This window comes from Drosophila ficusphila, unplaced genomic scaffold, assembly GCF_018152265.1.
Source record: "Drosophila ficusphila isolate 14025-0441.05 unplaced genomic scaffold, ASM1815226v1 contig_791, whole genome shotgun sequence".
In the NCBI taxonomy this organism is placed as follows: domain Eukaryota; kingdom Metazoa; phylum Arthropoda; class Insecta; order Diptera; family Drosophilidae; genus Drosophila; species Drosophila ficusphila.
This window is the reverse complement of record NW_025064737.1, coordinates 15,117,159-15,239,054: the sequence shown is the minus strand read 5'-3', so window position 1 is coordinate 15,239,054 and position 121,896 is coordinate 15,117,159. Positions and strand designations below refer to the sequence as shown.

The window sequence follows — 121,896 nt, the reverse complement described above, 5'->3', positions numbered from 1 at the left end:
AAGACGCCTTCGATGTGTGTGGGAAAAACTTTTAAATACATTACACATTCTCACTGCTTACATACGATATATGTGTCAGGTCATTAAGTTCACATTACTCATACTATTTATGAGAGCTGAATACAAGTATGCTTAGCCAAAGAAAGTCAAGGCCTTTAAATGAATAACGAACTAGTTTGTCGAAGTCTAGATTGGGCTTTAAAATTAGTAATTGGTGGTCTCAAAAAAACCTCTAAAATCTAAAAGTCAGTTATTATATATTTGCTTATACTGTCAACTATGAGACACTTTCTTTAATTTCCCTAAAAATTAACAATCGAATATAATAAATTCTCGAATAAAATCATTAAAAAAGTATTCTATTTCGATCTTAAAATTGTAAAATGTATATCCTACTAATTGACCCAACACATTTCATAACAAAATTTAAATAATGACATCGTATGTAGTAGCCACGTTATGTGTTGTAACTGCAACATCGGGTTTTATAATCGGTGCTCTGACCCAACAACATATGTCATACAGAAAAATTAAAGCTACCATGGTTGACAATCCATATGTTTACGAATGCCGCCAACATATCTTTAATGCCGTAAGTTGTATTCTGAATAATAAAATTTAAAAAAACAGACCTCTATTTTAGTTAGCTCTCCTCGGATGTTCAAAAGAGGATTCCAATTCAACTACCCAAACTGAAGTGACAGATAAAACTGGCTTTAACAGTAGACGAGCATACGAAAATCAAGGGAGTGGTAGTGGAGAATCTTTATTTGAACAATTCGCACTGTGGAGTCGGACAAAAGCGTATAGAGCAGTGAGTCGAATTTAAAAACGAGGCATTAAAGATTGTGACTAAAAGTTGTTTAAGTTTTTGTTCATGACCTTTTCCTCAGGTCAAGAAGGCGACCAACAAGAGGAAATAGCCCATGTAGCTGGTATTATGAAGTATGGCTTTCCGGGAATGGATGAAATACATGTCTATAAGAATTATGTACTTTCCTACGATCGGAGAAACCGAATTGCCCACTGGGTGTGTGAGCACGTGAAAGACGACTGCTTATTGACTAGAGATCTTAAGACGTTACATAAGCCAGATATTTATACAATAGATAGGACGATAGATCCATTGTTTAGTGCGAATATGAGGGACTTCAGGAACAGTAGTTGGGTTGGAGGTCATTTGGTTTCCCCTCAAAACTATAAATGCGATATGGAAAAGTTCATGGAGGCCTACAAATTTCCAAGTATTGTGCCCATTAATCGTGGTCTCAAGAATCATATATGGCTACGTTTGGAAAACTATGTTAGGGAGCTGGCCCTGAAATGGGGTTCTGTGTATGTGTACACCGGTCCCTTATTTATGCCACAAAGAATCACCTTTCGCAACTGGTCCATTCGTCATCACGTAATGGGCATGAATACGGTTGCAGTGCCAACTCACTTTTTTAAAATTATCATAAGAGAACATTATTTCGAGGACGCGGAACCCCTAATTGAAGGATTTGTGGTTCCCAACGCTGAGGTCGACAAGGAAATGGATCTGCGGTCGTTTTTAGCCGACGTTCGGGATATTGAGCACTTCGCGGGACTTAAATTCTTTGAAGGTCGGCAGCGGGATCAAGTAGATATATCTGTACACCGACCATCGATGACCGATTTTCGAATCGCAGCAGATTAATTCAAGGAATGCTTATAGTTACTAATTCGATTGTGGACAAGATGTTCTGTATTTATAAATGTAAGAATTTTAAATTAAAACGTACAATATAACAAAGTCGACAAAGAACTAAAATACATGTTAATTAATATGATTTGGCTTACCAAATTCTTAATTTTATTATAGACATAAAAAAATATTTAACTTCCAGCTTATAAAAAAGGCAATCTGGTTTGGGGATGTGTGTAGATCTTGCCCCATAACATCCAGCTAAACGGTATTTCACACGCCCCCTGTTTTACACAGGCAAGTAACGCCCCCTCTTGGCATTCCCCCACCCCTTGGTTTGCCACCACCACTGCGCTAAGCAAAACAAATGAGTTAAAGGGTTTTTACTTGCTAACTGGCAGCGCCACCAACCACCAACTACCAACTGGCAAACGGCAACTCATTGTTCACGGTCTGGTGGGCAGTCGGCGCCCCTTTTCGAGGCAACCGGGCCCCTTGGCTTTTCGAGGAGCCGGAGACCCCGGCATAATGGCCCCAACATAATGTGCACATTAGTGTTCGCACATTTATAGATGTGTCTATGTGTGTGTGTGCTGCATGTTTACGGCTGTCTCTGTGTGCGCGCTTAAAGGATGAGCGGCCCAAGGAGGTGGCACGGAAAGGAGCACAAGGAGCAGGAGGAGGAGTGAAAAAAATCACAGAAAATATGTGGCAGAGAATCACGGCACATGTGCAACAGTAACGAGAGGAGTGGAGCATAAGCTCCTCCACAGCATCCGCAGCATTTGTGAGCTAATGACATTATAAACATGAAAACTCCATTAATATTTTTTTGCTGTTGATTATGATGTTGCTGCTACTTTTTATGGTCGGCGTTACTCCTTTTTTTGTTCCTCCAGTTGCAGCGGCTGCCAACAGAAATTTTCACTCTTTTAGTCTGGTTTTCCATCGGTGTTTTCCTTTTTCCCATTCTTTATTTTTGGTTACAACATAAGCATATGAATAGGCCAAGGGGATGCGGCAACCATTTCTCACACTTTACCTTGGTTTTTCCCATAATTTATTTGATTTATTCGCACGCACCGCACGCCGTTGCCGCTGACAAGTAACTTGGCCAAGTAACTTGGTCTTCAGCTACCGCTTTTCCAGCGCCTTCGGGCTGAGCAGAGCTCTAAAAGTATTTTGATGCTTGACAATTTTTTCAAATTAAAGAACAGCTAAAAAAAAAACGCCAGCTTCTTGCTGCTTAACTCACTTATGCGGTGCTACCTGTGCCACATGTGATGATGTTGCCCCACTTGCCACATCATGCGTTACAAGTAAGCGTGTATGTGCTGCATACTTGATGCCAACCTCTGCATGAATGTGTGTGTGTGGGTGTGGGCCATTGGCCGAGGATTTGATCAACAGATTATGGTTTACTTTATAGCCAGGTAAATTTGAAAAGCCGCTTTGGAAACTTAAGTGATATTTGAAAGGCAGAAAATGCAGTATTAAATACCTAATGGAAAAAAATAAATATAACTAGCATGTTACTTTTAATATAAAGTCAGCAGTTGATTTTAAAAGCTTTTCCATTCTCTTGTAAAAGCCTAATAAAATTGTAATATTTTTCTGACCAAGAATGCTGGGCTTTTCGAATTTTTATTGTCGGTGGTCCGAAGGCAGATTTCATTGGCGTTTTCATTTAATTTTTATTGGATTTCTGCGCAGTTCGCTGCAGTTGGCGAATCGCTTCTGTCTCTTTTCAGTGCACATGCAATAAGTTGCACTCCATTAAGCGGTTTTTAATATAAAAATCCAGGCAGGGAAAGCCGGCAATCGTCGAAGATCTTTGGGCTGAAAGCAGTTACATTTTCATTGGGGGTATTTTCATTTCTGTTTCTGTTTCTGGCAGCCCTTCGAGGAGTTGCCTTAGCGTCGTCGATAATGGCAATTGAGTGTTGCATTTGCCTTGATTTGCTTTTGGCTTGGATTGGACTTGGATTTCGCTATAAGTTTGTGAGTTTGTGGCCCTGCGGATCTGTGGACTCGCTGAGGCGCATTTCGCATTTGGCATTTTGTTTTTATGCCCGCTAAGCTTTTGTTTGCCTTCGCTATGCTCCGCTTGGCTTGGCTGGCTTTTACCCGGCTGCAGTTGCAGTTGCAGCTGCTTTCTGTTAGCGGCTTACGCCGGTTTCGATGCCCCGATTGGCTGCACTTTTAGCCCCCTCTCCCGCCTCAAAAACCCCCTTTCCCCCGCTGGCCAAAAGTAGGGAGCCTGGCAGCGTTTGAGAAATGTTATAGCGGCTTAGGGATTTGCGGTTTTGTGTTATTGCTCCTGCCACAACCGCTGAGTGCCTTTGGGCGATGACTGCCGCCCTGCTTTTGTCAATTTGCTTGGCGCTTTCATTGCGATTTGGCGCTCGCAAAGCCACATTGCACATACGCACTGTTGCCGCAGGACGGCAACGAAAAGCCCCAAATGAATTCGATTTCCGCCATTGGCTGATGCACTTACTCACCGACGGCTCAGAACATTTGTTGCGCCCTCGCAAAAAAAGGGCTTTCATTTGAAGAGCAGCTCGAAATTAATCAAGACTGGTTTTATTTTGAATTGAGTGCACAGGAGATTGCTTTAAGTCTACTTGTTTGTGGAAAGGTACTAGATTTAGCTTATAAGGGAGAAACAAGGAAATATTACTTAATCTTTTTTACAAGCAATGCCACTTTCTAGCTTTTGTCAATTATAAAACCCAACACGCAATATCAAAAGAAAGGAGTTATGAATGAGTTAAGTGCAAAGATACGGTTTCAGTTCCAGATTGCTGTATTCCTCATCACCTGGTCGTGATAACTCCGACGCATTGCGCTAACCACAAAACGGAACATTAATGGACTTGAGAACCTGGCAAGCTGCTCTCTGCATGCGGTCAAGGGAGTCAGCAGGAGCATCATCAACAACATCAGCATCGTCAGCAACATCGGCAACTCCAGTGGCAACATCAACAGCTGCCACATCTGCCACTGCAGTAATTGTTATCGCTTCTTGCTGCTGCATTGGATTTCGGTCTCATGATCTGTGCGAAAAACAACTTGTTGTCTATTTAGAAAATAGCTGGCACTGGATATTTTTTTATAAGCTAAGTCCGCATGTTAATATGAGCTTAGTTTATAATAGGTGAAATTAATTGATGGCTAAATTTGTAAGGCTTAAATAATTTAAAATGTTTTCAATAACACGCAATGTTAATTTGGGAGAATTATTCATAATATTCGGTTGCTGTAGGCTTTGCAGTTTTTAATTGTAACTGGTATCTGGGTATAAATTGGTACGTTATTAAATAAATAAATTGGAAAAAAGTATGCAAATGAAATTTAGTTAAGTACTACTAATAGGTTTGTGATAAATTATTTATGAATCGATTTTAAGAGTCCTCCTAAATATGAACTTATGTTGCAACTAGACTTGGATTGCAGATGCATCGAAAATTCAATCATTCCGGCAACAAAGCTGAGGAAGCCTAGCAGTTGTCCAGAAGCCCCCTTTTTGTATGCCCACCCCCCTGAAATCGTAGTCCCCCCCCTTCGAATGTCCCGCCCAGCAGGTCACTTATATTTCAGCACTAAATGCTGCACAACACAATTCATTTTTGTGCAATTTCCCGCTGTGCGGCAAGCTGACACTCGCCCACGCCACACAGCCGCCATATAGCATTTTTATTTTTTGGTATTTCGACTGGGGCTTTTTTCTGCTGACCGCCTTTCTGGCTTTTTGGCCAGTTTTGAGCTGCTGCAATAGCTGCTTGAGCTGCGGTTAGCTTTGGTTTGGCTGCCGGTTTTTGGTTTTTATAGCGGGCTCTGCTGTTTTTTCCCTTTTTTTTTCCTTTATTTTTCTACATCCCCTCGTATTCATTTTGGTTGTTTTGTTATATATATTTACAGAGCTTATCTTTGACCACACGTATGTTGGCAGAGCAAAATTGTTTTTGAAATTGAAAAATTGCAATACAAGCTGAGCTGGGGGTCCGGTCGTTGCAGCCACTAGTGGTGAATGTTCGGGGGACGCTGTAATACAAAATAATGCGAGCCGAACCCCACCGTGACCCCTGACCTCGGCACTCTACTCTCGGCCAAAAGCGCGGCATTTTTCTTTTGGCTTTTAGTTTTGCCTTGCGCCCATTTTTTGTATAGCTTGCCGCTTGCTTTTATTTTCTTTGTTTAGCATTTTCTTTTTTTTTTGCTCCGCCTTTTTTGGTTTTTTTCTAGCAGTTTTCCTTCTTGTTTTGCTATGAAATATGCAGTCAGAAGCGGAGAGCACAGTACGAAAAAATGCTTTTGTACGTTGGCATCTTTTTTATACATACATATATATATTTCGGTCTTCCTTATTTTTTGTGTGTGTGTTTTTTTTTTTTCAAGGATGCTGCAGGTGCTTGGGGTGCATCTGCCCAAAAGTTATGCACATATTTAAATAAAGTACGTCGAATAAAAAAGAAGATAGAATAATAAATAAATGAAGACCCGGACAGACACAATGTAATGATTATTGCGTGGGTGCCTTTGCAGCATTTTTTCCGCGGATAAAAGACTTAAGATCGAAATGTACTATGTTTCATATAGTAAGTTTATTTTTGGATTAATAAAACTGATATTAAATATAGTTTGTTTACTTCATCCATCTATACTTCATACTCGATAAAACATTTTTAAAAATATCACCAAAAATACATTTGATTAATCTTCGACCGTATTTAACCCATAAATAGCAAAATAAAATTTGCAACAAATTTTTTGACACATTTTGGTGTAAACATGGGCACGAACATTTTGTCGCGTCGTTCCGTCTAAAATGGCAAATAAAATCAGCAAATAAATGAAAAGCCTGACAATTTGTTGATGGTTTTTCGACGCCGAGCGGAGGTCCTGGCTTAGATGGAAATTAATTTCCAATGTTTTCCTGAATCACTATCTCCGTTCATGTGTGTGCCATGGTGTTTGTGTGAAAATAGAATAATTTTAATTACGTTTGGCTGCATGGAAAATTGGAAAATTTCCCGCAAAACGAAAGCCGATGTGAGTCGTTCATAATTATGCAATGCGAGGATTTTCAAGCGACGTTAGCCTAACCCATTGCGAATAATGCTCTAAGCCCCGACATTTTGGCAAATTGTTACACGAGTGACGGCGTAAGGGGCGTGGCGAATAAAAGGGGCGGTGCATGAGCGGGGGGAGGGAGGCGTGTCAAAGGCGACAAAGCATAACGGAATTAATTGTGCGCATTAAAAGGGATTGCGCAAACATTAAAAAGGGATTTCTGAAAAAGCATTCAAATGCCAGAGACAAACCAAACCAAATGCGATAATGAGCAACTCACTTGCATAATGCCCGTTCGCGGTTTGCAATAGCTCATAAAAAATTCAACACAACAATGCGGCGGCTGCACAGAAATGCGAGAATCTATATGGCCGTATAAATATCTAAATCAATTGAAGGGAAGTGCTATTGATTATCTTTCACTTGCACGCATGTTTGCCATGGTTTAGCGTTTGCGGGCTGTCTGGCTTAAATATATAATATACGTTTATTATTTTAGACAAGGCTGTAAGCCTCTTTAAAATCTTGAAAATTAAATTTATTTAATTCAAAAAAACACTTTGAAAATTTTTTTTTTTATTTAAAATTATATATGAATTCATTTAGTTTTGCTACACTTCATGAGTGTGACATTATTTTTATAATATTACTATTGGTTGTAAAGTATACATATATATAATTTTCACGTCAATTTATACTTTCATAATATATTAAATGCCCTTACAACTCTAGGTTAACTTAATTATCTTTATGAAATTCACCAAATTGACTGCGTTTTGCTTATTCCTTAATGCTGGAAATTCCAGTAACTTCGTTAACAACCCCAGCGTGCGAATCTAGGGCTCTGATTTCGGTTTTGATTACCGTGGCCATTCAGATACAGATTCGAAGCCGTTTCGGTCGGCTCGCCAATGCAAACAATCGGCGATGGTTAGCCGGGCGAAGTATTTGATTAAGTGCCAGTTGAAAATTGAATGATTGTAGTCCGATATGCAATGCGATGCAATGCGATCCGAGTGGCTGGCGAACGGGCGCTGACAATGTCCGTGGCTTCGTATAATTGCATGTCGGGTTCCTACGCCTTTGGATATGCAACAGTTATCTTGCCCTGGCTCAAATCGATACTCTTTCTATAACCGTACAGAGTTAATAGGTTTGTAATACCAGAGTAATATATTATAAAATTAGAAATATAATATATTTTCCTTACTTCGGATACCCTTAAACATATTTGCGATGAAACAAATCATCAAAGTGTAAAGAAGAATTTTTAGTAATATTAAAGTAAGTACAAATAAATACATTTGATATTTTATTGCTTATTATGTACATTAATATTTCTTTTCAACATTAATTACTATTTTTTATTCTTTTAATAATGTGTCATAAGCTGTGTATTTTCCTTCTCAATCTCGGGAAACTACTCTCCGCATTCATAGTAGTGTTTCCGTATTCCGTATTCTGTATTCTGTCCAGTCGACGCGACAAGGGGCAAACGATGAATGCGTGGCATTTAAAACAATATAAACGTCGGCCGCACACGAAGACGGCGGCAGTTGCGGGCTTGCCTGCCAGGAGGATTGCATGTGGATAGGTCCTGGCCATCCGTATCCTTTGCACGGCCAGGAGCATGACCACCAATTAACGCAAGGCGATGCCTCCTTTCCGCTGGCAGCATAATGTGCGCACACACGTCTGCCTCACTCCTTCTCTCACTTTCTCTCCTCTATTGCTCTATTCCTTTCTCTTTCTGTCTGCGTGGGTGCATTGCGGTCGTCTCGCACACGCGTGTATGTGAATGTGTAAGTGTGTAAGAGTGTGTGTGTGTAGACGGCGGTGCATTGTGTGTTTTCACAGGAGAATGCAATTTAAATTGCATTAAAATTGATTGAATTCACGGAACGCAGTAGCCTGGGCCGCTTTTCCCGGCCGCTGACTGCATGCCAGCAGTCCGGGCATCCTGTCAATGGATCTCGGGAATCCCCCTTGCCCCGGGGGTTCCCCCTTTGGCGTTTTCCCTCTCGCTCTGTTCAGTTCCAGCACCTTGCTTCTGGTGAGTTTGTGCTGCTGAGTTGCTCAGTGCTCTTAAGTGGACTGCCTGTTTTAAAAGTTGTTTATCCACAGTCGTCTCACCATTTCACTTAGACAGAAACAAGGCTTAAATTAAAAGGCTTCGGGCAAAGATTTTCTTTATTGCCTGAAACAATGAAATATATAATAAAGTTGCACACAAAACCTCGTTGAAGAAAAAGTATGTAGACTCTAATTTATACAAGAAACTTGGTAAAAATGCAGCTAGAGAAATACAGTTATTTACCATATTAGATAAATTAACAGAAAAATACTGTTTGTCATATAATTTCTTAATGGCCATGCTTTAAATTAAAATAATTATAATAATGGTTATAATTTATTTGAGAAGGTTTACATGTATATATCATGCATAAAATCAATTTAAACAAATCTTAAACAAGTTGATTATTGATTCTTCCTCACCGTTTTATATCAAATAATTACGTACAAACTAGAAAAAGCTGTTGTGTTGGTTTTATTAAAAAAGAATGAACATCCTTTATTTCTTTATGGCGTCTCACTGTGGAAGAGCGCCATTGTGTTGGCCGGCACCTGTCCATCACAATTCCATTAGCGGCTGGTTAAAGCGAACGGCCATAATTTGCGTGTGTGTCACAATTACACAATTATAACAATCTGGCCGACACGAAGACGAAAGCAGGACTCCCAGAACTCGCACAAAAGCGGACTATACAATATTTATTTTCCCACGATTATTTCGACCACCCCCTTTTTCCCCATTCACCACCCCCTCCCTCCATGTTCCATATGTTTCAGCTGCGGCTGGAGCTGATTCTTCGGCGGTGGACTTCTTTTTGTGTGCGGCTTTTAATAAATGCATGTCATGTGCACGGCGGCGGCAACAAAAGCTACAGAAGCAACAAAAACAGCAACGGCTCGTTGACCGCAGCACTCAACAAAGGTAGCAATTTAAATGGCCGAAAGGCAGGGTGGCAAAGGACTGGCGGGAATGAGAATGATGCACTTCGAAATAAAATCGCAATAAATATAAACGAAGCTGGCATAAATGCGCTATTTTAGTCTGATTAAACAAAGGCCGCAATTAATTTGCCAGCATTGAGGCGATTATAGAGCCTGTTCGTTCGATCGTGTGGGAAAGGGATATATCCAATGGCCAATATAGCATATGCATTTATTTTCAATTTTCTGCGGCAGTTGCAACCTTCAGTTTCTGCTGTTGTTGGTGTTATTGCTGTTGTTGCAGCGTAACAATTAATGCGCATTAATGAATTATTAATTTGTGTCCGCGGCGCCGCCGTCGCCCCCAAAAGTATGCAATTAAATTCTATTTGTTAATTTATGGCCGCATCCAAATATGCATTGATTATGCAAATGGAATTGGTCTGGCCAGCAGCGGCTCTGGTTACTGATTCGGATTCGGATTCTGATTCTGATTCGGTATCGGATACTGATTCAGGCCATGGGAATGCCAGCTTTAACCAGGGCCTTAATCAGCGCGGATTTCACTTTTTGTTTTGTTTTTTTTTTTTTGTTCGGGTCGAACGTTTTATCTCCGTCGCTTTGTTTCATTCATGATCTCTTTTTGCAGCGAAACAAATTGTTAATGTTTAATTGCATTTTTGATATTTGCCTTGGCCCGTTTGAGTCGGCTCTTCATCCAAAACGACGTCGCATTTAATTTATTATAATTAGAGTTAATCTTACGTTTAATTACATTTAATTGCCTTTGCACAGGCGCCCGAAAGGACGAGGAAAGGACGAAAGGAGGTTTACCGGGCGGTGATTTAATGTAATGAATAAACAGGCAGGTCGACAGAGCCTAACTGGGCGACAATTGGACAATTTAACAGAAGGTGACAGCTGTGGGTGTGGACAGCCCCGGGGAGATAAGATAAGATTGTAGATGTTATCGATTACTCGGCCAGAGGCCACTGAAATGGGTGGATAAGCTGCAGGCGAAATCAGGTGGGAGGACTCAATTACGAGGGTAACGAGTCTGCAGAAAGTGGCGACTTAACGAAATGTGTGGGCCAGTGAATAAACCTAAAGGGTTGCTGGATGAGTGTAAGTAGTTACACAACGATTATTAATCAATTTAAATAAATCAAGATCAAAACAGTATTTTATATAGATTGTATTATATTTCCACTTAATGAAATTGTAATACTGCGTTGATAAATTCGTGTTGTATATTACATACAAATTGATTTAGAATTCAATTTTATGAGTACATAAAACTTTTTTCTTTATGGTTTTAAAATGTTATAGTTTCACTAAAATTATATATAAATTTATTGAATTTTCTCTTCTGGAGTAAAGGTATTTAATGAATATAAATTTTGGAGTAGCAGCACTCATTTTAAAAGTGCCCTGTATCTTACAGATCTTGGCTTTCAGCTTTTAACGCCGTTTTTATAATCTTAGCAAGTTGCAAACTTTTGGGGAGAGTGGCGTCTTCTAAGCTTGCACCCTCGCAAGTGCAACATCGATAAGTTTTCGTTGTAGTTCGCTGGTCTTGCCTCCCCAATTCCTGTTAGCCCCTCCCCTCTTTTGGGGGTCCCTTGGGATCCTGTCACCGCGAAAAGGGGGTGGTGATGGGCGGGTGGGCGGAAGTGTCCATTAGAGGCAGCCATTCGCTTGGCAAGTTTTTCGGCCAAGCGCTGGCGGTGCTAAAACATCTGTACGTTGCTCGCCGTGGCGTGTCCGTTGGCCAGGTGAGCTTCCTCCGTCGTAGAGATACATGTGTATCTATGCATCCGTAATTCACTTGCTCACAATTTAAAATTGTAAATTTTGTGTCTTGTTAGTGCTCCGAAAAATAAGGGGGCTTGCGGGGGGTTTTTTCCAAGGGGGAAAAGGGAGCATGGGAAACGTGAAGCGAAATAAAATAACGAACAAAATCAACAAACATAAGGTAAAGTGCTGATTTGTTGTTGTTGTTTTTATTCGCTCTCTTTTCCTCGACTGCTCGTTGTTTTCATTGTTTGTCGAGTAAAACTGTTACTTGTTTTTTCAGGCTACCATTTTTGCTTATTTTAGACCACACATATACACACACAAACACACACACAGTAGCACACACATGAAAACAAACACAGATATACATTTGTAGTTGTGTGTGGATGCAGGTAGCAAAAGAATAATGTGGCGTAGATATCCTTGCCGCCCAAGACGTTCCCATTTCCCAACTTCAACTCCAACTGGATGATACTGGCTGCTCGAAATTTATGCCCACTGTATTTGTTTATACAAATTTAATGAATACACACAGTGGCAACAACCCATTGTTACGTGTGTTCGTGTGTTTCTGAGTGTGTATGTGTATGTGTATATATCGCATATATCCAAGACCGTAGGCGTCGTCGTCTATACTTTATGCTCCTGTCCCACCCATGCGTTTTGCATACAGTGGGTGGTTTTTGGGAGGATAATGGAGAATGGGGATGGGGAGTATTACAGCCTGCAGGGCATCCTGCAAAATGTTGATGTGATGTAGGGAAAGGCTGGCGGGCAGTTCCAGGAAACATTTCACGTAGCCCAACAATGGCTGATGATGTCTGATGTCTGCCCCCGTCTGCAGTTGGGTGCTTGGGCCCCAGAAATTGGTGGAATTTCCGCGCAACCAGCTGAATTGTTTTCCCCACTTAATAGTTTTCCCATATGCGCATATTTAAGCTAATGCCCTCGATGAACGTCGAGTATTTGTTTTTCTGGATATTTTTATTAGCTGTCGGGGGTTAAACAATTTGTTAACACTTTGCACTGCATTTCAAGTCTTAGAATTTATACAAAGTAGACAGTCATTGAACAATTTGCACATTGTAAACCCTTTCAATGTTGTACAAATAAACAATGATAATACATATTTGACCTTTAGTATTTATTAATTTTTAAAAAGTTTTAGTCATTCAGAAGAACAACCGCAGTTTTATATATCCTATAAATGGGTGGATGGTTTTAAAATGAATTCGTCGATAAAAACTTGTCTTACAATATATCAGCCTTCCTTGAATTTCCCGCAAAAGTGTTCTTGGGAAAACAAAGAACAACAATTTTCTGGCCCCGTCTGACTATTTTTAATTTTCCAAACACGTTTTCTTGGTGGAAAAATCTTTTTAAAAATAAAACAAGAAAACGGGGAAACAAATAGAAAGTCGTGGCCAGCAAGAGAAAAAATTTGTTGTAACTAGTGTAGTTTGTTTATGTTAAATGCGCGTCACTCATGTGTGTGTGTGTGTGTGCCTGTGTGTGGATAGGGGAAAATTGCAAGAGTGTGTGCAAGTGTGTGGGTGTGCCAAAACTTTTGCTTAGCTTAACGCGTGTCCTTGTGCGCTCGTCACAGTTGTGTAGTTGTAGTTGTTACTTTAAACAAAGACCGCAGGAAAGAGAAATGAAAGGGGGGCTGAGGGGTTGGAAAATAGTAGAGTAACTAAAAAAAGGGAGGGGAAAACGCAGTGAAAGGCGACGGAGACGGAGACACTCTTCTGACTGACAGCATACTGCGAAGAGAAAACTTTGCGTTTTGCCTAAGTGACGACGTGCGACAAGCGGCGGCATTTGGCCAAAAAAGATCTGGCCAACACTGGGAAAAAGATGGGATTACTAAAAAAATATAAAAAAATTGTTTCCTAGCATACCGGAATGGTAGTTATTTAATTTATTAAATTTTAAACAAGTACATCCGTATTTTAATTGTAAATTGCAAAATCAAGAATTTGATTAACCGAAAATTATTAATTTGTATCAGACAACAAAAATGTTTTAAAATCATATTTAAGCTAAAATTTTTTAAGATAAAAGTGAACAAAAATTTTCTTTAAATAAACCGATGTAATAAGTTTAAATTCCGTTTTTATTTTATATCCTAAAGGAATAAGAAATCTAAGTTTTTAATTATAACAGCATTTTTTGCTCAGTGATCTATTCTGCTACATCAATCCGTCGCTGCTTGCAACTGTGTTTGTCCTTCTCCTGCTTGGACTTTTAATATTTAAGGAAGCCTGGTCCTGCTCGGTGTCCTGGAGGTGTCCACCGTCCACCGTCCATCGTCCGTCTGCCGCTGCTGCTTTTGCTCGCCTCACTGGCTGCTAACAGCAGCAATGGCAACGGCAACAGCAAGAGCAACAACACCAACACACACACACACACATACAGACACAGCAGGAGCATGTGTAGAAAGTTTTTGTTGCAAGGACTTGGTTACACCTCTGCGGCTGGCTGTGAATCTGGATTGCAGCAATAAGGAGTTGCCGTCGCCGCTGCTGCTGTTTCCTTTTAGTTTCAACTCCCCCTGCCTTTAGTTTGCAGTTTTTTTTTTTGCAAGTTTCGGTAAACTTGCCACTTGGCCAGAAAGCAGAAGACTTGTCCCCGCCGTGCTCCCAATGGAATGTATCTCAATGTGTGGTAAAATAAATTTACAGCTTGACCAAAAGGAAGCAAGATACAAGGGCACGCGAAGGACCAAAAAGAGTTGGCCAGAACACATCGAATTGGAAATGTTCTCTAAGATTTCCTATAACTGTAGAGAAGTTTTTGTTAAAAGAAACAATTGGAAAGGTTACGATTCTTTAGCATATTACAATCATGCGGCATTTGATTATTGATGAATTAATTTCAAATGATTAACATTAAACATTTTTATCTGATAATTAAATTTGTTAAACAAGCTAGCTGTTAACTTTATTAAGTATTTATATTTATATAAAATTTCAAGCTCCATATCCATCTCGTCTTCTCAGTTCCACACCAAATCCTTTTAAGTGAAGCAGGCGTTAATCATTCCAATGGTTCTCCACGTGGTGCTCATGCATTCGAATATCTTACCTGGTAAATAATTAACTGATAACTTTTTAGCCTGGCAAAGGACAAGGCAATCCTTTGAGTACCCTTCGGTCAGTTTGATGTGCGCCACGTTTCAGCTGAACCCGTTCGGTTTCTGTGGTTACTATTTGAAGTTTTGATTAATTAATGAGTGAAACCCATCTGAGGTTGGACCGGCAGAGGTTGAAAAAGGTATCAATGACTGGGCCCTTGCAGGCTATAATTTCGTTTTGCTTGTTATTCATTAGCACTCCATCAGTAACCTTATCCAATTTGAGTACGGCGCACCCAATTCGATTCGTCTCTCCGGTTTAATTGAGTGTTTGATTTAATTATAGACCATTTACATGCCGTTGTGTTACCGCTGATGGTGCTGCATCATTAAGCATTGATTACGAAAGCTGATTAATTAGTTGTCCTGCCGGCACACATACGCACACAAACACGCCTATACTTTTGACAATGCATCAAAAGTGCGTTATAATTATGTAAATGTGGCTCGCAGCGCAACGTGTTCGCATGCGAAATGCGAATTGCGTTTGGTTGTCGGGCTAATTGTGATTATGGGGCTCGGGATATCCAAGGGCGGTTAGCAAAATGCAGGTTTGAGCCACCGCCAAAAGCTTTCCGATGCACCAGTTCAACTTTTAATGACAAAACGTTGAGCGGCGCTTAGCCCTAACTTTCCCCTGGCTCATTTCAGTTCAGCTCACTTTGGTTTCTGCAGTTAGCCAGAGCACTTCAAAAAATATATTGTAAATAAACCAACATATATTAAAACTCATAAGCAAAATAAGCCTGTACTGGTGGCGGTAGGTATTCAATTATTTTCAAGCTAGAAATTCAATTTTTAAATAGTTCTAGAGTCCTAATTGAGCCTTAATTGGCACAACCCTTAATTGGCACAAATTTAATTAGGCGTTGCCAGCTATTTTCGACAGTGTGGGTTCATCAGAGAGCGGTGGCCACAAAAACCGCCGTCTCATGATTTAAATTTAATGCAACTTTTGCTTTATAGCCAAACTGTCGCACACACATACACATATAGAGGAACACAGGCAGCCGCACACCCCTACACACACATTAATGTAAAAGCTATAAAGTCATGTGCAACACCATTGCCACTTCCTGGCAATTCCTGGTGGCAACAGCAGTGGCAGGAGCAGCTGCAGGAGCGGCAGGAGGAGCAGGATCAGCTGCCGGTTCGGGACTCTCTGGCAGCTATTTGGTCACTGCACTTAGTGCACTTCCTTTGCTCGCATTGCTGGGGTTTTTCGCCAGCCAGGGAAAAACGGTGGAAGGCGAAAAGGGGGCGGACCAGCAGTGGGTTAAGGGTTTTTTAAACCTGCTACTCATTACCGATATGGGTTAATGGGAATATGGGTTCGGAACAGCTGTAATAAAGGAGGGGAAATCCGCTGTGATTAACTAGAATCTCTGTAAGCTGAAGGGAGAAGATTTCCGTTTATTTAAAATGTTAACCAGTTTCCATTCTGGATTCTGTATAAATTAATCATGTTTTTGTAAAGAAATATTATTTATTTAAGTACAAACTAATTTTAAAAGTTGGAAGGGCTAGTAAAATACACATGTAAGACTAACTAATAAAGGGATTTTTAATTGTAAGTTTTAATCTCTTAACTACAAGTGATTTTAAAGCTTTAATTTCAGCAGTTACTGGGTATCAATGAGGTCCCCATTCCACCTGCAATTGCTTAGATTTCGGCTGATTCTGGTGCTGCTTCTCTCGTTGCTGTCGCCTGATGAAATGCCATGCTTGGCGGTTGAGCGTTGAGATTTTTGCAGCAGGAGAAGACCGACAATCTACGCCACATACGAAACTGCATTTGTGTGAGTATCGTCCTGGGTGTTTACGTGTATATGTGTGTTTTTGTGTGTGTGTGTGATGGAATTTTGCAGTTTTAGTTAATGTTTAGCCAGCGAAATTTTGGCCCAAAGAATGTCATGTTGAGCAGCCAAATACTTTGACATCATCAGCACACATACGAGGATATCTCAATCTTAGTGTGGAAAATAAAGAGAAACAGTTGTGTGTGTGCGTGTGTGTGAGTGTGGACAAAAGTGGTTTAGTGCTATTTTCATTTCGGCATTGGATTTGCCATTAGAGCTTGGCGAAGCGTGTAAATGAAATTTGATAAGATTAGGCTGTGCAATTGTTGCAGTGGAACCTCTGCGTCCTTTCTTTCCATTCTTTGAGTCCTGGCTCTTTCGATTCGGGAGCTTTCTTTGAGTGGTATAAGAGTGAAACCGTTGGAATTTTGAAAAAATCCCATTCATGCCAAGCGAAAAGTTTCGCGTTCCACAATTCGTTCGGCTTTTTCGTGGGTTTGGGGCGCATGTCTGTCGAATCCACGGTTTCGAAATCGAAATGAGAGCCGGAGAAAGTCGAGAGAAAGCGGCAGAGAGTTACGAACATTGGGTCTCGTGGTCCCATGTCAACTTACACGCTTACACCCCATTGTAGTAGACTTTTTTTGTAAGCGGTGTGGTACGTGATTTCGACGGTGGTGTAGGTTAAGTTGTAGCGGTTACATTTTTTGGCCTGCAACTTGGCGAATTAGCAAAGAAATCTTGTTAATGAATGACTTGGCTTGGGGATAATCTTTGTTTAAACTCAGTTACTATCTAAACTATTGATAAAGTAAAACCAAAGTTTTATTAGCTATATTCTGCTTCTTCCAATATCTATAATGATTTTCTTAATTTATTTTTGTATGTTTTGGTTCTTTTCTGGACTTGTAGCTATTACTATCGTTTCATTTTTTTAAGTTGCAAGTATATGTTCATATATTAATAGGACTGTTATTGTAATTTGTGATCCTTGACTGGCTGCCTTGACCAGCGAAGCTGCAGTAACTGTGAGATGCTCTTGGTAACCGCTTTTTGGAGCTCTCATTCATCTAGGGAGAGGCGGTATCAAAAAAAGGAAAGCCAGAGAGAGTTGGATAGAGAAAGCAAGAGCGGGAAAGTGCAAGGGGTTCCACAGCAATGCGTGGTGGAACATGTTTGTAAAAGGTTCCAAAGGGCAGGAGGGTGTTGAGGTAGGACCGACATAATACAACTGGTGCAAAGTTAAATTGTGATCTAATATACTAGTAAGTTTCAAAATCGAAATCATAAGACTTAACCTTTTTTAAATAAAGAGAATACTTTTATGATTAAATTACTAATATCAAATGGGTAACTATTTTTACTACATTTTTTAAAAAACGTTAAAAGGTTGATTTCGACAAAGACCTACATATTATAATATTTTTTTTTCGTAAAATGAAATCCTTTAAATCAGTAGAATTCAGAAGGGTTTTAACACAAATTTAATATTGAGAGCCAGCGAGTAAAAGTTGTAGATTTATGTAAACCGATAATGTGGAATAAAATATATTATTAAAAAAATAATTTCGCAAAATTTTATTGTTTAGCTTGGCACCTTCCTTTTGATCTTATACTCCTATTGATAGTTTATGTTTAGCTGACAAACTTGACAAGTCAAGTTCATGTGGCATCCACGGAGCAAAGCTTATCCACCACTTGGCTTCCACAAACCAAAAAAGCAAGCGGCTTTGCTATTTTACCCCCAAAACTCTTATAATGCCAGTGTTAGCCGCTCGCTCGCTCGCTTTTCGATTTCGAACCGGCGACAAGCGTTGGCCCACTTACAGGGCTCACACACACACACACAAACGCTGGGGAATCCAAAGGATTCGACTGTTCGGCAGTTCGAAAGTGCGCGACACGAAGTTGAGCCGAAGGATCCGCATCCGAATCGCGGAGGGCGATGGCGATGGCAAAAGTGGCCAAAGCCACGAATGAATGGCCAGGCGCTTTAGTACTGAAAAGGTCGTGGATTTGTGTAGTTGTCGTGCTCCGTTGTCGCTGTTTGTCTCGTTCTCGTTGTCGTGTTGTCGTTGTCGTTGTCGCCGACGTACGGCCATCGCATCGCATCGCAATCGCAATCGCCTCACATCGCGTAGCCGCAGTGTTGACCGTCCGCATACGCAAAACTGGCGAACGAAGCAGGGCAGCTATAAAAAAATCACAAGAAACAAGTGCCGCCAGCTTCAGTTGTAGCATATCGAAATCCCAAAAAAGTATATCCTATTTGTTGATTGTTGAATCCTGCAAAAGGAGAGCAGTGCACGTGCTATAGAAACATCTTAAACGCCTGCGTTAAGTTTCTGGATGTGTGTTGTTATGCAAATCGCGTCCTTTTTTGGCTTGAGGCAACAATACAACAGTGAGTGTGTGTGAGTGCGTGCGGTTGGAGTGTGGAGTGTGGTGGTGTGGTGTGCGCTTGTGTGTGTGGTGTATGTGCGTAGCAAACACGGTGTGTATGAGCGCTGCTGTACGCGCCCACAATGCATAAATCAAAATACACATTATTGAGTCATAAATAAAGTTCGCATCGGCTGCTACTTTAAATATTGGCCCCGCGGCTGGGCGGCGATTCCGAAGACGAGAAAGTTACCAGTTAGCAGTTAGCAGCAGCAAACGCAAGGCCGCCGAAATCGAAATTTATGCCTCGCACCCGCCAAATACTTTGCCATATTTTTTGCTCAATTGCCTGCCGCCGATCCAAAAAACCCGCCTGCCATCTTCTCGCTCCTCGCCTCATTTTGTATGATGTGTGCGTCTCGCTGGCTGCATAAAAAGCGCTCAATGCCAACACGCCCTCGACAGCAGCAATAAGCAATAAGCACAGCGGCAACAACTCCATCGGCGAACACACAGTGGCCCAAAACCCTGCGGGCTGCTTTTATTACAAAGGCCGTAAAAAAAGCGCCGAAAAGCGGAGTAAACGCCACAGCAAAAAGGATACAATACGGCCGAAACAGGGGTAAGTGCAAGTGGGGATACGAGTAAATATCTACCAAAATAAACATGTACACCATACTTTGTACTTTATATCCGCCTAATCTGAAGTCGAAGGCGAACGGCCCAAAGGTCGTGCATTAAAAACAGAAACAATTATTCCCATCAGCTTGATGGAATCTGATGGTAGTAATAGGTAAACAAATCAAGGCACAACAAAGAGTCTAAATATTTGAAGTAAATTCTGGCTCTACTACGGAATAGAAATTTAGAAATGAAATAAGTGAAAGCATTCAATAGAGGAATCCGAAAATGGATTGTATTTGTAGCAAGTAAATATTCATGAAATTTAAGTCATAGGCACCAATTCGAAGAAAAATATAATGTGGCTTAAAAACAATATGCATATCTTATTTAAGAAGAAATACATTTTGGACTATTTGACATGATATGCTTTACCGAGAATTTAAGTAAGCAATAAGAACAAATAAATCCTTATTGTTTAATATTTATAGAAAAGCTTTGCTTTCTAAAAATCTCGTTTTGTCAGTCTTATTTTATATATATACTTATTTGTTGGGACTCTGTCAGCAAGCAAAAGCGAGTTATGTTCTCGACTTGGCTGAAAATCGCAGCTGATATATTTGAAGCCACAACACGAAAGTGGGTCGTGCGAAACGAGTGAAACTTACAATTTGTCTGCGACTGTGTCAGGGATAATATTTCCCATTGCCTTTGATCATTTTGTTGACGCCGGCGTGTCAGTTAGTCAGTCTGCGAAGTGCGTTAGTCTATCTCGAGGAGACGCAAGCCATGGAAATCATATTAAAATGCTGTCGGTGCATAACCTACTTTTTATTTTTATATATATGCCACACTCACACACACGAAATAGTATACAACCGAGTGTGTCTCGCACCCACTCGCATTGAGGATGGTAGTTGGCAGTTGTGTTGGTTGTTTGTGTGTTGCATTCCCACATATATTGTTGTCGTTTCACTTTTGCTGAGCACGTCTTCGCATGAGGATATGGAGGAATCCTCCTTTGCCCGGGATTTGGTATGGGTTTTCGGGGCTGCAGGCGCTTGCCAAATGCGCTTTGTTGCCGCCATTGTCAACATGGCCAGAAAGCTGGAGCGGCAGCAGGAAATTTTTGCATTTTTCGGCTCAGTCAGCGCAACGTGGCTTGGCAATGGGCCAGAAGGCGAGAAGGAATGCCGAAGGGGCTGCTATCTCGTCTCTGATTTTCTGCACAGCTTAAATTATTAAAAGGCTGGCTTGGTCCGAAAAACTTAAGGCGTCTCGCATAAATCAAGCTGGCCAGGGGACAACCTGGCGTATGCGCAACTTTAATAACATGAGCAGCAGCTGCAAAAGTTTCGCCTGTCGTTGGGGGGCAAGTTTAATGCAGCATGTAAATATTGCCATGACACACGAAAACTTTCACTGGCCCTTTGTTGACAGGCTCTCGAGGACAACGGCTGAAAGGATACGAGTGTGCGTGTGTGTGTGTGTAGACAGCCGAGATTTATGAGCCCAAATGGAAGACGGAGCGTGTGACTCGCATCAAACTAGGAGTGAAAAGTTTCACAATTAATTTTAATAGTTAATAGCGGAACTCTCTCAGCGGGTTTATGGCGTTTCCTATTTAAACCGAAGTTTGCTGAGAAACACAGGCTTTATGTCAGTAGATCTTAGTAGGAAAGTGAGATTAATTTTGACTAAATATATGCTCAAACAAATAAATTTTTAAATTTACTCTCTAAGCAAATATATTTTTTATTAATATCAAAGATATTGTTTAATAAGCAAACAGTCAGATAAATTTATCCTTAATTAATGTTGTTACGATTTTAAAAGCCAGTCTCATATATCAAAAAGTAATTACGTTTTCTGAAAAAATAAAAACAATGTTCAACGCTATTTAAATCATGCGTTTCGTTTTGTTAAAACGATCCCATGCCGCCACTTAAAAGGCCTTTAAAAACCCAACCTCGGCATATCACATTTCAAAGCAAAGAAGAACAGAAATCAAAGCTTTGGCTGTACAAAGCCAAATAATCCATCAAGTGGCATTAACTTGAAACAATAAATTTCACACACAGCTGCAGAGGTAAGCCCAACCCAGCGTATTTTACAAACAACTCGAGCTCGGGCACTTGAAGTGCTTGACAACTAATCAGGTTTCAAATGCCTAAGCACACACGCACGCACACTGAGCGAAAAAAGGTAAACGAATCCCCTAGCAAGGGGGAAATAAATCCGTTGTGAGTGTCGGTAATCAAAGCTGCTTACAACCTGCGCTTTTATTGTACTTTATGGGAAATCTGGATTCGGTATTGGGGAATGGCGATGCGAATTTAATTTTTCGCCTAATGCATTTGGTTTCAGTCTAGACTGGTTGTGTGTGGGCCGATTGAGTTTCGTTGCTGAAAAATCCATCACAAGTTGTGGGTGGATCCAAATCGGATAGGACCTTAATAATTGATTGAGAACCCTAACCAGGAAAATGTTTAGAATTTTTGTTGGCCTTACATGGCTTCTGGCTTATACTTGTAATTAAATGAATGCTTAACTTAATAAGCAGCCGAAAGCAAAGAAAAGTTTTATTCGAACTATTACAAGACCTTTTCTTAGTTTCAATACATCGTGCAGCAATTAGAGTTTTACTCCAGACATTTTACTTTTGACCAGCTTCCATGGCTCGGCGTTCTTTACTTCCGCTCCAATCAAACTTAATCCCAATTCGAGTGCAGCATTCACCAATTTTTTTAAGCTCTCCTTTCTGGAGTTTCTTTTGGTGCTTCTTCGATTTCACAGTCATTATGGCTCAAAATTAGCACAAATTGTTTTGAAATGTGAAGCCATGCGTTCACTCCGGCGAATGTTAATCCGGAATCCGGAATCCGAGCCTCCGATTCCGTGCTCATGCCAATCAGCAGCCAAAGGCAGCCAGCAATTTTTTTTACAAAATAATTGAAAAGGCTAATGTACTTTCGATGTTGACCAGTACACAAAAATAAAAGAAGCCCGTCGGGCGGGGAGCCATAAAAAAGCAAAACGTAAAGGAAGACATTTAGGTTGAGCAGAAGGTAGCTGCAGAATATGAACCCATTCAAATGGTCGACCCAAATCTGCTATGAGGAAAATAAAGAAATGCAACAGCGTGAAAAGTGAAAGAGCAACATGAGCTCGAAATCCACGACCAGAGCTTGACTGGCATAGCCAGAAATATAGAACCATTTCCACTATAAACAAAAAAAAGAGTATAAGGATTAGAGAAAGAACGTGGTGATATATTCAAATTGCTTATTTTAATTGCTTATTTATACTTGTTTAAGTGGAGACAAGTTTGAAATTTAATATAATATATTTATATTTCTTTCCCATGTGCAAAGCATTCTTGGTAACATATAGGTGATAAATTAGATTAAATAGGTTTTAAGTTTTATAGTAAAGTAAAGACCAAACAAACCTGAGCAATTTTTCTTACCTTCATTTTTCAAAGCGCTGTTTCCCTGTTTCCATCATATCGTAAAACTATAAAAGCCCTGACAGTTAGTTATGCAAAGTGTATTAAAAGAATCGTCTAGCTGGGAAACTTTCACTCGCTCCCACTCTTTTTTTTGTATCCTTGGGGCTCTTTTACTTTCCTCCAGTTTCCTTCTGCGTTTACCGTTGGCATTGTGTGCGCATAATAGCCTGAAATTAAATCAGCGAGCGCGTGGGTAACTTAAAATAATAGCCATTGCTTATGTTTAAGTAAAATATGTACTTTGTGTACGAAATAAGTGACCAGGATGGAAGCATGGACCACGAAGCGAAACTACTGCAGCTGCTGCGTCCTTTTCTATCCTTTTTTTTTTTTTGATTTCAGGCAGCCTGCTTATTTCCGTTTCCGCTTGGCCAACTGCTCGCTGCCTGCTGCTTGCTGTCAGCTGCATTTTTTATTAGCAGCTCACCGCTGTGGCACATTATTTAGACCGCTCCACTTTCCCTCCATCGCATTCCGTTTTATTACCGCATTTCCATGGCGCTCAGTAATGGAAGCGGTTAAAAGCTTTGCCTAATTTTTAGCCGCAGTTTCGCCGGGATTATCGCTGGCTAAGAACAAACAAAAATCAGGCTGCACTATAATTTAAGCCTGTCCAGTGTCCGGTTTTTCTGTCCCTATTGACACTGTCTAATGCCTGTAATTCTCGTTCTGCTGGACATCATTTGTAAGGGAAAAGTGTCAGTGGGACTGTGAGGCAGATATATTTCAATAATAATAATTAATAAAACGAAACTGAGACTCCGACTGCTTGGCCCTATTGATTTATGGCCCTCGGTAAATTGTGGCACTTAGTGTAATTGTTTATGTATATGCCAAGGGTTCCACAAATGGGACTAGAGCTGCCACTTGATTAGCCTTCCCTCACCTGGAAATTTATCTGTAGTTGTACTTCTGATATACCCTGGTAAATAGCACAAGCATATATATTTCCACAAATTTAATTATCATTTCAATTGAATTATTTATTTGCATTGGAACAATGCTTGCCATTGCAGCTGTTAATTTATAGTCAATATCTTCAGACTTTATTTAAACTACGTGGCTATAAGATTTTTACAAGTTGAATTGTTGTATTCAGTAAAAATTAAATACCAAGATTTAAGTTTTTGTCAGTCATTACTTGAGTGTTATTTGTTGTTTGAATCTCTCTCTTCCCCTTACTTACTCGTTTATTTGCTTTCTTTTTAATTCCCTATATAAATCGATATTATCATGAGCAGAAAACTATTGAAGCCCACGTTTGAAAACATTTACTCTTCCAAAAAGTACGAAGATAAACCACAGAAAGGCAAACATGCGAGTGGAATGAAAAAAAGCGGACTTTTGGCATATGAAATGAGCAAATAAAAGAGACATTCAATTATCTAAAAAGCAAAACAAATATGAAAATTAATTTGACATGTTTGACATTTTGGGCAAACACGGGCATGAACATCAAAGGGGCGCTGGGGGAGTGGTCGACTGAGAGTGACAGAAATGCCAGAAAAACATTTGATTAACCCAGATAAAAGGAAAGCGGGGAAAGGAGGTAAAAGGTGAGGGGAAAATGGCGTGACAAACGCTTAACTCTTTAATCAAGGATTCTTTTTGACCCACAAGTTCGGCTAATTTTCCGGCCAAATGTGAGCATTCTCCATTGCCCTTCTCTCGTTTCGCGAAGAGTTTTCTTTGCCGTTTTTGGCGCTTTTCCTTTTGGCTTTGGCCATAATTTCTATGCGCGAGTCACGCAAACTTTCTGCGTCTCGAGTGTCCCCCTGTATCTATGTATCCGTGTATCTATGTATCTGGGCGTCTGAGTGTTTGTCACGCATGAAGCGCTGACAGCAAAGCAAACAGCAAACAGTGAACACTGAACAGTGAACAGCTAACAGCAAACAGCAAACACACGGTACGAGCGAACTATTAAAAGCAAACAGGCTCCCACACACGTACAAAACTAAAGCGGGGCCTAAAAAGTGTGTGTGCGAAAGCAAGGACATTGCGAAAGGATTTTTTTCGCAATAAGCGACAGAGGCCACAATGTTTTGCTTTTGCTGTTGCTGTTGCTGTTGCTGTTGCTGTTGCTGTTGCCGTTGATGATGATTATGGTGGCCGAGAAAGAAGAAAAAGAAGAAAAGCCAGCGCGGCAGCAACAAAATATTTCCTGTCTGCGCTTAAAGATTTCCCAGACACACACACAAACATTGGCGAAAAACCACCTAGCCTCGAGTCCTGAAACTGAAAGCGCGTTGCATGTCACCGACCCTCTCTCTCCCTCCTCGCCACGCCCCCTTTTCCACCCGCCGAGCCACGCCCACATCCGTCTGCTTAGGCCTGGAAAACTGGCTTGGAAAAACTTTTGCGACGCATATGAAAATGATGCCAGCACACGCATGAGTGTGCATGTGTGTGTCTGTGTGTGTGTGAGTTGGCGAGCACATCATTTTTTGCCACTGCTGCTGCCGTCTTCAGATATTATTTTTTTATTTTTTCCATACCCTTAAAGGAGGTCCCTTTATGTTTTAAAAAAGAGCAGACGAATCATATAAATAAAAGGAAATCATATGTCAAATATATATTTAAGTGCTTGCATTCTAAAACATATTTTCATTACAATTTCATTTAATTTAATTTACAATTTAAGGATGTTGCATCTCCCCAAAGTATTTTTTACAAAGTTAAACAACAAACCAAGTACAAATTTTAAGCAAGCCAATCAACATAATTGGAAGGGTATTTTGAGGTTCATTTAGCTCGCCTTTCCTGTCGGAATATACATATTTTTCCGCAATTTACCGCGCCATCAAAATAAAGTTGAAGTTGACTGTTGCCTGTCTTTGCCGTTGGCAAAAATGAGAAGAAACCAACGAGCCTTCTTTTTTATATTTTATTGACGCCCCTGTTTGTTTTTTGTCTGCCGTGAACATCGTCTGTATTTGCCTTGCCATTTGACTGTCTGATAAATTTAAACTTTTCATATTTGAAATTTCTTTGAAGGCGGGAGAGTTTTGCATTTAAATTAATCCCGGCCCAAAGTGAAATTTGTGCTACTTTTTCGGGTTAGAGTTTGAGCCACTAACTAAGCTCTAATGCCAATAGAGCCACATACATATTGCCCCTTTTGGCTTTCACTTCATATTTCCATAATACACATAAATAAAGTCATTTTGCCCCACTAATACCCACTCTTTCGAGCACACGCAAAAGCCGAAAGTTGGCCAAAAAAAAATCAGGAAAAAAATGTATAGAGTGAAGAGAAAAGTTTTGGTAAAAGTTTTTTACCTAGCTTTCGAATCGAAGCGTAATCAAAGCAGCCGAACACAAACAAATGCTAATGCCAGGACTTAGTTTTCGGGTAATGATGTCGACGTATGTGTGTGGTGTTCGGTGTAATGGTGTGTGTGTGTGTGTGTGCGTTGGGGTGCATTGGTGTGGGTGAAGCGCGTGTGAGACGCTAAAGGAAACGACAGCCAGTTACGTGACTTTTATATTCTCAACGCATTTTTCCCCAAACACACACACACACATGGAGCGCAACTAACTCACCGAAAAGGATTTGTGCAGCGGGCTGGGGAATAGAGTGTTTTATCCTGATATGCTGCTCTTGCCTGACCGACTGAGCCAACTTTATATAAGCCATTTTTCGAAGGGGGCGCTGCTGTCAAAGGCAAAGGTCAAGTCCGCCGGTTGAGTGCCTCTCGCTTGCTTATGCGGTGACATGTTCGAAGGACGAAGGATGGAGGTTGGAGGATGGGGGGGGACGCGAAGGACGTGACCGGGATGAGGATCAAGGAGTGCTCAGTGCAGCATTAGTCGCCTACCAGCTGCCAGTTGCTGTTAGGCAAATCAATGTAAATGACTCTGATTCTCTCGGTCTCTGGCTAATTATAAAACTCACGGGCGGGCGCAACACCTTCTGTCTCAATTAGGCCAATTTGTCCAAGTCATTAATGTCAATTGAGAGAGCGAGCAGCACAAGTGTGGCAAATGACAATGAATAGACAAAAAGGGCGGGCGCGAAACGCACAACCAAGGACGAGAAAATTAGCGCATGACTTTCAGGCGTAAAATTGAAAATCATTGCAGCAACACCTGACGCCTCGCATTACGTGATTTTCGTTTATGATTCGCGCTTACTTTAACTGCTTGCCCGCATTCCCCATTTCCGTTTCCGCTTTTCTGTTTCCGCTCGGCGCACTTGTCCTCGAGTCTCGGGCTATAAAAATGAATATTTATGCGCCCTGCCACAGACATAAATATGTTGATATTCGTGCACATAATACCAGCGATATATGGCCCTCACACACGACCGGTTGGCATTCATCAAATCGCATCGATTATTGTATATGTGGAGCAGCAGCTACAGCAGCATTGGAATTTTCCACCACCCACCCAGCATCCCCTCCCCCTATCCAGTAACACCCCCCTTCTCCTACGTCATTTGTCATGGCAAGGAGGAACACAGAGGAGCAATGGTGATTTATCATATTTACCTTGGCCGCACAAGCTGTACATGCACAGGTGCAAGGGTTCAGGACCCTAATGCAATTTGTTTCGCGCTCTGGCTGTCGAGCATTTTATGGCCCGGACTAGAAACACAACCCGGCTAAGAGCACTCTGCACCCCACACGTGCATGTATGTGCTAGTGGGTGTGTGAGGGAGTGTGCGTGTGTGCTTTGCATTCATTTAAGTGCTTTGCATAATATTTAAGAGAAGACGGGGCAGATAATGCAGATCTATGGGGTCACGTCCTATCATTATGCTGTCAAAGATATAAAAGATTGTCATCTAATCCAGGTATTGAAAGGATGAATGATGCATCGAGGTTCAAGGTTTGCTATTTTTAAACTATTATGGAAAAGTAATTGAAAGGGGTGGCTCTAAAGTGTTATTTAGTGTTTTTTGGTGAGTGTGTAAGATACTTCCTTCATTTTGATGGCTATAAATTTAAAGTTCTTACTTGTTTTATATATGGTACTTCTTCATAATTTGAAGTTTGTGTTAGAAATATTCTTTATTTATTCTTAATCTACCTAGCATTCTCTGTAATTCAATAAAACCACTGCATTTCCCTTGCAAACTGGCTAAAGCACTTGCCACAATTCTCATGCTTTTGGCGGCAAAGAAAAACAGAACTTAATAGCCATCGCTGTTGCTGCGAAAGCAACTTAGTATTTGAGAGGAGCTTTCTGCGGAACACTGCTACATTATTGTTCCCCTTAGAGGGAGCATAAAAAAAGAGGGAATGCCGCAGAAATAAGAAGGAAAATCATGAATAAGTGAGTGCAATCAATGCCAGAATGTTTGCGGACCAAGAGAAATTCGAGCGTGTTTTCGTGTGTAAGTGAGTTTGTGTTTGCATACGTGAAGAGCTTAAAACGATTTGTAGCCTTTAATGCGCCCCGTGGCCTGACATAAGCGAGTCCTGTACGAGACACACACGTGGCACTCACATCCTTGCCGCTCCTCGAAGTCCTTCCCCGAAGTCCTTCGTCCTCAGCCATCCTGTTTTGTGTTTTATGCGACACGTTTGGTAATTCGATAGTCCGTTGCGTACACATTTAAATGGCAAGCTTACACAATTTACCAAAATACCCACCCACCCAACTCGCCATCTTATTTGTTTGCCTTTGCCTGGGAAATCGATTATTCAATTTCGGTCATACCCGACGATTGATTTTGATTGATTCGCTCACATATCGAATGACGCTGTTTGGCTGCTCTGTTAATTTGCATCAATTTCGGTCATCTAATTTGATTTGATTAATGTGATTAATGCGTCCACTCTCCCTGGGTTTCTATCCCAACGCGAAAGGGGTTGTCCAAAGGTGAAAGGAGAAAGGTGACAGGAGGAAAAGCGGAGTATCGGGGTATGGGAGAACGAGAAGCTGGGCGAAAAGAGTGCCAACTGGCTGATGGGTTTGTCAGTTGGCATCAAAGTGTTTTAGTTTGTTTGGCGTCCAAATTGGTAGGGCGGCTGGCACTTTGCAAACACACCTCTTTCAAACATATCAGCGTCTAAATCTGCCAGTCGCTCCATTTTTGGCTCACACTAACACACACACTAACACACTCTCACCCACTCGGTTGGGAAAGGCGAGAGCCAAACAATACAAAAAAGCCCAAAAGTGGGCTAACTCTGAGTGTAAAGCTACCAAAAAAAAAAAAAAAAAAAAAGGAAAGGGGAAAAAACCAAAAACGAGACAGAAACAAGGTGGAAAAATAGAGAAAACAGCAGAACAGATAGAAGAGAGCCTTTGGGCCAACTGCAAAGCCTGTCAGCCGAAAAGGAAAGGGAAAAGGATGCGAGGGTGCGGATTGGATGGGGGCACTTATGTGATAGCTCCCACTTTGACGGCGGCACCTTTTGTCTATCCATGTGTTTGGGCCCAATCACAGCACAAAAGGCCGGAAAAGAGAGAGGGCCAAGTCTTTAGGGCCCAGATACACTCGCCAAATGCCCTCCATAAATTTGCAAATAAAATTAAACATTTTCTTACCCAAATAAAATATACTAATAATAATAAATAAATTATAGAAAAATAAATAAATAAACAATTATAATAATTTTCCGCTTATGGTTTTAAATCAAAGAAATCTTTAATGTTTTCTTTTTTCTAAAAATTACCCTTGCTTAAGCCACTAATAAAAAATTATCTTCAATAAGCCGCAAAGCTTTTTTTTTGCGCATGCATTTTTAGAGGAGTCCACCGGATCGGAACGGGAAAATCTCAAGCAGGCGAAAAGTGAAAGCCAGGGAGTTTTCCCCCAACCGCTCGGCTCATTAGGCCGAAGCCGAAGCTTAATTACAGCTGGGGGAAAGCCTTCAATTTAAGATGTTGCCAGAACAGCTGCCGGTGACCACTTTCCAATGCCTAATTGGGATTTAAGGACGATGGCAAATAATTTCAATTTAATCGCCCCGCGCGAAACTTTCACCTAATTGTTAAATCAATGAAACCGAAATTCAAATACAATGCACTAATTACAAAAGTTGCGAGCTTGGCTGACGCTAATTAGGGGACAAAAGGAATCGATACCAAGAAGGAACTTGGACTTGTTTTTGTTGGCCAAGCTCAAGAATCATGAATCAGGCAAAATATGCTCGAGCATTAGCTGTGCAAATTCCAAAAGAGACTTTCGAGAGCTTTTCAATCAAGCCGGGCGTTTCAGACTGGGGCTCTCAATCCAGGACTCCGTTTGAATTTCAGTCAAATCAAACCGATATCCTCTCGGCAAACAGGAGAGCAAAACAAAAGGCAAACACAAACACGAGTGCAAAATAAAAATCGATTTCGCCGGCAGCTGAAATGCTGGCAACAAATAAAATAAACGACACATGGCTGCGAAACGGAAACTGCGAAATGCGAGCTGGGAAACAAACAGACACAAATAGACAGACAGACGGGGTTGAGACAGACGAGGCCAATAAAAAAAAAACACTGAAGAAACTGGAAGAAAAAAAAGGAAAAACCGAAGCAGAGACAGCAGGAAGGACACGTTAAGTTGCAGGATATTCTGGCCAGGACCGGCGAAAGAGTCAACGTCACTATTAGATATTGTGTTAAGGCGTCACCTTACTTTCACACCATCATTCTTCCCTTCGGGTTTTCGCAGCTTTTTCTCTCACTGAGTCGCAGACAAATTCCGAAAAGTCATGTAATTTATTTATTACCGATTGCAGATAAGCGAGCCAAGGCTACTTACAAAATGTATTAACTAATTGCTTCCCGTCAAGGTCGTTTTGTGTCACCCCCGAAATTTCGCCGCAGACCCTGAAAAATCAGATTCTCGAGGGCATCGCTTGGCAGTTCGCTGTTTGTGTCTCTGTTTCTGATAAATGAGCATATTTCCCTGCCTGTGGAAAAGCACAACAAAGTTGGCCAAAACCGAAATGATTTTAGGTTTTCTTTTTTCGGGGGCCGATTATCTTTTGGTTGGCCAGGACTAATGACCGAGGAGAGTGTGAGGCCATGACTGACGAATTAGAATGTTATTATTGTTTTTGTCGTTATCCAGAATGGTTAATTTGTGGGCCTTGATTAAATTATAATATGCGGTCATTCATTTTAACGATTTCATTGAGACTTCAAGTAAATTGTTTTGGTGTTGGCTTAATCATCTATAAATGCTCCCAAATATAAACCTAAACCACATATTTACAATTTATTACTTAAATTTAAAGAAAGATGTGACTTTTTTCAATTTGGATCCTTGATACCAATTACATTTTAGCCTCCAAATAAAGCTTTAACCGAAGGTCTAGTTTCTAAAAAAAAAAGGTGCTGAAGGTTTTTCGTTATGAATATCAATAAAATCGTTTGAATTTTTTACGAACTCAGCTTTGTTTCCGCTGCTGCTAAAAGCGAGCTGTGCGAATCGCTTTCCCCGAGGAAAACCTTCAGAGTGCAGCGACATATTGAAATTTGATGGTGGCTTTGCATCGCTCGCAAATGTCCCTGGCGGCATTAATTTTATCAAAGTCCCGCTGGCTGAATGTGTATGTGTGTGTTTATATGTTAGTGCGTCTGTTTCCGCATGTGGCAAGTAAAATTTGATCCGTTGCAACAGGACCCCTTTACAAAGGCTCCTGTCAGAGTGTGAGTGTGAGTACGCGTGTGTGTGTTAGCCCAAAGGTAAACAGCGAAGCCTGAGCCTTCCTCCAATCTGAACTGAACTGAACTGAACTCGACGGGTATTATAAATCAAAGCCAGGTGGCTGCCACGCCCACAGGCGAGGGGCGGCGTAGGCGTGGGCGGCAGCATTCTTTTCATTTCGCCTACGTGAAATTAGTTGCGTAAATCCCAACACGAGAACGCACTCGACAGCAACAAATTAGGCAAAAAGCTTATGTGAGAGGGGAATAAAAATGAAGGTAGCTGGTAAACTATGCGCTTAATAGTGAAGCGGCGTGTGCAATAAACCAGCTCAGTGCGAGCGAGATGGGGAGACCATACACACATGTGTGTGCGTTTGTGTGTATGTGAGTCGACGGGGGGCTCGTCTTTGGGGAAATTAAAGCGTGGCAAAAAGTGCCAGGCTTCATGTTAATTTTCATTAAAATTATATTAACTTGTAACGTGGCTGCTGTCGCTGTTGCAGAGCAAAAAGTGAAAGAGATAGCCGCACACACACACATAGATATATATATATACTCACACTCACACTCGAACAAAAAGCGAGACGGGGGACATACATACACACATGGTTGAGTGCGGCCAGGCGACTAATTTTTAGTGTCCTTGCAAGTTTATCAAGAGGAAGGGCGGCGGCGTAAAGCGGAGCACAAAAAGCGAGTTCAAGTCCTGCGGGACACTTAAAATATTTAAATGCGCAAAATAATAAATTAGAAAATTTTTGTGCAGCCTTCCCCCGCCCTCCAAAAACCAAAAAAAAAAAAAAAAGGAAGTGAGCGGACACAATGTGCCCGTGGTTTTTCCCCCTTTCAGGTTAATGGATTTTGGAAGGAGGAGGCTGGGACCCCAGGACCCCAGAACACCAGGACCTTGCCCATGTTCGTGTCCGTGTCCAGGGTCTGACACTTAACATGACAGCGGCGGGCGAGGTGAGCGAAGGTTCCTCGGGCTCAACTGGGTCACTTGGCTGCGGAGCCGGGGAAAACTGGGCTAAACGAAGGCAAAAAGTGGCTAAATAATACAGCACTTGTGCATGAGAACTAACGAAAATAATCATAAGCAGGAGTGCAGGGAAATTTAAGTTTCGCATTACTGAGTTAGTAATCATACAAAACTTTCATGGGGAGGAAAGTGAATACTTAAAGGATGAATACGAATTTTACAGGATTCATGAAATACAAATCTCTGAAGCATTTTAACTACTCACTCACCTTATACAATAGTTCTGTCTAAACTAAAAAGTTGTATATAAAAGTAAAGGATATAGAAACCTGTAATGTAAATTAGTTATAAAATTGTAGTTCATAAAAATTCAAACATTCAACTTAAATGTATTTTTACTTTAAAGTTATCTTAATAATTCTGAATAAACCTTAAACTTATCCCTTAAGTGCCATAAAATCCCTCTTGGCTGGCAAATAAAAAAGTAAGCCCATCAGTCAGCCTCTTAAAACAACTTATGTTATTCCGATTCCCACACCTGAGCACTGTAGTCATAACCTTTTTTTCTTATGTCTCTTTGCCCAACGCAAACATCCGTCTAAACATTTATTTACACTTGAAGTGGCCCAAAGTTTTGCCCCAGCACGTCGGCCACATCTGTCATTATTGTAATTGTCAAGTGTGCAGCCGTAGAGAAACATTCGGGGGACTCCTATTGACGCTGAGATATATAAACCATTATGAGTTGCTCTCGGTCATAATAATGTCGATGTGAATGCGATGGCGATGGCGAATGCGAATGCGAATGGGAGTGTCTAGGTGTGTGCTTTACGAGTCGGTTGGCGGCAGTTGGCCATTTATTATGTTGCCACATAAACAATATTTTATTTAACATCATTACCAAGGCGTGGGTGTGCGTGTGTGTGTGTGTTTTCTTGTGTATCTCTGTGTTCTGGAGGGACTATAAAAATTGTCAGCTTCTGTTTCGGCTGCTGCGCTTCAGACTTTTAGTCGTGGCAAGGACCACATAGCGCTGTGAATTATTTCACGCTTTGCTTTATTATAAAACACTTTTATGTCTTCATATAACCCAAACATTTTGAGTGCCGCGCCGCACACTCACACATACACGTCTCCAGCAGCTTCCGTTTCCGTTTTGGCATTGTTTCGGCGAGCTTTTCATTGCACATCCCACTTGTGCTGTAAACATAAATTTGACGCCGTAAAGAAATATCAAAAGTATTTCGCCTTGCCTCGCGTGACAATAAAGCGCATCATAATAACAATAAGTGAAGGTTCTGCTTTAAGGATTTTTTTCCGCCGAAGGCCTAGAAGTCACACAAACACATTCGCGCCCTTCCACGCAGACGAACACAGACTCATACACACACATGTCAGCTGTAAAAATTCGCTTCAGTTAATTAAAACAAAACATTTTCAATTACGAACGCGAAGGGAAGGGGGTAACATGGCTGGCGGCAACTGCAGCTGCTGCTAGATACATACATATGTACATGTACTCGCCACACAGACATACATACACACACACCTATGCCCGCCTCCATGTTGCAAGGCAGATGGAAAAAGTGCAGCATACTTATGTGGGCAACATCAGTGACTGTTTGCATAGGTGTGTGAGAGGGTTGTTTGTGAGTGTGTGTGTGCATGTGCAACGCCAGGAGTTATTGTCATTGCAGCTGTTGCTCTTACTGCTGCATTTTATTATTATTGTTGTTTTTGCTGCCGCCGTTGTTGTTCCTCTTCTTGTCAACAGGCAGCGAAGCATCATGAATATATTAAAAATAAAAATATTGTTCTCAGTGTGAGCATTTGGCTGTTATCTTTATGGGGCCCACTTGACGGTAGTGAGTATTCATAACGCTATTTTAGACGCGTTGACTTTTATGGAATCAATTTATGCAAACAAAAACCACATTTTCTATCTAGAGGTGAAACAAATGATACCTTTGATAAAGTAAGCATTTCAGATAATTTAATGAAATAAATTTTAATTGGGATACAATAAAACAAAAGCCAATAATGAAATCTATACTTTTCACCTTACTTAATCATCTCGACTCTAAAATCAAAATAAAAATAATTGTTTCATATTTTGAAAGGTTAATTGATACTGAAATAAAATCTCTTAAAAATAATAATTTAATCTTGAAAGAGATTTATATATAATTTTATTTATAAATAAATCATATAAATTGTCAGTTTAATTGGATACATAAGCCAACAAATTAAATTAATACAATATTATTTCCTTGGAAATCAGCCTTCACTCAACTGTTCCGAATAAAATGTTCTTTCTTTAAGGACGAAGGTCAAACTTGCTTAAATATCGATTTCGGCAACCTTTTGAGCAAGCGATGACCATTCAAACGCCTTTTTCTTCTTCATAAGTTGTTCAGAGAGTTTCGCATTTTGAAAGACGAGCATGCAATCAATCAATCAATCAATCAGTGGTCACACATTCAACATGATTAGACCCCGTCCCGTTTAATTAGTCCGTGGTCAGTGAGAGCCGTGAAAAAGTTGTTAACACCGGGGCCAACACGGCAATTGTTTGTGCCGTGTCCAAAGTGGTTTAGATTAATGGTTAGTCGAAGCTAAAAATGTAGAGAGGTGGTTAAGTAGGTCATTTTCACGTGTGCATGTCGCTTATCACGCCTTTAGTGGTGGCTACCCTTTATGAATACACTGAAAAAAAGGTTACTAAAAATATATTTCAGTAATCAAGAAATCATTGTTTAGGAATAACTTTAATATAACTTAAAAATATTCTTATATAAACTTTGCTATAATACAATATAATAAACTGTCAGTTCATATTATTTTATAAATGTATTCAACGAATTTTTATCTGGTTCCCATGCAGTGTATTCCATTTTAACTGCCTTACCAATTTCTCTATTAAAAATCGACTCAGTTTCATAATTTACGTTTCCCCCATGAAGCCGCTGCCGAAATTCGTTTGGGGTGAATGGAGGCCCAAAAGAGGACATAAATAGCTTCCCAGTGGGGCATAGATAAACCCTCAGACGGAGTTCCGCGTCCCCTTTTCCGGCGACCCCTCAACGCAAGACGCAGACAAATTATGGACAAATTATGTCGACCTGGAAATGAGCAGCGGGCAAATGCGAGCCTGGCGTTTCAGCCTCATTATATAGCTGGCTGCTTCCTACGCTGCCCCACTTCCTAGCCCCACCATCACCACCATTCCCACCACCCACACCATCCCCTCATCCCCCCACACACTGCTTTCCGTTTGCCCTTCTGTTTGCATGCGTTGTCGTCTGTTTGGCTTTTGGCTTTAGCGCTGCGGCTTGGCCATATTTAAATCGCAGGAAGTCAGCGCCAGGTTAGCTACGGGCTATACTATCCCATGTGCTGCATATATACATATATATATATATATGTGTGCTTGTGTGTGTGTGCTGGTGGCCACTTCCGGTCGTTTGTCGCCATTTTCATAATGTCTGCCTTTGGCCCGTAGGCGTTTGTTGATTTAGTTTCGCCTTTTATTTCTCGCACTCGCATTCGCGATGCTTACTCTGGTTTTATTTCTTCCCTTTTAATTTAACAAAATCGCAAATATTTAGGTCGCCACCCGCGCTCCCTGCTCGATTTTAAAAATGCAATTTAAGTTGCAAAAAAAAAAGTGGAAACTTGTATGTATGCGTATATATTCACAAAAATGTTTAAGCATTTTTATTTTTTTTTTGCGTGGAGAGTTGAGAGTGCTTGGAGTGGGCCCCACTGCACAATTTGTTGTATTATTTAGCAAAGTTCACTTGAGCGTGTAGTTGAAATGAAAGTAGGCACGGTCCAGGATCCGCAGGGCAAAAAGCATGGGAGCGGTAGACGGATAAGCCGTGTCGGCAGTTTGCCGGAAATTGAGGCAGGAAAAAATAAAAAAAAAATGTTTTAAAAAAATACAAAAAAAAGTACAGAAAACACAGAACAACGAGGAGCAGAAGAAATTGTTGCAGTTGCAGGTGCAAAAGTGGAGCTCGACCACTCAACCCCCCGGCTCATCCCGAAAATTCTCCGTTCGCTGTAAATATAAAACATGAAATATGCAGCAGACGCGAACGAGGCTTTTAAAATATTGCTTAAAATTGTATGAGAGTGGGTGGGCAGTTGCAGCTGGAGGCGACTTTTAATTGGAGTACCCGCCAGCGAATTCCATTTTACCCTCCAGCTGCAGGCTGCTTTAAATTAATTTTCATTTAGCCAATCAATTTGCATCTCCCCAGCTGTCAAATACCTCGAAAATCTCCTGACAAACGCAGATAGGTATTGATATAGATAGACACACACACTATCTTTTTCATCGAAGGAAATGCAAATCAAATGAAATGCTGTAAAAACAAGTTCAGGAAATCTCGATGGCAAAGCGGAGTAAAGTGAAATGAAAAACGGTTGGCAGGTTGAAAAGCATGTCAAGCGACTAAATTACCTTTATGCCGGTGCCACTCGCTCAATCCGATCGCTTAAGTTTTCTTCTTTGGCCTTCCGCTTTTCCATCCACATGCTTATCGATTTCCTCCTCCTCGCCGGGCGACAGTTTTTCCAGTGCAATTTTCGCGGCGGGCGGTTCCCTTCCTGTTTCTTCTTCAGTTTCATGTTGCTGACTTTGCTTTGTTTGCCGACTCCTCAACCGCAATTCATTTCATTTCAATTGCCCCACAAAAACAAAAACAAAAAAAAGGGAGAATCACTTAGTGTGTTTGTGTGTGTTTGTGCTGCACTTCCGGTTCCCGTGGCACTGTCATTCGTCGTGGCTGCGTCTTTTTGCCTCCTTTTTGCCTGCATTATGCATGTTGCTCGCAAATTTAATGTGATTTACAATTTAGACGATGTGCAGACACAAACGACACACAACACCGAAGGAGACGGTCGGAGGCCAACCAAAATGCTCGAGGGTCATGAACTAAGTTTATTGTGCACATTTAAATGAAATTGCTGCGCTCAATTTATACGCTAAGCGCCCAAAGGCAATGCCAGGTAACTCGCAATGAAAATGTGAAAGAGAAAAAAGCACAACAGAAAAGTGGGAAATCTACTGGTCGAAGATTTGAATACACTTGAACTCGCCTAAAATACAAAATGTTTTAGTGATTTCTTAAAACAAAATAAAACAATGTACAGAGGTTAGGAAACTACAAAAATTTTTATAGATACATATTTCTGATGTCATTTCAGATCTTCTTTCATTACTAAAATGAATACCTATTATGTATGTAAAATAATTCCAGTAGGTCCAGAAAACCAAACTTGGACAAGTAAGTGTCCTTTCTTAACATTTTTAAGAACCTAAAACAATTAACAACTTTCCATTTTCTTGGTATAAAGAGCATTTTAAAACTTAAACACTTTCGGTAAGCGTAAACAGTGAGCAAAAAATAAAACTATTGCCACGGGCAAAAACATTCAACCAACTTCACACTGACTCCACTCCATTTCCCAGGACTCGACTACCACCATCGCTTATTCATTTCATTTCGTTCGCTTTGGGTTTGGTTTGGTTAGGTTTTGTTCTCTTCACCATTTCCCTCTAGCACGGCCACCTTATTTTTTGTTATTGTTTAACATTGCCATAGTTTTATGGAATATCCGTGTTGTCCTTGTCGGTTTTGTTGTTTTAACTGGTTCCTGGTCTGCTGGTATCGTTTTTGAAATGTGTGCATATTGTTGGCATAATTGACTGGGTTTTTGTCAATGGTTTTTGTTTGCCTGCCTGCTTTTTCAGCCGATGCCATCGGTTCTGTGCTCTAATGTGCCATTTGTTGACTGTTTCCATAGGCATAGGCAAATGGGTTCACTGACTAGCCAAGTGACTCGGAATTTGTCGAGCGATTTCATAGAAAAAGCAGTGCAGAAATATTACTTGTTAAGATGCATATCGGTGGGACATTTTAACGACAAGTGTTTACGAATGCAACAACAAATTAATAAAACCACTTTATTAAAGCTTTAACCGATAAGTCATTTCAAAGGATAACAAAATAGATTATTATACTGATCCCTAATGGAAAAAGTTACATAATAACTCATTTGAATTTTAATATAATGTAATGGGGTGCTCGTAATCGAAATTTCCCTCACAGTTATGTCTTGAGAATATTAACGAAGATGCCATCTTAAACCCCTTAATCGTCCTTAGCAGTCCAAGTTTTTTCCCATTTCCCTTTTGTGGTTCGCTCAGCTCAGCTTGGGAAAAACTAAACTTTTCCCCCCACAGAAACCCACTCACATAAGTAGAGACACTCTCCGCCGACAATCTCTCAATAAACACTTGCACAGCTCTTAATTACCCAATGCAAACTTGCTCAAGTAACACAACTTGTCCCTGTGGTGTGTGTGTGTGTGTGTGTATATGTTAGTGTGTGTATGGGTGTGACTGGTGGTATTACGTACCTGCTGCTCAGGTGGGCTACTGCTCCTGCTCCTACTTCTGCTCCTCTGACCCATCGCACCTGCACCCACATCCTGTTGCGTCCTCCTCCGCAGGACGTTTTTTCCCAGGCGCTGGAGAAGTTCGCTTGACTGGCTGTCATACAAGTTTGTCAGCTTGTTTGGCTGCGTGTTAAACAAAAACGTGGCAACAACTTTCAAGTCAAAGTTTTCATGACTCTTTTGTCAATTACCGTTAGTTAGCAAGTGGGTGGTGTGGGTGGAGATGTGGGGGAGGTGTGTGATCCAGAGTTTTTCCTGTTTAAGACTTGTGGCCACACATAAGGCCATTGACAAGGCGATTGGGAATGTCATGCAACAGAGATCTTTGTTGCTTACTATTGGAATCTGTAGCTTTTTTTGTCTATGCTAATGCACTGGAAAAAAAGTTAGAAATATTAATTGATTAATTCCAAAGATACTTCACGGTTAGATTCAGTAAGGTAAAGGTTTCTCCACTCTGAATTTGAATTTGTTTTTTACGACTTAAGTATATATTGCATAAGGATAAATATTCTAGAACATACTATTTACTAACTTTTCGTGCAGTGTTATTTTACTGTGTGCCTCCCCAATTAATTTTCATCTTAGCTGAACTTGTGGCTATTCGTTTGCGTAACCCAAGCAGATAGATAGAAGTTCTCTTGTGTGTCCCTGGCTAATCCATCATTATTGATTGGCATTAAGTTGTTCTCGGGGTGTGTGTGTGTGTGTCCTGGCATTATGTAATAGCCTTCGAATTAATGAACATTTATTTATGGCAGAGCAGCGGCAAGAAATCCCCCAAAACGAACTGGCTTAGTGGGCAAATACGCGAGCATTTTAATTAAAACCCAACTAACCACATAAAACGACCGCTATTTCTGCTTCCCTCTCTAACTGTGTATCTCTCCCTCTCTGTTTAATTGCAGTTATCACTCGGAATGGGAAAAAAGGACTAAGGGAGTCCTAAGCTCCAGGATGCGAGGAAAAAAGGATTTGAAATTACATTTTTAATGCAGAGCGGGCAAGAAAAAGAGCGCGAAATGAGCAACACGTGCGCGCTTTATTTTAAATATTTATAAGCAAACACACACACACAGCGAAACGCGCAAAAAACACACTCGAACACACCCACACACGCACAAGCACAGAAGTTAGGTGACCAAAGTTAAGCCTCGTCAAATTCTATTAAAAATTCATCTTAACGGTTATGCGTTTTGTACAAACAGCAGCTAAGGAGCCGGGCAAATGTTTGTAAATATTAAAATGAATTTATGTGCAGCGCAGAAGTTTTTAATTAAGTGAAAAGCGAAAACACGAGTGAAAACGATAAAACGCGCCGCCAACAAATCATTGGGAGTACGAGTTGTTGTTTGGAGCAACGAGCTTAAATATTTGAAGCGATGTTCGAGCGGGGCGAAACCAATTTATTTGCATACCTAATGCCCACACAGTGAGCCGCAATCGAGTGAAGCTCAGAATACTAACTGAACCGCAATCGGCAATCGCCAATCGCCAATTGGATCGGGAGAGCTATAACCATGTCTATAACCATCACCGCCTCGTTTCTTGTCTTCATGATCCTGGGAGCCATAACCTATGCAAATTCGCACGAGCACGCCGATGGCTTTAAGCCAGGTGAGTAATAAAATCAAATAAATACCGTTCTGCCAAATTTCTCATCAACCACTGGATAATTAAAAATTATTAATTAAGGCCAGCGCATTCTTATTGCCTCTCAACTGCCCGGAATACTTTATTGGCATTTGTTTACCTGGCCATTTGGCATATTTGCTCAGGCTCCGTTTCATTTGTAATGGCAATTTTTCATATCTGCATTGTTTGCACAAATTTTTTCAACCTTCAGATAAGCTTTAAAGTGACAGAGTTTTTTGCTTTGCAACTTTTGTCAGTCAACGTTGAGGACAAATAAAATTTAATTATGCAGCAAAAGTTATACACTTTTAATTAGTCGTTTGTGAGTTTGTTTCGGAGAAGTCGTCGGGCGAAGTCTGCCGAGAGATAAGGTTTATTTGGCTAATTATGCAGAAGAAAATTATTTTTAAATCACATTAAAATGCAAATATGCTGGGGAATTCATGTGTTATTGAAAATATTTGAGTTTCTCCCGTAACAATTTATTTATTTGCCTCGACGCGCTGCCCTTAATTGAACAATTAAATCCATTGTTTGAAGTTCGGTACATATTTTTTCCAACCAAACATTTAAAAATGTGGTCAACAATTTTTTTGTTGTATTCTGAAAGTGTCGTTTGCATAAACGAACAAAAGTTTTGCGCAGCGAGAGGTAGAAATGGTTTAAATTAATACGGAAAAGAATGGAAATAAAAATTTGCAATTTTTACAACTTCATTATGGATATTTTGTTGCCGTGGCGCTTTTTCCTGGGCGACATGTGCGCACTTCCTTTTTCCCTCTACGCGCCATCCAGTAATAAACGCCAATGTTGGCCACAAATCCACAAAAGCGTCACCTGTGTCACCTCTGTTGCTCCTGGATGCCAGGATGCCCATCATCCTCCTCAAACACACACACACATATATATACACTTACACCTGGCAGGATGTTGTTGGCCCGCTCCCTGCGGTGGCTACTTTCGGCCGACTCTTCTGGCTCACTGCTCTCGGCCCTCAGCCTCGAAAAAATGCATAAATTCCCATTTTTATGTGTCTGCGTTGGACTTTACATTAGCTTTGCCACCGATGCTGCTGCTGCCACTGCTGCTGCTGCCGCTGCTGCCGCTGATTATCCCCGGAGAGCAATAAAAAATACACAACATGCCACTATATATAGTATAGTAAATATATGCTGTGTTATTCCACCGAATATGTGTGTAAAAATTTATTTTGCTGTCCACTTTGGGCCAGGGGAATTTCCACCGGCGCTGCCATGCGAAATTGAGTTAAAACCCGAACATTATCATATTGCCAAGCGCTGAATGGGGGAATTCCTTCAGCAAGGTTAACTTAATTTTATGGGTATAAATTATCGATCATTTGGCGTTATGCTGCGTTCGAAAACGTGTTAGATACACCTGGCACATAAATTACGTAATAGAAAATTAGAGGCGACTGTGGGCGTGGCCCACTTTAGAAGCGCTTTAATTTCATTAACCAAAACTCGCTGCTCGCCGCTCCCCGCTTGAAGCTTCAAAGCGCCGCTGCTTACATAATAATTAGTAAAATAAATTTCGCCTAAATACACACGGCGAGAAAAAGGCAGCATCGCTGTGAAAACAAACCATCGCATCGCATCGCATCGCATCGTCCTTCTATATAGTGCCATATCTCCCTGGGAAGGTGCGCCAAATGGCCACGTCAAACGCACGTTTTCGACCCACTTACTCCGCGTCCTTTTCGCCGGCAAAGGACAGCATCCTTGCCAAATTATTTCCCATCGTTCTTCAGGCAAAAAGCGCAAAAATTTTTTAGCAAGATGGAGATACATGCAGAGTGGCGCATCGCAGGACAGCAGCCAGTTGTCAACGGGCTCCGATGTCCTGCAAGAATAATAACAGCTGAGCAGCAGGACGACGATGTCGTCGGCGGAATGGAATCTAATTAAAGGCCACCGAACGTGCACTTCCCGGAGTGCAGTTAACGGCTTCAGCTGAACGCTTTGCAAAAACAGAGCGCCAGACAATGGCAAATGTTTTGGTAAGCAAAGCAGGTCATCTTGGCCAGATAACTTGCCCATTGAAATTCAGCAGAGAGGTTAAAAGGGACATTTAAGGCTTGCTTTGCCTTTGAATAAAATCTGGTAGTTCGTAAATCAAGTTCGAGGGAGAATTTAATAAAGCAAGTTAAGGGTTTTAGTTTTAAAAAGGTTAATATCATAGCTTTTCACCTTTTCTTCAATAAAAATAAATGTCAATAAACAAATTTATAGTCATACTTTAAATAGTTTCCCTAATGTATTACCACCATTTCTTGAAACAAAATTTATCCTTATCTTCTCAGAATTGTGTTTTTAAATTTATACATTTAGAAGAATACTTTACTTGGCAAATGGCGTGTATCACAGATTTTACAGAGTTAAGATCCATTTCTACCACCGACACGACTGCCAAGCGATTTCTAATTCAATTTCGGTGACAGCACATAAATAAAAGAAACATTTTGAGCAGCAGCAGTCAAAAGCAAAGCAAACCGACGAAAAAAATGTAAAAGCAATTCCTTGGCAAAAACGAGGGAGAAAAACTGTGAAGAAAAATACTGACGAAGGGAGGAAACGGCGCACAAATGTCAGTTTTCCCAGGACTCTCGACCAGCCGCAACTACAACTGCCACTACAAAAATATCCCTCTGTATTTGTGTATGTTTATGTGTGTGTGTGTGTGAGTGTGGTTGTAGTGCCCTAACAACATTTCGACGAATCGTTTACCAATTTTTCTGACTGCTGCAAATCAAAAACGAGAAACGACAGAAATTTCTCAGCAGGCCAGGAGCTGCAAAAAAACTTTTTAAATTAACTAAAAAACAGCTAACACAAAGGAGGGGTTTTTTCGAGGGGGGGTTTTTTTTGGGTGAGAGGGAGGGGAAGGGGAGCGGGACACGTTGTCGCTGGTGTTGGCATTCGGTTTGAGTATTTTAGAGCAAAGTGGAAAACTTTTAGTGGCATGTTTACAAAATAAACTTCAGCTTGCAAAACGGGCAGAAATAAAGAAAAATGCTGATTGCTACCAACAACACGGTGTGGCCGAAAAAAATGATTATGATGCGTGGGTGGTGCAGTGGGTGGAGGGGGTGAAGAGGTGGTGGCTCTTATGTATCAGCTGACACACATTTTTGGGGCAAGGTAAGAACAACGAAACGAGGCTTTGCCAACTTTTGTTTGGTTTGTTGTCACTGTCACTGTGTGTAGGCCAGAAAAGTTTTTACACCAGTTTTTTATTCTGCTAGTCTTCTTCTCCCTTTTTTTCTTTTTTTTGGGAGGGTTTTCCATGTCGCCAATATTGTTGGTGTTGCTCGTGCTTTTTCTGCTGACAGTTGGGCAAACAAAGCATAATTTTTAATCTGGCCAGGCAAACATTGTTACATATGCGGCACACACTCACATTCCCAGGCCCAAAACACAAAAACCAAAAAAATAAAAACGAAAAACGGAAAAAGGAGGAAACTCCACCTGAACGTGGCTTTTAGCTTGATTGTTGATGGGCCACAGGAAAAGCAACAGCAGCAGTGGCGAAAAAGGAGAAAATTATGTTTATTTGGCTTTGGCCCCGATTTGTTGCGCATACGCAGCGTATGATGCCGTACGTGACAATATCATCAAGTGGGATCCGGGAATCTGTTGATTTAGCGTTTTTCAACTCGGTGCTTTTATGAAATGATTTATACCACATATGAAAAACTAATTAACAGCTTGGCTGTGAGGTAAGAATGTACCCAATAAATATTGGTAGTTTATTTTTATCCAAAGCAGTCAAAGTTTAATACTATAAAAAGAAACTTTAGGGCCATACAAATACTTTCCTTGAAAAGGAAAAATACTTTAATATTTTCAGTACTTAAAGTTTTATATCATAACATCCTTTTTGTTTTAAACTTTTCAAACGACTTTCTTGCCAGACTTTGTTTATTATACCACTTTAAAATATTTATAGCTTTTACTAGTTGTCTGTATCTAAAATTGATGAAATTTTCTGAGAAGTGAAGTACTTGCTACCTTAATGTCACAAATGACAGTTATCGGCTTGTTAATGCGTAACATGAGGAGCTCGCAGGAGCTATTGGGCATTTGAATTTTTCCCGTCTGCCGCTGACATTTAATGACCACAGACAACACACCCCGACCTACGGCCACACACACATGTTATTTGCGGTTCGGTGTTTAAAATTCAAGTTCAGGGCGGCTTCCTCCGGCTGACAGACGGACGAACAGACGAACAGCTGCCACTGACAGGCGGACTGGCGTGGGTGGGCGGTCCCTTGTCTAGACCGCTTTGCCTCATTGCGAGAACCGCCCATTTGGGCATGACAAATGGGCCCGAGGACCTGGCGAACAACGAAGCGACTACGAACGGGTTGTTTGCAAATTTCTTAACACGAAATTAGTCGCCATAAACAAATGGCAAACAAACTGCAGCAGACGAGACAGTTAGTTGGCTCTAATCGAAAGCAAATAAAATGCATGCCATACCTGCATGCCATAAACTGTCACTTGCATTGTGCCAAAGACACTAACGCAGACAGTGAGAGAAAGCACTAAAAAATAATTTATTTGGATATTCGAACTTACAAAATTGGTTATTAAAAGTAATTTGTGCAACATATTAGGTGATAAATAAAAAAAAGTGATAGAATTGTTTTAATTCGATCAGGATTAATTCTCAATTTATATGTTTCTATGTTAACAACTTTTAAAACAAAAAATCTTTTTTAAATCATGTTGAATAAAATTTTATTTTTTAATTTTTCTAATTTGAAAAAAGTTATATAAAGTTATATATACAATAATCAATGCAATTTTTATATTACCTATTTATTGCAAAAATTAAAACATTTATTTCGAATATAAGTACAGTGAAGAGTGAAGTGACTAATTTTTTCCTGAGGGTCCTCGATTTTATCTTCGAGTGTGGAGATAGACAAATGGCATGCAAGGCCTGCCAGTCTGCCACGTTCCCCTTTTCACCGACACAACTGGGCTTGCATGCCAAGTTCTCGTTTCATATGCCACCGCCTACCCGGCCACGCCCCCTGTATGTTTTACCATAATTTGCCACCAGTTTGTGTGTGCCCCAGGTTGCTGCCCCAAACCCATTTATGAAGAAAAGGGAAGGGGGAGAGCTTGTCGCCTCTTATCGAATGCGAATGCAAAACCTGCTGCAGTCGTTGGGAAATTAAAATTGTTTACGCAAAGAGACATTAATGGCACGGGCCCTATAGAAAGTAGTTACAACGAATTGCTTTTAGGGGCTAACAGGCCACGCACACTTGTTATGTAATAAGCGTAACGGGGGTGAGGATATTCCCCGCTAATGTCAACAATGATAATTGCACGATATGTGGCACAAATGCCCAGCGAAAGTTTCAGGGGAGTTCAGCAAGCAATGATGAATTGCCTGCGCTAATGGCAAATCAATCTGCGTGGGTATTGCCACAAAATCAAAAGTAAACCGAATATATTAAAGTATATTCAAGGAAATTAATACGTTTGTGCTCTACTGCCGCATGATTTTTGATTTACCAAAACATTGTAGGTGGTCTTTATTTCAGGAATTTAACAATTACAGGACTTGTAAAATCTCAAGTTTGCTAGAGCTAACCAAACACACCTAAATCTAGGGAAAGCCCTAAACTCAAACCCAAACCAAAACCAAAACTTAAACCAAGCGAAATGCACAGAGAAATAATTGAAAAGGTTTCACGGTGTGTGTACATTTGCAGAGTTTTCGCAGCTTGTGTGTGCGGGGGATCTAGCTCGTTTTTTATGGGGCACACACACATAAATAACCGAAGGATCTCGAGTGCTAATCCAAAAGGGGAAAAGGTAGCAGAAGGGTGCGAGTGCGACTGTGAGTGCGATTCCGATTGCGAGTGGAATGCTGTCACATTCAGAGCCGCAGCGTTGGTGTCGTTTACATTGTCAGCGCATGTCGCGCTTTAAATGCTTTGATTTCATTTTTCATTCGGCTTGTCACACACACACACACACAAACAGTCTACCCTAATACACACACATACAGACATCAATTGCCAGGTGAGCGAAAAGTAAAGGACTTGGGTTTGGGCCAACGACTGCCGCCTCAATTCAATCACAAGCTACTTACAGACAAAGCCATTATTCGATGTTGCTGCTGTAATGAATTTGTGTTCCTTTACCTCAGTGTGTGTGTGGGTGTGAGTTTGTGTTTGTGTGAGTTTGTCGCACACGTGAGAATGTGGGGCAGACTCACCCCAATACACTCTTGAATGTCCCAAAACTGCGGTTGTTGCCATAAATAATCCAATTGAAATTTAGACTCAAAGCAAGGCGAACAGGAAATGTTTTCTTATTGAGATCCCATGTCAGGGTATAAATAATGAGAGCTGAACCCTTAGCTTCAGGTTGCTTTGCCCCTAGCTGCGGTGGAAATAAGCAGGATTAAGGATGCTTAAAAGCAACTCTCATGCGTGGAATGTTGACGCCGAAAAAAGGTCACTTAGGAAAAAAACACCGAAACGTAAATTCTGCACCTAATTTTCTTAGTAAATAATTATAACAAAAAATGTGGCTAACGCTTAGAGTTATTTATAAAATTTAGAAGAATATATAAACACATTTTTAAAGTTAAGCTTTCCTAAAGTGTTTTTTTTTTTAATGTTTGCTCCTTAAATCCAATAACTTATTCTTCATATTATTTTTTGACTCGCAAATTTACGATGTTTAATTATTAACCCGTATTTTCTTATACAGATAAAAAACCAATTTTCTCCCAGTGACTCCTCGAGTGCTTTCAGGTGTCGTCGTCCTTGCCAAGGACTCGTGTACATGATTACAGAAATTAAACGACCCTAAACGATTTCCACATTTGCCCGATTTTCGCGAGCTGCTTTCTAACCTTGACTCGCTTCTGGCGGGGTCACTATTAAAGGCTCTCCATTTCAGTGGGCAGCACTTGAGGTGCGTGGCGTGGGCGTGGGCGTTGGGTGTTGGGCGTGGGCGTGGCACAAAGCAAGTGCAAAATAAACTAACAAACTGTAAACATGCGAGGCTCGGCAGGTGCTGCTGTGTCTATGCTTTAAGGAAAATCAACACCCACGAACCGAAAGGGGCGGGCAAAAGCCGTTTATTTAGTTAGGCGGCCAAGTGATTTTCCACGGCCTGCTTACCGCCGCTGCTAATGCGCAGGGTACAAAAAAAATGGAAAACAGGGAGCAGGAGGCGAGCAAACAACCAGCGCAAATTGTCGTTTCGCGCTTCAGTTGAGCAGCTTAAAGTCAGAGTCAACACACACAACGAGTAAGCCCCGGAATTCCTTGAAGCCTTTGTAAGCAACCGACAAAAAAACACATTAAATTGTGTAAATTTTTCCCATGCCTCAGCGACCAAAGAGCAAAAAAAATTTCAAAGAGAACCAAAAATACTAAGCATCTTAGGCATTTTCCTGCCGGCCTTTTAAAGATGTTTGGCCTTCTTCACTCGCTCTCCCTTGGCTACCTTCTCAAATTGTTTTCGGGTTTTTATTTTATTTATTTACTTTCGCCGAAAGGGAGCGAGCGCACAGGAAAGGTGTCCTTCCTCCTTAGTCCTTAGTCCGCTGGCTGATTGAATTTTCCGAGCGAGTAATTTTTAAATTGTGCTCTGGTCAGGGCAGATAATTCAATTTTAGTGTTTAGGTTTCTATTACTAAACTCGCAGCCCTCGAAAAAAATGGATTGAGCTCGTGGTTTCCTTTAGACTGCCTTTATTTACATCGTAAAGTAGATGTTGCAGCGAAATCGTTTCCTAGAATTTATGGTTGCCAAGTTATTTAAGACCTAAATTCAAGGAACTAAGATCTAATATATACTTAAACTCCGAAACATATTTTGATAAAACCCAAGGTTAAAAGCTTATCAAGCTGTTGTAGGTCCTTACTGAGATTCAAATTTATTGAATACAAATTTTATAAAACATTCGATTATTTGCTAGAATATTTTAACTAATTAAACAAACAATTTACTAACCAAAGACAAGATAGAGTTACATTCTGATATGCTAAGCACTTTATATAGCTTTTTAAAAAATGAAAGCCCCACATAAAAACGATATTTATACAACCTACATAAATTGTTTGCATACATAATATTTCGCTGATGTTGCATTTAAGGCAACGAAGTCGAAACCCTTGAGCTGAACTCTCCTACACCTGACCTTCGAAATCTGAAGTGGGATTTACCTTTGGCCCCTCGAATGCTGGAGTGCACTTTGTTCCAGGGCAACGCCACGCCCTTATCAATGGGCAATCGTTAAATGTCATGTTCAATGCCCTCGGAAAATGCCAGGGAAACGGAGCGGACTCTCTGGCACGGAAAATGCCACAATTTGTATGCATTATGCTCGCTACGAGTAACAGATACTGCCGGAGATATTGCAAAGGCTTCATGGCGCTTGCCGCAGCAGAACTAAGCCAAAAATGCCACAAAACATTTACCATATATCATGCATTTTTACGTACACTTTTAGCCACTTGCTGTCTCAATCTCCGTCTCTCTTTCTCCTGCACTATCTCTTTCTCTCTTTCTCGCTCTAAGCCCGGTTCTTCTCACTGTGTTGTAATTTACACATGTAGTCGGCGGGACTCTCGCACAACTCTTGTGGCTGCTGCAAGTCCTTGGTCCGTTTATCTGGCAAAAGCTCTGCGGGTAAGCCGGCCTCAACTGGCTCTATCTGCTCTTCCGGCCCCCTTTTCCTTCCACCCCTCTCTTTCCACCGCACACGCTGCGTATGCGTAATATTTGATGCTTTAAAGTCCTTTTGGGGAGCGACTGTTGTGTGTTTACTTCCCGCCTGGTTTCGACCTGGCCCACGAACAAAAAGATTTTTAAGATTTATCGATTTATTTTGCTTTTGTGAATGCCATTGTGCGTGGACGTGTTTTTGTGTGGGTTAAGCTGTTTATGGTCCCTATATTGTTGTTGCAAGAAAGTATGCTCTAAACAATTTACTGCTAAATTGATGAAATAAATTTTCCAACACACTTATTTCGGCGTATTACGTTTTCTTCTTTTTTTTTCTCGCTTTGAGTATATTTTCCTTTGGCCCAGGGGTTTATTATTCTATTTTTCCGGGAACTGTTTGTTATGACGGTTTTTGCTGGCGACAACTGAACGCCAAGGAAATCGGATTTTAGTTTGGGTTTGCTTTTGCTTCCTTTAACAAAAATTTGGAGAAATCTCTCGATGATCAATTTTTAAATTTTCAAATTTTGATGTGGTAAAATCAGCCATAGTGTTGTTGCTGCGAAATTAACTTTCTTTTCTCGCACAATAAAAAGCACTTGTGGCTCTTGAAAGCCTCAGCAAATGTGTGCAGTAAAACTACGAGCTCTAAACCTTTGCCACACTTTATTACGACTACCAGGATTTTATCCCATTCCCCTTGCACAATTCCCCTCTGTCTGGATGGCACTTTTTCTAGTGCTTGTAAATTATACTTGAGTGACATTTAGTCGTCATCAGCAACGGAAGAAGCAAAGTGCAAGCCAGGACGGGAATGGCATCCATTTCCCCTTCTCTACCAGACATCTAAGTCCTGAGATATGCAGAGAAAAAAATATTAAAAGTTTTATATTAACAAAGTTTTCAAGCTTAAGAAGAATTTTAAAGAATCGCTTTTAACAATGGATTTAAAATTATTTTCGTAAGGTTTGCCTTCATGTTTTAAATATAAGAATTCTTCTATTTAATTTTTCATAATATATGAGAATGTTTCTTATTAATTAATTAAGCAATGTTATCATCATACGTACAAGTATACTCGTTGGACTTTTTATGTCTCATGTACAAATGCTGCCCGTGTCTGTATCCCATCCTCTGACAATTGCCAGCCTTACATCTTTCTCTTGCCTCGTCCTGTCTGTCCTTTTGTCCCATTTTCTTGCTGGCAGACATATCAATTTGACCTCGGCTAAATACTCGGCATGCGATGAGAGTCCAGGGCCAGGTATATTGGCCTCTGGCCCAACTCAATGTCTCTGCCCTGGGAATTTTTAATGATTTTCCCACAATTTCTTGGGAGACCTTCTTCATTCGTTTCTCTGCCTTTCCTTTGTTGGCAAACATTTTTCTTGTCCTACACTTTAAGCTGGCCATTATTAAAATGGCTGATAACAGTTTTGGCTGCAAGCCCAAAGTCAAACACAGGACCCAACCGCACACATGGATACGGATATGCCTGGGAGCTGTCTGGACTTGTCCTTTTGGTGCGATGAACTTGTCCTTTTTCCCAGCTTTCTCCCAGCTTTTTTGCATAGAGTCTTGACTTTGCTGCGCCGGCAACTTTCGACATGCGAATGGAGCATGGAGAATGGCGAATGGCTCTGGCTGTCTGAAGAGGCTCTGCAAGGTCAGCTACATTTTGTTGGCCTGCCACAATGTTCCCCTTTTTTGCTGCCCATTTTCTGGTCGACCACAAAACGTGATAAAGTCAATAACTAAACCAATTTTACGTTAAATTTCCATAGAGCAAAGAGTAATAAAAAGTTGTTGGCCTTTGCCGATATTGGCGGTCAATTAAAATGGCGGCCTGATTGAAATTCCAATTTGCCGAGAAAACGAACACAACGTATGAAGTTGAGTGCTTATTGCCTTTAAAGCTGGCCCTGTTTTGTTTTCCATTTTCCTTTGGCAACCACAACAAAGTGTTAGAGGGGCAGGTTAATTGATACACAGACACCGCAGATTGAACATCTCCCCTAACTTTCCCCAAACCGAAATTCCCATCAGCACTCCCTCCATTTCGTAGCGTGTGCGTGAAACCTTTTGAAATATTCATGAAATCAATTTCGAGGCGTGCCCCGGCAGCTCACTAATCTCGCACGGATCGGGCTTACTATATATATGCGTGCGAGTGTGTGCCGGCGATTATATCAAAATATGGCTATGGTTATTGCTTTCTCTGCAGAAGGGCAACTTTTCCTGCACTTTGCGTAAGCTCTAATGGGAAAATAGAGCCAGCTGGGCCGAAAGTGGAGATATATTTTTCACACTTCGCTTGCTTTAAATGTAACCTGAATTTAAGTTTTTGAGAGAAGGGTCAATTAACTTCAAAGGCTGTAATAAATTAGACTAATTTAATTGTTTAGCAGTTTGAATTCAAAGGGTAGAGTAAATGATTTAATGGTGAAATATTGAATGAAGAAAGCAAACAAATATTTAACAAGTTGCTTTAAGTTGTTAGCATTCTTTTTACTTGGTGCTTTGTGTAACTTTTAGATTACCGCGCTTATTTAATATTGGTTTAGTTAACTTTGAAAATCGAAACCGAACAAGGGATGCAGTTACTTAGAGGACTTTATCACATGCAGTTTGAGGTACACTAATCCAAAATTGGACATCTTTAAGAAAAGTTATGGGCTTGTTGCTGGATTTAGTGCATTTCCCAAATAAGCTTTATGGGGTCTGAGGTGTCTCCTCCACTTCTGACTCAAAACAAAATGTTAAAGCAGTGATTGTATGGGTAACCTTCATTTTTTTTATTTTATTTTATCAATTTGGCAACACCTCCGGCAGTGATTAATAAAAGCCAGAAACCCACATCTCACATATCATTTAACACGAAAAAATCGGAATTCCCCAACAGCTGTTGCCACATTAGCCGCAGGCTGCGAAGGGCTCAGAGTGGATATTCGGCCCCCTTTTCGACAACCACGCCCCTGTCAGACGGACCCACATCCTTTCGCTTTCGCTTTCAAAGTAGCCTCTACCAGCTGCTGTGGCTAAGCGCAAAATTAAGCAAATTAAAAGCCGCACCGAGAGCAGCTGCATAACTCGTGTGTGGGCCATTTTCTATGCCCGGCTAACGTGGCAGGACAACAAGGAGCACTGGAAAAAACGAAACCGCAGCCGCAACCCTCCGCTCGACTCAGGGTCACCTACAGAAAAATTTCACCAGGCCAAACAAAAAAGAGAGGGAAAAAAATGTACTGGGTTGGCGGGGAGAACACAAAAAATACAGAGGAAAATGCCATTGAAAAATGTTCGCTTTGCCGGGCATTTTCAGATTTTCATCAAGCTCGCCTCCCGCCCACTCAGTCGCCCTTTTTCCCGCCCCCTCTACACTCGCAAAATCAGCGCATAAAAGCCGCGTATGTGTTTTCTATGTGTGTGTGGGTGGGAGCGGTGAGCGGCCAAAAGGCTGCCAAAAACATTTAAATTAAAATTTCTCTATATATACATAGGTCTATAAACGTATACATTTTTGGGAGTGCGGCTATACTATATATATATATGTATATGCGATTCGGTGAACGTGAACGAAAAATTTCATGGCCTCCGCTGGCATTAACTGTTATGGAACTGGGCAATAGGCGGTGGGCGGTGGGCGTGTACGCTGGCGTAGGCGTGGCCATGTAAGCCGTTTAGCGCTCTTTGATGGCAGCAGCAAAAAATTTATGGCTTGCTTTTAGGCGTACGAGCCATCATCAGCGGGCCGAAAATCGAAATCTGGGCCCAGACAATTGGGCAATATCGAGAAGTGCAGGCGGCCCGAAACGCAAGGCAAACACAAGCGGCAAACAAATGACAGTTTAAAGTGTCTCCACACACAGGCGTAAACTATTACCAAGGCCCAAACGCACACACACACACACACACACACACAAACGATCGAATGGAGAGCCAAAGGGTTGTAGGAGCTAGCACTTTGGGTGCATGTTTAATGGCATTTGTTGCTAATCAATGAATAATTTATGTGCCAAGGTTTTGCCACTGGCCAATGCACACTACCACACACCCTTAAGCGGTTATATAGTGCGTGTGTGTTACATAGTATGATTTCCTTAAAGGAGAAATAAAAGATTTAACACTGAGTAATAGTAATAGTACGAATAATACTGTATAATTTTTTAAAAAGTGTTTTTTATATGAATTACCAATAAATGAGTAATGGTTTTTACTTTTTTCTTAGAACTATTCTTTTCTTTTCGTAGAAGAGTTTTACTTGAATTATTTTTGTAAGACATCGATTTCAGTTTCACAAATACACTACCATAATACCATTCATAATACGAGAGGGCATTGTAATTTTGGTCTTGTTTATTTTCTGTTGGCCCAAAGAGGGTTGTTACATGGCGAGGCCCTAAAATGTTGTTGGGCGTCAGCTTTACACATTCCCGCCACTTGTTTGGGCCTGAATGTTGCACGTTTCACTCCGCTGCAGCCAACTGCAGGCTGATGTTTTAGTCGTGTCGCATTTAATATGCAACTTTTAATAGTGCAATTATTATTTGCATGTTGTAATAGCTTTTTTACATACCCGCTCGCCGGGAGTTCGTTCAAAGAGTTCCGTCAAAGAAACCGAAAAGGAAAAAGAGCTCAAAGGAAACCCGGAAAACTTCATCGCCGACCCTCTGGAGACAGTTTCGAACGCAAGCCAACGCGGTTTTTTTCATTAGAATAATGTAACGAACCCAGAGCGTGTGAGCATATCGATCGATTCGGCCCAACTATTTAGCCATTCAAGTATTCAACATGCTGGTAAATATTTAACTGGCACAACAACACCGGGTTCAAGACGAAAAGACATTAGGCTAAAAGTGTCGCTGGGGCATAACAATTTTCCAGCAATTAATCTTGATAAAGGCTTTTCAGCCAGTGCCATAAACACGGCTATAATCATAACTAACACAAGGCTCTTGCCAACTACAAAACACATATAAATTGGCAGGGAAAAACTTTTAGACAAAAGCGAATGCCCCCCCTACACCCGCACACAGATACGATGTGTGATTGTGTGGTGGCAATGTGTGTGTGTTGGTGTGTAAGTGTGAGTGTGTGTCTGGCATTTAACCGTTAGATAAATGTTGACGAGGTCAATGGGCAGCAAGCGGAAGTTATAGTCCTATATCCGGACGCAAGTCGTTGGGCGACACGTACAAATAAACTGGGGGCAACTCGACAAGATGCCCCTCCGGCCACCAGTCAACTTTGGCCCATTAGCAGCGGGCCAAGGCGAAGAACAGGGAACAGGCAGCGCTTTTGGCCAGGAGGCTTTAGCTGCATTACGTGCCCGGACCAATAATCTCTGTCAACATCAATTTGCCCCGCCGAACAACTGAAACTAATTAAATGGTGTCCCATAAATTGCACATTAAAGCAAATTTATTGCAATCCCGAACCAGCGCCGAAATCGAAGTTATTGCCAAAGTCGCGAGACGTTTAATAAACTTTGTGGCAGCGCGAACGTGTCGCGATCGTTGGCCAACGACCGATTGTGATTTATCGTGGGTGTTCCGCTGGAATTGGATGCTTAAGCGAGAGCAGGTGGAGATTTGGAGGAGTTCAAAGTGGAGTTCCAACATCCGAGACACGTAGACTAAACTGACAAGGAATTTAATTATTTTTGAATTATGGACTTGCGGGCTTACCGAACAAGATGCGATGTCTGGGAGCCATCGATATATTATATTAATATTTTATTAAAAGTAAATCTCTATAAAATAATTTTTTACTTTTCTTTTACAAGATTTAGCATATTTTTATTATGTTTACTTTTTAATTCTGGCTTTCTTCTCCCAAAACTTGATTGCCCCAACTGGTTAACGAACGCTTTTGAACTTTAGTTGTCGGGGTTTTCCCTCCGTCAACTTGATTTCTGGCTGCCTTTGATTTGAGGTCCTGGCATTAGCCCAGAATTTTGCCACCTCCTGCTGTTTCCGCCGGCTCACAACAATTTGGGCTAACGATGTCCGTGAGCAATGAAAGAAAAATATTTCCCAGACACACCGGCACGTGTCTGCAGCGATCCATAACGTTTGCGTTGTGTTCGTTCGACTTTCGGCCCGGGTTTATATTTCACTCATATGTCGCTGCAGGCTTTGCATTCTTGATTCCCATGTACCTCTGAATGATTTATACATTTTTTGGTTGAATTTCCCAACATGGTTTTAAAAACAACCCTTTTGCGGTTGGATTAAAATGGGTAACCGCAGGAAAGTTGTCTGGTCTGGAGTTGTAGTGAAATCAGTTTGACATTATCATTGCAAGTGCAGGCCGGAGTTCAACGAGTACGTTCCTCTGAGCGACTTCTGTCAATTACCATTGGATGGCAGCTGTCTTCTTCCGCTGCTCCTCGTCCTTCCGCTTTTCATTTGCCCTCTGCTGGCAAAAAAAAAAAAAAAAGAAAACAGCAAGGACTCTTTTTTGAGGGTTGCCTGTCTTGTCTAACTGTCTCTGTTGATTGTATGTTATTTTAGCTGCTCCCCATGTTGATGTTCTTGTTGTTGTTGTTGTTGTTGTTGTGGGCGCTGTCTGTCTTGTTATTGGATTTAACGAAGTGCACTGCATAACGCGCATACGACATGTGGGCCCATTCCCAGGCAGTGTTTTTGTAAAGTCATGCAATTCATATTTCAGGGGTCCTGCAGGAAGTAACTTTAATTGCGATTATTTAACGAAAAGCTATTATAAGAGACAAGGGCATTTCAAAGTCGAAGTGCAAATAACGCGAATGATTAGTAAAAAAAAGTATTGAAATTTCCTAAAAGTAACATAATAAAAAAGAGGAATAATGAACAAAAATATAATAACCATTAATTACTTGAAATAAAAATGTGTTTTAAATATTTAACTAAGAAAATGTCAGCACTGTTATGTGCGTTTTGAATAGGATGATTTAAAAAATGCAACTATTGTATATCATATTTTTAAGCACATCCTTAAAGCCTTCTTATTCTTTTTTCAATCATGTGTCAAGACAATCTAGGATCAGAAATTTCCCCCTGCTTAGATTAAATTTCCCCTCCGACTGTAATTCAACCTAAAGCAACCACACATCACGCATACGCCCTGTTATCCAGCTTTGCAGCGCTCACCCGTCTGTTTCAAGCTGCCTGCCCCTCACAGCTTGATGCATTTGCTGTGCGGTTTTCTTTTCTGCGACTGTGACACAAAGTTGATACTGGTAGGTGGCAACACGGATACATCCAACTGTGCGCCGCACCACTGAAATGTCTGCTCTTCAGCCACCGCTCGTCATCAGAGTGGTGGAGTGGGAAGGGGGAAACATTGTCACGTGGTTTTTGTATTTAGTTGTGTCCTCCACGACGGCAGCCTGCTGTTCTCCACCTGTCGCCGCAGCAACAGAAGCGGCAGCAGCTCCCAACAGCTCCAGAAGCTTTTTCTTTGCGGTGACTGCAACCACTCGTATGACTTCCCATTCACATTCCCATCCACATTCAAACTCACACCAGTGCAATAAATTCGCCAGCCCGAGATACGTTTTGTGTGCCATTGTCGAGGGGTTTTCCATTGTGCCACAAACACAGATACACCGCCCATCTGTGTGAGTGGATGGGTGGCTGTAGTTATCCTGATGCGAAAGTCTATGTGGTAGTTGAGCCGGCATTGTTTTGTTTGCCACTGCGACTACTTCGCTCCCTTTGTTGTGCCGGGAAATTGAAATAAATGTATGTGTAAATGCGTCAAAATTAAGTTTATTTCTTTTCGCTGTAGCTTTTTAAATGTCTTTGCCAGTGACAAGTGTCAATTAGAAAAAGTTCAATTACATTAAGCCGCGCAGGGAGCAAACAACAACAAGTGGGGGCATTGTTATAGGCAGCGCCACGGAGGCATGAAGGATATCCAGCGAGTCATTGTCAGTGTCGATGCTTTTGCCTTTGTGTGCGGAACAAAGAAACAACAGACAGATGTACGGGCATGCGAATGGAATTGGGACAACTCGGGCGTAGTTTTGAGTACGTAATAAAAGCATATAAATTGGCTAGAGGCCTACACCAAAGTGCTTAATTATCTACCAACGGATGGAAATTCAGTAGCAGTAAAAGAAGTATACTTGGCAGAATAATATTTAAAATATATCACAAATAAGTAAACAATAACAACATCTAGAAATATTCCTAAAGCAAATTTAATTTTAGGCTTTTTCCTTTAAGAGTTATTAGTTTTTGATAACCAAATGAGAAATGGGCTTTCGAAATAATATGTTTTCATCTTTGAAGTGCAGAAAACTGTCATATCTGAAGTCTAATTGCACAGCTTAGTCCTTTCAACAGCTCTTTTGGACATTTAAATTCCTACCACCACAGCAATTGACAAGGCCAATTAACTTGGCTTGCTCGTATTCATTTCAAAATGTTTAGCTACGCAGCCAATTTTGTCCATTTGGCCCCCGAAAAGCTTTTCAAATGTGGCTTAATCTTGGGATCCTGTGACGAAACATGTCATTCATTCACGACCAATCTGCTAATGAAATAAAATATTAATTAAGAAACTCCAGACGGCAGACACTGATGTAGATAGAAGTAGTGGGAATGGCCAGAACATCGCATCATCAGTGGACATTTTGAGCTGTCGTTTGGGTAATTGTAATGTTTGGCATGCAATTAAGCAAATGATGAATGAATCATTCAGCGTCGAAGAGTCGAGCTATGTTGTCTGGAGTTGAGACACAGACACAGACAAGTTGACACTGCGCCAAGTTGGCCAAGTGCGTTAACATGGCGTATGCGCAATAATTTAGTGCAGAGCAAACAATTCGCTCGCAGCAACGACGTGTTTAGTCAGCAGACACCGGACACTAGCTGGCGTTTATAATTTGATCATTATTTATATTTAAATAGGCTTCCCCCCCACACACACACGCACCCAAAACACATCTGTTCGCTGTTTTTTCTATACATTTTTTTTGCTGCTCGTATCGCTTGTTTGCTTTGTTGTTTTGCTGGCCTGGCTAACAACAAATTGAAGGGAAATGATTCCATTTCATGCTAGATTAAACATGTGTCCACATAATTTATCGATTATTTATCATGTGGTCCGCTACGGGTGTGCTCTGTGCGGACAAAGTGAAGTGAAGCCAGAGGGCCCAGGCCACTGACATGGCTCTCTGTTTGCGGGAAAACTGGGTGCTGGGTGTTCAGAGAAGGAAGGGGGTGGGAAAGTGGGTGGTTGCCTCCGTGCGTAGGCCTTTTGCGGCCACATTGCGCACACAAGTGCAAAATTAGAAACAAAAGCTCTGCCAAAGGCGCTCACCACTTACCCTCTGCGGCAGCAAGTGAAGTTCGATGTCGGTTGCCATCCAAGGCACTTGTCGCTCCAATCCGGCCGAGTGCCCCAAGGACATCAGTGGGTATGCTGGCAACACAAGTCACAGCCAGCTCTGTCCTGTCACACAACTCAAATATGTCGGAAAATGGGTCACTGCATCTCATACAGCCGTATATTATTGATGGATTTGATTGCCGCTTCAAAAGAAGTCACTTTACTTTCTATTTTTGTTTAATGTGACGTATATTTTATAAAATACCATTTCCGTCAAAGTTAGTTTAATAAAAATGTGAAGTGTCCTCTGCCAAAGTCACGAAAGGAAATTCTCAATTTTATGATTGTGAATTAGTTAAGCTGAAATAAATTTTTTTTTTCAAAGGAAAAAAATGTATTATCATAAAATTGTGATACAATAATTTCACCCTTTTCCTTTGCATTCCTGCATTTCGATTATCTAATTTTTTTTAAAGAAGTTTTAAGGATTTTTTTGAGCTTGCCAGGGTAATTGAATCTTCGATCACAGACCTGCTTTTTTATTTTCTGACACTGTGTTTGTTTTTTCTCTGGCTTTTTTCAATCCCGACGCAATTGCCAATGCATTTTTACCGCATAAACACACTCGCACTGGGCGTGGAACCACCGGGCAGCACAACACGAAAATGGCGGCCATTTTGTAATCCGCATGTGGCTGGGTAATCACCCCTAAGCTCCGCTTTTCCACTATTCCCTGGCCATTGGTCCTTTAGTCCGTTAGTCCTTTAGGCCCCCCGCAGGATTCCCAGAATGCCCTCTCCCCGCTCCACACGTGCGACGGATTTGGCCGGGTTTGCTGCAAGGATTTTTTTCCCTGTTTTGTTTTGCAGCATTATGTGGTTGCTTGTCGCTGCATTTTCCCCCTGCATATTTGGTTTCCCAGCACCATTGCCATCGCCAACGCCATCGCCCTTTTCCCGCTATCTCCATTTCTCTATGAATGTTGTGATTTTAGTTGGGCGATTTTCGGGCATTTTTGGTTTTCATTTTTCGGGCCGCAAACAGCCGCAGATCGATCGATATTTTAAAGCTTAGCCAAATGGTGCGAGTGCAGGCAACGCTGGTCAGCTTTTGGCTAATTAGAGCCGGGGGCAGCCGAAGCTCTTCGCTGGCCAAAAAGTAGCCACATTTATCAAAGGGAAATTGGTTGAATGGCTGCCAAAAATATGAGGGATTTTCCTAGTTGCTGGCACAAACAACTTTATCAACAACTTCAACAACTTCATACTCCTCTTTCGGGTGTGTGTGTATGTGTGGCGTAATGCAATTGTTGAACACTTTTTGACAAATTGTTGCGGCAGCCACTTGAAAATCAATTTGCCAGCTAAATTGACTTCCATTCTCAGCCAAGAAATCTTTCTGCCAGCACAGCGAAGAGAACTTAGAAGCAAAACTTGCCAACTTGCAGTGAATCCTTTCTCATCGTATTTCCTTTTTTACCAATCTCCTTTTCAGATGGCGAAATCCTGCGTGTGTTGGTGAACAGCTCGGCCCAAATCAAATGCGATGTGGGCTCCAGCCAGGCCGATGACAAAGTGCTGCTGGTTGTTTGGTACAAGAATAATTTACCCATTTACAGGTAGGTCAATCTGGGCATCGTGTGTGTCGCTATCTTTTCTCAATCCCCCAAACCTGAATCCTTTGACAGCTACGACACACGTGGCGCCCACGCAGGGACTCCGTCTCACTGGCGAGATGAGGAGGTCCTCGAGGATCGGGCCCTCTTTCTCACGCACAAGGAGCCGGCGGAATTGATTATAAATCCGGTTAAGGTAAGGACCTTCGCTCCGTTCGCCGCGAATTTCGCGAGTGTCAACAGCGCGGCGCTCTATAATTGGAATTTCATTTCAGGAAAAGGATGCGGGCAACTTTCGCTGTCGCGTGGACTTCAAGCTTTCGCAGACCCGCAACAGCAACGTCAATTTGGAGGTTGTCGGTGCGTATACCCAGAACCGAAAGATGTCTTAAATCCAATCTATTTTGCATGCCCCACGCTTCAATGGGTGCCTGATGGGACCTAACTATTTTTTAATTATAACAAGCCGGCATAAATTTAAATTTTACTTAAAGGGTAGAGTTTCATACTAAAGCGTTGATCGATAGATAAAAAACTGAAATGTATCTAATTGAATTATAGCATTAGTAGTAGTTCAAATTTTTTTTTGCTGTATGTCAATACATTTAAAGAGCAAAGAAATAGTTTAAAATGGGCAATTTCTTTAATTTGACAACGTATAAATTTAGATATAGAATATCTAAGCAATTTTTGAACATCCTCTTTAGTTTCCAGCAATCAATTTTGTTCTGTAATATAAAAAAATATGTATCATAAATGTTTAAATAGTTTATTAGTTAACAAAACAACATAGTAAAAACAACCTTTTTATAGTTAAGACTTCTACAGCCCGTGTATATTTGATTTAAAAGAAATCAAAATTGCCGAACTGTTTGCCCCGAAGCAAAGTTAAATAAAAATCAGATCCTTTTCTGTTTGTCCAGCCCAAATCCCAATTAAAAATTTTCCACTTCAGCCATTTGAAATAAAAAGAGCCATTAATAAATACATATACAAAATACGTGCATATAAAATCAACATACGCATAAATAAATAAATATGGCCAGCCAGAAACGATTATAAAAGCAATTAATATTTGTTTCTTTCTCGCACACATATACACAGATACACACACAGAGCCAAACGGGTTGAACATAAATTAGCTGAAATGATTTTTCGGTTAGCCGCAAAACTTACAATTTATTATGCTAGCTGTACGCGTTAGGCGTTGTATAAATTTTCCCTTGCACTTGACAATGCCAAATTGTTTCTGATTTGCGGTTGCTGCAACTTCATTGTAAATGATCAGAATACACCCAATTTATAAATGTTTAACTATTTAATATTATATAACATTTTCAGTGCCGCCGACGCAGCCGATTATCTTCAACGAGCGTCGATTGAGAATCGATTCGAGGGCAGGTCCTTATGAAGAGGGTGGCAGCCTGGAAGTGACCTGCGTTGTCTACGGAGGTAAGTCACATTACTGCTAATTAAAACTTCCAGGAAACAGATGGTGGGCATCGAATTTCCAGTGAAATAAAATATTAATTGCCGGCCCCACTAAATGCAATCAATAATTAAACTTTACAAGTGGTGGTAAAAACATAAAAGTATCCGGCACGAACACAATCAAAAATTAAAATCGGGGTGAGTAACTAAGGATTGTGGCATGCAAACAAAAGGCACGAGCATAAACAACAAACCATAAATAAGCCAAACCGCCAGCCAGCTGAAATGTAAAGTTCAATTGTAAAGAAGGCGAATACAAATGTCAGTGAAACAGGAGCCAATTGAAAGGCTAGTGGAGAAAACTCTCCCTGGGTGCCAAGTTAATTTCGCAAATGTGTCGCCTTAACAAAAGGATTAAGAGCGCTCGAGAGCAAGAAGAAGTCAAAGGGGAAAAGTGGAAAAGTAGGAGAAAAGCCGGAAAATTGTGTGAGGGCCGCGAAAGTCAACAGGCTTTTGTTATCGATGATTCCCAAGGTGGTTCGCTCACAAAGGTTGTACAGAGAAAATAATCTTAATTTAAGAGGAACTTTTTAAATTATTACTATAAGTACTGCAACGGTTTAAAACACGGATTATAACTTGAAAATAATACCTTCTTTCACATAATACTCTTGATCAGAAAATTTTTGAAGCAAAAAGAGTAATTGCAGGTAAAAGATTCTGCAATGCAACCAAACCCTTAATTTTGTATGGTGTACCCACACAAAAACCCTTAACTCAACTGATGTTAATGAGAACCAAAATAAAGATTGGTTGAGCGAAAATAATCCCAGAGAAATGCGAGGCTGCCAACGGATTCAGTCAAGTTCGAGAGTTGGGAATTGAGAATCCAGAGCAGTTTCCCCTCCAAAAGTCGTTACAGTGCCCGACATAAGTATGTCAGCGGGCAGTGAGAATCGCGTGCTTTATCGCTGCGTACTTCCCACGGTTTTCTGGCTTTTCTGGGTCTGGGCGGAAGCGAAACCACTTTGAATGGTTTGACATGTCAACGTTGGCATAAAATAAATCACCAAGCAAGCAAACTGCACTTGAAACTCCCGGCAACTGTTAACTGGCCAGTAGTTTTCTGGGCGGAATTTTCCGGGGGTGGTCGCGAAAGGGGTGATCCAATGGTGGTTGGGAGGTTGTTGGTGGAAAGCAGAAAAAAAAGTACGAAAATTGGGCACTCAAAATGTTGTATGTGCCAATTAAATGGGGGCAAGGAAAATGTTGCCAATGTACAAATGTGAATACATACGAGACGGGAGAAAATATCGGGGATGGGGTGGAAAAGGGGGAAAGTGGACAACCAAGTTGTTGACAAGGAAAAAGGAAGTCAGTTGATGTTGGCAAATGAGCCAGGGGGTGGGGGAGAGCAATTGAAGTACTTGAAACTTGTACAAAACGGGGGGAAGAAAGCGAGAATGTGTGGTCAGGCTCGTTGACAGTTGCAACGAACAAATTGATCCAGTTGTTGGCAAAAGTGCTGCACTTGAGGAAAATTAGTCTTCAAATAGAGCTAATTATTTGATTCTATTAATAGGCTGCAATAAATACAGTTAAATGTAGGCATATTTTGTATAAATCTAAAAAGCTTACAACAATTTATTGTCCGATTTTCTGGTTTATATGTATCTATAAATATTCTTTTTATAAAAAAGATGTATTATACATAATTGCAAATGATGAAGAATTATAACAACTAAATATAATAAATCAATATAATTGATGCATGGATTGAAACAAAAAAAACTGTTAACATTTGTTGTTTAAATGTTAGTGAGTATCTGTTTCTTGACTTGCATTTGTACTTTAAGTCTAGTAAAGATTTTTAAAGTGCACTATAAACCTGCTATCCTTTAAGGACGGTCCTTACCACTGAACATCCCAATTATTTTAAAACGACTTGGTAATGGTGTGAAATTGAAAATGCTTGCCGTCCTACTGAAATCTTAAACAGCGGGCGGAAATAGATTGCAAGCAAATGCTGACATTATGCTCGACCCCTTACCATCTCCATTTCCTTTCTTAGCTGCTTTCTGGGTTCTGGGTTCTGGGTTTGCAGTTCTCAGTTCTGGTGTGGTCAGGTCTTTGGCATTCAACATGCAATGTCCATTACAGAAATTGCAATTCTGTGGCCAAAACAAAAAGCCGGCAGTGCGGAGGGGGTGGGAGCATAAAGTGCTGAAAAAGTTGCCACTTAAACAAGTGCAATCAGCAGAAGTAAGTCAAAAGCGGCAGGCGATGAGGAAGGAGCGGCTCGGCAGGGAACTGTTCGGGTTTTTTGGTGGGTGAGGAGTAAATGCCAGCCAGTTTGGGCCTAAGAGTGTGCGAAATCGACAAAGGAGCAGTAAATTTTATTGCAGCCTAGAAGGAGGTCTACAATTGCAAATGAGCGCGACACGCCAGCCCCGAAATAGCAGCCAAAGAAACGGGGAGCGAAATGAAGTTATAAACCAGCACAGTCTGTGTGGGTAGTAAAAATTACCAATCTTCTCCCCCGGTTTTCCCCTTCCAAAATCATAAAGAATATACATTGGAACTGGGGGCAGCCATTGTGCGCCGGCAATGGAAAAGCGCAGGGGGAAATTTCGGGGGAAAAACCCTGGGTTTATGTGGCCACTAATGCATAATATTCAGCGTTGCCTTCTTTTGCACGTCATGAATTTTACACACGTTGGTTTCTGCCCCTCTGACTCTAAACCTCCCACTCGTCCTTTATCCTGGAATTCTCCGGAGCACATAGTATATTAGAAGAGCCAACTCGCGGGAAAAAACATCAACTGAACTAAGGGGTGACATGTTGGTTAGGTATTTTTGTTACCCTAGTTTCTATTGATATTAAAAGTAATTTAATAATAATTTGTAATAATTCTCCAGATAATATAGGGATATTATAAAAGCTATTCACCTACAGATTGCCGAATAATTCCTATATATTAATTCTTGTGCGGAAAACATCTTTAGCCAAAACTCTATATACCCTTTAAAATTTCCAGAATAGCATAAAGTGTGCTAAAAATGGCTTTTACCCTTCTTTCATTTTTTTCCTCTGTGTGTCAAACGGAAGTGCAGGCGTTTTCCGTTTTGGCCAAAGTGAGCGTTGGCCATATTGTTATTGTGCTTCGTGTTGTTGTTCTAGGCAGGTTGCCGAGTACAAAATTGTGTGCATTTTTATAAAAATTTCTCTCTTCACTTTCCTGCGCTGCTGTTGTTATTATTATTATTACGACTACTGTTGTTGTGGCACATTTTGGAGCACGGAAGTGCAACAATACGGGCCATGCAACAACACAAGTTATTTACTAAGCGAAAATAGGACCCACAAATGCGAGAAATACTTAAGAAGGTTGAGGGGTTAAAGAAATAGTAAAGTATTGTCTGCCACAATGGCTTGCATAATTTCAACTTCATTTATTTCTCATTTATAGTTTTCTTTCAAAGGTGACGTAAGAAGTGTTAAGCCTTGAAAGTATCCGTAATTATTTTTTACCTTGTACTCAGGGTATTTTCCATTCCTCTTAGACGAAAATTCTTTAAATGAAGTGTATTAATTTACACTTTTTGTTTTTCGTTTACTTGTTTCTATGGCTTACATCATAAACAAGGTACAAATGACAATTGAGTGTGGAGATTTCTGTTGTTCCTTAAAAAGAACCCTCGAAGTCGGCAAGCTTTAAATTTATTTTACAGCTCTCTCGGTGGACAAAAGGTCAAATGCCAAAGAGCATACAAAAGAGAAAGGGAGAGGAAAGTGAGGGGGAAAGTGAGGGGAAATGCGAACTGAATAAACAGAAAGCGTAGTAAAGAAAACAACATAAAATATATTTATGTGGCATTGCGGAGTTTCCTTCTTTACTCTTTTTGTTACTGCCACGAGTCCTAAATTTTAGCCTGTGTTTCTTCTATTCGTTGAGAGCTTTGTTTGTGTATTCCCTCCCCGGCCTCCGGTTTTTACCAGTGTATCTGTTTCACCCGAGACAAATCCAAAGCCAAAGCAGATGCACGAGATACAAAGATATGCAAAACTAAACAAGCAAATATTTTAGCATTGCATAACTAAAGCACATGGTCTAAGTTTTTATATTCATGTGGGAGGGTGTCCCCTGTTCTCTTTTGTTTGTTTTACACAGAAAACAAATTTTGTAACAGCGTAAAAGGTTGATTTGTTCTGAAAAAAAAAATTAAATCAAAAGTTGGAAAATAAGTTGAACTACTCTCACTGGCTATAAATGTTCGTTTAATCATAAAATAAATTATGGTGTGATTTAATTGTTTAATAAATAACGCTTTTAATTATATGCAACTTTTGTTTTATCGTATTATAAGACATTCTTTAAATATTAATAATGATTAACAATGATGAATCTATTTAATAGTAATAAATGTCAATATTAATATTTGATTGGTTAACATCAAAAAAAATGTATATTATTAAATTATCCAATGATGCAACTCAATTGCCTTTAATTATTCGCCACTGTGCATTTCTGTGTGATTTGAGCAAACATAACAATACGAAACCTGAAAAGAAGGACTCTTTGAGCTTTGGTAACGTGTGTGCAAAAGTGCATAAGTGAGTCCGACTTGGCTGGCAGCGGCTTTAAGTCTTCGCCGAAAGGAAACGCTAAAAACTGGCACGCATTTGAATGCTGCTGCTCATTAGGAAGTGGGTATGTGTGTGTGTAATGTGTGTTGGTTGGTGGGTGGCAGGTGGGCAGGTGCAAGCCAGGTGGACATGGCAAAGAAATGCTAATGTCGCTCTTGCCGCTGCAACTGCTTCTCTGCCGCCTGGCACAAAAACCCGTTTTTGATGCCTGCTCTAAAAATGGCAAAGCACTTGGCAAAAAAGCAAAAGGAAATAAAAGAGAAAGGAGCGTGGTTTTTAAAGGAATGATGGCAGAAATACTCTACAACAGGGATATGAGCTGAAGGAACCAACCAAAGATTCAATTGCTAAATGTAACATTTTTTGGTTAAAGAATTGAAGAATTTTCTTATATATTAGCAAGCTCCCACAGCAAGGCAATATTTTGAATTGTTCGGCTTTATTTTATCAAAGGAAATAGCCAGTTTTACTAAACTACATGCTTTGTGGAATGAAAGAATATTTTTCGCAAACGAAAATTGATTTTTTTTACATTTATTCATTTTTGCAGAAAAATTCTTTTATGACCCTTTTATACTCTTTCGAGTTTCCTTTCATAAGAGCATGAAAATGCAGGTTAAAAGAAAGAAAACCAAGGAGAAAGTGTAAAAAAGCTAGTGCAAACTTTGATGGTGTTTGTGCAAGTCAGCTGATGGTGAATGTGTGTGGAAGTTTGTGTTAGCTGTGGCACCTTATGTTGACATTAAAAAACAGCAGACATCACCAAAGCCTTGCAAGGAAACTTAAAGCACTGACTTTAAGTAAAACCCGCTTGAGTTGAATTTCCGAAATAGATTTCGGTGGCTTTAAGTGTAGAAAAGGGAGCAACAATTGCATTGCAAATCACACTTTTTACTGGGGTTTTCCTACGGCTCTCCAATAGTTTTTTGTAGTATTTCCCCATTGTATTTCCGTTGAAGGGGAGGCCAATAAATCACGAGTAACCATTAAGCCGCCTTGCTACACATGCGCTAATCTACTGCCAGCACACAGACACAGGGCCTTCTGGTAGTATGTGAAATATTTTCATAAACAACATAAAACTCGACCAAATGGCAGTTATTAATCAAAGTAATGTGCGTTTACCTCTCGTAGTATTCGCATACATATATGAAAATCTATATGTGTTTGCCTGTGCGACACATTTTTCAAACATATCAAGTGCAGTTTTTGGCCCATCCGTGGCTTAGTTTTAGTGAATTTCCAGGTGGATTTAATGGCACTTGTTCAGTCGCATTGCTTTTTATGGCTACTCATCAAGCATTTTACGTAATAACTAAGTAATAATAGAAAAATAAACAAACGACAAGCTTGCGAGAGAATTTATTTGTGTCAACGCCTCACACTGGCAGAAAATCATAAAGTGCTTTTGGTAATACATAAAATTTTATTTAATGATTCAAATTTGGAGTAGCCGAAACTTTTACATGTACTAATTAGCCGCTTGATCATCTAAATTGTACACTTGATTTAATTTTTGCGCAGTGTATTAGTCGCTCTCCTTTGAGTGAGTGACCGACCACCCGTTGCTATTAAATTAATGTGCGCTCATATACGCACACAAAAGCTAATTTCAGCGCTTGATTAAGTTGAAGTCGTTAAAAGCGGCCAAGTGCCGCACGCTGCGTATGAGTAATGTGGTTGTGCGTCTGTGTGTAGGTTTAAGTGGGATTTCACTCCCCAGCAATTGCACCGCCGTGGTGGCTAGTTAACATGCCCCACCAGCTAACTAAATTAGAGGTTCTAAGGATAGATTATAACAGGCACGACGGCTAGTCAGTCTTGTCAACATAAGAAAGGGGCATTATTATTTGTTGTAAGTTCAGAATATTACCAAGTATATATTTGAAATAAAGTACTTTTCTTAATTAAAGTATATTTATCATTGTTTTTACTATTGATTTCCAAAACTAAATTGGAGCATTTAGAGGAAAAGAAAAAAATTCGTTCTAAAATTGGACGGCTAACATTGTTTTCGGTAAACTTATTAATCTTTTATAATGTTTTTACCTCTTCCTTTTCCGAAGGGTCACCACCGCCGACTGTCATCTGGCTGATGAATGGGCAGCTGCAGAACAGCGTTGTCGATTACACATACGATGGCGCCATCAACAGCAAACTGGTGGTTCGCAACCTGTCACGAATCCACCAGCATGCGGTCTACACCTGCCAAGCCAGCAATTTCCACAAGAAATATGTGGCCACCAACATAACCATCGAGCTCTACCGTAAGTAATTTTGTACTAAAATAACAAAATTAAAATTGAATGCCTTTTGTTACTAGCCAATAAGTGAATTTAACAATTAAGACACTAGAAAAAATATTTAAAAGAACTTTATTTTAGGAATTCCAGTTCATTTAGAACCTTCCGGGTTTCCAGTTTATAATAAATTGAAACTGCTTCTCCATTCAAGCGAGAGTTTAAGCGACCCAAATATGCTACTAAAAGCGTTTTGCCAAACAATTTATTTGTATATTGTATTTATTTCACATTTTCTGATGCTGAGCTTTTGTTTTTGTTGTTGGGGTTTTAAGCGTTGCGATAAAAGTTTTAACAAATAGCTGCGCAGATAAAAACGAACCACCAGCCAGCCCGAAAAAGTAAAGAAGAACCCTGGGAGGCTGGGTAGGAAAAAATAGATAATAAAATGGCTTATGCAAATATAACAAAATGCAAACGGCAACAGCAGCAACATTGCAAGCGATACTCGAATGCCAAATAAAAATATTATATACGCCGCACAGTGAAAGCAGAAATTCCTATGCGTAACTTATCCTGACTACCATAACCTCTGACCCGGCACATATTGTACGCTCATCATAGCGAAATATTTTTTATACTCTTGCAGAGGCTATTATAATTGCAGTCAAAAGTTTGCAACGCACTGACGGAGTTCTGTAAAAAAAAAAGTTCTGTAGTTATTGCACGCAGTGTATAAGTTGGAGTGGTCCGGATCGGGCGATTATATCGGACAGCTTCTACGGGAGAGATCGAAAAAATACCGGGAAAAAATTATCTCGATGTTATTTTTGATTATATCGATGGTCGTTTTTTGACAAACCCATTATTTTATTAGTTGTCATAAGTAATTATTTTATTTTTTGGCCGAATTTTTTAAATGTTAATGATGTAACCTTTCCGAAAAAAATTGGTTTGCTGAAAATTAACCAAAATTCACAAATTCTAAGTCCATACGTTTTCAAATTTTAATCTGATTTTGAAGTGGCATGGCACTGTAAATAATTTTGTTGATTGATTTTGCAAGGGTATATAAAATTTGGCTCGCCGAAGCTAGCTTCCTTTCTGGTTTTTTATTTTTTTAAGTATAGAAGCCGCGTTCAGGTTAGTGGACTGTGCATGACCCGAATGGATTTATTATTTTGTGACAATTTTTTAAATTCCCCTTTTCCACACTCTCCACGGGCAGGAGAAGTGCAAATTGTTAAATTGAATTAAATTGTTGCCAATTTCGAGTGTTTTTCGTGTGTGTGTGTGAGTGGCAAAGAGATTTGTGTCCGGGAAAGCTGTTTGCAGCAAGTTTATTTGCTGTGACAAAAATGTTTTTGTAAATTCTGTCAGCTATATTACAGGAGAGTCAACAGGAGAGCACAATAAATAAAATGAAACATCAAATATTAGAAATTTAAATTCAGCAATCTGCATAGTTTGTTCGGTTTGGGTCATGCATGAAAAACATTCATTAAAAAATAATTATTTTCTAAAATATTCAAAATATTTACCAATCTTCTTAGTCAGTCTTTAATTTTAACACAAATATATTTTTTTTTTATTTTTTAAAATTGTGAACGCAGGTTATTATTCTTCAATTTTAATTAAATACAGAAATTTGTTCTACCATTCCAACAAACGTCTCAAAAAAAAAAAAAAAAAAAATATTATGTTCCCGTACTCAGGCTTCCATTTTCAGCTTCTATTGGTGTATAATATTTTGTTGGATGCTTGGTTATTAGGCCCAAGACATTGCGCTAACAGCTAAAGATTGGCCATAGAATTTTATGGCACTTTGGCGCGTCTGTCATGGCTCTCGAAACGCCAAAGCAATTGGACGTCAATTTCTACTTAGGCTCCCAAAACCCCGAAAAACAATGCCAAAATGTTGCGGAGACAGCAGCTGGTGATGTACATATTTAATATTATTGCCCTGAGTTGGAAAAAATCCTGGGAACGAGGAAGAGCATAAGAATATGTCGCACTTGTGAGGACATAAAAGTTAACACTCCAATAAGAAGGCACCAAAAAAAGTCAATGGAATGTCGCTAACTTGGTCAATTAATGTGGCCACAATTTCGTACCACGTTTAACAAATGACCTTGAAACAAAGGGAGTAGTGGTGGACTTAACCAGGTTTTTCCACTTTTTCTTTACAGAATTTCGGCTGTTTTTTGTTTGCTTTGCGTGTAATGACAGAATGGAGGCATGAGAAACAGGCAGTTGAATAATAAGTACGACCTTAATTAGTTAATTTTATGGCCACTAACAATTAGATTACGCCCGTCACGACACTCAGTCCCCCACACAAAACAATTATGAGAGTTCCTCATTAGCACACAATTTAAGGCCCAAAAGGGCTGGCCGAATCCGAAATGCAACATTTAATTGAATTAAAATGTTCCCCCTGCATTTAGTATTTCATATTCTTGATTGTATTTCAATCAGAAAGATCAAAGTAAACTTTTCGTTCTTTGAAAAAATTACCTCTGGAGATTTCACCTGGGTAGCTTTTAAATTGTTTAATGGATCTGTTTGCATAATTAAACGCAGTTCAGGGTCTTCGGGCTGGGTCTTCTATGCCCGTTGGTGTAGTGCCTTTAATTAAACATTTAAATGATTTTCCAATGCAAATGTGCATAATTAATTTAATTACAATAAAGCGCTGCAGCAGCACCAACAAAAACCACATTAAAGCATGTTCAGTACCTACGAAAACAATAAAAAAAAGTGGAATAATATTGTAATATATGCAGAGGAGTAAAAAGTACAAATGGCATTGAAATAAATAAAATTGTAGATGCATCTCCCTTTTGGTTTTCCCTTTTTATTATCGTATTCGGGCTTAACTGAAATGTCACGCCTTTAAATTAACGCATAAAATGCGCGGCCAACCGCAGCAAATGAAACAATAAATGAAAAAAACAACAGTTGGCTTAACTTGTTAAATTGCAGAAAGTATATCAATATATTATTAAAGGTATCTGTTAAATGATACCCTCTAAGCGTGTAACTTTTCTGCCCTTTGAATACCTTACGGATCACATTTAATACACATAAGTATTTAAAATTTATTTATTTTTAAATTTCTTTATGATAGGCTCAATGAATAAATAGTCAAGAAGATAAAATTGTTCAGTAGAATGATTCGCCCGTTAAAAGATATTTAAACATTTGTAATAATTTTCCAATTGAAACGCAAATCGGGTAATTTATAATTTAATGCGGAAAACGGCAGAAAAACTAGGGGACACAAAAACCTTCGCAGTGACACAGATAACGATGCGAAATTGTGTTATGTTGATAATGAACCTGGACTCCAAAGCGCTACGTGACCATATTTGGGTGGCGGAAAAAAATATGTTTGTTATTGTTTATTTGTTTGGGCAATTTTCAATTTTGTGGGTAAACAAATTGCTGTCAGCATGAATATTAACAAATATTCAAATTACATAAATGTAATTGCATGAATATTTATTGGCTGAAATGTAATGCATTGTTTGTGATCCACCAATCTGACAATGGCCTACGCCAATTGGCCATATGCCAATTATTTATTAAACGGCTCTCCGGTGCGACTCGGAAATAACGTTTTAAAGGTTCAATGAACTTAGACAGAAGGAACGACCAACCTTTATTGATAGTTTTTCGTAATTAAATTTTTTACCATGAATGACTTCGACTTCCTTTGCTGTGAAAAATAAATATTAAACTTATGTTGGAAATCTGGACGAAATTTCTGATGCTTTGTCAGGAATCGTATCGATTCAGCGGTTCCTTTGCCTTTTCCGTCTGACATTTATCATTTCGCATTATGTGTCCTTTTATGAAAAACAGAAATATTTGCTGCCCTATGTTCGACATTGTTGCAATCCGCAGTCGTACTTGCTACAGTTTCTGTTGCTGGTGGCAATCGTAATTTGCTGCAATTAATTTTAATTGCATTGCCTGTCATTTCCATTTCGATTTCGATTTTTCACACACAATTTGAATAAATCAACAAAAAGCTGCTGTCGCACCAAACAAAATGCAGAAAGCGAAATACAAAACCAGAAAAAAAAACAAACAAGAGGAGGGGGTAGAAAAAACCAACCTTAAATGACATTTAAGCAAATAAATTAACGATGGAAATTAATGCGCGTTCATAAACAAACTGTTTGCATTGCAGTGCGTCCTCTCCTCGTGGAAATCAGCTTCAACAATCAGCCGATGTCAGCGGATCGAAAGTACGAGATCGAGTGCCAAGCGATCGGATCTAGACCTCCTGCTAAAATAACCTGGTGGATGGGCAACCTCGAACTCCATGGCCATAGTCAGAAGGTATACTTTGTTAATCATATATTTTTCATAGATAAATTGTTTGATTTTTCCTTAGGTCTCTGAGGACGGCAATGTAAGCACTTCGGTTTTATCGATCACACCGACGAGGGAGGATCATGGCAAGGCATTATCCTGTCGAGCAACCAATGAACTCGTTCGGAATGGCATTCGAGAAACAGCCATGAAGTTGAATGTTTTCTGTAAGTATACAACTAACCACAATTCGAAAAATATATTTTTATACATCCAAATGAAACGTTTTAATTGAGTTTGTTAAGAACACCATTAAGTGAATTAAACATTGCGGTTGAAACATTTTTATAGCACGATTTTTCATTTATTATGCAATTAATATATAAAGATAATAGTTTGTACAAGGTTTTTTGACCAGAGCTTTTAAGCGCGTTAAAAAATGGTATAGTAAAATGATTACGGTAAATGCAATCAATATTTCCAAATAAGTAATACTTTTTAGTAGTGTCCATGTTCCATTTTAAGACTTTGTTAATCATTATTCTAATTAACCAAAAGAGTCTTGGTAAGGGTAATTTCTAATATTTGTTTTGAAATCAATCATAACGGTCCCTTGAAATATTTTGTGTACCAGGAACAACTGGCCCATTTCGCTTTAATAACACCCCGTTTGACATATGCCGCTGCTTTATGAGTGGCCCATAAACCATCGATGGGCCCTCCCCTCGGTTCTCGTGCGATCCCATAAACTATGTCAACCGCTTATCGCCCATGTCCTTTGGGGAATCAATACTGTTTTGCATACCAATGCCATAGTGACAGGATTCGCGGGGCGGCTGAAGGCGGGATTTCGGAACTCTGTTCCAAATATTGGCGGGCTTTACATAATACATTCAATTTTTTTTTGCGTTCCGATGGCTCGTATGTCAAAGGTTTTGTTTTATGGGCCGCGTCAACAATGTGCTGGGGTAAAGTTTGTTAATAAAATTTCTATGGCAAAATATTAAAATCGCGCCGCGGCCAAGAAAGCGATGAACACACACATACACTATACGACATTCCGGAAGGCTCACTTTAAGCCACACTCACACAGGCACACATATGCGGGGATAACCCTTAATGTTTCAATAGTCCTGGGGTCCTGTGTCCTCATCTCCTGGCAGTGACGACAGCGTCTTGGGCAAACAGTTGCCACGTCTATTATCTAAAAAGCTTGCCGCCTCGTTGTTCCCCAATGCCATTGAAACTTTACTCCTTTCGGTGGCTGCCGCGATGATGGGGATGCTTTCCCCGTCTGCAGCAGATAATGCATTGAAAAAAAAAAAAAAAATAGGAAAGGAGAACAACTAACTTCTAAATGCAAATAGTAAAAACCAAGAAACCAATAAGCATGAAAATTCTTCCATTTTTAAATTATATTAAATATTTAATTTCAACAAAGTTTAGCTTATTCAGTATTAATCTTTATTCCAAGATTTATAGTTTGGCTTTTCTCTAGGTGTAGAAGTGTCTTTTGCGAAAGAGTCGGGCGCAGCTTCTGCGCGAGAGCTGATATAAAAAATTAGATAACAATTTCAATTTCCATGCTCATTTACATGTTTATAGCGTGCTTAAAATATTTCGGTGCCCTCCGGTTTTCCTCCGCCTGACACTTCCTGAGATTTCATATTTCCCGCCCCACTTTCCTCGTTTGCCCCGAAAAAGATTTTGTGTCTTTTTTAAGCGCGTTCTTTGTTTGCCTCCTGCGTCGGGGGTAAATTGAAAAGTTGATGCAATGTCGGCTGCTGCCGCAGTTGAGATGGGGCAGGTTCAAGTTGACGCTGCCAATAATTTTCTCATTATATTACATCACATTTTGCCGGGGCCATAAAAAAGTTATCTCTAATATCTTAATCCGAGCGCACCTCAACGCAGCCGGGCCTCTTATTTTCCACACAATCAACTCAGGTTAGGCTTCCGAAATGAAATCAACAGGAAACGCGAGGCCTACAAAAATTAAAGCTATATCCGCAATAAACTTATCAACGAGGCATATTTCTGTTGAAAAATAATAAGAACTGGAAAAAACGAGCAATTAAAAATAGAAAATAACTTAAAATTGTACATTTTTCTTTTGATTTTGTTTAAAGAAGTTAAACGTAGTTTGGGAATTTTTGTTCGCTATCTATATCTTTTGCCACACATGTTTAGGAGTCAGAAAAACGTAAACAATTCATTGGATCGCACATGTATTTTCTATACAACTAAATTACCCTCAAAAGGATACATAAAATGGAAGAAGAAAATAAGCTTTCAGCTTAATGCAATTTATATAGCCGGCGAGGCTAGGGGAATCAATTTAAGGACTGCTAACGAGAACTAGTTCAACTTTGTGCAATAGACAATGACAGGACTCACCCACACTCATGTACAAAGACCCTCCCCCCAACCACCACTAACTGGCAAACACACAGATGCAGTCCTTACCATTGCAACTGCATCTGCAACATAATGTGGCACTGGCACTCAAAAGTCGTTACGTTAAGCTGCAGTTACGACTGGGATGGAATGGGATGGGAGGGGCTTGCTTTGCTTTGGTTTGGTTCGGTTTCGTTTGGTTTTTCCTCTCGTTTTTGGGACGTTCGCTCCACGAGGGATCTGCGGACGGGATGGGTCAACGGGTCGCCGAGATGGAGGACCATAAAATGCATTAGCCAGACGTAGTTGGCCAGCTTGGCCAGTGACAGTTATTACCACTTAAGCCCATCCTAACCGCAACAGTGTGGCCTGCCAGCCACTTGGAACTTCCTTTGGCGAATGTCCTAATGCAGTTGAAAAAATTGGGGGATGTCATTTGCAATTTGATAAGTTTTTGATAAATGAGAAAAGCACAGATAAATTCCACTTACTTAACAATATGTTTATGTTTAATAAGTATAATGCATTTTTATTGAAATATAAGTTAGTTAAATTGAATTTCTTTTTGAATTTTAAGAGGGCTGCTCTAAAATCAAATTTTATTGGACAGAATGTAGGTTTATTTTTTCCAGTGCACACCTCTTAGTTTTCTTGTCCCTTCACTTTAGTTTTCTGTGCCGGCTTAAAGTCATCGCTAATGAACTTGTTGAGCGGGAAAAAGATAGACACAATGAGTGCGACAGAAAGATGCTGGGGCAGTGGAAAAAGTCTTTAAATTATGCAAACTGCCTTGACTCGTTCTTCCTGTGCTCATTGTCCTTACCGCCCATTCCCCTTCCCGTTTCCCCATCGCTCGGTTTAAGCTCATTCTCCTTTCATTTCTGGAATGGTGTGTGTTAAAGCACTTTTCATTTTCATTAACAAGTCTTTGCAAAAGACGAAATCGGCTTAAAGAAACTTGCGTTTAGAACAGAACAACGTGCCACCACCCGCTCGGAAAGTAGAAAAGAAAAAGGCGGAAACACTAAGCACACTGAGAGACCCAAGACCAAAACTGCGAGAGCAGGGAAGCTGCCAAAAACAATGTGCAAAATAATAATAAACAAGTGGAAGGTGGCCGAGAGCCGAGGGGCAGTCGAGATACATAGATAGAAAATGGGCGAAGACGAAGCGACAGTAATCACGGATAAGCCCGGATTAACCCCCTTTTTTCGCCCATTTTCTTGCCATTCTTGGGCTCGAGTTGAAGGATTGTCCAAAACAGCAAATTACGTTTGATGGACTTTCCCCCGAGTGAATCCCAATCCCGAGTCTAAGTCGCTGCCTTAGTCAAATGAATACAATGCTCATCCAGTGTCTTGTTTGTCTTCTTCTCCAACGTTTTTCTTTCAGTCATTCCCACCTTGCAGCTGGACCTGGGCTCCAATCTGAATCCGGAGGATATCGAGGAGGGCGATGATGTCTACTTCGAGTGTAAAGTGCATGCAAATCCGGCTGCTTATAAAGTTGTATGGAAGCATAATGTAAGTGAGCAAACACAAAACTTTCCTTGACTTGCAATATTTATGAAGGGCCTTCTAAACGGAAGAGCACTCCTTATTGAGACAAATACAGAAGGCGAGAGAGTGGGCGACGAGTTTGGTCTAAAGTGTAAAGTAAACTTTTAGCAAAAAATACCTTTTAGTGTCCTAGAAAATATATTATTTTCGGCCATCAAGTTTGGGTAACTTTTCCGTACTAACGTCTTTGGTTTGTACACTCTGAGAAAATATTTAGATAATTGCAATTTTATTGATTTCAGTTTAATAATGTGAAGCTTTTCTTATAGCTTGAATTCTGTTTACAAACATTTAATTCGAATGTTTTCTGTACGTAAAATAAACTAAACCGGTTTCTTTAAAATTTCTTTTAAAAAATATATACTAATAAGAAAAATGTAAGTATTATTTCTCTGGGTTTATTGACCTTCAAACATACTTCAAATGCTGCACTCAAGGCAATTGAGCGTACAACTGCCGAACTTCCGGCAATTCCCAAGACATTGGCGTGCTTCTTACACACACGAGCCTCCCAGTCCGAGTAAATTATTATGAAACCGAAATTAAGTGGTCATTTTTACTGAATTATTGGCCAATTATTTTAAGGCAATTGAGTCGAGTGGCTGGCATAAGACAGGCTTGAGGAAGGGGGAAGAATTTAGGGAGTCCGCACAAGTTTACAAGGCAAATCATTTGTTTATTAAAGGGAGCACAAAGAACCCTCGCCAGAGCCAACAACAATGGCTGCCAAATAAATGTTATTCAATGCCGAACAAGAAGCGAATCAAGTGTATGAATAATATGAATGCTAATTGAATTCATTCACAATGAAGTACATGACCAAACAAAGAGCTAAGCTAAACAACGGCAACGGCAGAGCCAACAACTTAGTCATAACTTTTACCGAAAACAACAATAAGCAAATACAAATACTCGAAGACGACCAAAAACTTTTCGAAGTATGGGCGGGGAAACGAGGAATATTTAGTAGAAAAAACTTCCACAAAACATCGTAGAGGGTAGGTAGATAAAAACTTTATATGAAATAATAATTTACCCGAGGGACGATGGAACGGTTTGGTTCGAGTGCTGATTCCATTACATTCTATCTTACATCGAAACAAAATGCTAATTATATACAGGGCGAAGCAAGCAAAAGGGAGAGAGTGGGCAAGGAACAATCAATGAGCTTTAGAAGTCAATGTTAAATGCAAATGAACTGACAACACAAAGTACAAGCTGTAATTTATATTAAATCGAGGCTTTAATACTCTAACAGAACTTTTAATAATACGTTAAATATTTTCAAAACATGGTAAAACTTTAAGGAATGTAAAATTACTGAATAAAATAAATTTGTTATTTGTCCATTCCTTTCTAAAATTCTCAGTAATCTTTAAAGTCTGAGCTTGATGTCCTTTATCCGACACAGAATATGTATGACTGGCTAACAAGTCAGAAAGCGACAGCAACCCAGTTAGTTAGTTAGTTGGCAATCGTCACTTACATTTAGCCAGCTCAGCGTGAAATCCCCTACACTTTCCCTACGCCCTTCAGCTTTTCCTTTAGCCGAGTGTCATAACAATAAAAGTTCACTGCGGCAGTACAAAAATGGAAATGAAATGGATACGAAACTAAGCCAAACACACACTGCAAAAACAGTGAGAGATGGTGAAAGAGGAGGCGGAGGGGTTAGACAGACAGCCACACTTGGTCGAGCTGTGCACATGGCGTATGCGTAATGAGTTCAAGGCCAAGCGGAAAATTGCAAATGACTTGGGGAAAAAGCGAAGGCGAAGAAGCCAAGTCGGGCGTTCATTAAAAGTCAATTGTTAATTGGCAAATGCGATGCAGCGCAACCTGTAAATGCAATTAAAAGTCAAATCTAGTTAAATCAACTCGGTTGCACTCAGTTAACAAGTAAATTAATTTTTGTTTTGCCACCACATCGATTTGGCCTGAACCTTTATTCTTGGCAGAGCAGCCGCAGGGAGAAAGTGGAACGCAGGCAACTTGTCTTCGTCTGTTATTATTCAATTAGACAAGCTGACAATTAACGACGAGCTGGCAAATTAAATTAACAATTAGTTTTATTAAACTTGCACACACACACACACACACATAAATAGGGTGAAAGTTGAGCGTGGCAGTGTGCGTGCGAGTAAAAGTTTTACATGTTCGTTAACAACAACAAGAAGGCCATGAAGAAGAGGCAGAACTTTGATGGAATCGTTGCTGGGGCAACCAGAAAGCTAGCTTCGAGCGAAGCCGAATCCTGTTGGCAGTAAAAGTTATTTGGCCCACACACTCGCATTTATCTGAGTTGAGGCAGCAACCGCAGAAATAGCAAACATAGCCGGAAAATTTGATTAGAGAACAAAGTCGGTGGAAACGACTTTGCAGTTTTCCAGCAACTTGAGCATAAATATTTACATAGTTCTACAAGGCAAATGGCAATGGTTTTCAGAACCATTCAGGCCCTTGCAAATTTGAATTGATTTAAATAAATGTTTTCATTTCTTGTTTTAAGTTAAAGCTACCAGTTGTTGCTTAACATAAACTTTCATTACTTTAACTTGATTATTACTATAGAAAATTATTTAAGAGATAGAGCAATCTTAGCACTTTCGAAAATCTGTATTTTACTAATTAACTATTTTTGAAATATTACTCCGTAGTAATTCTATGTAAAACGAAAAAAGCATATAAAAGTTCATCAAAGTAGTCTTTGTAGGAAAACGTAGGAAAACGGCATAAGTAATCTAAAATTCTAGAGAAACTTTAAAGCCGAGCAGACGTGTAAAAAGCACCCGGGGAACGGCTAAACCAAATCAACTCAATCAGGCCGAGCCATCAGATAAATTACGGACACTAATTGGGTATTTATAGTCGGAACAAACATCAGCGACAGACGAACACAAGAGGCGTTCTCGGATTGTGGCTCGTAGCTCGTGGCTCGTAGCTCTTGGCTTGTAGCGCTTGAGGAGTGGCAGGCAAACATGTCGAAAACACGGCCGAGAGACAGACAAACAGAAATGCCAACGCATAAAATGCGCCATTAGCATTGAGGGGCACTAAAGGGTTGTGCAGACATCATCAAGTCGGCGTGAAGGTGCAGGGGGTGCGGGGGGTGCCACCAAAGGAGGTGGGTGGTGACCTCGAAGGGGTGGCGATGGTTGGCGGGCTGGGGCGGTCGGAAATTCTGCAGCGGATGTGCCTCCAACTATTTGAAATAATCCTCAACGCCCACTTGGCCGGAACGGCTTTGCTGGCCTACCTTACTTTTTTTTCCAGCCTTCTATTTGCCTTTGCTTACACTTTTTCCAGTTGGTCTCTTTTATTTTTTGGGCTGCGACAACCTTGAACTTTATTTACTTTTCGTATATGCCTGGTGACGTTTTTATTTGTTTTATGACAACAAGGTCGCTGAGCCAAGCCGCAGTTCGTTCCCTCTCGTATTTCGACTGTTTAAGTTAACCCTACGGGAATTGAGGCTGAGCGGAAAAAGAGAAGGGTCCTTCTTCCTTCTGCGCAGGGGAAACAGTATGCCTTTGGGGTTCCTCTGTACTTTAAGGATCTTTAAGCAGGTCGAGGGAAATGCTAATAGCGACAAAGCGCTGCATATGTAATGGATACATCTGTATCTGGAATCTCGACTCGGATCACGCTGACACTTGTCCAAAAGTATCAATCACTTTGCCACAAAGCAAACGGAATTCAATAGCCGAAATGTGACTAGTGGGCAAATATTGTCATGACCCGGCATTTACCGTCTGTCGAACCATCTAAATAATTGTTTACATCTGCACAATGGAAAGGGCACACACCAGAGGCCAGCGAACAAAAGACGCCGCGTGGTTTTCCCAGGATCTAGGACTCTTCCCTCCCCAATGCATTCGGATATAAACTGAAGCCGGTTCTATTTAGTTCCTTTCTTCTCAGCCCGCTTTAGTTCTTTGCTGGCCTATTATGTACACTTCAAGATAGCACACGCTAAACAGTAACTATTTTTTTATATTCTTTTATGAAAACAAAACCGACGTTATAAAAATGTTATTCAAGTATTATATTATAGAAGCAAACATTGCAACCCATTTATACTTTTGTGTTACGAATGAACAGCTTACCTTATACAAATATTATTGATACTATTTTTATTTTAAAATGAAATTTTTAATTAATTTATTAAATGTTAGCAATTTTCTTACCGTTTTGAAACCATTTTATTCAATGAATAAACTAAAATATATAACCTCACATTTCTAAATGTTTGATTATAAAACCGAAAAAATATGATTCTAATAATTATTTTACAATTTATGTTTCAAGCAGTTGTTTTTTTAAGTGTAGTTAACAGCACTATTATCTAGGTGTTGGGTTGCCTGGCTGCATTGTTTCTATTTATTTGCACACATTTCCAGATACGAGTATAGGCATCTCGGCATGGATGTGTGCTAAGGTCGTTGGGGCTTTGTTTGGCCGGCTCCGGCTTTTTGACTTTTGTCGACCATATTTATACACATTTTTATTTCTATTTCTATTTCTATTTAGTTCAATGCTTTCATTGTTTCCCCACCCATTTCCATCCGCCGCCTTCCCCCCTCGTGTTTGTTTGCTGAGCTCGGGCAAAGTGCGAATTTGTTTTGCTGCTAAATGGCACAAGGCTCTGGGGAAATGCGTCAAAATGTTGTCGAGTGCCGGCCTGCTGGGAAAAAGGCTACAAAACCAAAAGGCGAACATCGGGCTTCGAGCTTCGAGCTGCGAGCATTATTTCAAAATGAGAGCGAAAGTGCGGGAAAAGCGGCAAGAAGGTCAAGCCTCTGCAAGCATTTGGGTGTGAAGGCCCATATGTGTGTGTTTGTGCATGTGTGTGGCCCCGCAAATGTGTGTGTTTAAGGGAGAACTTAAAGTAAATATCGGCTGATTTTTCAGCATCGATGCCAAGCACGTAGCCGTCCAAGGCACAGATCCTTAATGAAGCTGCGAGCCCAGTGATGCGTGCATTTATGAGAGTATTTCCAGGGGGCGAAAAGTGCCAAGATAGGTGACCTTGTACCCAAGGAACATAAGTGCATTAAACCTTACTTAACGAACTAAATGGTAAAGAGGAGCTTTAAAATAAGAAGATGCCCCAAAATAAAACTATCTACACAGCATAATACGATTTCCAGCTATTCTGAAAACAATTTAATGAAAGTAAACTTAAACCAAAGGACTAAAATAAACTTCCTTAATTTTGAAATGTGTAAATGCGTATCAGAAAGTTTTCCTTTTCCTTAAACATGTTTTTAGTTGTTTAAAAAAATAGTAAAAGGTTACAAAGCAATGCCAAATCGAATCAATTCTTTTATATCTGAAAATCTTTTAGTAAAATATTTCCGATAAATAAAAATTCTAAATGTTGAAATATAGTCGAGGTTTTGTGTGCTTTAAGCTTCAAATAATCCCCAACAGTTTTCAGATTTTCTGCATGCATGAACATATATAATTAGTGTGGAAAGTTGTGATAAAGGAAGCTCTGGGAATGTGCATATAATACTGTTAGCCTGCGAAGGGCTGAATGAAAACTAATTAGCATTGGCCAACAAAGCTTTTACCCTCCGTTTCTCTCCCCTCTCTCGCTCTCTCTCTCTTTGATTCTCTGTATCTTTGTGTCTCTAATTTACGTATATTTTACAAACAAGCCCTCTAATTACGACTTAATCCTGCCATTTGCAGCACCAAATCATCCAGCACAATCAGCGAGCGGGCGTGATTGTCAGCAGCGGCGATCTGGCGCTCCAGGGAGTCACGCGTCACCAGGCGGGCAACTACACCTGTACCGCCTCGAATGTCGAGGGCGACGGCGATTCCAATGTGGTCGAGCTGAAAGTGATGTGTGAGTATCACGTTGAGCTGAGTAGAGATGAGTTGATTTGTGGCAGGCACCTCAGCCAAACACAGCAGCCATTCATTGTTCGCCGCGCATTGTATTGGCTGACCCATAAAAAGGCTCTCGAACGGCTGCGTTCGAACCATTAACGAATGCCTCGGCGCGGGCTTAAATAGAAAATCGAATTGTGGCCCAAAACACCACCCCCATGAAATTCTTCTTCGGTTGTGCTGCTGCTCCTCCGGCTCCTCCTGCTCCTTCTGCTCCTCCTGCTGTTTGGTTTCTCGAGTGGACCTTTGACACACAAAAACGAGCATTATTGAGTGTTCGAGTATGGCCAGCGATGAGGATGGATGGCAGCCAGTTCGGGGTCCGGGCTGCGGAATCGGGAAACGGGTAACGGGGAAACCCCGACATTGTGCGCTCGTGCGGGCCTCTTGCAGTTTTATTGCGTATACGCCCCATTATTGTGCGCTGCTTGAATGCTCCTTTGTGTGCCGCCGAAAAAGTGGATTTGGGCAGAAAGGAGTAAAGCGTATTCACAAGCGGCAATCTATCGGTTCGAGCTTTGGTGGCCAAATACTGGAGGAAAGCCAAAACTGGGTTCCAGTTTGCATAGTCTACAGTTTGAGTATGCCATTTAACTAGTTTTTAAGTGTACCACAAATAATACGATATTTGTTTTATACTTACTTACGTCTTCATACTTAATCCTTATATGTTTTGTTTCATTTATAATTTTTTTACTACCTTTTCGCAGAACGAAATGAGTCGCAAACTTCCAAGATAAATGTGCTAAAGGGTATACCAAAACATTCCCCCAAAGTATGTTCTTTAAACTGTTTGGGTCTTCGGTCTTCGGCTTAAGTTTGTTGTGGGGCTTCCCCGCTTGAAGGACAAGACCGCAAATCTTCTGCTCAATTTGTGCCGGATTCCTGAACTTGGCCCTGTCTCGAGTCAAACTTTGGTTAATTAGTTTGCCTTTTCGAGCAATTTAGCAGGCCAGAGATCCTCCTATTCTTTTTCGCCGCCCGGACCTTTAACCACTCCATCTGCTGTGGTCTTATATTTAGCTTTTTCCGGTGCCATTTCCCTTTTATCACTTCCACTTCTATCCCTTTTTTCTCTTGTCCAGCTTTTGTTTTAAGCAGAGCTTCCGTTCGCCACAAAACTCGAAGTCCAAATGGCAGCGCTTTCTGCCATTTTCCCTGTGCATTTCCCCCGCCCTCCGAGATGTGCTAAAAATTTGTTTACGACTTGGCCAGCTTGCCAACTTGCCATGCAATATCGACAGTTGTCAAATGGCACAATAAATTCGCCACTTGCAACTTGCAACTTTCGCAAGTTTCGTGGCTGTGGCAAGAGACAGTTGCAAGATTTTCCCTGGCCAAGGATTAGAAAATTGAATATTCCCTGGTCTGCTCAACTCGGCTTTTTGCTTGAATTTCTCCTTGCTCAAAGTTTTCAGTGGGCAAAGTTTTCCTTTCATTCGAGTCCTCTTTTTATAAAATTATATGAATTTTGAACGGAGAAATTCAAGACGAGAATTTTTGCTAATAAATCTATAGTATTTTTAATAGAGGAACAGTAAATGGGCTTAAACCATATATTTTTTCTTAAAAGCTGATATCATATTTCTTTGAATTCAGTATTGAAATATGATAAATTAAAGGTGCCTTAAATTGAAGTAGCTTTTGGCTTACACAAAGGCATTTAAGCCCTTCGAAATGAGCTCTTCGCCAAGGTTTTTTGTTGACCAAACCGTTTCTGCGCTGTTGTTTTTCGGCTTCTTTTTTTCGTTCGCCGCTTTCTGCGTTGAGTTAGCTGCTTGAGTGGGCCACAATAAAGCTGGCCCGCAGACACAGAGAAGGGTTAACTTTTCTACTTGGGATTTCTGAGCCTGCCTGAAGAGGCTGGCAAAAACAAAGAATCCACCGCCCCAAAGTTTGATGCGATTATTGATTCCAGCTGCAGATGCAAACAGCAGAATGCACTACAGTCAACTTTATTTCGATCCCCGCACTCACCGAATGTTTTTTTTTTTTTTGGCTTACTTTTCCCCTTTTCCCATACAGATAAGCCAATTTGCCGGCCCGATCAAAAGAAAATCTATGGAGTGGCACGGAACGAGGCGGCCGAAATCGTGTGCGAAGTGGATGCCTTTCCGCCGCCGGAGAACTTCAAGTGGTCCTTCAACAACACGGCGGAGACCTTCGACATGCCGCAAAGCGGCTTCCGGCCCCATTCCGCCCAGGGCTCCACCCTCACCTACACGCCCGTCAAGGTAAGTCCCGAAAGAATTCCGGAACGAGAGTCCGGAAAGTCGCCTGGGAACCGACAAATGTCAGCGGGATAGAGGTCCGGGGTCTAAAGTCCGGAGACAGAGATGCGTGACCCATTCGTCACGTTGAATGCTAAACACGTCAGACGTTCGATTCGATTTGAGGGGAAAAGCATGCGGCGCGATGATAAATTTTTCATTTCATATTTCGTCGCGCTCGCCTTTAATGTGAAATTGTTATTGACACATTTGACATTTTGGCCAGTGGCCATACTGAGCGAAGAAGGGAGGATGCACTGCAATTTTAAAACCCTATTCTCTTTTTTTTTATTTGGTAACAAAAGTAAAGTTCTCTTATAAATGAAGGGTTACTCTGTAACTGTCGTTTAATTTGAAAAAAAAAAAGTAGAAAAGTATTCTGAAAAAATATTTATTCAAAATTCATATTAAAAATAATATTAAAAAATATACATATTAATATACATATTTCTTTATACTTTCCCATTTTTTCCTCACTGCATGGTAGTTACCATTGAACTCCACGGGGGTTGTCTGTTATTGAATAGCAAAAATTTTAATTAATAGGCGGGCAGCATGGTTGTTGCCATTTATTTTGGCCTGTGTGCGTGTCATGTTGTCAGCCAGCCAGCCAAAGCATTGCCAGCCATTGGCAGCCATAGGGAAAGTGAAGTGGAGCAAAGTCCTTCCTGATAGAGACAACAGCCAGCCATTGGGGGCAGTCGAGCGATTTTAATTAAAAATTCTATTAGCACTGCTTTCTAATTAAAAATCCAATAGCAGAAGGGCCACCTCCCCCATCAACATCATCATCATCATCAACTACAGCAACACCATTGAATGTCAAAGGTTATAGGGGAAAAAAAATTATTGAAAGTGAATGCTATTGACTTTAATAGTTATCATCATTGGGCAAAATGTAGGGGATAAAGCTAAGCACTTTCCACCTCTCCGACTAACGCTCTTTGGCTTCACTCTGTCTGTGCTTCGATTTTGGCAACATTTCCGCATTAATGGCCCCAATGGCCAACAGCAATTGCGATTGCAGTTTTCGGCGCTCCTCCCCAGCAATTGGCCAAGCAAATTGGCCATCAATGAGCTGCACTCCCATCAATGTCCGAATCGTTGGGATTTCGGTTTTTGCATTTGAAATTCACCCATGTCAGCCTCTTTCGAAAGCAGATGCTGCTTTGGGTGATGTGTAAATTTTGATGGTTTGCCAAAACAAAGTTGCATGTGAGCCCCGGTCATCGAAATTGTCAGTCAGAAAGATGAAACTAGTTATCATTGTGAGTTAATAGAAGTCGGAGTCAAGTGGTGTGACTTAAAAGCAAAGCAGTGGTTTTTAAACTCTTTCTTAGTTTCTAAATGACTTTGGAAAATATACTTTAAAGAAATAAAGCTTTTGAGAATAACATCCAACAATTCAATTAATAATAGTTAATTACTTCATTAATTTTCTTCTTGATGAAAAATATTTAAAGTTATTCTTCAATTAAAACAAGCTGTCATCCAAAAACCTGAAGCATTAAAGTATTTTTTGGTTTTTCAAGTTAGAGTCAGAGATTTTTCATGGCTAGATCTTGCCCATCAGCAAGTCGGCACCTACATTTCCGCTTGGCCGTCTGACCACAAACGTGTTAAGTTTTTTGGACTGGGCTTGTGGTCGCTTGTAAGCCAACATGGCTGCCATTATGCGATGACAGTGGAGGAGCTGCAACTGGATGCTGTAAATGGCACTGGCCGGGAAGAACGAGATGGAGGTGTGGAAGGGGGTTTTGAGAAGGGGCACTCAACACAGTTGTTCAAGTTGCACGCCACCCAGTTGGTTTGGTTGGGCTTGGTTTGGTTTAGGGTTTCGGTTCCTTTGCTCCGTCTGGTTTTTCTGGCTGACCCAGTTTAAAACGTGGCGGCTCCTTCTGCAGTTTTCCCTGCTTTTCCACTCTCTTTTACATATTTTACTTCATTTCCTCTTTATTTTCTAGCAGAAACTAATCAAACTGGTGGCGACAACCTCGGCTTAAATTTCAGCGATCAAACGAACGAATTGCGAGGCAGTCAAACGCCATTCAAATGAGTTCCGTTCACAAACACTCGTCCATCGCACTGATTGGACCACACAGACAATTACAGACAACCAACGTAGAGACAGACACAGACACAGCCCACACACAAACACACACAGATACATAAATCATTTAGCTCAATTGAATATGAAAAATCCCTTCCGTTCTGTTGTCATATATGCTGTTTCCGGTTTCCGCCAACCGCAACTCAAACGTCGTCGTCTCCGTCGTCACATTTCTGTCGGGATTTTTCTTTTCGCTTTTCCCCCATTTATTTATTTTCCTTCTTATTTTTTTCTTTTTTTTTTTTTGGTTTTTCCTGCCTGTGCGATTTGCTCAAAGGCATCCAACAGCTCATTAATTTTGTTTTGTGCATGGGCATTTCTCGTTCTCCATTTCCCCCGCATTTTTTCCGATGCCATTGCTATTTTCTATGTGTGAGCTGAGCAATTTTTGCCAGGCTTTCATGTCAAGCAATTTCCGCTGCTGACATATAAATTTCTCAAATATTTCACAAAAATAAATTTCGGTCTCTTGGCTTTTGGGAGCGTAGCTCGCTCGGTAGCTCTGTGCAAGAGCTCCAGTGCAAGAAACTCATTAAAATGTCACTTAAATGTTTAAATTTTTAATTAAAATGCATAAATAATAACGAAAGACTTGACTGGAAACGAAATGCACAGAGTGCAATGCCTAGAAGTGACATTTTGCCCTCTTTAGAGCCCTTAAACACACAGATACTCACATGGAAAAATATGAAGTATACGTAGTTATATATATTTTATGGATTTTGTTTTCCTTTCAACGACTGCCGTTGCTGGTGCTTTTGCTGCTGCTGCTGCAACAATATTTACACTTTTGCTGGCGCAACATTAGGACAATGTAAACAAAATAAAATAATCATAATAAATAGAGGGGCATAAATTGTGAGGCCCCAGGGACTAGAAATTATTATCAAGGATTGTCGGCCCGGGCGATGACAGTTGCAAATAGAAAAAGCCGAGCGTGCTCTGCATCTCCCACATTGATTATTACTTAAAATGCCATGCAATTGTGTGTGTGAGTGGGTTTCTGGTTCTGTGCTCTTGGTTCTGGCAGCTCCATTATTATATTGCCGTAGCCGTAACTGTGGCTCTAGTCGGAGCTCCGGCTCTTAGCCACTTTCCCTTTGGCCCGTCGGTGTTGATGCGCAGTGTTGGCAGCTGCCAACTTGGCGCCTTTGTGCCAACACTTTTGCCACGCACAAGCCAACCAAAACTGCAAGCTGCAATAGCTCCTACACACCAGACAAACACATGCGAAGCCATTTTAATTTTCATAAATTTGTCATAAATTTGCATAAGCACTGTTGCTTAAATTGCGACTCAAAGGAAGCAGAATATTTGCAATTTATTTCAGTCTTCATAGGTTCTTTGCTAGGTATTCACAAAGAAACTTTCAGGGCTTTAAGCTGATTCTAGTTTAAATTAAAGATGGAGAATCCATTTAATTCGATAGTCAATTAATGGGTACATTTATAAACGAAATATAACCATTTAATTAAATCTTATTAAGGGAAGAGCTTTGTTTTTCTAAAGATTCATTGGTAAATATCACGATAACTTTTTCACGGTTATTAAGGAATTATTATTAATTATTATTTCACAATGCTCCATCAATAAAGCTTAATTAGAATTTTTTGGTTCATGGACTATAAGGCCCCAAGCAATCTCAATCGATTTCAAGTTAAGGGAGTGCATTAGGCCAACAATCAATCAGAGCTGCCAACTCCCAAACTCTTTTTCTAGATCATTGGAGTTTCCATCTACGACAGCTCGAAAAACCCAACTCATTCCCCTATTTCCATAAATCTCGACTTTCCCCCGGGCTGTTGGCAAACTTTCCCTTTGCTGGATCCACTTTTTTTTACTGTTTTTCTTTTGTTGCCCTAATTAAAATGACAACCACGCCCAGTTGCGAGTCGAAAAAGATTGGGGGAAGTCGAAAAGAGAGGAGGTTGAAACGCGTGCCGACTGATAAATAAGCTGCAATTTGCGTTGACATTTTGCCGTGCACCCGAAAGTGATTTCAATTTTTAATGAGTCGGGGCCGCCTGAAGTTGATAAAGTGCGTTGATTCCGGTGTTCGCAGTCAACGGGAAAGGCCAAAGGTAAACACGCCCCGCACAGATACAAAGATACAAAGATACTCGGCGACATGAAAGCGTTTCGATTGTCGGGGACGTGTGCGAATGGTCCACTAGTTTGGTGGGTGTGTGCACTTGACCGGAGACGAAGGATTTCATTAGCACAACATTTGACAAAATGCAAACAAATAAACAGGAGGAACAAACAATGGCCAAGACCGCAGGCGGCCACTTAGCACTGGGATCCAATGGGATAGACAGGCATTAGGGCCATGTTAACATGCCTTCCTTCCTCTCCCACGTATTCACTCACCCATACATACAAATATACAGATGTATATATGTATATGTGTAATGGCATTGGGGTAGAGAGCCACAAAATGCTTCATTTGTTTTTACTGCCTGGCATTTTTCCGCCTTTCCTTGGCCTTCCTGCATTGACATGACATGAAATTATATTAATGAAAAACTTATTGACAGCTGCAATCAATCAGGGCCAACTCTGACAACACACTGCTCCGTATCCATATTGATTTAATGAATTAAGTTCACATCGATGTCGTGTGCGGCTGCTTGAATTCCATTTAAATGTGTGTCCAAGAGATGAATTCAAGTAGCAGCACTGTGAGAAAATAAATTGAGGTGCGGATATATAAATAGGAAGGGAAAGAACGAGCAAATATAAAGATTTATTTAAAGCCAAACAATTATTTTGGGTAAATATAAGTTCAATTGTGTTCAACTAACATTTATACATTTTTAATAAACACCTTTTTAAATTTAAAATTTCGATGTGGAACGGATACCCTTTTATTCTGACGTCCCACTTATTTTTAACCGATGTTCACCTTTGAGTATTGACGAACCGCTGTCTGCTCCGCATTTTGCAGGAAATGGACTTTGGCACCATCATGTGCTGGGCCGACAACAATGTGGGTCAGCAGAAGGAGCCCTGTGTGTTCCATTTGATAGCCGCTGGCAAACCGGAAGCGCCCACCAATTGTACGGTGGTCAATCAAACGTCCGACTCGCTGGAGGTTTATTGCATCGAAGGTGAGTTATATGGCCTCAACACACAAACTCATACATACAGACATACATATGTATGTACATACATACACCCGTCAAATTGCCAACCAATTTGTTGCCCTTTTTCATTCGGTTTGGTCTCTTCTCCTTTTTGTTTCTATAATTGCTGATGAGCCAATCAATGGCCGAAAAAGGCACTGGTCAATTGGAAGGGGGCTCCAAAAGGGGGATGGGAGGTTCCGCAGGGCAAACAAAGGGAGAAGGGCGGGAGGGGGCGTGGTCATGCCCTGAGACTTCCTTTGCAGCATGAGCACGAGTGTGCGAGTGTGCGAGTGTGCTGTAACTTGTATATGTTGAGTTTCCTGCAACGCTTTTCAAACTCATTTAAAATACATGAGCAACTTAAGTGCACTTTGGCAGCCATCTACGAGTATGTCTATCCACTCATACAGATACGGATTCGTTATTCCCCCCCCCCACACACACACACAGAAACACCCATACATACAACACTCATGCAATCGTAAAGCAGAGCCAACTTCCTTTCGTGATGCTAGACACAAATAATAAAAACGCAATGAAAGCATAAAACTAGAAAGGAAACGGGCAAAATAATGTTGCTAAAATTCCAATTGCAGCTTAAAATTTTCAGTTAGAGTAATAAATAAAATAGAAGCGTCACAGTGATGAACTGCGAGCTAAAGGAGCTCACGGCCGAAAGTTAAGCGAAAATTTGTACATACAAAATGTTTTGGCTTGTTAGCCAACTTGCTGCCTTCCAGAGTTTTTCCCCTTCAAGAGGAAGAGCAAGGACAAGAGGAAGAGGAAGCAGCAGCAGAAGCAGAAGGAAAGCGGAAACTTTAAATACAAATTCAATTCGCATATTTTATGCGCAGCACAAGAGTGGAAAACGCAAAGACAGAAAAATGCCAGCAAAGCGCAAAATAAGCAGCACAAATTGCAGTCCCCGAGTTCAAAGTTCGCTGCGATAGAGTTGCACATTAGCGCAGACAGAGAAATGTCCTTGCAAATTGCAGCAGCTCCTGCGAGCTTATGATGCATTTATGCAGCCCTTGAGTGCCGAACCGGAGACGCACAGGGGGAGGTGGCAAAAAAAATAGAGGGGGAATGGCAAACGGATCCTGCGAAAAGGCAACGCAAATCAAAGCGTGGCATAACGAGGCGGCGGCTGCAAGAAGTGCAACAAAAAAGCGCATAATAACGCATACTTAATGGCGCTCTTTCCAGTTACTGTTTGTTGCACGCCGCTTTCCCCGCTTTTCCCCTCTTTCCCCTATTTTTTTTTTTTTTTTTATTTTTTTTTTCCACCGCTTAAAGCCCTCAATGTTTTCCACCAATTGCTGGCAATCGCAATTGTTGTGCTTACTTAATGTTGTCTCAAGTGCTTGCCCATCCGGCGTATGCGTAATGTGTAATTGCATTACTACGAGCTGCAGAAGGGCGAAATGCACGGAAATTCTTTGCCGACGCTTTCATTGTTGCAACTAAGGAGACTCCTCGGAAATGTTGAAGCTCTCTTACGTTTGAGATGATGTCTGGGTTACCAACTGTGGCTGTAATTAAATTTTATATTTCATTTTAATGTGTAGTTTTAGTTGGGCTTAAAGGGATTAAAGTTAAACTACTGATAATTAAATGATCACCATGTGTTACACGTGTTAATTGTTTTTTTATAAAAATAGTTTAGAGTTGTTTATATATAATTCAGAGTTTTAAAGAAGTTTCAGTTTCAGAAACAGTTTTAAGAGCCTTTGTCCAATTTCCAGAAACACGAAACAAATTCCTCGAAATAGTTAGCCGCAAAATAAAATACGTAACCGAATTTCCTATCAAAATCTATTAGTTTCTTTTTGTGTTGGCACCACCGTACTTATAGCTGATGACCACACTGTAAATTTCATTGCGTATGCACTGCAACGATGTCTTTAAGCAGCTTCAGCTGAACCTCCACCCTACTCCACTAAAAAAGCCATTGTTCGCGTTATTACCGCATCACTCCCACAACCACGCCCCCCGCTTCCCGCCCCTCCGGCTGCTAATTTAGTGGCTGCACATTATTATCATAGTCATCAGCATCATTAAAACTTTAACGCAAGTTGTTTAAGCACAACACAAGAGCAGCAGCATCAGCATCAGGATCAGGGTAGCGCACACAATGCGATACTTTTTATATTGCACTCTACATTAAGGCGAACGACTGCTGAAACGCCACGCCCCCTTCCACTGTGCCACCCAACGCCCCCAGCCCTTTGGTCGTTTGTTTTTATAATAACTCAACTTTAGCTGCGGTCGACTTTAATAAGCCAGCACGCAACTTGGCCAACACAACTCGACGTGGCCGTCGCCGCAGCTCAACTTGGCTCAAACTGAACAGAACTGAACTTAAGCCAACTCCGTGGCTCCCGCCACGAATTGAATCCAATGTGCGCTGCTGAAGACAACTCCACATCTTTGGGGCCAAGTTCGGTTGGCTACTGCTGCTTTCTTTCCCCGCAGAACAAAAAATAAAACAAACTGACGGGCCAGCAGCAACGGCAACTAACCAAACTCATCAAGCGTCGGTTTAATATAATAAAAATTCAGTTTATAACATTTTGTTTCGCCGCCGACGATGATGCTGCACTGGGAAACAATTTCGTTTTATAGCAGGGAAAGCTAAAGATAGAAATTGTGTTCTTAAAATATATTTTAAAAGGGAAACCTAAACTGAAAATATATATGTTGAGTTAGGAAGGAGTCAGAAATTGTGTTTTGGAATAAATTGTGATTGTCTTATGTTCATTCCTCTGATGCTTTATTTTTAAATTATTTACAAATTATATTAATGATGTGGTCTTATCTATATAATTAACCGTAAATTTCTTTATAAATTTTTTAAATTATTCATATGATTAATACTAATTTCTCAAAGTGGTCTGCTATTTCTGTTGCTGGTCGCTCTTGTTTTATTATTTTTACTTCACTTGCCCAGCTTCCATTGTTGCTGTACTCGGGTAAATAAAATTAACCCATTACAATGAAGTTTTTTTCTCCCTCTGACAACGGAGCTGCGGCAAATTTCATTAGCTAAACGTTTTAAAGTGCGCACAAAATGGCCGCCAACAATGAGTGGGATGGGGGTGGGGGGTGATCCCTTGAAGGGGGCGGAAAATAAGAATGGAGCCAACCCACCCACCGAACCAACCGACGAACAATGATGCTTTGAGGCAAAGGCCAAGCACATTCTCTTCACTCTATTTCCGTGCCCTTTTCTTGGTGGGAGAATGGTGTGGGTGGAGTGGGCGAATTTGGGTGGCTGAAAAAGCTGGCCAACAACAACAGCAACAACGACTAAAATTCATAGCAACATATAAAACATTTTCCACAACAATTTCTCCTCGAAAGCCGGGGGCGTGTTGCCCGGCTGAAGTAGTTGGTCGGAACCCGTCCTAAACCTTTTCACTGGCCGCTGCCTTTATTACAAAATATTTTAACATTTTTCGCAAGTGTTTTAAGTCGGCTTTTGTGTCTACAATGAAGTGCCATTTGAGCTGCCAAAGCTAAGCAAAAGCAGCCGCTGAAGAAGTGGCCCAACATTAGCCTCTTATTTTTGGCCAAGAACGCTTCTGCCTTCTTTGCCCTCTGCCCAAAGGGGCGAGCTCGAGTGGGTTTGGCCAGTTCTTTTGTGGTGTGATTAAATGGCATTTAAAATGTAACTTTAGATTACTCTAAATACATATTTCGGTGGCAGTTGGCAAAGAGTTTAGGGCCCTTCAATTACCAGTGAACTCCTCTCAAAGCTGACCTTTAGTTGGATGGTTTTCAGTAATAATTAACGTCATTTGAGATAAAATTGGGATTTACAAAAATAGAAACAGAAATCTTATCTACTGCGTTTTTGCTGGACTTATAAAATATTAATATGCAATCAATCTATTTCCATCGTAATTAATTCATTGATTAATTTGTAAAGCTCAAAAATGTAAACCTGCGACGCAATACTTTTGCTTGTTATAAAACCATTTGTCTGTTGACCTGGGCATCAATGAAATCCCGAAACCAAAATCCTGGCCAACCATTCGCAGCCATAAATAAATCGTTACCTTCAACAAATCCCGTCAAATCCCTAAGCAAAGTATAAATAAGAGCCGCAGTCGATTGGCAACTACTTAATATTAATAAGCCCAATCTCCCGACCCTCTGCCGACTGCCAATCGCAGCCAATATGCTAAGTAAGCCGCAGTTCGTGCCAAGTTATGCAATCGGAGTTTCCCCCTCTGTTTTTCCCCAGGATTCGATGGCGGGATGCGACAGTGGTTCCTCATGGAAGTCTTTGACCAGCACAGTGGTCTGCTCCAGGCCAACATCAGTGCCAAGTTCGCGGCCCTGAGCGTTACGGGATTGGATGCTGGCCGCCTGTTCCGCATTTATGTGTATGCTGTAAATGGAAGAGGTCGCAGTGATGCCGTGGCCCTCGATGGATACACCCTCAAGGCGGCCGAAAAACAGACCGGTAAGTGACGATGTGCCAGCTTTTAAAGTCATGAATTTTAATGGTTGGAGTAGACACTGTAGAAAAATTAAAAACATAAATTTATAACAAAAACTAATCCCTTTTGAATACAAAAATTAGACAAGACGTACAAAAGGTAAAAAAGAAGAGTAACTTACAGCTTTAGAATTCTACAAATAATATAATATATTATTATAGTAACAGAATCTTAAGTTAAGAGATCCAAACTTGTTAACCATTATTTCCTAATTTCTACCTTAATCGTACTCTTTTTCTTAGAGTGAATTTTATTTTTTTATGAATTTTTTATGCTAATATAGGAACTCTGTTCTTTTACGCACCCAACGAAACGAATTGCATAACTTTGCATTCGAGTCGGACCCTCCGAAGGCCTCTGTATCAGTTTCACGCGAAAGATTGCCCTGGGTTTTATGATTATTATGCCACCTCGCAATTTAATTACGCTAAACTGCTCAATGAATTGTAAATTCCGCGACACAAAACTTTCGCCTGCAGTTTGGGAACAGTAAACGCAAAATTTTATGCAGCCTTCCCCCCACAAAGTAGCGCAAAAAATCTGAAATGATTAGCATTAATGAATTGGGGTTGAAAAAAAAAATGGGAGGAAGGAGTGTTTCTTTATTGAGGGTAAGGAGTCTAAACGAAAAAGGAAATTGTAATGCTAATTAGCCAAAGGAAGAGCTGACAAGAATTTTATTTTCATTTTTGTACATTTCCCTTCGAGGGCGGCAAGGAAGTCGAAAAACGGGAAGAGGTTCTCGGAGGGGCAGTCACATTTTGTGTAAACAACTTGAGCCGACATTTCAATTTTTCATAAAGTCAGGCGGGCTATGGCAAACGGGGGAAAAGTGCAAAGCAAATACCAAATAGCAGGAGAGCAGCCAGAGATGAAAATCAGAAAAGAAAATTGTCTTGGGTAGGTCAGAAAGTGGATGCTCTGAGCAAAGGTTAAGCTTGATTATGATCAGCATTTCAGAAGGATTCGTTGGCTCGAAAAAAAGAAGATTAACTCCACTTCCACTCGTTGAACCACAGAGCAAAGATAAGAATCGATTGGGGTATTGAAAGAAAAGGAATAAATACGGTGGATAAATATGGAAAGCCATATTTTAAAGGGCGCAGAAACGTAGCTAAGAATTTTGTTATACTGAAATAAAATCACAGGAAAATAGCTATGTTTATACAATAAAACTTATACAATTTACTTAAAATTAGGTAATTTTTTTCTTTATTGTATAATATTTTTACTTGATGTATATAAAATCAATGAATATGTGGAGCTGTATTTATTTATATATTCTGTCAATCCTTACTTACGTTGTAATTTAAATTTATAAACTAAATGTGTCTTTCCAGTTGCCTTGACCTCGTATAAGGGCAGTGCCCAGAGTCCCGACAACTTCGAGCTGACGCCGATCCTGTCGATTGGCATCTTCGTGGGCATCCTGGTGGCCATCGTGTGCATTGGCATTGGTACGATTGCCGCTCTGAAGCTCCGCTCGCACAAGCACCAGCAGCAGCAGAAATTCGTACATCCGAATGCGAAATTCTCACGTCCGGGCAATTTGCAAATTAAGGACAAAATCTCGTTGCCATTGAGTCACTCCGAGGAGATGTACGACGAGAAGAATCCCGATGTTGTGCCCTACAATGAGGGTAAGTTCCCTGTTCCTGGTTCCCGGTTCCAGGATTTGAAACTCCTACTCCCGAGTGCGACTCCCTCTTCCTTTTGGTGTCCCCTCAAGATAAATGGTGTCTGCCCCTGGCTTCTGTTCACAATTTATGGACGCTGGCTGGCTGGCTGGCTGGCTGGCTGGCTGGCTGGCTTGAGGCTTCCCTTTATGCAAATGCATTTGACAGGCCGTCCGGCTGGGCCATGCAGGCAAAACAAACAGGACTCGAAAGGCGTCGTCCTGTTCGTCCTCAAGAGCTGGCTGCATTTTTGTGCCAGCGCTGAAATATTTAAATGACAGCTAATTGCTGTCAGGTCCTCGCCGGTTAGCTTGTTTGCTCGTGTGTCTGCAGTCGAGGGCCTTAAAGACCCTTTTAAACGGCAAACGGGGAGAGTTTTGGCCAAAGCAGCGCCAATTTCACTCACTGCACGTGCTCGGTTGATTAATGGCAATCAAGAAATCAAGCGGCAGCCAAAAGCAGAAGCAACCCAGCTCAGCTCAACTCCGCTCCGCTTCGTACAGCACAACAATTTAATCAATTTTCCAAACGTAAAGCAATTTCATGGCCAAAAAAAATAAGAAGAGAAAAGCCATGGAAGCTGGCGGGTAGGGAAAATTGGGCAGGAAGAAAACTTACTTCCGAAAATCACCAAAAGATTTGAGGGCGTCGGCCGGGCCAAAAACTTTGCCTTGCTACTTAACAACAACAACAAAGAAAAAAAAAACAACGAGAAAACAGCAACGGCGACCAGCTCAAACTTTGCGAACTAACTAAGCGTTCTCCATTCTGTTTCGTTCTCTTCCCCCGGAAAAAATTGGCCACCCAGTTGATGGTGAATATAAACAAAAATCAGCAACACAAACGCCATCGGGACATCTCTCGACGACCAGCGAGGTGGAAATCAGCTGCAAGCCGGGCTCAACATCCGGCACCGGAATCGGAATCGGCCAAGCCAACTCGGCGGACAGTGGCACCTATCAGAGCAGCAAGGTAAGTCCACGACGACGACAACGACGACGACGACGACGACGGTCCAAAACTTTTTGGCCAACGAAAAGTTTTAATTACAGTCGAACTACTCTATGACGAACTCCCCCGAGTGCTGGGCAGATTGCCATGACAAATTCTTTGATTTGATGTCGCAAATTTCTTGCGAAAACCCCTAATGCTTTTGAAAACAATTTGGGCCAGATTAGAAAATAAACTTGTAATTTTAGCCCTGCTGCCAAACAGTTGGCAAAGAATCATTTGGCTTTACCTTTGGGGAAAAGGAGTTATCTTAGTTGTAGTCGCCTGTTGTTTCTCGGAAGGCCAAATTGCTTGTTTTTAAAAGTAATTGAAATTCGTGTGGCTTGTAATTAGCTTGACAAGTACCTTGATTTTGAGTTTGAGTAACATGTTTCCAAGAAATTCTGGTTAATGTTTTTGAAAGCAATTTAATTTAGGGTTGGTAAAATAAGGCAATTATTTTGAGAACTAATTTGTGTGGAGAATAATTTAAATTAAATAATTTGAATTTCTTTAAAAAATAATCAGTTTAAGAGAATTTTAGATATATTTTCAGGGTTGAAACTAAATGAGAACTGTTAATAATGACAATCCTTTCTTGTTCCACAAAAATATTTCTTGAGGGCTCCCTAGCTTGGTTTTGACTGTAAATTGAAATCGATTTGCGTCTTTTTTAAGTCCCCGGAAATTCCCTGATGACAGTTTATTAAATGCCTGGCCAATTTCTCCCCCGCAGGACGATGAGCTGCACTACGCGGAGCTGTCGCTGGCGAACATGCCGTCCGGCAGCAGTGGCGCTTCGAAAAAGGGGCAGCCGGGTGTGGGCGTGGTGCAGCAGCAGCAACAACAGCAGCAACAGCAGCAGCAGCAAGTGCAGCAGGTGCAGCACCCGCACCCCCTGATGGGTGGCACCCTGCCGCACGGGTCGAGTATGCGAAAGCTGCTGCCGACGATTCCGGGAACGGCGACGCTGCAGCGCCACAAGCCGAATGCGGGTGGCATGCAACATCCGCACCAGCACGCTCCGCCGCCCACTTACGACTACGATTACTTTGAGGAGCCGACGATATACGCGCAAATCGATGCGTACAAGACGATGCAGGTGGACACGGCCGGCGGTGTTGCGGGTGTGGTGTCAGCGGGGGGCGGGGCATGCATCTCCTCGCCCGGTTCGCACGGCACCCCGTCAACGGTGTCGCCGGGAACGGTGCAGATGTACACCCTGCCCCAGCATCCAGGTGGCTACCACACTCTGCCACACAATCATCACGGAGGCGGAGTGGCAGGTCCGCAGAACTCCGCTTCAGTGATGCAAATGATGCAGCAGCAACAACAGCAGCAGCAGCAGCAGTTGCACCATCCTGCGCATCCCAACATGCCGCCCTCGTACCAGCAACACCAGCAGAACCAGCAGCAGATGGCCCATGGCCAAATGATGGTCAGCAGCAACAGCAGCGGACTGGCCTCCACAACGGCGGCTGTTGCCAGTCCCAGCAGTTCCCTTTCGGGACTCTCGGGCGTGGGCAAGTCCTACTCCCGCGAAATAGTCACCGTTCGCACCCCGCTCATGTACTCGCAGCAGGAGAGCTGCGTCTAAGGACCCTTATACCATAGCAAGGGGCTTTCCAGAACCCCACTCCCCCAAAATCTACCCGATTTACTAGTCATGTAAGTCCTGAGCTCTTCGTGGTTGGTGTCTCTAGGCTAAGTTTTGCCAAAACGAATTGAATTAAAGGTACGGCATTCAAGAGAATTGAAGTGAATCGTTTGTGTGCTCGCGGAGGAACTGATTATTTTTAAAATCAAAGGCTTGTTACGAAGCTGTCACATTAACCTCTTAAAAATTTAATTTAGACCACAGAACTCTTTGAAAATGTAATTGGTAACTTTTGAATCTATTTCTTGTACATAATAATTTGCTAAATATTATAGTTACCTTATAAGATTTTTTCTTTTAAATTTTACCAATACTGTTTTTGTGTTTTAAAATAGACTGAATATAATTTTATTTAACTGTTTCAAACTTACCACTATAGATAATTATATAGAAAAATATTCACTAAAATTCAATTAAACTTTGTTCCATAAGTTTCACTTGTATATAGGTAATATAACTAAAAATTTAATCATTAAACTATTTTAAGTTTCAATTTATAAGCTTTTACAAAGCAATTTTTGTTATTCCTGGATGTGGCAAGTAGTTATTTTATCAATAAAGCAAAAATATAACAAATTAAAACCAAATACCAACAATAGGCAGGAAATATCATATATTTTTTTAAATTTTGATTTGAAGAAGTTTTTTTTTTATGTAAATGCAAAGTTATTCTAAAACAGTTGAGAAGGTTTGATTTGCGGACTTATTTTGGCGCAGTTGAAGCAAGAGAATGATGCAGCAGAAGAAGAATGTTCCTTCCTTACAGTAAGTACTCATATGGACACACAGTCTGTGCAATATTTTTTCAGAAGATTACTTCACATAAACGAGAAAGATAATTTACCTTTTCAAGGAGACTTTGTAAATGTTTGTAAATGTCAGCTGGCCAGTAAGGCATAGCAATCTCTAGAAATTAAGCTCAATGAATGCAAGAATCTAGTTTATATTTAGTAAGTATATCCTTGATATAATAGACTTTAAGCTCACACTCACTCAACCAAAAATAGGCGAGCAATGCGAAGGCGCAACTTCTTGGCAATTATATTGAAAATAAATTACATTATTCGAATCTATGATAAACAATATAAATAAAACCGAACACTTACACCTAAACACACACAAGCAAATTAGCTGCAATTAGCTTAGCATAAATGAATACTAAGTATTAATGTGTAAATAGCAAAATCGTAAATCAAATTTATTTTACAAAGCCCAAAAGCAAATCAAACAGAAATGCAGCAAGCTAATGAATGTAAATTAGTTGCACATTCGATGCGAAAAACTCCAAAAGACTATAAATTACAAAACAAACCAACAAAAAAGAAAAAAAAAAAGCAAGGACCTATCGTTGGTATGTAAACTTTGAAAAGAAAAATTTAACAAAAACCAGAAAAAGAAAACTGTGGGGAAAATTGTTGTTTGTAAATTGCATTTATATATCAAATTGTATTTTTCTCTTCAATGTATAAATCAATGTTTGAACTGTGAATGGGTATAAAAAAAACCGAAAATAAATGCACCTTGTAAATTATTGTTACATTTTAATATTTGTGTTTAATAAATGGAGAAGTGGACACACAAACAAAACGAAAAGCTATACTCCTTTAAAAGTGTGTGCGTAAAACAAAATGTTGAGCTGTAATTGTAATAGACAAGAATAATGGCCAAGCATGGCAAATGCAATTTCCATTTCAAGCTAGTTAAGAGACGAAGAATGAAAATCGAAAATCGAAAAATAAACTAAAGAAACAAGTGATTTCTCTTACATCAATTAGAATGAAATACAAAGAAACAAACAAACAAACGTACATATTTAGGTCGGTCATCATCTATGCGTATATTTCTGCATGTAAGTGTTCCAACCAATATGAATCTAAACTAAGTGTAGCTAATTTAACATCTAAATGAAGCCATCAAAGATAATTGTAAAATATATTAATGATTTAGTTTAAAGCAAGGCATATACTCTACAAATGAATTATGAATGTATGTTACGATTAAGCACTCGAAAAATGATATGGAAAATACCCCTCCCTTTTCCCAATGAATACAAGGAATACAATAATAACTTGAGACACGAGAAACAAACTGAACAGCAAACAACTGAATGAACTCAACCAAATAAATCCATACAAAATTTCAATGAAAAGCAAAGTATTTTCCTTCTTTAAGAGTGGGCTTGCAGATTTTTTGTAGATTTCAGATGTCTGCCTTGGCAGGACGAGTATTATCCCTTTTCAGTCAGCGATGAGGGCTCAAAAGAAGTCTCGGCCCATTAGCGACAAGGCTTTCACTGCAGCAAAATTGCAACCATTTTAATGCACACACACAAATGCACAGAGAAAAATTTCTTTTCTTCGCTATAAGGTATGTACAGAAAATATCAAAAATTGAATAATTAATTGTAAGAAATAAATTTTTGTTTATTGTTTATATTAATTTGAAATGTCAATATTGTTTATTTAAACTATACTTCATAATTTTCCCTGTGTAGCAAGACACACCCACACTGACGGACATAAATTGACAATGCAACGTTGCTGGCGTCTTCTTGCAGCGGAAGCCCCAAGGCCAAAAGCGAGGCAAGTAGCCTTTTCAAATTGTGCACTCAAATGGACACAGGCGAGGACAAGCGACGACATGGTGTATGAGTTATTTCGGCATGTGTGTGTGTATGTTTGCGTGAGGGGTACAAACATCTCTTCCATTTGGCTTTCCTCATTTTCCTTCTATATCGTGGCTTTTTTCCTTTTTGGCAAACGTTTGCATGTGCAGCGAAGCGTAGATCTAAGAGAAATAAGACGACATCAGGAGACATCACATGGATTTGTGGCCTGGCGATGGCAATGGTCATGTTTGACAAGCTGCCCGGGAAGCTCCTGATTTCGCTCTACGCTCGTTTTCACTGTCTTGCCAAGTATTTGCGTTACTTTGTTTCGCTCGGTCCAAAATTAAAAAGCACACACACACAATGGCTGGCAGAATGGGAAGAATAGGAGACTGGAATACTAGGTTTGCTAGACGGACAGCAAATGAAGCTTCAGCCCAAAAATATAACGAGTCCGTGCGGAGATACACTTTAAACATACATTTTTAAAATACTAAAAGACATTTTCAAAGTAGGATTTAATATCCAAGATTATGGATTTGCCAATTTGTCAAACATTTGTTGTGGAAACCATATATTTTAACTATTCAATATATTAAGTGTTTTAAAAAGATCTATGTAGAGTTGCAGTTACTTATACATATTTTGTTTATTTACTAGCAAGATCCTCTTTTATATCCTTTTTTCTTTCAATAAATTGAAAGCTAACTTTTCTTTGAAAAGTGTAAAATGAGACAGTGTTCGGTTGTTGGACTGCTTCATATGTCACTTTGTAGTCCGACAGCTCTGAAAGACTCCTTCCGGAGTAATTTATGTGCCGCCTTTTATCAGGCAGAAAAAGTCGTTGGCTTTTTGCTTTGCTGACAGATTTGGCAAAATTAAAAACTGTAAAGTCTACGGTCAATTAAACATATTTCCGAAGTGCGCACATTTGATGGCTGCCAAGGCAGTGGAGCTTTAAGAAAGACTTTTCCGTAAAGGAAAGCCCTTCAATAAAGCAGCCGCTTTATTCTTTAAAATAAATAAACTTTTTTCAGCACATCCATACATATTTATAACCGCCATCGATCCGTTCTCGACGGGATGTGGCAGGACTTCAATCAGGCTCCCTCGATGGCTGGTTGGCCCGCACTTGAACAACCCTTCAGATGGTTCCTCTTCGCTTTTGTACCCACCATCCATTGTTATCTGCTGGCCATTTGTTATGCGCAGAACAAGCGAGGACCAAACACCGTTCGATGGCAACCAGGTCACTTTATCCTGGCCAAGGGAGCTCGATTGGGCGTCTGGGAGGCTGGGAGGAAACTCTCGGGCTCGTTGGACACCCATTCATCAGAATCGGGGCGCATAATGCAGGCGTATTTATAACATTTGACAGAACATCCACAAAGCAAAGCGAAACGCAGCCAGGCAGTTCTTAATAGCACTCACAGCCCCGCACTTTCGAGCACTATTTATAATTATTGCACTCGGGGATTATGAGGCCCATCACATGTTGGCTGCATCCGAGCATTCGAGCATCTCAGCATCTGAGCATCTGAGCAATGCGAGTGCAGGCAAAACAATCTCATTACCATTACTTTTAAGATGCTCAAACTTTCAATCAATTTCCCTAGCAATATCCGGCGGGGCACTCGGCAGAGCTTGGGGACCTCGAGGAAGTCTCAAGTACTCGCTCTTTGTACCAGAAATCGTAGCCATTGTTGTTGCTTCTTTATACCCAGTAATTTGCTGGATATGGAGCCTTTTGGATTATTTGAGATATTTGTTTACTAGTAAACTTATTCACAATTATGGGTAAAAACGTAAAAACCAACGATTTAATATTCACTATGATTTATATAAAAATGATTTTTATATTATGTTACTCATTTTTTATAAAGCACTTATCATTGCTTATTATAGCTTTTTGGTCTAGTAAATAATTCTGTATTTCTATGTAGATATTCATTTCCCTATTTAAATGAGTATTCAAGTATTCGTTACATGGCCTGAATTTCTGCCACTTTTTTAGCCGTACGATGGCAGCAACGCCCAAGTTGACAGCATTGTTTTGCGCCATGACGCAGCTGATGCTACAGGAATTGCTTGCTTTGAAGTAAACAAGCAATTTCGCAAAAGAAAGCAACCCCTCGGCAGATGGAGCACCCCTTTCCCTCACACTTACACTCCCTGGTCCTTTTCCTTTTCCTTTCCCCTCCCTTGGAAGAGCTCGTATGCATAACTCGGGACTTGCTCAGCCTCTTTGCTGTCAGCTGTCAATGCACTCGACGCGTCTGCTCCCCATTTCCCAGACCCATTTTCCATAACCATTTCCCATTTTCCGCCAAGTCGTCCCACACTTTCCCATCGCTGCATTTTTTATGCTGCATTGCACTTTGACTTGGTGGGGCTTTGTTTGCTCGTTCGATACTCGTAGACTGTCTTATCGGGAAGTGAGTGTTATTTTTTTGTGGCGCCCCCCGCGTCGTCGACAACGTTGTCATCAACATTATCATCAGCGGTAAAGTTTCGGCATCATCATCATCCACCCTGGATATTAAAATGTCTTTGAAGCCAGAAAGAGTTCGTGTGAGCTCGCAATGACATAATTATCAAATACTTCACATGCAGAATATACTCGAAGGGGAGTTTGCTACCAAAATCTTTACAGCTCGCATGACAAATGTTGGCCAATAAATTACAGTTACGCCTGCAATAAATATCCAAATAGCTAGGAGATGCCGGGCAACCCCAAAAATGGTCACAGAACAGCACACAACTGCTAACTAATGATCTATTAGCCAAGGACTTGTGTCCTCCCCTTGCATCAGTGTAAATGTATCTGTATCTGAAGCTTTAGCTGTATCTGTATCTGTATCCGAGTTTCTCATATCCGGTGCTCGTCTTATTAGCTCACAAAAGCGACCACGTTTGACTTTTATTACACTCACTGTGTCAGTCGTTGCAAAAGTAGTTTTCTGGCACAGAAAACATTTATCTTGCTTTGCCCGGTTTTCGGGTTGTTTCCACCGGATGCTGGCTAACTTACAAATGAGCTTGGTATTCAATTTGTCTAAAGTGATGCAAATATGATTGAACCCATTTGTTTGAGCTAAAATGGGAAAAGAATCCGAGAGCGGATGGGCAGCCAATTTTTGAAGGGTGGCCAAATAGCCAAAAATAGCTTTCCCAATAATGTCTAAAAGGGGAAGCGGCATACCTCAAAAAGTTTGTTCTTTGATCCCCCAACGAACTGCATCATTAAAATTTTTTTATTTTGGCTTTTACTTATATTAAGTTCATAACTTTTCCAATTTTAGTCCGATTTTGAAATGGCATACCTCTTAAAAATTCTATTTTGATTCTTCAACCAACTGCATCACTAGAATTTTTATATTTTTGGCCGATTGTTTTCAATTTTTATGATACAACCCCTTACCGAAATTTCAAAAAATATGCTTCCCTGCGTTGCAAAGCTTTGATTAAAATTATAGTACTTTGATTGGAGTTATAATACCTTCTGCAAGGGTACAAAGACAATTTTTTTGGATATGGAGTTTTCTAAAAAGTATTGAATTTTGAATAATATTTCATGAAAAGCGGACGACTATATCATATAGCTGTCATAGGAACAATCGGTGAAAAGGTCATATAAGCTTCTTCTAGCCGCAGCTAGCTTCCTTTCTTGTTATGTTATATTTCTACTTCATGTTTTTATTGCTTTTCTTCCAATTTGCAGTCGAATCCTACGAATGCTTTATGGACTGTGGTTCAGCCAACTTTCAAGTGAATCAATTGTGCTTCCCTCATCATCAAAATCTTTCAAACAGCAATTGCTTTGGCTGGTGAACGAGTTTGCCACCTCGGTTGGAGTTCGCAAGCCCGAAAACTTTAACTGCCATCTGGATGCCATTTATCGCCATGGCATTGGCGAATCCGGGAAAAGTGTCTAATGCGCGTTTCGGCGACACTTTTCACATGGACAGGCGAACAGTGCGAAACAAAACTGCAAATCCAACTAAAAACTCAGCGGCAAAAGTATTTCCCAAAAACAGTTTTTCCATGGCAGTCGAAGCTGAAACAAAAGTTTTGGCCAGAGCACAAAACATTTTATTGCACTCTTAAGAAGGAGCTCAACACACATTGCGTATACGCCATGCAGTACAGCTAAGAGGGAGAGAGAGAGCGCGTAACTCCCCGAGCCCAAGTAAAATATGAAATATATTTCAACTTTTGCACACACCGAAATATGTGCGGCATTATGGGGCAGGCTTGGGTAGCTGGCGGTGGTGCAGCTGCAAATATGCGGCCAAGTCGCTGCCTGAAACAAGCCTTAAGCATCTGGGGCATGCTACAAACGAGAGGAAAGAATGCCGGGCACAAAATACAAAAAAAAATCAAAACAAAAAATTGGGGAAAACTCAACCTCGCTGCTGGGGAAATATGCCATGACACAAATACGCGCTGCATGACCCAACGAGGTGGAAAAGTTTGCCTTGCTCCAGGGGGCGGGATTGGAATGGAATGGCATGGAATCCAAAATCCAAGTCCAAGCTCAGGTGAAAAACTATGCGAGTGAAGTGGGCTGGGGTGGGGTCATTGCATTTCAAGGCCATTCCGGCCAAATGGAAAATTATTTGCTCCCTGTCATTATTTTCCCTCGGCTCAGCTTGGCTTAGTTTGAGTGCATTCCGTGCCGATGTCAGAGAACCTGCACAAGGTCCAACGGATTGCTATTATTTATTTAGCCCAACACACTTTCTGTATTTTATTTCTGTTCATTGCCACTCCGTAAAGTACAAGTATTTGTCAGATTAGTTGAATCTTTCAGGATCTATTTAAAATGTTTCTCTTGCCGTAAGGCAAAGCAAATAATAAGTTAGCGCAGTCACCTTGTTAATATTCGCATTGACCTCATACATTAGTTAAATATTAAGTGATTTATTGAAAATTGTAATATTTCACTTAGTAACAAATTAACATTTAAGATGAAAACTCGCTACGATGACAGTAACTTGATAACACAGTTTTGCACTTTATTCAGAAATTTGTTTCGCTGCCAACTCAAACCCAATTTACCCGTGGCGAATCAGTAGTTTATTACCCGCACTTTAAATGCTATGCTTGGAATTCGTGTTTAACATTTATGAGCTGTCACGCCTCTCTTGGCAGAGAGCTCCTATTTATCATACGCACCACAGTGCGTATGCGTGACATTGTTTGGGCTGGGATTTTGGGCATAAAATGCACTTTTAGCCGCAGGACCCGCCGCTTTGCGCAATGTTTAATTAATTATCAATTAATGCGTTACAAACCGCAACGGCATTAATTTCATACGCCGCGCTGAACATCCGCAATAACGCAGTCAGAAGATTGGTTTCGGTTTGGATTGGAGCCGATTCGATTCGATTCGATTCGATTGGATCGGATTGCATTGGATTGGGGCGGCGGCAGCAGCATCATCGTCATTATCGTGCCCACCTCCTGTAAAGCTGTCATAGCTTTGATTATTATCGATTTCTTATTAAGCTTAACGGGCTTTATGTGTGATTGAGCCAGTTTCATTTGGGCAGTACTTGCAGTACATATAATTATAAGTGTTTGTGTGTCGGTATGTGCGGACCTGCACTTAGGCCATCAACAAATAAGCAAAATAGGCAAATTGGTGGGTTAGCGCATAAATATTTGGGTCATGCAAACACGACCGGCCATCGAAGGCACATTATCGAGGCAAACAATGGGGTTAATTCCACGGTTATCTGGTCAGAAGCTTATGCTTTGGCCAACCTAAGGTAAATGTGTACATTATATTAGCAGGATAATCAAAATCAAGCAATCCCGGCTGCTATAATCCAAAAGGAAACATTTTAAATATACTTTACATAGACAGGTAAGATATTTAACTTACACTTTGCTGGGATGGCAAACACTATAAGTGTTTATAAACAATTTTGAAAATATTAAGAAGCTGTTAAACTAGAGTAAGCTCTCTTCTAGCAAATATGTACCATATTCTCGAATGCAAGATTTCCTCACAGATAAATGAGACCCTTGAATACATCTTGTATGCCAGATGTTGCGTACACGCCTCTCAGGCATTCTGCGACCTATCTCAACATAAAACACTTCAGACACGACCCGGCAGATAACTATCTGTGCCCTACTCGCCAGAACGTAGATCCTGATATTTATGAATGGCCCAAATGACCAGGGCTGAGTTCCCAGCTCGACTTCGCTGCCATCGGGGCTGGTGCCTTCTCAACTTGTTCTGCTCACTCAAAGTCAACTCATTTTTTCTCATCTAATGCACGCTGGGGATCAATTTGCCATGTAAACAATTTATTGACTGTTTTGTTTAGTGCGCTTTTGGGATACTTTCGCTCAAGTTTCGCTTCTGCGCAAGCTGGCTAAGTAAACAGAAAGTTACAAACGTCCATGGGCGGCGGTGTCGATTGGGTTCAACTCCGCTTTCCTGCTACCAGCAATTTTAAAGCGTGAAAATTCATTAGCGAATTTCCGGGAAAAAGGCGTGTTAATTAAGGTGCTGTGTGAGCTCGGTTCAGCCTGACCACAGCCAAAGCCTCCAATTAATTTTAATTACAGTTTGGCATCAGGGCAGCGCGAAAGAAGAAAAGTGATAGAAAGAAGAAAGACGAGGGATAAGCGGCGAAAGATGCAGAAAACAGCAACAAACTGTTTGTGTTTTCACACCTTTTGACCAGCAAATGCGCTGTGAAGCATCGGAGCCAGGAGACATCAGCCTGACCTGGCCGCAACTTTGTGCTCAGTTTGAGTTTTCCTTCAATTTTTCTAATACCCTTAACACCCAGCGTTGGGAAAGTATATTGTGTTACTTTTTAGTTGCTGAAGGGCTCTGCAAATGTAAAGAAAAAATGTTAAACAAATTTTAGCAACTAACAGGATAAAAATTAAGTAACCTAAGCTAAGTAAGTACCAACAAAAATACATTTCTTAAATACAATTAAAGCCATTTAACTTTAGACAAACCATTACACGCCACAATTTGTAAATCTTAATAGATAAGATAACTTTTGTGATTTCATGGATACACCAATAGTTAAGATCTTTCCGTATATATAAATTATTTTTTCACAGAGTTCCATCAGGTATCAAAGATCCTCAATATATTTTAAAGCGTTTCCACTTCATGCAGCTCTGCTTTCCTCTCGCTTGTTAAAAATTGTACTCTCCGCGGTTTTCTTGTTATCTTGCCTAGTTTCCCTCTTTTGCCATTTCATTCTGGCCTCGGCTAAGATTTCTTTCTACATTTGCTCACACTAATTATGACCCCAGGTGAGTTGGCCCGTCCCGACTGACACTGCATGTAATTAGTGGTTAAATTGTCGCCCAGAGGTCAGCGAAGCCAAGACATCGCGGTGGTTGGGTGGCTGAGTGGGTTTTGGAGGGTTTAAGGGTGGTGAGGGGGGTGATGAGGGGGGTGATGAGGGGGTGATGAGGGGGTGGTGAGATGGTGCAGCCCTCGGCGTCAAGGTGTCATGCTCATTATCAAGTGGTTTACATTCGCAGGGGGGCAGCTCAAAGTGCTTCGACACGAGGCAAGTATCTTTGCCTTCAGTGGATTAAGTTCCCCCTTTTCGCTAATTAGAATGCGAATTCAGATAGTTAGTCGAACTGGCATAAGATCGGACACAATTATCCGATGGCTTAGATACACAAAACGCTCTCTGGCTGATAAATAGAACAGATTTCGGGGAAACGGAAAAAGACTGAGAGATGAAATAGAGGGGTAGAAATAAAATCAGCATCATAAGGCATTTTAATTCATAAGCTGACATTTGTCTCGCTGGCCAACGTTGACTGCCTGACTGGCTGACTGAAATGGAAAAGATATTTCATGCTCATTTACATGAAATTTTCATTATGCGCCGCACGCTGAAACGCTGAAGCGCTGAAACTTATGCAATGCCAGCCAGCAGACGGATTTGGCCAGAAAGCCAAGGGGAAGGGCGGTACTGACTGACTGACGGAACTGACTGACTGACGGAAAGACAGAAAGCCAGCAACAAAATCACGTTCGTTTATCATCGCCGGCGACATCGTCCCGACTATGATGTTGATGCTGATGTTGATGAGCGCACAGACAGCCAAGGACATGATAAAGAATGGGGATAGAGGAGCAGAAAATGGGGAGCGGGAAGAAGAAAGGGGTGGGGGGAGGGGGGAGCGGAACGACGAGCGGGATTGCCGGGATGATGATGCGAAGGGGCGGACGACAAAGCGTGTGACAGCATTTTGCATACGCTGATGAATCCATCATCTTTACTCAACGTCACATCATCAAATCCTCAGCGCTTAGTTATACTTTGTGAGCAACCGCTGCCAGCGGTGGCAACTGCACTCCTGCACTCCTGGAATCCTGCATCCTGTATCCAGAATGAAGAATGCAGAATCCTGCGGATTCCCGACATCCTGTGCGCATCGTGGCTCCCCTGCAGCCACCTGCAGATCCCATACATGCTAATATATGCGGGCCAGAGGCATTGGCAACTGGAAGCACGACACATCAAACACTTATCACCAGACGACGCATTCCCATTCGCAATCGCATTCCCATTGGCTGTCGGCTGCTGCTACCTATGCACCTTTGATTTGTGTACACTAAAGAAAAAATGTAAGCTGGTTTTTAAATTTTCACATCACATCGTAATACTATTTTGTAGTCTTTTGAAATTCCATTATTTTAAAAGGTACAATGTCAGATAGACATAAAAATGTATTTTCAAAACTTAAATAAACATAAAAAAAAAATGGAAAAGGTTTTCGAAAATCAAGGAATGACAGAAAATTGTTTAAAACAATTATTATTTGAGTTTGCAAAATATATTGGTCTATACACCATAAAAATACCCCCTAAATATATTTTGGTTTGTCTTAAAAATAGGAATGCTCCATTTTTTTTGAAACCAGCATTCACTTTGTTAGCAGTGCTGTAATATTTTTATAACACGCTTTTTTTGGTGCACTTCCCACCGATTCCGTGTTTGTTTACGCGGCGTATACGTAATGGCCCTTTTCAAGTGCATTCCTTTAATTGTTTAACTCAAAGATCCCAGACTCAGTCTGTGTTGACAAAGTGGCCCCCGTGTTGCACCCCTCCCCTAAAATAACCACCCCCCGCACACCACCACGTTGCACGTACACTCGTTGGCACTTAAGGGGATTTGTTTAATTGAAACGAATGCGAGGGCGGCAAGCAAAACAGAATGAACCATCCGCAACGAAACGAAACAAAGCGAAAGAAAGACGCTGGCGAAATGAAAAACGAAAGACAAACTGCTGTTGGCCAAAAGCCGAATGAGGGAAGGGCGGGGTGGGGTGGAAAAGTTGGGTTTGAGTTAAGATGTGACAGCAGCTTAGTCTAACAAATAAACAAAAATGCACTTGGCATTCGGTGGGCGGTAATGTGGGTGGCCGGATTGTTGCGAACGCTACAAATGCTGTCCAATGCCAAAAGCTGTCATTGAGGCTACAGCTACACAGCAGCTGTAACAATAAATGGCCATTTGGCTAATTAGAAAACGCTTTCGTCATCAGATGGCCAAGGTCAAGTGGCTGGGTCTGATCTCGTTCTAAGAATAGACCCGAACTTTGGCCCACCCCAGAGACAAGTGGCCATGTCAGAGGTCGAAAAGCTAAGCTGTGATTGAAATAAGTGGAAGCCAAACAATGCACCACTTGAAATAAACCCCTCAAAGCAAACAGCAAATTCCTAGATTATTTGTTTTTTTTATGTAAATGGTAAATGCTATTGCTAGTATTTTATTGTAAATATTTCAAAAATGTTTTGTTTACATTTCTCAAAGGGTTAGCTGGTAAATAAATTTGAATCATTTTCGACAAATCATAAAACTACAATACTTATACCTATAACCTTTATCTTAAATTACAAAAGTTATTATTAACCAAGGCAATAAAGCATCTACTTCACTTTCTTTGGTTAAACGACCCCCCTTTCAAAGCTGATCTTTTTCCTTTCAGGCGGTCTAATTTAATGTAAATTAAAATGTCAACGAAACCATCATCAAGGAAAGGCACTTATTGCCAATTGGATAATATCACAAAACAGTCAACAGTCGGACTGTCGGACAGGCGACATTCGTAAACAGTCCACTTGATGACTGAAAATTGAAATTGAAACCGTAAGGCGAGAATGCAAGGACAAGTGGAAGGAATCTCGGAAATGGCCAGCTGAGTCACTTGGTCAGCGGCAAGGAGAGTTTTGAGTGAGCCAGAAGTTGCAGGACAAGGCGAGGGGCTCACAAAGGGAATGGTCTTTAATTAAATTACGACCAGTCAAAAGCAACTTTGATCCCTTTTTACATCGCTCTCTATTGCAGCTTCCTCGCTCAGTCTATCTGTCAGTCGGCCTTCCGATTCTCTCGGCCCAGTGAAAAACTTGACTTGTGTTTGTAATTGCGTTTCTTTTCAGTTGCCAAGCCAAGCTGATTTCCCAGCTTTGACCTTTTTCAACACCCGAAATAAGAAAGAGAGGTTCCTTCGATCAAAGGACTAAAAATATATATTTAAGGCTGTAATGGCAATGCCATACTTCTATCTTATTGATAATTTATCATCTTACAAAAACAAAAATTGTATAAAAATAATAAAAAAAAAACAATCAAATAAAAAGTTTTCCTGAATTTAAATTTGTGAAACATAATTAATTTAATTAAACCTTATCAGTTTTGTTTATCAATAACAGATATATTCGTTTCTTAGTAAATTTCCTAGGGTGTTTTAAACTTTGCTGCTGCAACCTTTTTGGTTTATATTTTTTCTTGGCTCCCGTTTACTTTGGCTGGCTTTTCATTACTTTTGCGTTCGTCAGTTGGTTGCTGCTTCTGCTGGTCTTGTTTTTCTTGCTGCCATGCTTTTTTGTTTTAACTTTGTCCAACGTTGCTTTCGTTTATGACAAACAAAACTTTTGCCAGCCGAGCCTGACGTGTGCAGCCTTCGAGAAAAGTGCCAAGACGAAGTGAAAATTTTCTCCTGGCCCGGAAAGGGAAAGTCAAACGGCATAAGTAAACATTTGGCAAAAAGGAGCGGAGGGATTTTCTCAAATGGAAAGTGTCGCTTGGCCGGAGCCAATTAAACTTGCAATGCTAATTAATAACCTGCAATCGTGTGCAAGTCACCTAAAATAAAAAGCGAGAGAGACAGCAGTCATTTGCATAATTTTCGTTTCGTTTGGGCTATTTTCGAAAAATATTTCTTTTGCGCTTGTGCTTGTGCATATAATTAAAATATTTTTTCACAGCAATTAAACAGAGCATAAATACAAAGGAGGGAAAAGTTTTGCAGGGACAGCGAGATGGAATGGAAGTTTTTCGTGGAGTGATTCAAAGACGGAAAACCGCTCACCTCTTGAAGTAGAAAGTAAAAGTAAAACGATTAAAAAGCTTTCAATTTAATTGAGTCACTTCAACTTGCTCTCTTTTTGCCTTGCGCTCCCAAGATTTTAATTGGCCTTCCCCCGCAAGAAAACTTTTGGGCAAATTCACATTAATGCAACAATAAGAGCGTTAATTGCCGAAGTCTGGCACATGCGAGCAAATGCCAATCGATGATATACGATAGATTGAGCCCGGTCGATAGAGCAAAAGTTATTTTTATGACGTCCGCCTTTGATGTGGTCATAAAAATGTCGAACCGTCCTGGCGGCGAACGCGAAGCTGCACATCGCCTGCAGTGGCAGCGGTGGCTGCCACAGGGCGTATGATTAACATAAAGCCAAGAACAGACAGGCCAAAGCGGCAGCAGGCTCAAAAGGCAAAGCTGATTGCAGCATTAAATGGGATTGAGGCAGCAGGCGCAACAGTAGCCTGTCCATAACGCTATATACATACACATACATTTATATGGCATACAACGTATATCGAAGTCCAGCTGAGGGCCAGATTTTATGGCTAACAGACAGACCCGTGCGACCAAAGAAGTGAAATTCGAAGTGCAGATGGCCGTCCTGGCAAAGGCTGCAAAATGAACATTAACCACATGCACAATTCATTGAATTTCTCTCTGTATTGGCCGGGTCCTTATCGTCTTGCCTTTTTTTCTTCTTTTTCATCTCACATCAGCTATCTGTTTCTTCTCACTCTCCTTGTTCAATTCATTCTTATACCCTTCTTCGATTCAATATTCCTCTTGATTTTTGTGGATACTGTGACAGTGAAAAATAATTGTAACTAAATATACAACATTTAACATTTTAAAAAGATTTTAAATATTGATTAGGTCCTATAAATAATTATTAAAATTAATACTAGTTCTTCCTATTAAACGCAAGTTTCCTTAAAATTTAATTTATAATAAAATATATATATTTTATATAATTTTTTCATAGTTTTCAAGGGTATTTCTAAGTCTTCCATAATGTTTCTTTTCCTGGTACGCCTTTTAATTTGCCAGTTTTCAATTGCAGCTCATTGGCATGTCTGCCGCATGTCGCTTTCCCCTCAAAACCCCATTTCATATCTTTAAGGTAAGCAAGCGTTTAAAGTTAAGCCAGTGGGTGGGTGGAGTGTGGACTGTGGAGTGTGGCATGTGGAATGCCTGCGGTCACAGAACAGGCGGAAAATTTAAATAAAGCCAGAGCGAGAAAAAATCGTTGCACATAAAGGCACATAAATCGAAATCTGTCACAAAGAACATGCGCAGCCAATAAATTTCCTTATCTCAATAGCAGCGACAAGTGGCAAGGAGCTCGAGGGAGTAGCAGGGGGGTGGTACAGTGGGCCCTCGGATGCCTCGAAGGCGTGTCCGTTGCAAGGAATCCGAACATGTTGCATATGCAAAGCGGACCCTGTCTCTTCCTCTTTCGATTCTGTATGTGTTTGTGTTGGTATCTGTGTGTTTAAGGGGACATCTGAGTGTGTATGTCTGTGTGAATGTGTATCTGTGTGTGCGGGCTGCGCTTTTGCCTTTCATCTGCCGCGCTATTTGTTTGCCCTGTTGTTGCCGCCTGTCACATTGCAGCGAAAATTGAAATTATTGCCGCAGTAGCAGCATCCCCAGAAACATTGTGATTAATATTTCTTTTTATACACATTTAATTTGCTCATTTCGACGCCAGACGAGCGAATGCTCTTAAAATGTGACAAAAAATAAGAACCAAATTTTAAAAGATACTATTGAAAATATTGCAAAAATTCTTTTCCTACGAAATATTCATTTTTTGTGTTGTGCTTACAAATCATTTCCTTAATCCTTACAGTTTTACAATTTATTAATGATATGAATTTTAGATACCATTCAAATGATCTAATTATTCCAAATTCGACTAAAGCACGTAAAAAGAGTTTCGCTGACCGTAGCCAACACGAAAAACAGCTAATTTAAAAACATTAGGTATGTAATGCACGAAAGAAATTCCTCCTTTGAGCTAATTTTAGAACAAAAACATAAATAACTCCAAGTCCATCCAATTAAGCCGGATAACCGAACTAGCTGTAGCCAAAGAACCAACAAATCAAACAAGTCCCGCCAGGGAAAAAAGATGAACAGGGCACTCCGGGGAACGGAGCGTATTAAGCATACAGTTTTAAATCCATAAATCACACATATAATTATGCAAATTACAAAAATATGGCCAGACCAACTTGTAGGCTCCATTCCGGCCCCAAAATAAAAAAGCGGTTACCCCCAGTCCAAGGCAAACTAAGCCATCATCAACTTGGCCAGACGAAAATAGAAACCGAAAACTGAAAAACAGAAAACTGAAAACGAAACTCAAGTTGGATGCGGGCACGTGTTTGGCTTGCTGAAATCTACATAAGCTGGCTGCCAGCCAATTTGGTAAGGGACTAACTATTCGGGACGGGGAGTCACTCTGTCAGTTGGCTAGCTAGCAAGCTGGCCAAGAAATCCTTCCGGGAGCAGAGCGGTCCACAAAAAAATAGGTGGTTAAAAATCTGTTTGGCTAACATTTGCATGGAATGCGTTGTTCCCCTCATCTCATCCAAAGCCATAGTTTTTCGGGTGCCATTTTGCATAACTTGGACCGGAATACACACACACACTGATCCGCATTTCGAGAATTTCGAACGGTCTCATATTATATATATATTCCGGCTTATATATCAACTTTTTGGTTCGTTGGTTTTCCGTGATTTTGACAGCCGGCCTAACGAAACGAAACGAAAAGCGAGTCTCCACGGTAAAAATATGCATACATTTTAATAGGTGGGTTTGGGTATGGGGAAAATAAATAGAAAGCTATGCTCTGCCGCATGTCAACTTTCCAATATACGTCTTTTTTTATGTGGTAAAACCCACGACGTATTTGAGCCCTTAGCCCAGACCATCTTAATGTGGTCAAGTGTGCTTAAGAATTCATTCAACAGTTTGGCCCACTCTTCATCATCGTCTCTTTGTTTATTACATTTGCATATTATTTATTATTTATACTCAGCCATATATTTGTGTAAGTTCTTTTATGACTTCCACCACGAGCGCCCAGCACTCAAAAATAAAAAAAAAGGAAAAATATATTTCCCTTCAGTGGGGTGTCTATATTTTGGCTCGCGGTCCAATTGACATTGCGCTGCTTATTTCATTAGCAATTCTTTTGAATAAGAAAGCGAAATACACAATATATTTTTCAAAGCAGAACAAGAAAATAAAAAAAAATATATGTAAGAAAGGAAATTCAAGAAAATATGCTTCTGAAAGCTGAGAAATCGTTGGCAGCGCTTTAACTACCGGAAATTCCTTTGTGCTTCTGCTGCTGGCGCTCATTTGCAGGCGACCACGCCCACCGAACAGGACACGCCGCCCACTTTCTGAGCCACCGCCTCCACCGGTGAACTCACGCCCGCACAATTTTTCGCTGTTGACAATTTTGGCGGTTGTTGTGGCAACACGTGACTTGCAAGCCAAGCGCGAAAACAGAGAAAAGCGAAGGGAAAGGAGGAGGGAAAGCCAGCGAAAAGTTGCTTGGAATGCGAAAGAATGTTTGCTCCTGCACGGTAGATACTTTAAACTGGTTGTCACCCCCCATCACGCCCTTGACCCTCCCCGCCGATCGCATTGAAATCAGTTTCAAAATAATTTGCTGTTGAAATTCAATTTGTTATTTCCACTTGCCAATCTCCTTCCCAGATTTTCTCCGCTCGCTTCCCATTTCGGTGTCGCATTAATGCTTCGATAGCTTTATTAGCAGCCACGTTTTTTTTTATATTCTTTTTTAAGCAGAAAAAAAGTAAATTATGTCATTAGGGCTCAATTTGGCGATGAATGCAGGAACGGCAGCGAGCATTACCGGCTAAGACTTGGAATTCAAGTGCCCGGGCACACATGTCGAATACGCAATTGTCTTGAGTGGCCACTCGGGAGAATAGTGGCAACTAAAAGTGAATTGGGCCAAAGAGAAAGGAAAGTGAGCCAGTTGAGCCATTCAGCAGTGAGATGAAAGGATTTTAAACTTCGCTCAACGATGCTTGAGCAGAAAACTTAAGAGTCTAATGTCACCTCCTTCCGTTGGGTTTGTCTTTCTTTTTAAAGGCTCTTCGAGGGTTTAAAGTTTTGAAATTAAGATCCATGTTTATAAATACTTGGGAGCAGGATTAAGCATTGCTAAGCATTTATGGAAATATAACCAGATTTTATTAATTTAATTTTGTTTTTTACGAACACATTTAAATCGAATGAAATAAAGCACCTTCAACAAGAAGTTATTTATTTGTTTTTTATGTGCGTGCATACATTAAACTCCTCTTGAGGCCGCATCGATGCCTTGAACTCTTGTACTTATGTGCAATTTTTCATTATCGCCACCTGCTGCGATTTGCCCTTTGATGGCGATAAAACACACGCACCGCGATGGAACCAGCGGCCTTATTTTGAACTTCATCATCGAGAGTGTCTAGACGGGCCTTAGACTTTTGTGCCTTCGGGCTGGGAGTATTTTTCTTGTATATTTATTATATCGAGACATTTGCATTTTGAAAGTCAGGTCTGTGCATTGAACCAAGGATCTGAGGTGGGAAATCGAAAGACAAATCGTTTTTCAACTCGAGCGAAGGCCAGCAAATGAAGTGCCCAAACTGATGCTGGCCACTTACAACTTTATTAACGAAAAACCAAAATGAAGGAGAACGAGGAGAAATCTCGATGTGCGCATAATTTATTGTTGCGATTGCCTGCTGTTTTTGGGACATAGAAGATAACGAGCCACGTCAATGTTCGCTAATAAACTCAAGACGGATTAATTTTGTGATTTATGATATTCACTAGACACTCAGCGAGCAGACTGGTCAGTCTAGGAATAGAAAATTAAGGGAAAGCTTAGAAGCTGTCCAAATGAAAATCCCTCGCCTGCTTTTCAGCTGTCGGTGGATCTACGCGCACTTATTAATTAATTGTTCTTATTTTGCTGAGAAAATACGATACTATTTAGTTTAAGATGGAAGTTAAGTGAATGAAATAAAAGTCCTTAAAAGTCGTAATTAACTGAATTGCAATAGTTAACAAATTCTTAGCAGCAAGTAAAATAAAACAGTCATTTAAACTATCCCATTCTAAGAAGTTATTTTCTAGCTAAAATATTTATATATGTGTTTCCTTATAAGATATTCAATTCAGTTATCAAAAATTTAATTATAGGCTTATAGTATTTTTCTCCATAGTGGAGCCCGAAACTAAAATCTGTTTGTTCTCAATAATTGACTTAAAGTTCAGTACTTATCAATTTGCCTGCAGAATTGAATGAACCTTTGCAGTTGCGTTATGTCAGGACCACTCTGCAGTTTATTTATTTTCCATGAGCATCCTGGTGTTTTGTTTTTCGATCCCAACCCGTTTTGAAGTCAATAACTTGCAGCACATATAAAAGGAGCGAACGGAGCGAATTGCGGCAGTTTGAAAGGGTCCTGGGTTCTGGGTCCTTGGTCCTTGGTATTGGTTTTGCTACCCGGTTAGACTCCTTTGGCAGACAACTTTGCATTGAGCCATTTATGCTATCATGTATGAAATGGCGCCCACATAAAAAGTATTTCCACAGCCACATGCACGGTACATACTATACGAGTATATCCGCATATACGAAGCAGTATTTGTATTATGAAAGAGGCCACAAAACAAGCTGTTAAAACAGCTCAGAACTCACAACTCTGACTGCAGCCAAGTCCTCTGACAGTTTCTGCCCCGACTATAAAAATTGTTTGCTGAGGCATTAAATTGAATGAAAATTTATGATCTTTTCATATTTGCCTATGCGGCTGAGACATGGCCAACCGACTGGAGACCGAATGGAGCCCAACTGCCAGTGGCTAAAAACCTGTATGTGGCATCCACAGGCATTGCCATGTGTGTGCGGCTTATTTAAACAGGAAGGGGCAGCTTTAAACTCGCTGCGAGAGCAGTTCGCAAATCAAACAAATTCCGCCAAAGTCAACAGACCATCAATCAAAGTGAGCAGCGCGCATATTTGCAATATATCCAATAACTGACCTATGACCTGCAACAGCAGCCGCCGGCGATTTATCATCGCAAATGGCAAACAAAATGGACCGTGTGACAAAGAGGCGATGGCAGCTAAGCCCCACCACCGCCACTGGCCGCCAGTTTAGCCGGCCCGCTAATCATGGCTAACAACTCGCTGGCAGGCAGGCAGGCAGTTGGCCTTGTTTTTTATGAACAATGTCCCCTCAGGTGACGAGAAGTTCCCCTGGAATGCCGAAAGGAATTTTCGGGCAGGTCGCGATGCCTAAACAACAGTGGCACGTGCTCAGACTCCCTGCGCCGCATTTTCCCCAGCTAAGAAAGATTAATGGTCCCAATGGCGATGGCAGCGGACTAAAGCATTAATATTTACCCGAAATGCAAAGATGCAAAGACAATACTGTGAGTGTACTGGAGTCTATTTGTAGTTTGTCTTCGTGGGGCTTTTAAGTCTATTAATGACAAGGCAAATTAGCTTGTGGTATTCTGTCGTATTTTCTGTATAATTTTCTCAATTTTTTAGGAATAAACTACATAAACTTTAATAAGAAAACTATTTCTCGCATGGCTTCAGAAATACAAGACTACTTTCCTCGAAGTGAAACACAATCCAGGATCTTTTTCTGTGAATCTAACAGTCGAATCCTTTTGATGGGATTTCCGTTTAACTGTTGCTTCTGATTATGCAAAGCAATATTGATTTGTGTGAGTAGGAGGAAAATGAGTGTGCTTCCCCCGCATTCAGCCAGTTCGCCACATGACATGAAATTGACTTTCAGCCAAGCGTTTCGGTGTATTCATTTGGGGAGGGGAAAGGGGGCGTGTTTAGAGCCGGGCACATGCATAAATTTTGAGTAATTTAAGCAGCAGCAAATGTCTCAAGTTGCCTGGGCCCACAGACAAGCAAATGGCTCCATAACTCTGCCGGTCCTTCGGCTCCTCCTGCCCCATGTGTGTCATGTCGGACATGTTGGTGGAATCATCTCGCCCGCCCGCATATTGCATGAATGGCTGAATCCGGCTCTAACTCTGTCTCTTGGCCCTGTGCATGTTCACTTGTCAAAATACGTTTGTTGCATGTAACTCAATGTCGGGTTAGAAGCACCAGCAGCAGCACCAGCAAAAGCACCAGCAAAAGCAGCAGGAAAAGTGGGATAGCGGGAAATGGAAAAGCAGCAGCCAGATGCCTTATGCGCTCGCTGACACAAATGCACTGGGACTTTGGCTAAAACTGGTACTGGGACATGCTAGACAAGCGCAATGTCAAGCGAAATAATAGCGAAAGACATGAGGCAGAGCAGCAGTAGCAGCAGCAGCTCGGCTAAAGAAATGCCCCACAGTGATTTATTATAGCACTAAGCCAGCTGGCGAAGGCGTATGCTCCATGCAGTTGGAGGATCCCACATCCTGGGAACAAATGCGCGAGCTTGTAACCCGATCATCGCCGTTCGGAGGAGCAAATGCCCACCTCATCAGGGGTAATTGCAGGCAAGTATGTTCGCCAGGATGGGAATACAAAGCCAAAGACCGAAGTCAATTGCCTTCTGCAAGGGGTTTCCAAAAGTGTCCTGTTACTGTTGCATGCCTCAAGGCGTTCAGCCTTGTGCTTGCTTCATTGAAAAATATCAGATTCCTCTCCTGTGCTCTTGCATTTTTATGTAAATATAGGATAGCTGAGTTTATTACGATCAAATAAAACTTAAAATACCTGTATACTTTAAACGAATTTCTTATACCATATACTCCTATAATATAATTATATACTTTGACATATTTTCTATTATTTTTCTTATTTGAAATGATTTTATTTTCCTTATTTTAAGAACCTTTTTTATATCTCCTGATTTTAGCTTAGTTGCAAAGGGCAACTCTCAAGTGTTCCTTTTTTGCAGTGCCATGTTGTGCAGCACAGAAACATTTTTTAGGACTCAACTCGCTTTGCATATCACATATGGAAATGTTTCCTTTGCGCAGTCAGCAGATTTGGGTAATAAGAGTAAAGCATGAAAACTAAAACTTTATGACTATTTCAGATGCTATTTTATAGCTTTGCGGGAAAAATGTAATTTTAAATCGGATGCACAGCCGTCCCAAGTGGTTCTACTTACAAAAAAAATAAACACAAAGTCAAAGAAAAAGTACAAAAGTATGTCTTTAACATGCTTTTAATCAAAACTATCTTGTGTTTGAAAATAATAACTTTCGCATTTTGCTTCTGACTCATTTCTTTACGTCTGGAAGCTCCTTTCAAGTCTAATCAACAGCATTTCATCAACGCAAATTTTAATTAATATAAATTACATCAACTGACGGACTGAGAGGATAAAAAAAATGTTTTTTGGACGCCCCGAAAAAGGGTTTTCAGCCTTGGCAGGTGGCGAATGACGGCTAATCATATTTCAAGGCTTTTGGCCAAGACACAAGGCAAGAACAACAGCAGCAAAAGTGAGTAATTCTTGGCCACGTCGGGAGGCCCTGTTATTAGCAATGTCATAATTTCATTACTGTCAACGACCGGCGCATGGCTGCTGCTTCCTGCTCCCTGCTTCCGTCGCACTCCTTTTAGAAGGATCCCTTCCCTATCCTCTGTCTCCTGACCGTCTAAATTACACACGCGTGGCAGGTCTATTTATTACCGTTAGCGGTAATCCTAAG

The 121,896-nt window shown here is 40.6% G+C and overlaps 2 protein-coding genes across 4 annotated transcripts; both read left to right on the top strand.

Moving 5' to 3' along the window:
• The first annotated feature begins 293 nt into the window (after window positions 1–293).
• On the top strand, window positions 294–1,783 carry LOC108091888 (endonuclease G, mitochondrial). 2 transcript variants are annotated; one of them, XM_017191272.1, is made up of 3 exons: window positions 294–592; window positions 644–814; window positions 869–1,783. In XM_017191272.1, exons 1-3 carry the CDS (start codon window positions 434–436, stop codon window positions 1,676–1,678), a joined length of 1,140 nt encoding a protein of 379 aa, XP_017046761.1. In that variant the 5' UTR covers window positions 294–433; the 3' UTR covers window positions 1,679–1,783. The 2 variants fall into 2 exon arrangements, with proteins under 2 accessions (XP_017046761.1, XP_017046762.1); XM_017191273.1 differs by having other exon boundaries at window positions 894–1,024.
• Window positions 1,784–18,537: 16,754 nt separating this feature from the next.
• On the top strand, window positions 18,538–101,323 carry LOC108092123 (hemicentin-1). 2 transcript variants are annotated; one of them, XM_017191624.2, is made up of 17 exons: window positions 18,538–18,726; window positions 40,239–40,647; window positions 60,212–60,335; window positions 60,405–60,528; window positions 60,608–60,692; window positions 61,674–61,784; window positions 68,478–68,678; window positions 72,850–73,001; window positions 73,057–73,201; window positions 76,764–76,894; window positions 82,628–82,787; window positions 84,857–85,065; window positions 90,159–90,321; window positions 94,589–94,810; window positions 96,188–96,487; window positions 97,332–97,495; window positions 98,250–101,323. In XM_017191624.2, the coding sequence occupies exons 2-17, from the start codon at window positions 40,551–40,553 to the stop codon at window positions 99,108–99,110; spliced, it is 3,249 nt and encodes a 1,082-aa protein (XP_017047113.1). In that variant the 5' UTR covers window positions 18,538–18,726; window positions 40,239–40,550; the 3' UTR covers window positions 99,111–101,323. The 2 variants fall into 2 exon arrangements, with proteins under 2 accessions (XP_017047113.1, XP_017047112.1); XM_017191623.2 differs by having other exon boundaries at window positions 18,538–19,472; window positions 39,939–40,647.
• The last annotated feature ends 20,573 nt before the right edge of the window (window positions 101,324–121,896 follow it).

Excerpts from the sequence above, each read along its gene's own strand:
- LOC108091888 (XM_017191272.1), top strand. The coding sequence starts at position 434 with ATGACATCGTATGTAGTAGCCACGTTATGTGTTGTAACTGCAACATCG. Across the intron at positions 593-643 it reads GCCAACATATCTTTAATGCC|TTAGCTCTCCTCGGATGTTC; the intron begins GTAAGTTGTATT and ends CCTCTATTTTAG. Across the intron at positions 815-868 it reads GGACAAAAGCGTATAGAGCA|TTTTTGTTCATGACCTTTTC; the intron begins GTGAGTCGAATT and ends AAGTTGTTTAAG.
- LOC108092123 (XM_017191624.2), top strand. The coding sequence starts at position 40,551 with ATGTCTATAACCATCACCGCCTCGTTTCTTGTCTTCATGATCCTGGGA. Across the intron at positions 73,002-73,056 it reads TCCATGGCCATAGTCAGAAG|GTCTCTGAGGACGGCAATGT; the intron begins GTATACTTTGTT and ends ATTTTTCCTTAG. Across the intron at positions 82,788-84,856 it reads GGTCGAGCTGAAAGTGATGT|ATAAGCCAATTTGCCGGCCC; the intron begins GTGAGTATCACG and ends TTTCCCATACAG.